The sequence below is a fragment of the Peromyscus californicus genome, unplaced genomic scaffold, assembly GCF_007827085.1.
Source record: "Peromyscus californicus insignis strain IS unplaced genomic scaffold, ASM782708v3 Scaffold_19__1_contigs__length_69161282, whole genome shotgun sequence".
In the NCBI taxonomy this organism is placed as follows: domain Eukaryota; kingdom Metazoa; phylum Chordata; class Mammalia; order Rodentia; family Cricetidae; genus Peromyscus; species Peromyscus californicus.
Window position 1 is genome coordinate 21,418,946 of NW_026294491.1, and position 144,179 is coordinate 21,563,124.

Genomic DNA, 144,179 nt, shown 5'->3' on the forward strand with positions numbered 1-144,179 from the left:
ATTCAGAGCCCAACCTAGTCTGGCGTTTCCAGTCTGTACAATAATGGAACTCTAGGCTTCTGCTAGAACAATACCTAACCGACAGCACAGGTCCTTCCTATACCACATCAAAACTTTGACCCGGCCAGATCTACCCCCCACTCCAGGCTTTGACCAGGAAACACATCCTGTATACCAGCCTAGTCCCTTCTGTCCACATGACTGAATTCCACCCATGTCATATCCAACCTCTAGACCCAACTCACCCACATATCCAATTTTCCCTCTATCTGCTCTGTCCATATCAGACTTAAAATTCACAAAAAAATGCCCACAGCCCAAATCTTTTGAAAAAAGTATGAACAATATGAAACATCAAGTTCATATCTTCTGTTCAAAACCTTCCAGTCCTGAACAGATCCTTGCCAATGAACTTCAGGACACAGATGTTAAGATAACAAATCATAAACATTTTAAAAAGTAAAGACGCAAAGAAACAGCTTAGTGAAATAGCTGTAGGAGAATAAATGCCTGAGCGATGCCCAAGAAAGCACAAACATACAGGTGACAAAAATGATGAAGATAATGCAGGGTGTGAGAATAGAATTCAATGAGGAGATAGAAACATTGAAGAGAACTGAAGCCAAAATAAAGATGGAATTGAAAACCCCAAAAGATCACCTAGAAAACTCAAGGAAAGCCTATGAGTAGAATGAAGAAAGGAGAAGAAAAAATATCAGAACTCAAAAGTAGAGAACGTAGACCAAATAAGCAAGGAATATGAAAACTTTAAAAGGAAAACAGGAAAAGAGCATACAGAAAATATGGGACTACATTAAAAATATCTTTGAATTATGGACATAGATGAAGGAGTGGAATCCCAAGTCACTGAGATAACATAGAATATGTATTCACCAAGATCCCAGAAGCAAACTTCCCCACACTAAGAAAAGACACACTTATGCATATATAAGAAGCATGCAGTGTTGTTTGAATCTTAGATGGTCTTTTAATAAAAGACCCAGAGCCAGACATCAGGGTGAAAGCTGAAAGATCAGAGAAGCAGAACAGTCAGCCACTAGTTCCTACCTCTGTGAAACCCTCAGCCTAAAGAGAGTGAGTTTCTGTTTCCTCATGCCTTATATACCTTTCTCTGCTTAGACATCACTTCCTGCGATTAAAGGCATGTGTGCTTCCCAGTATTAGGATTAAAGGTGTGTGCCACCACTGCCTGACCTCTATGTCTAATCTAGTGACTGGCTCTTTCCTCTGATCCTCAGACAAGTTTATTAGAGTACAGAATATATCACCACAACACAGAACACAAAATAGACAAGACCAGAAAATAAAATCCCTATGGCCTACCATAGTTAAAACATTAAGTATACACAACAAAGGAAAAGCTAAAAGAAAAAACACAAGTTACTGATAAAGCAAAAATCTATCATAATAACAGCCGATTTCTCAATGGAAACTTTGAAATCCAGAAGCACCCAGACAAGGCATTCCGAGTCATAAAAGAGAATGAAACAAAGCCTAGAATTATATACCCAGCAAAATCATCTACTATAGTTGAAAAAGAAAGAAAAACTTTCCATGATATAAACAGCCTAAAGAATTATATCCAGTAATCCCTAAGGAAAAATAGAGGAAGGAATATTATGAGCTGAGGACACGGATGAGCATAGATAGCCACGGGACTTCGGAAAGAATTATGCAGCTATAATTATTAAAACACAAAGCATCACTTAAAAAAAACCCTCAGTAATCAACAAATGTTGACCACAACAAACACCTTTCAACAATAACTTTAAATATCAATGCCCTCAATTCTTGAGTCAAAAACACTGACTCACTAAATGGAGGAAGAAACAAAATCCATCTCTCTGTTCTCTGCAAGAAATACATCTTGGTTTTAAAGATAAGCAACACATTAGAAAAAAAGGATTGACTAAAGGATTTCAATCAAATGGGACCAGGAAGCAAGCAGGTGTTGCTATCTTAGTATCTGACAAAACAGACTTCAACTAAAACTAAGAGGAGATAAAGATGGACTTTTCATCCTAATCAAGGGAAGAGTTAACCAGGAAGATATTACTATCCTAAACATATATTCATCAAGTTGGGGTGCCCAATTTTGTAAAAAAAAAAAGTACTGTTGGGTTTAAATCCAGTAATTAATAATTAAATTATTAGAAGATTTTAATTAATAAATTTTAAAATTACAAATTATAAATTAAAAATTTATAATTACTTAATTATAGTAAAATTAAATAAATTAAATTTACTGTTATTTAATTAAAATAAAATTAATTAGATAATTAAATAATTAAATAAACCCAATAAGATTGATATCAGTCTATGGATAGTAGGTTATTTCAATACCCCACTTTCTCCAATGCAGGTAATCTGGACAAAAAACAAACAAAAGGAAAATCAGAACTAATTGACACCATACATCAACTGCACTTAGCAAATATCTTTGGAATAGACTATTAACACAGGAAAGAATACATATCTCCTCAACAACAATGAAAGTCCTCTAAAATAGATTACATTTTATGACACAAAACAAACCTGTACAAAAGCAAAATGATTTAAATAATCCCTTGTATCCAATCAGACTACAATGCAATAAAATGTAAAATAGAAAGCAAACAAATCTCTAGCAAATACACAAACTCATGGAAATTAAACTAATGGAATTAAATGAAGAATGGGTCAGAGAAGAAACAAAGAAAGAAATTAACAAATTTCCTGGAAGTGAATGAAAATGCAAAAACAATACAACAAAACCTCTGGGACATAATGAAAACAGTTCCATGAAGGAAATTAATAGCACTAAGTGCTCACATTTATAAAAAAGGAAATCACAAAGAGCTCAAATCAGTGACTTAATGATGCAACTCAAAATTTGGAAAAACAAGAGTGAAAGTAAGGATATTTCAAAAAGTCTTAAGTAATCCTAACATTAACTAATTACCTAAAAATCTATAATGCAAGTATAAATGCACATACATAGTTTTCAGCAAAGCTTTCTCATATGGGCTAACAATTCTCTCTCAAAGAACCGAAGACTGTTTATCAAAAACCCAAGCAAAAGGCTTATGAATCCCTCTTTTGAATTGTTCAGGGTTGTTCAAGGGCTGCCCAAAACATACAGGTTACATTTCTATAGGACTAAGTTGCTTCCCTATAGGAAGAATGTAAATTTCTATGCTGATGACACTGTGCACTTCAGGCATAGGGCCCGGAGGCCCCTCAGCTAGAACTGGCTTGATTACCTGCTCCCGGAGGACTAGCTTTCATGGCATCAGCAGGTGCTCTGCAAGTTTCCAAAGGCATGATAACAAACAGTCCCACCCAGTTATGAAGCACATCACTGATTAGTAGGGCAGATAACTCAATGTGTGCCATAGTGTCACACACACCTTGGTGCTAACCAGCAGCTCTATAATTGAACTTAAGATCCACTTTAAAAAAGGAACTTATGCCTGGTAGGGAAAACCTAGTCAACTCCCTGGGGCTAGTGAAGCCATGGGTCTTGGAAGAGAATTCAGTCATCAATTTACCAAACCAGCATAATCCCAAACTATACTCTAAATGGGTGTCCTTGTACCCACAGTTAAGTGTAGTTCCTTCAAGGAAACTTCTCTTTTCAGCAGATGGGGACCACTACAGAAAACCCCAATTAACCAAAATACAGAGTTGTGGAGCCTAGTCCCAATGGATACATCTACAAAATAACCCCTAATTACCTTGCATTCAGAGGACTTTGCAGGTGCAAGAGTATCAGAGTATTGGGGAATCTGTTGTGAGATTGTATCTCCTAGTAATGTCAGAAGCTACACCCATACAGTTTCACCAACATGACTGTTCAAACATGAATGGAACAATGACAACAATGAACAGGGTAAGTGGTGTGGTAGTGCACGCCTTTAATCCCAGCCCTGGGAGGAAGAGTCGGGTGAATCTCTGTGAATTTTCAGGCCAGCCTGATCTACATAGCAAGTTCCAAGACAGCCACAGCTGCATTATAGAGAGTCCTTATCTCAGAAAAAAAAAAATAACACAGAAAACAAGTAACCAAACAATAACAAAAAACAGTAGATATGCTAAAGTGAACAGGTGAACAACCATAAGGCCTCAACTGTTGTAGAATATTATTTTTAGGTGTGTTACTTTTGTTTATGCTGCATTTGTTTAACTCTGCGAAGCTGTGATATTTTGCCTATCTAAAACACCTGATGAGCTAATAAAGAGTTGAATGGCCAATAGAAAAGCAGGAGAAAGGATAGGTGGGGCTGGCAGGAATGGGGGGTGGGCTGGGGAAAGGCAGGGGGGGCAGGAGGGGGGAGGACAGGGGAACTCGTGGCTGATACATAAAATTAAATTAAATTATAAAATTAAAAAATCTATATTATTAAAATACCTTAAATACCAAAAAAAAAAGAATATATAGAAGGAGAAATCTCAGAGAAAATGGTAGAAGTAGCCAGAGAATAAGGACTCTAGGGGCCAGCCACCCAACTACACAGCAAGCCATGGAGTAAGAGTAAGATTTACAGAAGTAAGAGAACGGGAAAAGCCCAGAGGCAAAAAGTAGATTGGATAATATAAGTTAAGGAAAGCTAGCAAGAAACAATCCAAGCTAAGGCTGGGTATTTATAAGTAAGAATTAACCTCCCTGTGTGATTTATTTGAGAGCAGAGTGGTGAGCCCCGCAAAAGAGCGAAATAGAGCCGGGCGGTGGTGGCGCACGCCTTTAATCCCAGCACTCGGGAGGCAGAGCCAGGCGGATCTCTGTGAGTTCGAGGCCAGCCTGGACTACCAAGTGAGTTCCAGGAAAGGCGCAAAGCTACACAGAGAAACCCTGTCTCGAAAAACCAAAAAAAAAAAAAAAAAAAAAAAAAAAAAGAGCGAAATAAACAACCCTCAACAAAGAAGTACAGACAACTAAAGAATGCTGAAAGTAGCCCTCTGAATGTGGGTGACAGTTTGTGGGGCCCCTGGCAGTGGGACCAGGATTTATCTCTAGTGCATGAACTGGCTTTCTGGAACCCATTGACTGTGGAGTGATACCTTGCTCAACCTTGATGCAGTAGGGAGGGGCTTGGTCATGCCTCAACTTGATGTATCAGCCTATGTAGACTCCCCATGGGAGGCCATACCCTCTCTGAGGAGTGGATGGGGGAGGTGGAAAAGAAGCAGGAGAAGGGGAGGGAGAGGGAACTGTGGTTGGTATGTAAAATGAAAAAAAAAAAACTTATAAAGAAAAAAAATGCTGAAAGTGGAACAAATGTGCTTCCCCAGGAAGAGCACACCAATTGTTTATACAATATCAAGTGGTCAACACTGAAAACATATATACAAATAATACCGTATTGGCCTAGCGGGATATATATATATATATACATATATATATATATGTGTGTGTGTGTGTGTGTGTGTGTGTGTGTGTGTGTGTGTGTGTGTGTATGTATGCACATACACACTCAATTAATAAATAAAGGGTTCGTGAATTTGAAAGAGAGTGAGGAAGCTTGTTTGTATGGGAGGGTTTGGAGGGAAGAAAGGAAATGGAGAAGTGATAATATAATCTCAAAAATAAAAGAAAAATATACAAATAATAAAAATAAAAATACAACAAATCTTTGTACAAAAGAGGCTGGGTTCAAACCTTTATTTTTTTGTGTGTCTTATACATTTACAATTTTGCTTATCAACTTCTATAAAGTCAAATCAAATGCTGAAACAATTGCTGTATGAGCTAGTCGTTTTTTGTTGCTATAATGAAATACTTCACAGCAATAGCTTAGAAACATGGGAGATTGTTTAGGGTTCATGTTTTCCATGGTTGCTTGAATCTACATGCTCACATATAACATTGTGGTGGTGTGAGCCAGGGTTGAAAAAGGGAAGCAGTGTAGCTGGAGTTTTCCTGCCTTGCCCACAGTCAGGAAAAATCTTTTTTTTTTTTTTTTTTTTTTTTTTTGTTTTTTTGAGACAGGGTTTCTCTGTGTAGCTTTGCGCCTCTCCTGGAACTCACTTGGTAGCCCAGGCTGGCCTCGAACTCACAGAGATCCGCCTGGCTCTGCCTCCCGAGTGCTGGGATTAAAGGCGTGCGCCACCACCGCCCGGCCACAGTCAGGAAAAATCTTTGTCACCCACCAGTACCCCAGCCGCTCAGACCCAACCAAGTAAACACAGAGACTTATATTGCATACAAACTGTATGGCCATGGCAGGCTTCTTGCTAACTATTCTTATAGCTTAAATTAATCCATTTCCATAAATCTATACCTTGCCACATGGCTCGTGGCTTACTGGCATCTTCACATGCTGCTTGTCATGGAGGCAGCTGGCAGTGTCTCCTTCCGCCTTCCTGTTCTTTCTTTTCTCCTCTCTGTTAGTCCCGCCTATAATTCCTGCCTAGCCACTGGCCAATCAGTGTTTTATTTATTGACCAATCAGAGTAATTTGACATACAGATCATCCCACAGCAAAGCAGAGTGGGAGGAAAGGTATCAGGTATTAGCTTTCAAGGCATATCTCCTGTAACTTGCTTTCTCCAGCGAGGCTTCTTTCTCAAGATTTCTACTACCTTCCAAACAGTACAGCCAGGTAGATACAAAGCATTCAATATATGAACCAGAAGAAGATCACATATATGAAACTGTAATATAATGCTCTAATAATTATGTATACTGAATATGTACTTTGTAGTGGGTAGCCATTCCAGCTTTGACCTGGAAGTTCCAACCCCCATTGAGGCTTCGTTAATGGTCATGCCTACAAGGCGGGGCTGAGGGAGGATGCTGAAGACCCGAGATCCAGATGCATGGGCTCTCTTGGTTCCTGGACTCTGGACGCTGGAGGTAGACTGAGCAGAGTTCTCCAGAGAACACCGCTGACTGAGTCACACCTTTCCCAGACCCTGTAGCCTATCCCTTCACTTGTAAGTTACCCCATAAAATAAATCTCCCTTTTAACTATCTGGAGTGGCCTCAATAGTTTCATCAACAGTACATGGTTTTGTTTCCTCTTTGATAACACTAGGGACTGTACCCTGGGTCTCAGGATTTAATGTGGGCATTCTACCACTGAGTTACAATGCCAGCATCAGAGAAATAGATGCTAAAAGCTGCATTGATTTCTGTCTCCCAAAATATATTTCCTATAGTATTGTCCAAGGAGCAAAATAAAATACACAGAACACATGCATCCAAAACCACACATACCTATACAAAAATAAACAGCAACAAGATTTAATAATAATATGAAGGTTTTATGCATGAGAGACAGACAACTGTGCACAGATGCAAGTCCTGGGTGAGATGGCCTTAGGGATATGTTAGGTTAAAGTCACATGCTCACATGCATATGAAAAGTAAACCAGTATTACAGATGTCATGAAACCTATATTCATTACTACTTTCAGGAACTCCATCTGTTTTCCATATGGCACACTACTACTTCGGATTCCCACTACTGGCTTACAGGATTCTCCTTTCCCTCCTTGCCAACCCTTTTTATCTTCCGTATTTGGATCGCAGTCACTCTAACCAGGAGAGGTGAAGTCTCAAGGTGGGCTGAATTCACCTTCCCTGATGACTACTGATGTCAAGCATGTCTTCCTGGACCTGCTGCCTGTTTGTACACTTGTCTCTGCAAACTGTGGTCTTCTCTTTTTAAAGAAGAAAAAAAAATCATGCAAAAGTCTGATTAAAATATGATAGGATATTATCTTTTATAGTTTTTGTTTGAAAGTCAAAAGTGTTGTACAGAGTAAAAGGTAATGAGGTAAATGACATTTCGTGTAAGTAGACAGGAAATTACATTTCTTTGATATCTTTATTTATTCTCTGCTGTATTGATGTTTGCCTAGAAACTTTGTAATTGAGATATAAGACATACAGTCATTATCAGATGCATATCTCATTTTAGTGTCCAATTGAATTGTCCTGTTACAATATCTCATTTTAATATTACATTATAATATGATTAACCAAGGGAAGAAATTCTACTATCCTAACCTTCAATCACAGACTTTCTGCAAATCTCTAAATGTGTGGACTGTGACTTTATCAGTGATCTCATGGACCCACTCTACCTAACACAAACTTTATGGGAGACAGGAAGACAGCAGGGTCCTTGAGTTTGGGTTTTCTCTTCTCCCAGGTTAGTCACACATTTCTGTAGAAAGGGAGTTTTACTAACAAAACTGTCTGTATATATTTCAGAATTGTGACTGATATGTTGACACAAAAAATGTTTGGGTACCAGGAAAAGAACCAAAAATATTTAAAGAGAGTAATCTGAATACCTCAAACGTATATACGTGAGATGTCTCCCGCCCAGCTCCTTTGTTATATATTCACATTTTGTTGAACAACTTTTTGGTAACTTAAAATGACATCATCCTTCTCTAATCTATTTTTTATTTAAATAAGCATATCATTATTTGCATATAATGATACATAGTAATCTAAATAAAAATAAGCTTTCAGTTATAATCAACTCCAAGGTTACTGGAATAAAACTCTTTTTGTAGTTTGTGTTGTATGGAAATTTTGAGGAGCAATAACCAAACGTTATCCTTATAGCAATCTAAAACTACAATAAGGGGAAATGATTTATTCAAGTTATGTATACTATGAATATTATAAAACCTTATACTAACAATTATAATTTTACCAAGTTTCTATATTAACAACTGTATAATTGCAATTAATGCAGAGAGATACATTAATAAGATCCATATTTTAAAATGTTATATTTTAGATAAAATTTTATCTGGTGTCAGAAATTGAACCCAAGACCGAATGCATATTAAGCATTTATGCTTCTACTGAGTAATACAATTCCTCACATTTCTTTTTCTGTCTCTATATTTCTATTTCCAGATCAGAAAATTATACTACATAGTAATAGTAACAAATTGCATATTTTCACTGTGTAGGAAACAAATGAGAAAATAATATCACTCACATTTCTATAAAACAGATTTATAAAATATGATCTTAAGGGTTATAATCCTATGAAGTATCAGCTTGTAATATTTTAGAGCCACTTAAATACTAACAAATGAAAAAATTCAAACCATAATTACTTACAAGGTAAAGGATATAACATTTGTGCTATTGTTTCTTCTTGTGATGACCCTGCCTGCAACAATCAACTACTATAATTGCACTATCTACAAATAGAACATGATATGGAGAGTTAATTTGCAATTTATATTAAAATGATTTATAGTTATAAAACACATTCGAAGTAATGCAGTTCTATAAAGTTTATGTATGGTCATCATACAATCTCTTAATAGAAAAAGAAAAACTCAAAGTTATTTTGGCAAGAAAGAGAAGATCTATTGCTCTGGTTCTGAAGTAGATTTGGTAGAATGTGGATCACCTCAGGCAACTGTCATTAGTGTGTCGATGCTTCTCATGGAGAGAAGATGGGCCAGCCTAGGAAAATGCCTATCAGGGTCATGATGTAGGAGTTTCTTTTATGTGTTTTCACAGTAGTATGAGTAGTAGTGACTCTTCCCAAGAATTACTCTAAGGGGTGTTCCAGTACCATCAAATACATTATAGAAAGGCAAGCCATGTCTGGGGTACCTGCTCAGTTGGGTGCTCTGAGACAAGTTCTTTCTTGCTGCTAGAGCTTTGGAGCTGGCTATGAGAGGGATGTCTCTCATTGTCTTAAGCTACACACAGGACTGTGATATCTTTTGTTCCTCCTTTTCATAAAATAGCCATTGAAAGCCTAAGCAAAAACTACACTCAAAAGATGGATTTTAATTAGCAGAATTCTTTTGTGAACTTACTGACATTTGTTAATACTTTGTGGAGGAGTTATGTGTCTTTATGCATACTAAACAAAAGGTTGATAACTATTCTTGGTAGTCCCTCATTTTGGACATCTGTGAGAGTTCTCATAACCTTCACATGTCAAGTAAAGCCAACTACAGTATTTACAAGAACTGTCCAAGTTTGGAGAGAATGCTTACTGTGTGACTCACATGGAGGTTACCAACCAACCTCCCATCATAAGCCTGTTCAGATTATCTGATTTCTAAGATATCTATAAATCTATTGAACAGAGAAAACTTGATATCCCAAACTTAAACAGAGTTTTAAAATGTCAGTAGCAGCTGATCACTTTAGAAATTCTCTTAATTTTATCATGTAATGAGGGGTTAAAAATTAAAATATGTTTCATTTCATTCAAAGATATAAAAAAGATCTGAAACATACTTTCCAAAACAATGAAATAATGTACATTTGTACATTAAGACAAACAATATAGTCATCTCTGGAGCATGTAGCAAAACTTCTCCATCTTCATTAAATGGATAGATTAAATGTACTTTCATTTTCTGTCATCATTTTTTAGTGGTATGCTTGAAAAAAAAGTATAGTAAAATATCTACCCTTATAATTTAGTTTCTAGCTTAATTTTTGCTTCAATTATGTAAATCTGCTTTCACAAATTTCTCAGTATGTAGCATACTGTGTTATTTCTCACTTAAATAATTGATGTTTTAATTACCACAAACTATATTTCCAAGGAGAATTTTTATTGGACTTTATATATCTTGTTTATAAAATGCCTATGTATCTAATAAGTAAAATTATATAAACAAAAATAGAAAAAAATAGATTTTCATTAACTCCATGCCCAAGGGGATATTTATTTCCTGGACTACTGTGAATTTTATTTCTAAAAAGTTTGAAAATTGAAAAAGTTAAAAATAGATATCATTCAAATATTGATGATATTTTTGTAGAGGATAGGGATGTGTACATTTTAAATTATTACTGGAAATAGATAAATTTGGGGAAAAATTGGAGGGTTCTGTCTGAACATGTTGGCTCATACTTATAGTCTCAGCACTCAGAAAACAAAGCCAAAAAGATCAGGAGCTGGAGACCAGCCTGGGCTATAGATTTTCAAAAAATTGATAGAATGAATTTTCCTACATATTTTCTTAGCTCCATGCTAATAATTTTCAAGAAATATGTTGATGGTAGACACAAAACACAAATGAGGCTTTGCATAGGAATGAAAGAATGAACATACAAAGGTGTAGCCTGGGAGGTTCCATTCTTAGGCACCCATAGTCAAAGAATCTCCATGAAGTTACCTGGCCTGTTAGTGCCCAGGAATGTAATATAAATTTTTAAAGGTCTTATTAATAAAATCAAAACTGGAGCCAGGTATTGGGGTGAACGCTGAAAGATCAGAGAAAAAGAAACAGTCACAGCTTCCTCACATCGCCAATTCCTCAGCTGATCTCGTTTTCTCAAATGGGAAGCCTCTGTGTTCTCATCCAAATGGATCTCAGCTGAACTTCTGCTAAAAGCTAAAAGCTTAAAAAGACTCTAGTTTCTGTTCCTCATGCCTTATATACCTTTCTGCTTCCTGCCATCACTTCCTGGTATTAAAGGCGTGTGTCACCATGTCTGGCTGTTTCCAGTATGGCTTTGAACTCACAGAGATCCAGATGGATCTCTGCCTTTGAAATGCTAGCATTAAAGGTGTGTGTGTGTGCCACCATTTTCTGGCCTCTATATCTAGTGGCTGTTCTCTTCTCTGGCCCCAGATAAGTTTATTAGGGTGCACAATATTTTGGGGAACACAATATCACCACACAGGAAGAATGTGTCTTCTATCCAAACGAGTTCATGATCACTGAGCCTTAGGTTGCTGACACTAGATGGCAATTACAAATTAACTTTTCATAGTCTGTAACACGGGGATCACATATTTTCCCCCCAATGGGCTCTTCAAGCCAGAGAACAAACTTCATCTGGGAACTATTTGATGGTTCTGAGACTAGAACATACATTTCATGTCATGAGTGACCACTCCCATATTAAGACTTTGGTCAAATACCTTGTACTATAAATTTGCTTGTCAAGACTTTATTCTGTTTGTGAATAACTGAATGCATAAAACAATATTTTATCAAAATTTGTATCTTAACTTTAAAATGCTATAAACAATAGAAATATTTACTTTAGCAGATTTTAACTAAAATAAAAAGTATTTATACATGTGTTTTCATTCTGAGCAGAAATTTAAAACATTTCATCTACCCTACTGTATACATTTTCACAAGATATAATGCAAAATTACATTCATTTATACATCTCATAAAGATTGACCTAGGTAGTTAACATCAATAAACTTACATTTTTGTTTCTTTTGTGTTTTCTTTTGCTTTATCTTTGAAATGGGGTTTTCTTATGTAGCCCATGTTGACTTGGAACTCATAATCCTCCTGCTTCATTCTCCTAAATCTTAGATTACTAGTGTATAGCACCCTGACTTATAAATCTTATCATTTCTTGATAATATTTAATGAATATTCTATGTTGAGAAAAACAACACATTGTTGTAAACTGTGTTTGCCCTGGAGCAACAGAACTCATTCCCATCCCACTGTAACAATGGATTTACAAAGCATTCCTCCTCCTTGCTTCCTTACTATTATTCTCTTGTAACTACCACTCCATACGTCTATGACATCAACACTTCTAATTTTCACATATGAGCAGATCATCTGGTGCTTGGAAGACTATAAGTCACAGTTAAAGGAAGTGCAAATCAATGTAACTATTATGGAAAATAATATGGAAATTCCTTTAAAAACCCTTAAAGTAGAAGTACTTTATGACTGAGCATCATTACTATTGAGAATATTCCTAAAAGAATGATTAGTGTATCAAGAAGATACACCTGTATTCCCACATTAATGTAATTCTTTTTACAATAGCCAGGATACTAATTCAAACAAACTGTTTATCAGTGGTGAGTGGATAGAGAAAATAAGATATGTATATGTGCCATACATGCACACATGTATGTAGTAAACACTATTCAACTATTACAAATATTAAATACTAACATTTGTTACAGAATGGATGGACCTTCCGGACAGAATGTATTATGAAATAAATCAGGTGGCAAAGTATCTTAGAGTTTCTTAAAATTATTCTCTGATGTACTCTACCTTCCAAGTCTGGTTAACAATACACTCTCCTGTTTTATAGTTCCCATTTCTTTGGCTAAATTTCTTGCCAGTTTCTTAATCATAATCATATTTTTCATAGTTTCTTGAACATGTATGGAATGCCTGCTTTGAAGCCCTTGCCTGTTCATTTCATTGTATGAGTCAACATGCACTGACTTACTTTTATTTCATTTTTATTAGTATTAGTCCAATTTTCCTCCTTTTTGTGTACATCATAAAAAATAAAAGCAACATATATTAAGTCTTGATTCAGTAAGGACTCAGGAACTTGGTGTTTTGTTAATAATAAAACAATCTAAAAAAAACAACCTCTTCCACATTTAGTGCTTTGCCATACTCTATCACATTAAAAACATGATAAAAGCATACAGAGATGGCACAGCAGGTAAAACTTTTTGATACTCTTACAGAGGACCCAGGTTTGGTTTCCATCACCCATGTAGTGGCTCACAATATAACTGTAGTTTCACAGAATCTTATGTCCTCTTCTGGCCTCCCCAGGCACTGCACATATGTGGTGCACATACATGAGGGCAAGTAATCATTCAAAAACTAAAACATACATGAATCCAATTTTTAAAAATGACTAAAATGAGTGCTAGAGAGATGGTTCAGTGGTTAAGAGCATTAGCTGCTCTTTCAGAGCTCCTGAGTTTAATTCCCAGCCACCACATGTTGGCTCACAACCATCTATAACTGTAGTTTCAGGGGGCCAGATGGCCTCTTCTTGTGTGAAGATAGAGAGTTGTACATGCATACAAAACATCCATAATACACAATGTAACTTGAATTTCCAAAGGAATAAAAAACTCAGAGCCAGATATTGGGGTAAATGCTGAAAGACAGAGAAACAGAACAAGCCACAGCCACCTCCCCTCACCCCACCAACTCCTCAGCCTGAAAGAGCTCCAACTGAAAGACTTACAGTCAAAAGGGTTTCCTCAATCAAAAGGGCTTCAGCTAAAAGAGCCTAGTTCCCATCTCCTCATGTCTTATATACCTTTCTCTGCCCAGCCATTTCATTTCCTGTCTTAATCTTCCTAGTGCTGGGATCAAAGGCATGTGACTCCCAAGTACTGGGATTAAAGGTGTGTGCTACCACTGCCTGGCTTTGTTTGTCTCCTAGACTGAGTCAATCTCATGTAGTCCAGGGTGGCTTTGAACTCACAGAGATCCAGACAGATCTCTGCCTCCTGAGTGCAGGGTTAAAGGTGTGTGCCACCACTGCCTGGCCTCTATGTTTAATCTAGTGACTGGTTCTGTTCTCTGATATTCAGGCAAATGTTATTAGGGTACACAATATATCACCACAATACAAAATAAATAAATCTTTAAAAAAGTGATTTAAAGCATCTCAGTTAATATTCAGATATCAAAGCAGTGAATTCCTCTAGTAATCTGAATATTTATTCTGAGTAAATTTGAAGTTAAGTGTAAGTCATGCCTCTGTATACTGTAAACATATATATGTATATTTATAAATATATATTTACATATTTGCAACATGTATGTATTTCTGAAACATAAACATTTTGCTTCCTTGGGAAATGGAGTTGAAAGAGCTCTACAATCTCGCTTATATCAAAAGATACAAATACATTTTTTATAAATGCATGTTTGCCTCTGAGGGGAACAGAAGCTGGAAGACATGGTTAATTCAATCCTGTGTCATTAGATGACTTTACGCTATGGTATGCAGTTTCCTTACTTTGGCTGATGAGTCAGTCATCTTTAACATTAATAAAGAATATCTCAAGAAGCATTCCTCAGGGTATTGCTTAAGGGGAGAGAAGTTCAATTAGATTTAATGGTACATTAACTAATAGATCTAAATTTTGCCTAACTAAAGAAAATTTAAAACAAGGATACAAGTGCATATTTATTGAACTTGATATTGTTTATTTTTAATATAAAAGGGTAGCAAAATAATACTCTGGGTAAATATTTTGAAATAAATGATATGAAACTAGAATGCTGTCTTTAAAATGAAGCAGAAATTATGAAGCTAAAGAAAACAATCATAAATTTACCTCAGATAGTTGAAATGTAAGACATAGTAATTAAATTTTAATCAAAGCTAAAACATGTACAGGTTGGAATAAACTTCATTCTATATGATTACAAGCAGCCACAGATAGAATAAGTGTGTGGGTGTATGTGTGTGTGTGTGTTTGTGGGTGTGGGTGTACATGTGTGCATGTGTGGGTGCATGATTGTGTGTTTGTATGTGTGTATTTGTATATACTCATGTGTGTGTTTGTGTGTGCTTGCGCTGATTTATATAGACTCATATATCTTACTATCATCCATTAAACACTACAGTAAAGTAACTGTTTATATCATTTTTGCATTATGTTAGATATTAAAGTAATGAGTTGATTTAACAAATATGGGATGCCTAGTGGCCTCTGTGAATGTATCCTATGTAAATGCCACAGCTCCATCGATGAGATTTAAGCATCTTTATGTTCTGGTACCGTTGAGAATGTTCTGGAACCAGTCTCCCAAAAAGTGCCTACCTAGGGGCTACAGTACACAGATTTTAGAGCTAAGTTTTAAGGAATTCTGAGTAATGGCAAGACAATTTACATTTAATTTAATTCTTCCTGAGCTGTCTGTACAGTCTTTCATGTGTTATGCCTGTGTCATGAGTCCACCAGATACCACCAGGAATCTGAGTTCATATGCAAAAGGAAAGAGCCTTTATTGCAAGCTCAAACTTGGGCTTCCAGTCCATTCTGACACAGAAGTTGGATCAGGGAGAGCATCGATCTCAGTTATGGCAGGGTTTTTTAAAGAGTAAAGGATGAGGGGTAGGAGAATTCCAGATTCAGACGGGAGTTGAGCTTCTGATTGGGCAGGGGTGAGGCAACAGAAGTCTTGTCAAACAGGGATTGGTACTGGTGCGTTTAGCACTTGTTTGTCTCAATTCTGATCGGTCCAGCCACAGTTTGTGGCTTTTCCTGGTTATTGCAATGGTGAGGCCTAGTCCCAGGATTGTTAGTCTGCAGCTTGTCACGGCTCCACTAATGTTAACTTATGCCTCTTCACATGCAGAAAATGCTGTTGGAAAAAAGCATCTGGCACCAGGGAGATCTTGTAAGGTGGGAACTGGAAGCATGTGTATATTTATTTCTGTGACATTGCCTCCTCATCTGTCTGCTGCAGCGCTGTCAGGGCTGTAATAATGAATTGTCCCTACAGCACTGCCTGTTTCTGGGTCAACTGAGCACAAAGAAGAATCACCTTAAAGACCCGAAGTACCAGAATGCTGCTCTCCAAATAAAGTAGGACTGGGTGGAACATTCCAGAAAGAAAATAATCCCCTTGTGTGGATTCAAAGAGCTTTGGCATTAAGTTCTCTCTTACACAATTTTAACATGTACTGTTTCAGAGACACCACCTTGACAAACGCATGGCTGCTAGAACTCACCCATGGTGCCAGGTTGAGTCTTCAGTAGAAGTTTGCTGTATGGACACATGCAGAAGTACATTTTACGAAAGCAGACTTGTAACTGGCAAGAAACAGATCATTTCCAATAAAAACACAGCATAAGCAGTCACATTATATTTTAATAAATATAACCACTGAATTTGAAAGAGAGCAAGGAGGGGTACACGGGAGATTTTGGAGGGAGAAAAGGGAAGGGAGAAATTTTGTAATTATATTATATTGGAAACAGGCACAAAACACCTTGTCCTAAGTACTGCCATTTAACTTCAGACTCCATTTTACCTGTATGGTGAAATAAAGTGCAGGTTCCCAAGTCCTAGGGGAGCTGGGAACCTTCCAATAGCTGATCCACCTCATCCTTAAACCATAGAAATAGTCGTTATGCATCTTTAGCTCTCTAGAAACATCATGGCTGTACCTAACAACAGAAAGAACAAATGAATCTGATTTATTGGGCTGAAATACTTGCATTGTATATTGGTTGACAATGATGGAACACATAAAGAAAGCCCCTAGTCTTTGATTTCTGATTGCTGAAAAATCTAACTATAACTTGGCAACACATGTTTTGATTTTTTATGTTTAAATACTTGCTTCAACTGACATTCAGGGTCACACTTCAGCTCCTAAGTGTGTTCTGTGACCCTGGCCAATCAGCCCCCACACACGTTCTTTTGTGCTGCCCTGTATTAAATCTGGCTTTGCGGCAAACTTGTGTCTGCTTGGGTTGACTTGGAGTGTTGGATCACAACATTTATAATCTCAAAAAGTAAACACGGAAAATTGAAGGAAAATTACCTGGAAAAAAGTCTTAGATTTCAAGAGGTAATTTTATTTTTAAAAGAATACATTATAGGTTTGTAGTTACTAAGTGAGCAAGAATGAATGGGTGAATGAATTCATGCAGTTCACCACTCTGATTTATAGAACACTTAGATCTTGATATTTTTAGTGTGTGGTTCACTAATTAACTGCTATGTCCCACAATCTGTTCATAAATATTACTTTAATAAGCTGTGTAACATTTCACTCAGATGTTTGCCTCAATTATTATGTAAACCTTATATCATTTTCCTAATTTCACAATGCAATCTTATGCACCCACGAGTGAGGAAACACATGTATGGCTAAGGCACAATTACAGAAGGGTAGAAAGAGGCAAGTTTAAAACATGCCGGTTGGTAGAGGAAAGTAGTAAAATATATTTTCCAATATCTTGCGAATAAAAATAAGTCATGGACATTAAGTCCAAATGTACCAGCCATCACTTACCACCTGAGGTCCAGGCCATAAGCATGATGTTAACTATGTTCATTGCCAATCTGAATTTAACTAAACTCTGAAGTGAACAACATAGATATTCAGGGGAAAAAACACATTAAAAATAGATGAGAAAACTGCCTTGCTTGACATGATTTTTAACCTGTCTTAACTGGTTTTAGACAGTAGAGATGAAATTTTAAAAAATAAACCACCAGGTAAGAGAGAAAAAAGAAACTTAGATTCTATCCATTCTGTTACTGATAAAGTAGTCTACTTTCCATGAGAGACAGTAGGTGATTTTTTATTTGTTTTATTGTTGGTGTGTTCATTTTGTTTTGTTCTTTTTAGACAAGGATGGCCTTGAACTCACAGAGCCCCAGCTGGCTGCATCTTCCAAGTACTGGAATTACAGAGAGTGTGTGATGTCCAAGGTAGGTGAGAAAAATAAATCCTGATAACCATTAAAAACAAACTTGATTGTCAAAAAATAATTTACCAAATACATTTGAAAATTTATTTGCTCTTATATTCAAATAATTTATCATGTACCTACTAGTCCCAACAGGAACTCCTTGGAAAGACATACATAGGATGAAATATTTTAAGGTCACTAGCTAAATTCTAAGAAATACAATTTTATAATAAATTATTATCAGGTTGTGATTGGTTGTTTTTTAATGTAACCTCTCATTGTAAATATTATAGATGACACTAATTTCTTATCTTTATAGCAATAGGAAGTAACTTTTAGGTCTATAACACTCACAACTTCTTAGAAGAAAGGTCCTCTTAGTCCACTCAGTATTAAATTTTCAAGTCCAAGTAAATTTACCATAAATGTACTTTAAACATTAATGAATAGCTGCACAATTTCCTATATAGTACTAATTAATAAGTATAATTAATAAGTCTTTGATATTTCCAAATATTGAAACTCCCTGATAATAAAAGTGGCTTTTTATCTAATGTGGAATAAAGAGTCTTCTCCCTTTTTTTTGCAAGACTGTCTTGCTAGAGCTTCGAAAGAACCCCAGAGATAGATGAGTTTCAAAATCTGACACTAAGGACATTTGTACCAGCATCATGCATAAACTCAGAAATACAACCTCTGGAGCCCTACCCGAGATCTTCCTGAGAGAGAAGCCAACCAATTCAGACTCAGGCTAAGGTCTGAGAACAATCAGTATAGCATCATCTGTGACGTGCTGTCAAACTTGTTCATCAGTTTTCTCTACTAGAAGGAACTGGGAGCTACCCAGAAAGCAGAGAGCATCTCTATTCCTCCAAGGCTTACCGTTTTCCTGGCAGAGGAAGAAAAGCCAGTACCAAGATGAGCCAGTTCATCATAGATTCAGGGAAAAGATGGTTTCATATCATAAAGGGGCTTCATAGTCAGCATATCAAAAAGAAGTCTAAACAAAATTATCTATCAAGCTAGCCAAAAGAGGTGTGAAGAAGTCTAAGTCTGATGTGGTGGTATTTGTTTAGCATTTAAGACACTGAGGAGGCGAAGGCAGGAGGAGTGTTTCGAGTTGAAGTACCACACCGGGTTCAGAGTGGGACCTTGTCTCGAAAAACCAAAGTAGACAAACTAACAATTGACAAAATTCTCCAGCTTCATATTTCTCCTTTATTAACATGCCAGTTTTATATTTCCCCTTTCTCTCCAAACAAGCAAACTGTCATAATTTTAGTTACTTTCATACTTCTTACTATATTTTTTCTTGCTTAAAGAGATTAACTCTTTAAAGAATTATTCATGAATAATAATTCATTCCAAAATATTTCATTCAATTTCATGAGTATACACAATTAATATATCTAACCTATTCCCTCCATTACCTTCTCTTATCATATCTTCTTCCATGGGACCCCTTCCCAACAAATCTTCCTCCTACTTTCAAGTCAGGGAGTGATCTTATATCCTTCCATCAAGTGTGATGGATCCAGACAAACTAGCAGGAAAGAAACAATCAAATGAGGTGGAAAAGACAGACATCATAGCAACTCTCCAAAGGTCACCATATTCTTGATGACAGAATAGAACTGTTGAAAAATTGCCGTGAAAAGCCACAGTTATCAGAAAGACCTACTATGCACTCAGAGTTTGGTGAGCATTTAATGCAAGATCCGGGTTAATCTTCTCACAGATCCTGTGGGATGCCATAACTATCATTTTCAGGTTACACAGCAGAGAACCGCAATTTTAGAGAGAGGAGGTGAACGGTCTCCTTGAAGATGGCTTGTAGTCATGGCGGTGAAGGAAGGACTAGAGGGACGAAACTGGGGCCTGTGATCAGAAAAGTGCTTACCACATCTTGTAGAGGAGACTAAATCATTCTAAAACATGAAGAGGGGGAATTAAAAGTTGTCGCAAAGCTGTCTAGAAGGGTATTTATCTCACAGTAAGTGAGACACAGAGACACCTTCATACCCATTGTGGTGCATCAAAGACTCATGTATACATTGAAAGGCAAGAGTGAAATGAAGAACTAGCCATCTGGCTCCTATTTTATCGTCTTCAATATCATCAGTTTAAAATATCGTGATTTAGAAGATTATATACAACTTAAAAAAATCACTGAAGAAATGATCTTGCACTCACACTGTGCAAATATCTCTATGAAAGACAGTACCATAGTCTTTATTCTTTGTCTAATCAAAATTAAAGCATGTAGAATAAAGAAAAAAGAGAACATGTAATGGAATTGAAGGTAGGCAGACAATGGCTGCTTTCTCAGTTTTCTTCTCTTTTCCAAGGTGAATTTGTGTGGACTCTGGGCTTACTTGTGCCATGTAACTGCTTCCTAATGAGAGAGGATAATGGTGTGATCTTCTCAAGCAAGTTACGTGTCTACGAAGGAAGCACACCACAGATTATATAGGAAGGATTCACTGGATGAAGAAATGGATTTCAAACGATCTCTGAAATAAAAAAAGCAGTCTGCAGATGAACCTCCCAGTGAAAGAGAACTGCTGGAGGACCTCCCCAAGTGCTGTACGTGGAACCCCAAATCACAGGAGTCTGACGAGTCTGTGGAGTTTGTAGAGAAGGAGATACAAGGGGCTGTGACACAGCAGACAGGATTCCTAAGGCTTTTTTGATAAAATTCCCAGTAGAAATCAGCACAAGTGATTAATGCTCAAAACTCTGCAGTATATTGCAGAGAGAAAGATTTCTGTCCTGTCTACTCTCATTGTCTTCAAGGACCAAAAGTCAGAATTTTGATGACTGGCTGAAGATGGTTTGCAGAGGAAGTCTCAGGATTGGCAGTCTTCCCTTCTCCTCTCTGGACTCCTCCTGGAAGCATCACCTTCTTGCTGATTGAGGGAAAGTACTACTGGGAGATCATGCTTGCCTGGACTCATAGGCTTGAACCTGCCCAGAGGCTTCTTCTTCCATCTTCGGCAAGCCGCTTAAGGTCTTTTATATTTTAAAATTAATCGGAGTTGGAGACTTCATTAAAGATATTTAATGCAGGCCTACCTAAAGATGAGGATTAGGAGAAAAAGTGGTCAAAAGAAGGAACACACTCAAGTGTGGGTATGGGCTCCTCAAGGAAGAGTTGCTTTAAATTATCTCGTGTGTGTGTGTGTGTGTGTGTGTGTGTGTGTGTGTGTGTGTGTGTTTTGCAGGAGTCCACTCTTCCTACCACTGTGCTGTATGGGGATTTAACTCCAGTCCCAGGATGTGCTTCAAGTGCCTTTACTCCTGAGCCTTTTTGTTAGTCCTTTAACCTCTTCTGGTCTTTTTTTTCCAGCTAAAGAAAGAGGACAAGAATTCTTTCTTAGAGTATTGAGGAAGAGGAACACAGTCAGGCCTTTAAGAACTTGGCAAGGAAAACAGCAGAATTTCTGTACAAGAGAGCGTTGTTTATCTTCTCTTTCAAAAGAATAGAAAACCTTTCGCTGTGGTAGCATCATAAAACAAAAGATGTTCATAGACACAACTCTTCCAAAGTATAAACATGCTAAAGAGTCTGGCTTAGAGCAGGCACACACAGACAGACATACGCATGTATGCACTCACACACTCACACTCTCATACACATGCACACATGTAATTAAATCTAGATTACATATACACATTCATAATCACATATATATGCATCTATATACATACACACATATATCATGTAATTTATATATAATTAGTGAATATGTTCTAATTTAGCATTCAGGGAAAGTTTTCTTTGAGAGAACATTGTTCATCCAATCGTGTACTCATCCTGTGTTCTAATTCAGAACATTTTTAAAAAGATAACTGAACTAAGCTAATCGGGACTCCATTCCTCAACTATTTTAAATCTCTCTCTGTGTTAGTGCAATGATAAATAAAATACACAGGCCTTAAGAAATGGCTTAGCAGTTAAGAGGTTAAATTTCTCTTCCAGAGAATCAGGATTTGGTTCCTGGTACATATCCAGTTCATAACCACCTGTAGCTCCAGTTCCACTGTCATTGATATTCTGGTCTCCAGAGGCTTCCCTTGTCCACCCTTGATGTGAGAGTTTGTGCTGATCTTACTGTATCTTGTGCTGTGTTTGGTTGATGTCCCTGGAAGACTGTTCTTTTCTGGGGAGAGATAGGAGAGTAGAATTGGGGGAGGGGGTGGGGGAACTGGGAGGTGTAGAAGGAGAGGAAGCTGTAGTGAGGATATAGTGTATGAGAGAAGAATAAATTGAAAAATAATCCAAAGAATCAAATGTATTAATTAAAATCTAAAGATTCAATGAAATAAGAATATTCTGGCTGGGGTCAATAATTGAGACACTCTTAGGAACAAAGAATTATCTAGTCAATAACATACATTTGGGCCAAAAGCAGAACAGAGAAGACACGAATAGCTTCCTGGTATATGGTTTGTTTATAGCAACATATTGGTTTCTCTTATTCTACAATGAAACTTTATTTCTCAATTACTGAAATGAAATATCTGAAGCAGGACATGTTTTTAAGGCCTGTTTAGCTCACAATTTTTAAGAGACAAGGATGACACAAATTGACTGTGTTCTGATCAGGGCTGCATGAAGACCATCACTAAAGTGACTACATTTCAATCACCCTAGCTCAATCAGGAATCAAAGAGAGAGGGTTCAAGGAACCAGATTTGTACCTTTTAAAACAACCTGTTGTTTCCTAAAGGCTGCCCACTATGCTACCTCTTAACAGTTCCATGACATCTCCCAAGAGCACCATTCTGAGGAGTGAGGCTTTAATCGCTTGGTTCCTTATGGGACACCCAAACCACATCACATATTTTCATGGCTCTAAGACAGTTCAAATTCTGTGCATTGGGGAGCTATGGAAAGAGCAAGGGTTGGAAGAAAAGGGTTTTATGAATACTGACTGGTCCTTCACACCCACAACATATTTCTCATGGATTCCAGTCTGCTTTGGAGTGACTACCACAATTTCTGTTGAATACTTAGAAGAAAGGTGGTTCACTCAAGGGAAGGCAGTCTTCTGACAGAATCCACTGTCTAGATCTACATTCTTATTTGATCTGCCAAGAGCTTGCTTCCTGTTAGGCGTCAAGACTGGGAGCCTTCTCTCAATAGTCAGGATAAGAAGCTGAAAGAAATTCTTGGATCCCAATGTTTGCTGTAGTGATTATCCAATGTCCTCTTTACGAAAGATAATCATGGCATAGGTCTTCTCCAAATGCCTGGTGTTTTTGGTTGTTTTCTTTTACAAAACTCTTAAAGCTTTGGGAAAATCTCTTTATCTCTTTTCTCAATGATTCCTTTCTTAATATATGCATATAATATTATAATAAAATTATCCTGACTTTGAACAGAACTTAAAACGTTTGTTGACAATTTGGATTTATCATGATTTGCTTAATTATAAATTTTGCCTGTATTTTTGTGTTCTCTTTTAACTTCTGATGACAAAGACTAGCTTTTAACATATTGTTGACACTAAAATTTGTCTCTGTTATTTAATAAATATGCTTTATACATTGATTAAAAGCTGTTACAGCCTTACTTTCATTAATACGACATTTACATTGCCAGATGAATGTAGATATATATAAGAGGTTTTGATATCAAAAGAGAAAATAACATCTTCCTACATTTCCTCTTAATCCTTTCTAATTTTATTTTGATACTTGATAATTCATACAAAATTTATGCTAATATGAGTTGGTTATTATATTTTTGTTTAAATTATTGTTGTTGAATTTTCATGGAGTGTAGCTTTTCTTTACTAGATAATACTTTTTCAATTGACAAATTTCTCCAGTTTCATATTTCCCCTTTATTAATACTCCAGTTTTATGTTTCCTCTTTCTTTCCAAATCAACAAACTGTCATAATTTTATTTCCTTGTATATTTCTTATTATATGTTTCTTGCTTAAAGAAATTAACTCTTTAAAGGATTATTCACAAACAATGTGTTCCAAAATATTTCATACACATATGCAATTAATATATCTATCCTATTCCCTCCATTACCTTCTCTTACCATGGGTCCATGGTACCCCTTCCCATCAAATTTTCCTCCCACTTTCAAGTCAGGGAGTGATCTTGTATTCTTAAATCAAGTGTGATGGATCCAGTTCACAGGAACAATATCTTGATTTTCTGTCCATCATTTCCTCTATAGGGCCTAGAAATATCTAGAACATTTTAAGTACCCTAAATATTTGTTAAATACATGCATGAGTTTTGAAAATCACAAGACAGTGAGTCACTTTTTCAAAGCCAGAAGTGACTATGTTTAAGTATTCACAGACACGTAAATACAGCTGTGCGCATATGTATTTCTAGTTGCATCTATGCTCACTATTTACAAACTTGCTATATTGAAGTCTGCTAGAGTCATTGATAAAATCAAATTAACATATCTGATCTCTTCTTTCAGTTTCCTTGTTAATGGTTTCTTTTCTATTTAATAGGGACTTAAAAATCAGTCAAGTATTTGGTTTTTTCACTGTGAATGTCTATAATAACATTCGTTTTATTTAGCATTTTTTCTATAACTGACTTTTGAATGATTTAATTGTTTTTATTTATCTACTTATTTTTTTTGTTTGTTTGTTTTGTTTTCTCCATAATGGATATGGATGATAATCTTGAATAGCACTAAGAGCATTGCCTTCCAGTGTAGGCATGGTTGAATAAAAGAGTAAATAGATCATGCCTTAACTATTATACCCTTCACATCTATTTATTAAAAATAAGCTTGGCATTAGATAGCATTTGCTTTCTTTGTTAAGGTATTTTTATTCATTTTACCAATCACAGATGCCCCTCTTCCCTCCTGCCCCTCCACCCTTCCCCCATTCCCTCCTAGAAGAAGGTAAGTCTTCCCATGGGGAGTCAGTAGAGCCTGGTACATTCAGTAGAAGCAGGTCAAAGACCCCCCTCCCCCAGCCTCAAGGCTGTGTGAGGTATCCCACCATAAGTAGTGGGCTCCAAAAATTTGTTTGTTTTAATAAATGTTGAAAATTCTTCTGAGGTGTTTTCATTAAGAAATAGCTTAGTGAGAAGGGCTGTATGACTTTTTATTTCCGTTACCATGGTAACAAGCTGGTAAAAATGTGTGTGTTCCTCTCTATGTGTCCAGTAACTGTCAACGAGCTCACCTACATGTCTGTCTCAGTCACATATACTTGTCATCTCATTAGATGAGAACAAACCTTTCATGGCTATTTAAGAGAATGCAGAAGGAAGAATTAACATTTTCAACTGTATGCAATTTTCATTCTTTAAAAAATGTATTTAATGTGTGTGTGTGTGTGTGTGTGTGTGTGTGTGTGTGTGTGTGTGTGTGGTATATGTTCATGTATTATATGCATGCCAGTGCCTATGGAGGATCCTCTGGAGTTGGGGTTATAGGAGGTTCTAAACATCCTGACTTGTGTTATGGAACTGAACTTAAATCTTTCACGATAAGAGCAAGCTCTCCAAACTACTGAGCTATTTTTCCAGATCCATGATTTTCATTTTGAAAAAAAAAATTCTTTTCCTGACTGAGTTTAAGAAAATTTGATACACTCAGTTTATCATCATGTTATATATTATCTGAGATGTTTTTGATTGAATGGATTGGATTTTTAGTATCTATTTCTTTTGATTGTTTTGTGTGTGTGCGTGTGTGTGTGTGTGTGTGTGTGTGTGTGTGTGCGCGCGCGCGCGTGTGTGTGTGTGTGTGTGTGTGTGTGTGTATGTGTGCTTGTGTCTATATGGATGCACATACCACAGCACACATGTGGACAACTGCAGTGATATTGTGTTCCCCAAAATATTGTGCACCCTAATAAACTTATCCGGGGTCAGAGAACAGAACAGCCACTAGATATAGAGGCCAGAAAATGGTGACATACGCCTTTAATCCTAGCATTCCAGAGGCAGAGATCTGTCTGTATTTCTGTGAGTTCAAAGCCACACTGGAAACAGCCAGGCATGGTAATAAGAGCCTTTAATCCCAGGAAGTGATAGCAGGAAGCAGAAAGGTATTTAAGGCATGAGGACAAGGAACTAGAGCCTGGTTAAGCTTTCAGGCTTTCAAGAAGCAGTTCAGCTGAGATCCAGAGGCTTCCAGTCTAAGGAAACAGGATCAGCTGAAGACTGGCAAGATGAGGTGGCTGTGGCTTGTTCTGCTTCTCTGATCTTCCAGCATTCACCCCAATCCCTTGCTCCAGGTTTATTTTCATTAATAAGAACATTGAAGATTCATGCTACAGACAACCTCAAATGTCAGTCTGCTTTCCTTCTTGTTGACCACTGCATATGACAGGTGAACTTGTCTGTGGACTTTTGGACAATCTCTTATCAACATGTCCCATCTAAGACTAGCACTGCTGGCATCACAGACTCTCTCTACAGTGCCCACCCTTGTGTGGCTTCTGCAGATTCAAACACAGGCCCTTACACTTGTGCAACAAATGTTTTATACACCGAGTCATTGCTCTGCATGACATTTTAAAAATTTTAGTTCAGCCCAGTTAGTATTTTTTTTCCTTGAGTATTCATGTTTAAACTAAGCCACTTTTCAGGAAGTGAAGTATCCCTTCAATTATAAAAAACATCTTTATTCACAAAGAAAGGACAAGTAATGAATAAGAATATGTAGATAAGTTGCGCATATAAAACTTGAAGCTAGACACCTCGCTATACGTGACAGAAGAACTTTATTCTTTGTTATATCCTTCCCATTTTATAGCAGAGCTATGTCTAAAGATGTTCCCTTTCATATTATTTTTAGAAGAACAAAAGAACCCGACAATTTTATTTAGAGAAGTGATTTCCAGTTAAAAGCAAAAGTTAAGTTCATTGTCTTGTGCAATGAGGAGTCTCATATAATCTGGTGGGGTTATTGTTTGCCTCCAGCAATTTAATTAAAAGCTCAAACAAATAGAGCCCTTGGGGGGTTTCCACCAGCAGCTAACTTATTACTAAATGCTGTGTGTGGTAGAACAGCACAGAAAGCAGAGTGTCTGCTGTAAGTAGCCTAATTTACAAAGGGCGTTAATACAGTTGCAGTTCCTAAGACTTGTTCCTTCCTGCAGCACAGGAGGAAAGAGTTTTTGGCTTTTAACCTAATTAACTCTTTGCTTGGGATGGTTTTATTATAGATACTTCTACAAGATCCAACCAACTATGAATCCCTAGATTTTCTCTGGGACTCTTCTCTCTCTCACTCTATATACACTTTACTATGTCTATCAATGTATGTGTATATGCATCACTAAATATATCAATAATTCTATCATTATTACTCATCATCTATCTGATTCTCTATCATATCTATGTATATTTATAATTTGTCTCTCCATCACTTATATTTCTCCCATTTATCTATATATTATCCATCCATAATCTATCAAATGTCTAAGACCCCTCTCTATTATCTATAATCTGTCTTCTATCATCTCTCTACCTACCTACCTATCATGTATCTATATATCTCTCTATTCATTTATCTATCTTCTATTGTAGATCACTTATCATTTTTATCATCTGTCTGTCATCAATCTTTCTCTCTGTCATCTATCACTTTCTATTTGCCTTATATTTGTCCTATTATATTTTATAGACATGTCAACAATTATTCTATACATAGGCCTTATATAACTTCTAGTTATTAAAATGCCTTAATCATTGTATAATTAATATAATTTCAAAATATATGTTAAATATTACTAATAGCCATTCATGTCAACACAAAAATTCTTCTCTCATATTTGTGACAAGATCATTTCCTTTATAATTCCTAATGAAGTATTTATTTAGTGACTTTGAAGTTCAGGACTAAAAGGGCCTGCTATCCCCAGCCATTGATTTATACTCCAGGTTCTACTGTAAATTTAAATACAACTAGAGACAGAAAACCTAACAATGGAGTTGCTACAGTTCAAATACCTCACAGGTTTACTAATCCTCAGAATGGCTAATATGAAGAAGTAAGCACACGTGGGTTCACAGAGGCCAAATTAGAGTGTTTCATCACTCAGAATTCACTACTGGAGCTCACACGTTGGATATACCCATTTGCAGATATTGTTATGTGGGTACTGTCATCCAAACCCTAAGCCTCATGATGTATAGTAAGTGATCTACTGCTCAATTGTCTTTACAGACCTGAACAACCCTTCTGCATGGATATTAGCAGTCTGAGCAATGGTTTTGATAACTCCTTACATTATGTTAGAGAACAACATGAAATGGCAGGTGTAGCACACTCAATTCGGCACACGTCATGCTACTTAGCAATGACAATTACAATAAGTACCAATGATGCTGGAGGTGCTTTATTACTTTCTGTAGTCTCTTACTTAGACATTTAATCTTTACTGTGAACTTGATAGTGTTCATAATCACCATGGAAATAAACCTCTTGTATCCCTGTAAGAGTTTCTAAATTAGGTTAATTAAGGTGGAAAAACCCATCTTCATTGTAGACAGCACAATTCTATGTGCTTGGATCCTGGGCTAAAGGACAAGAAGAAAGTCCCAGATAAGTATATACTAAAGTCAATGCTATAATGTCCTAATGAAATCTGTAGCATGTATATCACATTGTTGAATTACCTGATTTTGTCACACATTAGTGAAATTTGATTCTTTTTATTACCTTTATTACGCTTACTTTACCACAAGAGTAATTTCTTCTTAGTTCTGAAGATTGAGCCCAAGGCCCATACATGATAGGTGAATACTCTGACATTGAACTATGTCTCCAGTTTATGAGATTCTCAATCTAGTTTTGAAGTTTCATTTTAGTAACACCTTCTTGTGTCTCTGTGGCATTACAGTAAATATCAAGTGTCTCTTGAATTCCTATCTTGTAAAATAAGGTCAGGGCCTCTTAGGTTTAAAAGCATGTTTAGAATTGGGAGATGGTTTCTACTTCTGAGAGTCTGAGTAGATGGAAACTCAGGAATGTTATAACGCTAGTTGATCATGAGTTGGGAGAGGAAGTGCGATATTCTGCCAAGTTCAAGCTACCTTACATTAGTTACTTGCTTCTAAATTTAACCCATATTGTTAGCCTCCTCCTAACACAGAACAGCTTGAGAAAAGATGCAATCTAAATTCTCCATGGAAAAATATTTAGTCTTTAACATGCAAAACATGTTAGCTGTTGGTAGAAAAGAGATGAAGAAAAGGACAATGTGTCTTCAAGATGGGAATAAACATAGACAGGCTTGGATGAACTTTGATCTGCAGCAGAAGCTTCCTACAGCTATTGACATCACAGAGACAGAGAGGAAATGAGACTCCTGTGGAGGCACACAGCAAACTTAAGCAGATTCATTGAGCTAATTCACTTGCTGTGCATTAATTTTCAGATAATGGGGCATAACTAAAATAGGTACAGGCTGGGAGCTGCAAACCAGACTTCAAGTTTAGAAGGAATCAATGAGACACAAAGAAGAACAGGTAATGCTCACTGCCAGAGGTTTACAAAACAAAAATTTCAGGCAGATATTAAAGTCAATTGTGTAGCAATGCCATCCTCATCAACTGTGTTTTATGATGGTAATATTACACAAGCAATTTAGAGATAGATACTGACTACAAGTGTTTATGCTATTTTGATGGAGAGTCTTAAATTTTTTTCTAATGAAAGTTGTATGGGTCATCTGTTCCCTTTTTCAAGGATTATGAGAACAATTCAATATTTGGTATACACCTAGCACCAGATATGAGGAGATGACCAAACCATGCTTTCCCCTCAGGGGCTGTGTGCTACTAGACCAGATCACTCAGGGCTAGGTCATAGGTAGGATGTGGAGAGTGCTGTAGTAAAATATGCATAGATACTAAAAATATAGAAGAGATGAGCTCACGTTCAGGTTGAGAATAAGGTTTCTAAGACATACTTCCTTTTGTAATGAACACTAGTTTCAGTATTTCCCAAGACAGTTGAGGCACTTAAAAAAGGAAGAAACTGAGAAACTGATTTTTTTTTGAGGAGGGTAGAGAGAAATGATTAGTGAATGCAATGTGGTAATGTAGGTTGGGTAAAGGAACAGTTGAAGCACACTCAGAGAGAGATCAATGAAATTGAAGCTGAGGGAATAGTCAATACCAACAATGGTTTATCAGTTTTAACAAAACTGAGCTTGTAGGAGACTGATGTAATCTGCAAATGATGCAGAAACAGAAGGAAAGCCTACATGGACACTCTACAACTGGTGTTTATTTCTGTAAATATACAGCTACCCTAATTAAAAACATAATGCCTTAGGTAAAATACTAATTCAATAGTTGCGATGTTTAATATGTCAGATTCAGTGTTTCATTTAGAATCAATCCAGGAGATGAAGAGAGTATCTTGCAATTTATCCACAATGTGCTGCTGAGACTTTGTAGTTGAGTGAAAGGGAGCCTATGATATTAAGTGACAGGGATTATTAATGCTCACAACGGAACCTTTAAAATACAACTCACTGAAGTGAAATATGCCTTTGACATGTATTCTTTTTCCATTCCTTTTCCTATAATTAGCTGCAATTATCAGTGTCATTGAAATAAGGGGAAGACAGTCTGCAAATTTCACTTAAATACAATAGAGGAACTCTTCAGATATCCTTTACATACTGTCAATCTAGCAAAATTAAAACAAGAGACTATATTACTCTAACCCTATATTTGATGCTACTTCATACTAGAAAAAAATGCAAACAGTGGTGTATGTGTGTGTGTGTGTGTGTGTGTGTGTGTGTGTGTGTGTGAAACATTTCTTGTCACTGTGATAAAATACTTGATAAAATATTTAAAGAAAGAATTGTTTATTGTTATCTTATGGAGTCAGAGGATTTGATCCCTCATGGTAAGAAGTGTATGGGAAAGCAGAGAATTATATATGGTGGCCAGCGACAATGGCAGGGAGATAGATAGGAGCTACAAAAAATATAGGTCCCAGTGACATCCAGTGACTTCCAACCTTGTCTGTCTTGATGTTTTCACCTCTCAACAATGTTAGCATAATATAATATTCCCTAAACGTATTAATTTATTCATTAGGTTAAAGCCCTCAACATCTATTTATCACTACCACTAATACAACATATAATGTGAGAGCTACACATTTATTTGCTCTTAGGTCCCATTTAAGTCAACTGAGTTGACACACTAGGCTTTGACAACAGAGTATTGAAGATAGTAAAAACTTGAATGCTTAGATATTTCATGCCATTTTACATACTTACATACCTATTGTATATGTTGTACACAGACATACACAATTTTAAATGCATATAATCACAGAAGTAGGACATTCTCTCCCAGCTTTGCTTGTTGCAAATCCTCCCAGCCATTTAACACCAGGCAAGCAATTTTCAAGTGTCAGTATCCATAAAATGTATTTTTTACAACTGATACCTCAATATCCTGCCCTTTCCTGGTTTTTGTTTTCAGGAGTTATAGCTTAGAACTCAGCATCACACTCTTTTCCCCTGAGCCCTACAACTTGGAAGCAGTGTACTCGATACAAAGATTCTAAGACAGGAGTAACAGAAGTTAAATTAACTATAAATGCCAAGCCAAGAGGTTTTAAAAAAAAACCAAACAAACAAACAAAAACGTGGTTGTTTCCTATTTACAGTCATGAAACACAAGTAAAGAATAATAGTGACTTCATTTCTCTGTTTTACTGATCTATTGAGATCACTTTATGTCCATTCTGTGAATTGTCTTCCATTTAATCAAGAAATACATTGGTGTTTGGGTAGAACTTTTTTTTGGTTTTTCGAGACAGAGTTTCTCTATGTAGTTTTGGTGCCTGTCCTGGATCTCACTCTGTAGACCAGGCTGGCCTTGAACTCACAGAGATCTGCATGGCTCTGCCTCCCAAAGGCTGGGATTAAAGGCATGTGCCACCACTGCCTGGCATTGGGTAGAACTTTTAGTCAGTGATTTTGAGTTTAGAATCTAGACAGCAGCTCTTCAGTTTACTTATGGTATAACTTGCTTTCACAATTTTTTTTTCTTTTTCTTTTTTTTTTTTTTTTTTTTTTGGTTTTTTGAGACAGGGTTTCTCTGTGCAGCTTTGTGCCTTTCCTGGATCTCGCTCTGTAGACCAGGCTGGCCTTGAACTCACAAAGATCCACCTGCCTCTGCCTCCGAGTGTTGGGATTAAAGGTGTGGGCCACCACTGCCTGGCCACAATTTTTTTTTGACATTCAACTCAGTTTACTTATTTGGGGGGAAGGAGAAATTTATCAAATATTTTGCTCTTCATCTTTATTTAAAGAGAATTATACAATAGAGATGTATAATATACATTATAGTTGTAAACTTTGAATAAATGAAACCCTTTCTTTATGTAGGCTTTCTGGCATGATAGCAAGACTCAGTTAACTATGTACACAGCACAGGCCCTTAGCAGATATTATGTGTTACAGCCAGTAATCAATGACCTACTCTGTTTCTGGCATGATGCCATGCTTGACAATGAAAGGCAAAAAGCAAACATTGATCTTTACTGAGCTTGCTAGTTAACTGGGGTGCAGGGGAACAAGGCAAAAAAAAGTAAATATATGGAGGTAAAATTTTAGTAAATATAGGTGCTTTGAATAAGTAAACATAAATTGAGAGTCTCTCTCTCTCTCTCTCTCTCTCTCTCTCTCTCTCTCTCTCTCTCTCCCCCTCTCTCTCCCTCTCCCTCTCCCTCTCCCTCTCCCTCTCCCTCTCCCTCTCCCTCTCCCTCTCCCTCTGCCTCTCCCTCTCTCTTGCCCCAGTCAAACATCCAACATTTTATTCCCCCATGCAAATTCTCAGCTGGTTCTGGATGAGAAAGTCAAAGATGTGATTTTTCTATTCCAATCATGAAATAATTTATTTGAATTTTTCTGCCATCTGTTGACCCTAAAAGTATTGCAAGCACTAAAGTCATTGTTCAGCAGCTCTTAAATATTTCAGGTTGTAACAATATGAGCTACAAGGCTTGGAATCTCTTACTCTTGTTCTGTTCCTCTCTTCATGGCTTACTTCTGAAGTTGATTGGAAGCTGACCACTAGGACTAGAATACTTTCTTCCCAAATATTAAAAGTGGAAGATTGTGTCAAAACCATAGGTGTGGAGCCAGAAATGAAAGGGGTTTCCTGGAGGGAAAGTTAAGAAGTAGCAAGACCACCCACAGAAACCAGGGCTACCTGTCATTCCTCAGAAGTTTCCTGATCTCTAAACCACCTTATCTCCCTTTAGTCTGAGATTTGCTTGTTATGCCTAAGGTAGCTCTCATTTAGAAGCTTGTTTACCATTATTTCTACTGGGTACATTTTCCTTTCCTTCAGGCCTTCTCACAAATTCCTTATGTTCTTTGAATTCTAATAGCACTTGTATTTCTGTTTCTGTGTTCCTTAAGGCCTTCAACCTTGAGAAATCATTGCTTCTGCGAGAGATATAAACTCTGTATAAGATAAGTGATCATATTTACACATCTTCAAGGCATTCGGCACATTGCCTTGTGTAATATTATATATTAGAAAGGTTTTTGAAAGTGTCTTGACATAATAAATGCCTACATAAAATTATTGACTTTATAGCAAAAGACCAAGTTCCTACAGCTGCAATCAGGGTGTTGTCTGCCTTGAGAGTCCTTAGACATCCTCTAATGTGCAAGATTGTGACTCTGAGCTGCTTTGCATAACCTTTGCCATCTCAAATATGACTCTTGGAATGTCAAAAGAAAATTTCAATCATTCAAATATTTTAAACATTTTTTTAAATTTTCAAATACTCAAATCAGTTGGAGTAGAATAAAATAATAATAGAATAAACATTACACAGGAACACAGGATTCCTTTACTTCCAGAAGTCTAACTTCAGAAAAGAGCCTACTGCTCAGCTTGTCTTACCAGGCATCCCAAACACACAGTGAGTACCAGCCTGAACCCTGGTCTTCCAAAAACTTAAACTATATAGGGATTCATCACTGCCTCCCAGAACTGTCTGCTTTTTTACCTTTTATTTTTCAGTGTCCATCTCCTTCATACCTTTATATTTCTCCAACTTGACAATGACATGTATGGGGAATGCATTAATGTCTTTGACTGAATTGATGGTGGGTTTTCACTCTGGGTATTAGAACTTGAGAATGTACTTGGCAGCAGAGAGATCCACAGAGACTAACAATCAATAAGGCTCATTTATTTCCTACGGTCCCTCTTTAAAAATGCTGACAAAAGTCTTTCAATGCCATTTCAGTTTCCATGGCCAACACCCAAGGCATCACTCCTGAGCACACTGAAAAAAATAGCCATCATTTTTCCTTCTGCCCCTGCTATCTAGTGAGATGTATTATCATAGATACAGCTGGAAGAGTATTTGGGTTATTGACTCTGGATTAGTAATTCAGATTTTCCTAGTTGAAAAAAACTTGGCAAAGAATTCAAACTCTACAATTATTCCTTCTGAAATTGATATGAGGTTGCTAACAGAAACATTTATGTAAATGACACAAATTAGCAGCTGACCTTGAAGAGGTACAACTTTGCCCAAATACAAGCAAGTCCCCGCTTGGCACTTCCCTCCTGAAAATGGTCCAGAACAGGTGTTCATTCTCATTTTGCAGGTTCATTATGGATCTGTGAAAGTTTAGAAGTTTAGTGAGTCTCTCAAGCGATTCCAAATTCTGCCATTTTCATCTACATAGTGGGTTTATATTCCATTGCTTCCAAGGAACATATGCTGTTCAATGCTAATAGGGTCCATCACGTCATCAGTATTATGTAAACATTTTTCTCTGTGAAACATTTTCCTATGAACGTGACATATCCTCAGCTCTCTTCCTCATTTTCAAAATTCATTTAAATAACAAATTGTGGATTTCTTTAAATTACTTTAACTCTTCGGCCCATGAGATTTTATCAGTTGGTATATATTTCTTGTGAAACAGTCTGGAGAGAATTTATTTCTAAACACAGAGACAAACATGTCACTACCTATCTGAAACACTTTTTCAGAGATCAGAAAGCAAGATAGAACTGGTACTGAAATCTTTAACAAAAGCGTCGTGTACAGTCACAAAAGCATAAATGTGTTGTCCTGTTTTGACACAAACAGTAGGAGGTACTACTGTTACATGAATACAATGATAAGAATGGTTGTAGCTAGATAGCCTGCCATCCAAGATGGTCCATGTGTAATAAAGTTACTTCCTGGATCTTTGGAACATGAGGAATTAGCAATTTTACTAGAGTTAGTGAGGGAAACATTTGATCTTATCCTGAACATACCCGTATGGAAACAGAATATAACATACTAATGGCTTTGTATTCAACAGAAATAAGAGCAGGTAGAAATTATGAAAAAGCCAAGCATGTCAGTATATATACCAAGAGTACAATACATATAATTAAAAGCATTAATGAGATCATCACTGGAATGAAGACATAAGTAAAATTAACACAGTTACTTTAATATGTGTTAAAATATTTGGTTATTTGAAATTTTCTTATATGTTTATTGTGAGTTCAATTTAAAATTTTACATTAAATCCAGTTTTAAAAGTGATACAAAACATTAAAATATATATATTGATGAGTCATGTGATATTTTAATACAGATATACACTGTGACAAGTTTTACTTGTAGGTGTTTTTGTTTGTTGTTTTTGGAGTCAGGGTTTCACTATGTAGTCTTGTCTGGCTGGGCTCACTATGAACATTAGATAGGTTTCAATTTCATGGGCATCCAACTTCCTTTCTCTCCCAAGTGCTAGAATTAAAAACATAATACCCACGTTCCTGGATATTTTAATTTTTAAAATTATATGTATATGTCTGTATGCATAAGCTTTTGTCAAAGTGTGAGCAGAGCAGAGGTCAAAATCAAACATCAGTTCACATGAAGCAGACTATAAGCAGTTGTGAGCCACCTGATATGGGCATTGGAACTCAGGTTCCCTGCATGAGCAACAAGGACTCTTAACCACAAAGCCTGCCCTCCAGTACTGAACACTGCAGAAATCTTAAAAACAAGAAGCCAGGTTAAATATTGAGTGTGTTATTTTCAAATATTTATCAATTTCCTCTAAGAACTTTCAAATTAATTTCTTCTATCTTCTGAAATGCAGGATTTACATTATTATTAATTGTATTCATGCTAATGTCCAGTATAACAACATCTTTTCTTGTTTCTTCCTGTATCTTAGGATCTCACTAATGTCCATTTCCTTTCCTTTTTCTTCTCAGCTTCTTATAAACACCATTGTACTAGCAGTTACTATGAGATCAGATTTATTTGTTTTTGGCATTCACATGTGAATGATACCACACAATAGTTATTTTTTCTGTGTCTGGATTATTTTACTTAACATAAAGATCTTCAGTTCTATCTATGATTGTCACAGGACACAAGATTTCTCTATTTTTGTATAACATAAAGTGTACTATTTCCATTTACCAGTTAATGGACAAGTAGATTTTTTTTCATTTGCTATCTTGAATAATGCCCTCACAAACACTGAGACTCAGATGTCTCCTCAGCATTTGACTTTGTCTTGGTTTTTTTTTTTTAGATTTTATATTTATTTTTAAATATGTGTACAAGTCTGTGTCTGTGTTTCCATATATGACCATGAGTGCAGTTGATCTTGGATGCTAGTGTTCTTGGATGAAGCTGGAATTAAAGTCTGTTGTTAGTTGCCTATCATGGGTCCTCAGAAACAGAACCCAAGTCTTCTGCATAAGCAATGCACACTCTTAACTGTTGAGCCATTTCTGCGGCCCCTTGATTTGGATTTGATAAGATGTAGCCCCTTGACTTTGTTTTAATATATACCAAGTAGTGAGATTGCTGGATTGAGTTTTTAACTTTCTGAAGAATCTTCACACTATTTTCTACAAGGAGTGTGTTTAAGATTTTACTTTTCTCCATTTCCTTAGTAGCTTTTCAGTCTTTACTAATAGCAGCATTTCTTACTGGGATAAGGTCCAGTATTTCTAAGTCAAATAAGAATTTGTCATTTAATTATAGTTACCTGAGAAATGGTCATAAGAATATCAGAGAAAAAGAATGGGAAGTAGTTAAAATTCATTAAATATTTATGTATTCCTTGAGACATTTTTATGTAACTTGTCTTGCTTAAAAATGACAAGTAACTAAGAGGTTACGATGTTGTCCTTTTGCAGACAAAACTACCGAAATGCAAAGTTACTTTTATTGTTGTGTGTGTACATGGGCACCCTTGTGTATAGATATCAGAGGACACCGTGTTAAGAGTCAGTTATCTCTTTCCTTCATATAGATCTTGGTGTTGTGTGATAAGACTTTTTCTGAGGAGACCAAACACTCACATCAACTCACCTAAGATAGGGAGCCTATGACAGAGAAAAGCATAGATACTACCAAAGTCCAAATTGGTGAAGTATGGTTACTTACAGGAGCAGAAATGACTTAAAGACAGTTGCATCATGAAAACAGAGAACATGGAACACACTGCAATGCCTTCAGGCAGCTTAGCAGGTTGGATAGTGTTCCTTCCAAGTGACATCTTCCAGGTCCAAAATTCTTTCAGGCAGCTTGCCTGGTTTCTGCTTTTTCTGTGCAGCTTGTCTGGTCTCAGAGTCTTCTTTGCAGCTTGGCTTTTCTGAGAGTGACTCTCAGAAGTCTTTATATTGTTTACTCTTGGGAGGATGTGGCCTAGTGGCTCTCATCAACTTCAGGTACTTTCCTAAGCTACATTGAGTGATTGCCTTCTTTATAAAAGATGCTCCCTGCCAGAGGGAATGTTTCAATCTCAGAGGAAACTTCTACCCAGCAGTTGGGGATTCAAACTCAGATGATCAAATCTGCCAATCAAGCCTATTTACCCAATGCGGTACCCAATCAGCTTCCTTTAAAAATGTGCCAATTTTGAAGAACAGAACTGGGTGTACATTGGCACTAGGTGACTAGCAGAGCCAGGCTGGAGACCCTTGTCTGTCTTGTGCTATTTTCTATTCTTCTAGAAAAAGTTTAGTGACATATAGTTCTGTGGCCATATATGAGTTTGCTTTTAGGAAAGATTTGAATTGGAATAAAGAGTAATCTGAAATCATTTCAGTTGGGGTAGCTGTGAAGCAGGGGTGTTGGGTTTTTAATGATTATTATCTGCAGTGGGAGGAAGTGCTGCTATGTTACAGGAGATTTTGTCTAGAAAGAGCTGCTCATAGCATAGAAATCAAGAAGAGTGTTGTAAAGAGTCTGCAGAGACATGAGTCTTTTTTATCAGACACATGTGACTCTCAGATAAGAGCACTCAAGGAAAATGATAAAGTGTGATGACCAGAGAAAGCTTAGTGCCTGAGGAGCAGCAAGGTAACAAACAAACAAACAAAATACATGTCTTATGTCTTCTCACAAGGAAAATTTGGAAAGAATCCATTCTGTAAATTTCTGTATACTTGTTTTAATTGCAGATTGCAAATTTAAAAATCCCCAGAATTCTGAGACTCTAAGAAACCAAAAATGTCTTGAAAACTTGCCAACATGAAATCTGAAGTTGTTTAAAATATTTCAGAATCTCAAAGCTATTTCAGTAAGAAGGCTATAATATTGCATTAGTCAGACAGAGAAGCTGAAGTAAAACAGTAGATGCTGTAGATTAGATGATAGACAGATAGACAGACAGATTGATAGACAAAGGAATTGTTTATTTGATATAATATTCAAATGTTATATACATAAGAGAAGTATATTAGATAGATAAATAGATAGATAGATAGATAGGTTAGATACTCAAAGGAATTGTTTATTTGATAGATTCAGATGACATATACATAGAAGTATATGAGAGATTAATAAATATAATAATATTGAGGGTAGATTTGTGGATATGTAGGTATTTATGTACATAGATAATAGATAGATGGATAAGTAGATATATAGTTATCAGTAGATATATAGTGCAGAACTTTTACTCTGAGAATTCATATACATGGTTATGAAAATTGTGTAGTCTATAAACACACTGTTTGAATGCAAGGTATTCATGAAATCCCACAGGAGAGACAAAGGTCTGGAATAATTCCAGAACCTGAAACCCTGGTCCCTTGATCCCCAAATATCCAAGGGAAGAGTATAATGGCAATCCACACTCAAAGAGAGACAGAGCTGTACTTTCTGTGAAGATTTTATGTTCTATAGAAGTCTGAATAAGTTCTACCCACATGGATGCAGATGCACCTTCTCTATTTCTATCTATTAACAAGTCAGTATCTACCAGCAAACTTCAGTGGATAAAGCAGAAATAATGTCTCATCAGATATCTGGGAGTTCCCTAATGCAGTCAGGTGGAAAGATAAACTTAATTATCACTGAGATTAATAAAGAAAGTAAAATGATAAGCTGTGGCTATTGAAAGGCTGATTATAAAGCCAGTCAGGCTTTCTGAAGGAGGCTTTCAGTTGTCCTGAGTCAGGACAGGGCAGATACTCAACAGAACCAATGTTACAAACTCATCATCCATCTGATAGGCAGGTGGCATCTAACCTAATGAAAGACTGTTTTCCATCCAACTGCCTATCTAATGGATGGATAGGAAAAGACTCCATTAGAACATATCTTTTAACACTAGGGCACTTATGAAATCTCTTTCATAAGAAGTTTGGAAATCTCTAGTAGTCAATAGTCCCAGTTCCTATCATTCAACATTTCCCTACCTAGCTGCACCTATGCACATGCACACACACGCACACACACACACACACACACACACACACACACACACACACATGCACACAATATATATGTATATGAGAAGCATGTGCATGTGTGTAGCCAGAAGTTTTCTCCAGTCCTGTGGAATCTCTCTCACTCATGTCCTGCAGCCGCTTGGTCCCAAATAAACACACACAGGCTTATATTATTTTTAAACTATGGCCATGGCAGCCTTCTTGCTAGCTATTTCTTATATCTTAAATTAACCCATTTCTATAATTCTAATAATTCTATACTTTGCTATGTGGTTTATGGCTTACTGGCATTTTTACATCTTGCTTCTTTTGTTGGCATCTGGCAGCATCTCCTTGCCTCTCCTTTATCTTCCTGTCTATCTGTTTGGATTTCCCACCTGCCTCTAAGCTGCCTTGCCATAGGCCAAACGGCTTTATTTATCAACCAATCAGAGCAACACATATTCACAGCATACAGAAAGACATCCACAGCGCATATGTATGAGGCAAATTATCTATAAATGTAAAGACTAGCGAGAAGTTTTTAATGTCCAAGAGCAAGCATTTATTCAGTGAATGGTGTAGAATAACTTCCATGAGATTATATAATCTAAAAATCATGCTGACTAAAACAGTTAGTAATAATGCATTTTTATATTATACTGAGAAAACATGAACTTTATATAGATTCTGAGTCTGGTTAATTTTTGTCTGTGTTCTTAATTTACAACGTTTTAATAATAAAGTTTGTAAAATGTTATAAGTAATATTATATATTATAAGTAGTATATATACATTATATTTAGTATATATGCATAGATATGTATGTATATAGATAAATTGAGTATGTAGGGAGAGGTGAAGAGAGAAGAGAAGGAGAAGGAGATAGAGAGAAAAGTGATCCGCATAAAGTATATATAAGGCTATGGAAGTATATAATTTTATTTCTACATATATCTGTAATCTCTCTGTGTCATGTGTCGTGTGTCGTGTGTGTGTGTGTGTGTGTGTGTGTGTGTGTGTGTATTTGGTCTCTTTGAGAACAAAACTCTAATTCATGGATTAATTTTGGGGATTAGAAGCAATCACTATCACTAAATGTATTGAAGGAAAGGTAAGGATACAGTAAGATACAAACACAAAAGCTGAAACCACAATGTGACCCGATTGGCAGTCTCAGTCGAGCTCGTGAGGACGTTTGTATCTAAAATGGCCCATCAGAGATGTCTCACAATGAGCCAAAATATTGGGCCTTTTATCTCACTCTGAGGCAGTCATTGGATATCGGTCCTCCCAAAAGACCTGCCTTACAGAGTGCAAATAAATTGATGCTGAGACAATCTCTGGAGTGGCAGAAAGCTGCAGACTGAGCTGCCAGCACTTCATACAGCAGCTGACTCAATAACTCTTCCTTTGAAGGGAACCTAGCAGGCACAATTCAATAACAAAAGTCAGAGACAAATGAATAATAAAAGTAGGAATAAATATTTGCAAAGAATATGACTCACGAAGGACTAATTTCCTTAGTATATAAGAATTTTGTATAGCTCAGGAGAAAATAATAAATCAAATAACCTAATAGAAAAGGCACACAGGACACAAACAAACTGAATACACAGACACAGACACACACACACACACACACACACACACACACACACACACACAAAACCACATGGCAACAGTCAAATAATTGTTAAAAGAAGAAGAAATTATGTCTCCTATAATTAAAAAGCAATTGAAATGACAATTTAAATATTTAACAATTATGAAGACATGCTGCATTAGCCATGATGTGGGGAATATCGGGGAGATGTATTGGGACATATTGTTTAAATTTATGAAGAATAATTTAGTATGGCATACTCATCATTTTGTAAAGTTTATCTTCTTCATCTACAAAAATCTCCCACTCAAAATATATCCGGGACCAAAGAGAAGGCTGGGAGGTAAAGGTGCTGACTTCGCATCAAGTCTGATGACCTAAGTTCGATCCCTAGAAACACACATGATGAAATGAGAGAACTAAGTTTGGAAAATTGTTCTCTGACCTCCATAGGTATTCCTTCTGCAACTAAATAAATAAATACACTAATTTTTTAAAATATTTTGACACACACACACACAGACTACATTCACTTTTTCAAATTTTGCACTGAAATAAGTAAGAATCATAGTAAATTAAATTAAATTAAAAATAAATTACAGCAAAAGTCTGTAACTTTTAAAAGCCGTTAGGTAAGTTATTTTAGAGCTGTCTGGTAGAGGCAGACAATCATTTCAGATGTTGTTGCAAGACAGAGTAAATTGTAAAGAGTGGTTTTTTTTTTTTTTAATGATTAAAAAATAGTAGAGAGCACTGACTATTATTCCACAATGTTTGCTGGGAAGTTTTATCTCTTTATAAAAGTACACAATCACACACACACACACACACACACACACACACACACACACACACATCCACATACACACACATCCTACGTTTATTCAGAGATTTCTACAGGAAGGACAAATACCTACAGGTCTCACGTGGCTGTTAGCATGAGAACTAAGAAACTCAAGGTCAGGGTCTGAAATCCTGCCTTTCAGCATATGATGGTCAATTACTTTTCCCAGGAAAGCTTTTCCCTTTAAATTCACTTAGGTTTTCCAATATTCAACAAACAGGAACAAGTGGTTAATGAAAGAGACACATTCCAATCCCACCAAGTTTTCCTTATATGGAGAGACAATTGCCATCTGCTTGCTGTATATCCTTCTATGTGTATCAATAGAGAATGATAGCTACTTAAAATTACGTGAACATGAACAAATACATTGATGAAAATAAATGAATATGTTTATCATTTAAAAATACAATCCGGGATACAGTTTGAAAGCTGGGGTGAGGAAGACTGTGTTTTGCTCAATTTTTATGGTCCTTTAAGGTTTTCCTCGGTGTATTTGCTCTCTATTGGATTAGGTGCTTATGATTTTTCTTAGTGAATTGTGATAGAAAATTATAAGATAAGCTGCCCAAACAAATACAAACTTTCCACAAAATCCTCAAATATTAAAAGAACTAACGCGCCGGGCGGTGGTGGCGCACGCCTTTAATCCCAGCACTCGGGAGGCAGAGGCAGGCGGATCTTTGTGAGTTCGAGGCCAGCCTGGTCTACAGAGCGAGATCCAGGAAAGGCGCAAAGCTACACAGAGAAACCCTGTCTCAAAAAACCAAAAAAAAAAAAAAAAAAAAAAAAAGAACTAACGCATAGGTATGTGGGTATGCCCTATTTTGTAAAGTGTATATGCATGCAGTTGGATATAAAAATGAATAATATTCATTCTTAAGTTTTCTTTTATGCCCATCATCTTCCATGAATATTCTACATTGTATTATTTCATTATGCTCTTATAAAGAAATCAATTCTTGTTTTTTATTTAAATAAAATGGTATATTTCATAGTAGAAAAATCAAATATATGATGTTTGCACAACCTGTTGACCTATAACAAGATATTGATCATGCTAAATTTCTGAAAGAAGGTAGCTTAGTCACATAATGACAGCATCCTAGAAAAAGAGCCCCAAGGTCACGAGACATTTGTGTTATCACCTTTTATTTTATTTCATTTTTATTGAGCAATTTTGGTTAAATAGTAGTAATCACACACACACACACACACACACACACACCACACATACACACACACAGAAGCACATGCTCACATAAAAAAAGCACACATATACACATACAGGCATAGGTACAGGCTCACATCCTGAAGCTCACACTAACACATACACACAGAGACAAAGGCTTACATACAGAAACTCACACTCTGAGTCACATACACACAAACACACACACAAACACATGCACACACAATCACAGTATGAACATTTTTTAATAAAGCAGGTACTGTAGGAACTATAAAATAATAAACCTTGTAACATTTGCACACACGCCACCAGAAGCAGTTCAGAACATTCTGAACTCATGTTCAATATGATTGCATCTCAGAGAATGAGCTATGCATACAGAGGAGTTCAGGGACTTGGTTTGCATAACATGGGATGTGCTGATCCTCTGCCATGTGAAGCTTTTGGGCATGTATTCTAGACATTAAATTATGGTAACTGAGATGGGAAAATGTCTGTAGCCTTTCCGATGTGTTTGGGTTAGTTGCACATGAACATCTGCTTTCTCTTTATAACCGGAGACTGGAGAATACCATCAATCTACAGCATTAAAAACTTCTGCTCAAAGAACAGCAGACAGCTCTCGGTTGGAACACCACACCACAGAGTCTGTTCAGGGAGCTGCTTCTAATCACTCACACTGACAAACAGCCAGCAATGTACTTACTGCAGAGGATAGGGTGTTCAACCATGTATTTATTTCTTTCCTTTCCTGTGTCTGCCCCATCCTTGAGTAAAGGAGAGAATTCACACTTTTGTCATTTAAAATTCACAACTGGACAGGCACTATAATTATAATATATTGATATGAACAAACGGTCCTCTAACCTAGTCATCCTGCCTTCTAAAGCAAACCATGACCTTTGGATCCTGTCACTATACATATTGTTTACCATATCAGCAGCTCTTTCCATTCATATACATCGATATGTATGTAATAAACTATTTTGCTATTGTGAACACTATTCTAAAATGTTTAAAATAGCATTTTCTTAATTCTTTGAGGATTTACTAAGAAAGTGTATCGATTGCACTCAGCACCTCTCTTGTGACTCCTTCCACATCCACCTTCTCCATCCTTATTCCCTACCCATCCAACTCTGAGTGTCCCTTTCCTATGGATTCCATCTTTCATTGCCCTACTCTTTTGGAGAATGGTGCGTGTCTTACAGTGTTGTACACCAACCAGGGTGTCACATTATTGAAGACAACTGACTCCCCCTCTCCCAGCTGTGATCAAATGCCAGGACTTCCTTGGCTAGTGGTAGAATTTCAGGGCCACCTTCCCCCTTTTCCATGCTAGGATTTCGCTGGCTTGAGTTTGTGAATGCCGCTGTGATTTTTGTATGTGTATCTAGTTTTGTACAAAGATTTCAGAGAATAGGGGGAAAAAGGTGCTGGAGGTTCTCTATATTGGGAAATCACAATAGCTTGTTGATGGCATCAAAGGGAAGGAAAAAAATCAAGAGCAAGTTTTGTCAAAACTCATATCATCCCTTTCCCCACATTCCACATTGGCACTAATGCCTCCCTATTTGGCTCTTACCCCGGGGGCTACTAGTCTATTGTCATTGCTACTCTGGGAACATTTTGTACTGTGTCTCTTTTTGAATTAGATTCTGTGGTCTTACACATTTCAAAGAGTATCCAAAGAGTTATTCTTCTTGTTTAACTGTTGACCTGATTTACAGATGCTCTCATTGAAAAAAAACCACTTTCTGTCCTTTCCAAGATTGGAGATGAAATGGCACAGTAGTCATACACAGTTTCAATTTTGACTAAGCTTTCCTAAATCATTTTTCCTTGAGAATCATTTCTCAGTGAGTATCTCGTGATTATAGCAAATGGGTTATTTCCGTCTTCCACAACGATGTCCTAATACAAGCAGCGTTTGTGAACATTTAAATGAGTCAAGTCTTCTACTACCTTTGTTATTAAACAAAGATAACTGACTGACACCAGGAAGTTTCTGTTTCTACTTACCATATTGAGTGTTAACCATTTCCAAGAACTTTCTTCTGTTTCAGTTCTGATTAAGCAATATAGTAAATTTAAGTTCTTTTTTTTAAAAAAAAAAAAAACTTCCCAATGAGTGTGTATAGTATATGTCTGTCTATATATTTCTTGGTGTATGTGTGTGTGTGTGTGTGTGTGTGTGTGTGTGTGTGTGTGTGTGTGTGTGTGTATGTGTGTGTGTGTGTGTGTGTCTATGTATGGGCACACATGGAAATCTGGAAATTCATGTGACATGTCTTCTATTGCTCATCACCTTGTGTTTTGAGACATGTTCTCTCACTGAAATCAGAGATCACCTTCTGCCCTGCCCTGAATGGCCACTGGTTTCCAGGATCTTCTGTGTTGCTTCTCCATTGCTATGGTTATAAACACATTCCACTATGATTTCCTTTAGCTGGGTGGCCATCTCCCCAAATTCAGGTTGACTTCTTGAAAATTCCTGTAGTACTAAGTATACAGCTAATTTAAGTTGGTACTATGATATACTTACTAACTTTACCTAACATTGAGTTCCTACAACTAGTACCCAGGGACTAGTTAGAAATTGTTATAGTCAGGGTCACAACTTAGTGTTGCACTTGGAAGAGTATGATTCTTAACTTCCAATGATCAGATTCCAGAGGATATTATAATTAGGAATTTTTACTCTACCAGTTTATCCATTACTTTCTTTTGATAGATTACCTCTACACACACATTACTAATGAATCTAGCTGCTATTGTTTTGAAAATACCCTAACTCACACATCCACAGTGGCAATAGAAGATTTATCTGTACAGGGACAACATCTTAGAGGCATAGACATAATTTAAGTGCCATTTTGTTAACAAACTATTCCCTGGATTTATAAAAAAAAACTAAAATGTAATCTCTCAGGATCTAATTCTAAAACTGGCGAGATTGAAGGCAAAAAGCAGGACAGCATAAATGAGGGTGATGTTCTGACAAGACACTAACAGTTTTGAAACAACAAAGGTAAAATGTATATAAAAGAAGTGTTGATGATATATGGACTCAGGAAAGTCGATTAAACTGTCTAATAACTAAATACTATCATTGTTGCTTTCGTGACAGTTCACAATCATTTCTCTAAACAATTGCTCCTCTTTCTATGTGATTGACAAGCATTTTCTCTTACTTAGAGTAATGCAAACACACTTTTTAACTCCTCCTAATTGGATAGCTGAGGGAAGATTTTTTAACAGTAATTTCGCTTTTGTTTTGCATTTTCTTAAAGTTACAGCAATATTGGGATTACAGTCATATTTGATCCTCTCTTATCTCACAGAGGCATGGGAAGATCCCCAGTGGTTTTCTTGTTAATGACAATTTTGCAGATATGATATGACCTAGAATTTTAAAGTTTCTCTCTTGTCTTTGATTTACTGTTTCTTCAAATGCAGCAACATGATTATCAGGTTTTATGTATTATTAATAGGATAAAATAGGAAATTCTTCAGCCTTATAATACATACATTATTCATTCTGTGTCATGTCATTTTCTGTTAAGTAAAAGATTTGACCTTAATTTTTAAACAGCTAACTTGTTTCCCTAACAAGTAGTGCAAATATATATCAAAGTTCACTCTCATTCCTGAAGCTTATCTTTAAAAGTTGCTAAATATTTTATTTTCAAAAAGTTCTAAAGAGTTTTTCAAACCCTGAATACTTAATTATCACATCTTTTATTAGAAGAGTAAACATAGTTTATACCAAAGAAGCAACATGATAAGTCTAAGAATTCTTCATATATATTGCTGACACTAAATTTGCATGACATATTTAAACATTTGTGTAGATAAATCATACAAAATAGCTTTATAATTTCAAACTGTATTAACTTAGTGTTATTTAGAATTCAATGTAATCCATTGATTTTTCTCTTTCACTTCAGCCATTCAATTTGACACAGTGTAGAGTTATCTCAGAGAGTCTCAATTGCAGGATAGCTTTGATCATATTGGCCAGTGGCCATGTCTGTGAAGCAGTTTTTGATTATTAATTGGTGTAGGAGGGTCCACCCCACTATAAGTTTTGTCCCTCCCAACCCCAGCAGGTGGGTCTGTCTATATAAGAAATATTCCTGAGCAGGAACCAGAGGAAGCAAGGTAGAAAGGATCATTCTTCCATGTTCTCTGCTTCAGGTCCTGTCTCCAGATTCCAACCCTGAATTCCTGTCCTCACCTCTCTCAATGATTAATTGTGAGTCCAAAGTGTAGCATGAAGTAATACCTTTTCATCCTCAAAGTTTCTTTTAGTCATGGTGCTTATCACAGCAAACTGAATGTAAATGAGAACAGCAGTATAATAATAATAACAGTGCATTTACTGTTTTGGATATCACTCTTCCTGTGTAGCATTAAGTACTTCAGAGACACCTTATTGGTGAAAAACATCAACCTCTGAGAAACCACCATACTGATTTCCAACATGGCTGTACAAATTTGTACTCTCACCAGCAATGGAGGAGTGTTCCACTTGCTCCATATCCTCACCAGCATGAGCTGTCACTTGTGTTTTGGGTCTTAGCCATTATGATGGGTGTAAAATTGAATCCTGGAGTTGTTTTGATTTGTATTTCTCTGATGGTTAAGGATGGTGAACATCTCTTTAAGTGCTTCTTGGGCATTTGAGATTCCATTGTTGATAATTCTGTTTAGATCTATACCCCATTTTAATTTAATTATTTAGTTTGTTAATGTATAGTTTCTTGAGTTCTTTCCACCCCAAGTGCCATCTATACCACTCCTGGGAATTTACCCAAAGGACACTCAACCATACCACAAGGACACCTGTTCAACTGTGTTTATAGCAGCTTTACTCTTAATAGCCAGAAACTGGAAAAAAAAATTAGATGTCCCTCAACCAAAGAATGGATAAAGAAAATGTGGTATATTTACACAATGGAGTAAAAAACAATGACATCAGGAAATTTGCTGGCAAATAAATAGAACTAAAAAGGTCATCTTGAGTGAGGTAACCCAGACTCAGAAAGACAGACATAGTATGTACTCACTTATAAGTGAATATTATCCATAAAGTAAAGAAAAACCATGCTACAATCCATAGCCCCAGAGAGGCTAAGTAACAAGAAAGGCTCAAGGAGGGGTGGTACATGAATCTCACTGTGAAGAGGAAATGGAATAGATATCTTGGGTTGACAGGGGAGGGGTCTTGGTGGGGGTAGGGATAGGAACAGGAGGGATCAGATCACCTAATGGAGGAAGATATAGTCCAGTGAACCTTCCAAGGATAGAGGATGGAAAGAATCCTCAAAAACAGTAAATTTACTGCACGGCCCAGGTAAGTAGATGTGACCGGAGTTTTGAACAACTGTAAGAAGCAAAGATAGTTTATGCTTCTGTGTTCTACAGTTCCTCAAATTCAAATCTATTCATCTCAGATGATCAATATAAGGTCATGAGGCTGATATCACAGCATGGGGATGGTATACCACATGAATGAAACTCTGTCTGTTGAACGTATGAACTAGGAGAAAAATAGTGAAGGGAAAAGGGAGAAAGGAGCCTCATTTAAAAAGCTTCCCTCTAGAATTACAGATCTAAGTCATTTTACCACCATCTACTATTTACTCACCTCATGCTATACATTGTTTCCATATAGAAAAGTAGTTCCTAACCAGGCGGTGGTAGCCCACGCTTTTAATCCCAGCACTCGGGAGGCAGAGGCAGGCAGATCACTGTGAGTTCGAGGCCAGCCTGGGCTACCAAGTGAGTTCCAGGAAAGGCTCTAAGCTACACAGAGAAACCCTGTTTTGAAAAACCAAAAAAAGAAAAAAGAAAAAAGAAAAAAAGAAAAAGAAAAGTAGTTCCTAGTGAAGCTGGTAGAGGGTAATACTAAATCACAAGTTTCTAGCCTTGATTCTTGCCTCTAGTGTTTACTTTTTTGTGAACTTATTCAAGTGTCTCTCTTTTGCTCTGTTTAAAATTCTGCTAGAAGAAAATGCATACAATACTGTCTCATAGAATTGTGATAGGTATGCCAAGGTGTTCAGCACCAGTGTTAAAATTAGACAGTAAATAGTAACTCTTTGACAACTCAAAGGAGTCACACTGATAATTTAAAATAATAATGATAATAAAAGTAATGGTGATAGTGATGATAAGATGGTGATGATGAGATAAAGTTGGGAATGGCAGCACACACCTATAATACCAACACTGGGAAAGGAGAGGCTGAAGGAACAAAATTGTGAGGTCATTTTCCACTACATGAAAAATTCAAGACCAACATACAGTACATGAGACTTTGTCTTTGAAGTAGTAATAACAAATAATAATAATAATAATAATAATAATAATAATAATAATAATAATAATAAATACTCTAGTCCTGTCTGCAAGGAGCAGACAGAGTCCCTGGACTTGGTCTGCCATCTCTCTGTTTCTGGCAAGAGCATCCAAGTAACATTTGCTTCTGCCTACTCATCATGACCAATCTTTTCTTTAGCAGAGCCAGTGAGGGCCCTGTGATCAACTGTGCAGAACTGATCAGTGAAAATGTGCTTTGAAGAACAAAAGCGGGCTGACAAAGCATGGTTTGAGATTTCAGAACATAAAGCAAAGTTAGCCTCATATCACTTCTGCCTGACAGATTGAAACATCAGGGTAAATAGTACTTACTCAGGGGTAAACTATGGAGCTACAGAACTAGACCTCCTGACCATGCCCTGAACCATAAGCTTCCAAAACCATGCTGCAGTTAAAGCTGGCTCACAGGAGGCACTCTTCCAGTAGCTGTGTGTGATAAATAAATACATAAATAAATTAATAAATAAGAAGTTCTTTAAGGAAAATATACTGAGCAGCCTTTTATTAACACCCTTGGCTTGCTTTTAATAAGGAAAAAAAAATCTCTCACTTTAACACCGTTGATGAAGCACTCACGTCAGATTCCATCACAATCTGGCAAAATCTTCCAAGTCTTCCCTTGGCCCTCCCTCTGGTTCTGACATGTTCCTCCCCTACCCTCCTGAAGCTGAACCACACAATTGATGTTTCGTAGTTTGGATTCTCCTCAGTTCCTCACTGGCTTCTCGGTCTCCTCTTTTTAAAAATTATTTTTATATAAATTTATTTAATATTTATATTAAATTATATATATATTAAATTTATATATATATTTATTTAAAATAAATCTTTATTTTAAATTATTTTTATATAAAACAACTTCTGATGGATTTTCTTTTGATACTGTATTTTCTCTAACGACCATATAATTAGTTGAGCTGAAGAGTAAAGATGAACAAGGAAGCAACAGGAAAGATAGGAGGAGGAAGGTGAGGTCAGAGAACAAGGTTTATATTGACTAGAAATTTAGATCGGGAGTGAGGTGGGTGAGATAAACTAGAGAGAAAAGAACACGTGTATCAGCAGAAGAGAGGAAGGGTGTAAACAAGGACAGACACAGCATCAATAGCAGCCAGCATCAACAGGAGCTATGCCATTTAAGATACTTGTACAAAGGTTCTCAAACCAAACTTTGTTTCTTCAGTGCAGATGCAGGACTTTTGTTCTGCCTGGGACTGACTCTTTCCAAAGTCCTTACCCAACGATTAAATGGTATAGGGATTCAATGTTTACTACTTTTGCCTTCAAAGGTGAAATTTAAAATTCCCTTTAAATGTAAAGCACAATGGCTTATACTCGTGCATGCATGCTGACTTTTGACTGGTCTCTATCCCACTTCTCCACCCCACCTCTCTGGCGGAAGTGCTGGCTGTGCCTTCTGTTCCCGGTGCCCCAGCTTCCATTTCCTATCCTATGTCTTCTCTACCCTCCTCCACCCTTTAATCCTCCTTTCTCTGCTTCGTTTGTATAAATAATCACCAGCCGATAAACAGTTTTCATTTCCCAGTGCCTGCACGGCATTCTTGTCAGGACGATGTCTGGATAGATGGAGAGCAAATGCTCCGGCATGTTTGGCTTTGGATGGGGACTCGAGTGTTTGCGAGTGGCAAGGTTTGTTTCCACAGCTGTACTGACTGGCATTCAGCATTTGCAGCTGAAACTGATACCATGCTACTTCCTAGCCTGATGTCTGAAGTCGGCTCAGTGGGTCAGAGCTCCGAACTGCTCACTGACTAACTAGCGCCCACCTGCAGCCCGGCTCATAGACTGAACCACACTTTTCCTTTGGACTCATCGCATCACCTAATGAGGCATGGAAAAAGTATTGCCTAATTCATGGTCTTTTTGCTGTCAGTTCTTTACAAGATAATGGAGTAATTGTGATTAAAAAAAAAAAAAAGATGTTTCTAGACTCGGACTATCAGTCTGTGGAGGGAAAGCTGTTTCTGAGTTATACAACAAAGTCAGCATGTTCATAAGCCTTAAAGGGGACAGAATTTGAGGAATTTAACTGCAGAGGTTAACTAGCTTGCTTGGTTTCCTGATTGTTTTGCATCTGCTTATCTTTATGGAACAGGCTTAATCTCACTGGTCTTTCTTTTTCCTTCTTGGCATAATAGGTATAGTAGTAAATCCTTTCCGATGAGCTTACAGTGAGGATTAAGCACACTGGGATATACACAGGACTTAAGCTATACCTGCCGTCTCCCATACAATCACAATGAGCACCACAATCACCCTACTAGAACTGGCATTGTCATCATTACTTTGCGTATATTTTTTGTGTCACCTATCAGTTTTAAGACAAAGACCTCAGCGCCGCCTCCTGATCTTGACTCTCCATATATATATAAAGAGAAATCACTTATGTCCAATAGAGATCTCTTTATAAGCTCCAAATACTGTTATTATTCAAGGACAGTTAGGTAGCTGTTTTAAAGTTCTTCACTTCAAAGCAAACTGCCTTGCACTTATTTGGCTGGAGAATTAATACCCAAGCAGTGTTTGAAGAGAGAAGCTTTGGGATAGAAGTTATAGCCATTGGCTTCTTCTTCTTTCTTCTTTGTCAAGCAATTTCTGGAATTTGCATGAGTCAACTTCTAGAACATTTTTGAACTAACTGTATCATGACTGCCTTACCTGATAAATAATTGAGATAGGTTCAAATGAGGTAAAATATGATTAATTATGTTTTATACATTTTAAGTTTTTATATAGACTGTCAGTATTCACCTAATCTTTCTGTAGACTTCATTAAGGGATTTATTCATACACTCTTTAAGGTCCTTGAACATATTCATAACTGATATTTTAAAGTCCTTGTCTTGTGCTGCACCTATATTGTATTTCTCAGAATCTATGCTAATAGGGTTGCTGGCTTCTGGTGGAAGCATATTGTCTTGGCTGTTCATGTTTGTGGGTTTTTGTTTGTGCTGGCATCTAGGCATCTGAAGTTGTGATGTCTGAGTTGTTTCTTGGTGCTGATATCTGAGATTGTCTTTTGGGGCTGGGTGTTGCATTATTTGGTTGCTAGCTTACGAGGCAAGTGTGGTGAGTATGTGGTCCCCGGTGGCATCTACAGGTGGGCAGATGGCAGAAAGGAATGGAGGTGAGCTAGGAAGAGAGGCTGAGATGGGCTTTGGGAAAGAGCTGAGGAGAATCAAGTCCCAAAGTACTTGTGTAGCATGAATCTTAAAAGTTCTTATTAATAAAATCAAACCTGAGGTCAGTTATTTGGGTGAATGCTGGAAGATCAGAGAAGCAGAACAAGCCACAGCCACCTCGCCTCACCAGTTCCTCAGCTGATTCTGTTTCCTTAGAATGGAAGCCTTTCAGTCTTCATCCAGAATGAATCTCAGCTGAACTGTTGCTCAAAAGTCTAAAAGCTTAACCAGCCAAAAGCTTCTAGTTTCTGGTCTTCACGCCTTATATACCTTTCTGCCTTCTACCATCACTCCCTGGGATTAAAGGCATGAGTCACCATGCTTGGCTATATCCTTGAACACATGGATTTCTGCCTCTGGAATGCTAGGATTAAAAGCGTGTGCTACCACTGCCTATCCTCTATGTTTAATATTGTGGCTATTCTGTTCTCTGAGCCCAGATAAGTTTATTCGTATGCACAATATTTCGGGGAGCACAATACTACCACATACTTGCTTTAATAAACCTGTTGTTTCATTCTTTTCCTTCTAGACACCATTACAATCGTCCAGTATTGAATACTTACTTTTAATGAGAGCTGGCGAAGCAAAAAATGAAACAAAAGAAAGATGCTGTCAAAGACAACGGGCCCAGGGTCCTGAAAGCAGAGACTTGAAGGACATAGTCACGCTTTTATTAAACAAAGGGGGTGGGGAATCTATCTTTAAAATTTTCAGAAAGCATTATTGAGCCTAAAAATGGACCCCACACTACCCTCGAGCCATAGTCCCAAATCTAGAATAGACAATGATATTTATTTATGTTTTCAGAGCTTGCTGTGTCTTAAAATGAAAAGCCAGTTGGTTCTGGTCTGTTCCTGGAAATTAGAATGTAATTACTATTTGTTACTCGTTTACCAAAATACTTTGAGAATGCCTGCTATCGTAGCTATGCTTGCAAGACAAATCTTGTTTCTTTCTCTTTTGAGGTGTGTGATTTCATAGAGGGACAGAGAGATTTTACCCTTACAGGATATGTATGAACACTAATTCATATAATAAATACAAATAATACCACAGAGCACATAGTACAAACATGCTAAGGTTGAGATTGTTATATTATTAAGATTCAAGTACTAAATATGTATATTATCCCTCTGCAGGACCAACTTGAGGCTAGAGATTTGAGCCAACATGTATTGAAAGCTTTAGCCTAGAAAGGATTTCCTCAACTATGGGATGTCCAGATTGGGAGTAATTTCAAGAAAGCACAGACTGTTCTATTTTTATGCCAATGCAAAGTAGACAGTCAGTAATCAGCTTATGTACAATGAGAAGATAATGTCTGAAGCTGAAAGGAATAGACAGGGGAGAAAACAAGCATACATGAATCTAGGAAAGCAATAACTAAAGTTTTATTGCTCTAAATTTGAATATTGTCTGTAGTTTTATACCATCCCAGCCCTATATGTATGGATTTGCGATGAAAAGAAACCTTAGTTCCATAAAGAAGAGCCCACAAAGATCAACAATTCATATGGAACATTGAAACATCTTAATGGAAGTACATACAAAGTACTACGAAAACAAAATGAAGCAGTTAAAATTATAAATTACAGACAAAATACCTATTGTCAAACCATTAGGCGCAAAGAGCTTACTCTTTTTTTTTTTTCTTTTCCACCCCCATTCCCATCTCCTCCAGGGCAAGGACTCCCCTGGGGATTCAACTGCAAACAGCCAGCTCATGCACTAAGGACAGGTCCCTGTCCCATTGCCTGGGGGCCTCACAAACAGACCAAGCTAATCAACCCTCCACTTATCCAGAGGGCCTGATCCAGTTGGGGGCTCCTCAGCTATTGGTTCATAGTTCATGTGTTTCTACTAATTTGGCTATTTGTCCCTGTGCTTTTTCCTCTTTTTCACCTATTGGACTCCCGGAGCTCCACCTGGGGCCTGGCCGTGGATCTCTGCATCTGCTTCTGTCAGTCATTGGATGAGCGTTCTACCAGGACAGTTAGGGTGTTTGGCCATCCGATCACCAGAGTAGGTCAGTTCGGGCTTTCTGGCTCACCCATGATTGCAAAGAGAAGGCTGTAGTGATGGTTCAGTGGGTAAGGGCATTTGTTGCTCTTATAGAGGGCTGAAGTTTAATTGTCAATACCCATAATGCAGCTTACAGTCTTCTGTAATTCCAGTTCCAGGGGGATCTGCTTCCCTCTTATGGCTTTCACAGAGAGGAGGCATATCTATATATATATATATATATATAGAGAGAGAGAGAGAGAGAGGAAAAAGCACAGGGACAAATAGCCAAATTAGTAGAAACACATGAACTATGAACCAATAGCTGAGGCATATATATATATATATATATATATATATATATATATATATGTGTGTGTGTGTGTGTGTGTGTGTGTGTGTGTGTGTATGCAACACTCACACAAAATAAAAACAAACAAATCTTTTTAAAATATCCTTAACAGACTTATTTTTTGGAGAACAGTCCAGAACAGAAATCTCTGGGCATCTTTGTACCTGAGCACTCAGGGCTAGGCATGCTAAGGTGGCGACTGGGCTAGGAAAATGGTATGTGCTATGCCTGAATGCTTGACTCTTAGCTCCCCTGGGAGGCTGCTGTGCCCTAGATGGTACCACACCTGGTGTAAACAAGGGCTGTTTTTGGTGAGAGAGATCATGTTAGCTCCTCAACACCGATGAGGTTACTATTTGTAGTAATACGTAAATATGTAAAGTGTAAAATGTTTTACGTTTCTGTTGTAAAAACATGGACCTTAATATTGTACAGAAGGTCCAGGGGAGAATTTAATTTCCTTTGGCAGCAGGGAGTTCCCCATGGGAAGTTGTTACAGCCATAGAAGTTCTGAAGCCTACCTACTCCACATTATATTTTCCTTTTCTATCCAGGCTTAATCATTCAATGTGAAAACCCATGAGCCTCTGTGCCTGTTCTATGCAATTTCCCTCACCACTGACCTCAAAAGTCATCTGTTTTCTGTGCCTCAGACCTTGGGACATGTACATGGTTGTGTCAAAAGCTTTAGATAGGATAATTTGAATTTCTATGTATATTGAACCTGGCTGTACCTGGGGAGAGGGAACAATAAGGGAAAGACACAAAGATGAAATAAATCATGTGTTGAGGAGCTAACCTGACCTCCGTCACCAAAAACAGCCCTTGTTTACACCAGGTGTGGTACCATCTAGGGCACAGCACTCTCCTAGGGGAGCTAAGAGTCAAGCATTCAGGCATAGCACATACCATTTTCCTAGCCCAGTTGCCACCTTAGCATGCATAGACCTGCATGCTCAGGTCTGAAGACAACCAGAGGTTTCTGTTCTGGACTGTACTCCAGGAACAATGTTCTCAGGAACTGATCCTATGATTGTCCCATTCCCTTGGATATTTCTCAATTCTGATTCTTACCTATATTACAGGATGGATAAAAATCTATTACAGAGATTGGACCCTGATAAAGGGCTAGAACAAGCTCTCTTTCCCCTCAACTCAACCCTTGTTTCTCCACTTTTAGCAGTTGAGAAGGCAGTTCTTTGAGACAGCGTATCTTTAATGGGCCTTTTTTGTGCTTCAAGGAGTGTTCTATTTAAGAGGAAACAGCGTCCCAAGAAACACCAGGAGCTACTGAATTAGTAATTCAGCAATGTCCCTTCACCCACTGGCTTTGTTGAACAGGACTTTGCAGAAAATTATTACAAATACCATCTCATTGGTGTTCAAAGGAAGTCAGTGACCAAAGGCAAGTTTCACAGAAGTGCTAATATAAAAGCATGCATTATTGGAGGGAACTTTACAAATTAAGCGATCACAATCTTACAAAAAAGAAGCTATTCCAGAGGAGAAAAGATGAAAAATTTAATTTTAAGATAATCCTCTATTGTCTGTGGCTGAGTCTCTTCCTGCTGTTTCTCTGAGTATCAGCTATAATGAAAGGAAAGGATGAATTTAAATACATAATTCTCTTCTGCCAGAATAATTTTTTACTCATTAAAAGTCCCTGCTAATAAGTGCCCCAGTTTCATTTCTGTTGCTAAGATAAAATACCCTAGCTAAAAGCAACTTAGCAGGAAAAGTGTTTATTTTAACTCACAATTCCAGGTTACAGCCATTATTGTATGGAAGACAAGGTGGCAGGAAATGTAAGTAGGTAATCATATCATATCTATGGTCAAGAGGAGCAGAAAGAAATGAATGCATGATAGTCTACTCACTTGATTGCTCATTCAAACAGCTGAAGACCCCAGTCTAGGCAATGGTGGCAGCTACAAAGGGTTGGGTCTTCCCACATCAATTCAAGGTAATGTCCCTTGGTCATGCCCACAGCCCAACTTAATCTAGACAATCCTCCAGTCAGTCAGTCAGTCAGTACTCTCCTCCAGGTGATTCTTGGTTGTGGCAAGTTAACAGCTAAATCTAACAATCAACATAAGTAAATGCCCAAATTTCCCATTCTTCTTTAGGCTTTGTTTCTCCAATTGCCCATTAGCTCTCACTTCCCCAGTGTCACAGGCTGAAAAAGAGTGAGAGGGAGGTATTGAGTTTATTTGGATGATATAGACATAACAAGTTTCATCATTGAACACTAGGTTATTTGAAAAGAAGTTATATGCAGAAAGTATAGCTTCTGGGAATATGACACAAATTCAATCTGAGAGCAAAAAGCAAGAAAGGAAGCATGTTAAGAGAGAAATCGAAGGAGAAGATTAGATGGGAGAGGAAGGCTTGAGAATAGGAAAAGAGGCAGCGTGGGGTCTTATGGGCTAGTGGCTAACCTTGTTGCTGTTGTTGGTTGGTTTGTTTTGCTTTTGGTTTTTTGTTTCTGAGTAATAAAATTTACTGACTCTTAGTCACCTTCACAGAAACTGAGGAAACACATGATATCATGTTCATATTCCATAACTGGCAAACATTAGTAAAATGAAGAGCTTTCAGTTTGCCTGGTAAAAATAGTTGCTACTCAGAACAAGTGTAGGCATTCACAGCCCTGTGCAAATAAAGTCCACTACCACCATCGAAAGATGCACAAGGAGCAAAGGACTTAAATATTTATATGATGTTTCCCACTTAAAAATTTGTAGATATGAAACGGGAGGGACGAATTAGCAGTTGAGAGCACTTGCTGTTGATTACTACCTGTACATTATTCGTTTGGTCCCAAATGCCAGAAAATAATATTTGGTTATTGTGCGAGCAAGCTTGGGTGCTCTCCCTTGTTTCCTCTTGAATATAAGCCATCCCGGGAGAAAGACAACTCTTCTACGAACTTGCTTTATAATGACAGCTTCAGACTTCCATGGCCTCGGCCACTGCATAGTTGGCATGAGGTTTTCAATGTGTTGAAACAGGTCCATTTGCTCAGTTTCTTGTGCCACATTCTGCAGTCTTAAGCAGTCTTCAAACCATACACTGACTTCCATGTGTCAGTCATTCACTCCAGTTCTGTAATGAAATCATGCAGGGATGAGATGTGAGGCAGCAGCTCTTCGAAGAGCCTTAAATGGCAGTGTGATAACACTGTTTCAAAGTATTTCAAACACTGCATTGTTTGAATTTCAGTTAACATATCACAACAGTTTTTGAAAAAAACTATTTGGTTTAATATTTTAAACCCACAAATTCCTAAACACCCAGAGAGTTGATAACTTGAAGTTATCAAGAAATGGTTGTCAGGTCTTGAAAAGACAGTAAGTTGGATTTCTGGCTGGCTGTCGGATGTGTCATGAGCATGGAAGTCATTGCTCTAGCCTATTGTAGAGCAAGAAAACAAATAGCCTGAAAGAAACAGATTGTCCTAAGTCCAACAGAGAATTGATGTCACAGGGAAACTGCCACCCTAAAAAATGAGAGACGAGCAATTGCTGAGAGTGAAAGCTTTGAAAGGCCTCCGGAGCATGGCCTGCCACTGAGGACAGTGACTATTGGAACACAAACTCTGATTGATGAATTGCTGGAGGCTTAATGTGCATATGCTTAGATTAAATAGCCCTGCCCCTCTCCAGGCTTTTCCAACCTTCCTTCCAGGAGTAGATTCTCAGCATTGAGAGGAAAAGCCCAGGTGTTTCCTCTATAGGAGAAAGGAAAGCAGCCATTTTGAAATGCACTTGAAAGGACTAAGTTCCCCTCAACAAAAACAATCCTTATGCTAAAAGTCCAAAGCAAAACTTAGCTGACGTGAGTCTTCCATCATTTTATTCTGTTTCTTAGGAGGAAAGACTAATAAAAAAAATGGAAGGGCTTCTTAACAAATAATGCTGGAATAATTGAATTTCTCATGCAAAAAATGTAGAATGAACAAGAAGAAAAGGAGGTAGGGAAGTGGAGGGTGGATCATGCCAAGAAGTTGGAAGCATGGTGAATATGATCCAAAAACACTGGATAAAATCCTCAAAATAATAGGGAATATTCATTACCATATGCCACATTTGCGTCCGTGTCTACAGAGGTCAAAAGATCCTCCTGGAGCTCAAGGTAGAGGTGTTTATGAGCCATCTGACATGGATCCTCTGGAAGATCAATGTGTGCTCTTAGGTGCTGAACATTGTCCATCTGCCTCTTTTCATTTTGTATTCGTGGATGTGTATATGTACACATGTACAAGCTCGTATTTGTGTGTGCTCAGAATTAGGAAACCTGAACTTTTGGGTGTCCTGTTAACCAATGAGTTTCTTCACACAGTCTCAAGCTTGTGTTTCTGTGTGTGCTGAGTCAGGAAGCATCCTCTTTATGCTTTCCTTGCATGTGTGCATATCATCATGGAAGCCCATGACTCTTGTGAGTGTTTGTGTGCTGGGTGAGATTATGAGCAGGGACACTGGAAGTGCAAAGCAGAATCTACACTCATATGCAAATGTGAGATGAATAAATTATTGTAATTTGACTAAGTACTTCCAGGAAGGTAAATGTATACTTTTGATTTGCTTCAATATCAAACAGTAACAACAAAACATAAAAATAAATAGAAATAAATATGATACAGGTGCTAGATGGCTAAACTTTTCTTGAAGACATTTTGATAGAAGGAACTATCATATATTAAATATAAACTCTCATGCTTTTATTCTGGGGTAAGTATACATTGCATTTTAATGTGTGTGTGTGTGTGTGTGTGTGTGTGTGTATAACATGAAAATTAGTTTTAATTAGCCTATGTCATCTATAGTATAAAATCCAAAGCCACATGTGTGCTGATGCCCAGAAAGGCACAAAATAAAGTCTGGTATCACTTGCATTTTCCAAGGAAATAGTTGAAAAACTGTGAGCATGAACTGAAAATGTGCAACTCTGTGATAGTTTCGCACATGTTTAAACACGTTATGGGTCTGCTAACTATAAACCAAAGGCATGTATGTTAAGAGTCCTTATTACCATTCACTTATACTTTATGTATATGGTGGAATCTTTCAGACATGGGGTCTAGTGGGATAGACTTTGGTTATTAAGGAGGTGCCCCAGTGTGGACAGAGATCCTCTTTTTGCTTTCTGGCTATGTTGAAGAGAGCAGTGTCCTGTGTCTCTTGCATTGACCATGGGACACTGCTTCCCTACAGATACTAAAGAACAGGGCAATTGAGCATGAGCTGAAAACTAAAACTCTCTGAGCCCTTTCTCTTATAAAGTTAATTCATCTCTAGTATTTGTTACAGCAACATAAAACTGACAAGCAAAATGTATTTTTGTGTGTGTGTGTGTGTGTGTGTGTGTGTGTGTATGGTTAACTGAAGAATATTTTCAGAAAAACAAAATAAAGAATTATGTTCTTATTAGTAAAACATATATTTAAAATGGCAGTAAAGAAATTTTGTGGAATATTTGCAGAAAGAAGCAGGCACTGAAAATAATGACTTGGAACATGCTGAAGTTTACTAGTTTCATGAAGAGATAAATATGTATAGGTAATGTCATGAATATAATTGAAAAGTATTCTATGCAGCGCGTACAGTGAGAGGGAACAAATTTAATATGTAAACACTGAGACAGTTTGGACAAGATTGCCTGTTGAATCCTACAGAAGAAAAGGGAGGCTGACATCTTCCCCTTAATGTTTTCCTAAATAACAATGAAACAATAATGCAGACTTCATTCCTAACTCATGCTGTATTAAGCCTGGAGGAGTAGTGTACTATCAGTTTTCGTAACATATAAGAAATCAGATTTCTTTTGAATTTCAATCTTTTTTCTCTCTTTGTATCTTAACTTCCATTGTGTTTGTTCTTTGACATATTCATGCATGTGTAATATACATTCTGATATTTTAACTGTTCCACTGTAATCTCCCTCTCACTTCTATCAATGTCCTCTCCTCCTGACAGCTCCCCTTCCCACATTAAAACAAACAAACAAGCCGGGCGGTGGTGGCGCACGCCTTTAATCCCAGCACTCGGGAGGCAGAGCCAGGCAGATCTTTGTGAGTTCAAGGCCAGCCTGGGCTACCAAGTGAGTTCCAGGAAAAGGCGCAAAGCTACACAGAGAAACCCTGTCTCGAAAAACAAAAAAAAACAAAAACAAAAACAAAACAAAACAAAAAAAACAAACAAACAAAAGAACCCACAGGACCTGGCAGCAGTGGCACACACCTTTAATCCCAGCACTCGGGAGGCAGAGCCAGGTGAATCTCTGTGAATTCAACACCAACCTGGTCTACAGAGCAAGATCCAGGACAGGCGCAGAAACTACATGAAGAAACCCTGTCTCAAAACAAAATAAATAAAAATAAAAATAAAAAATAAAAAATAAAAAAACCCCAAAAAACCAAAACAAAAACCCACCTGATCACCTGTCCTCTACGTTTTGAGAGGTTGTAGTGTTCTGTAACATAACTGGAGCAACAATCCAAACAAGAGCCCATGCGTTTGAGAGAGATCATCGGGCATTGTATGCAGGCCAGACTAGTGGGGAGAAAGACGAGGGGGGCAATGATGTAATAACGTTGTAATTTCAAAAATAAAGTTTTTATAAAAACCCACTACCACAAAAAGAAAGGATATTTTGATTCTTATGCATAAAGCAGTGATTTTTCTTTGCAGATTTTCTTGCTTTGTTATTCTAAGTTAGTTCTAATCTTTGCTAATTAAAACGTGCATGGTTGCAGATAAGTTGAGTTCTCTATGATAAGCCTCATGCTAACTGGTGAAGAAGGAAGCAGAAGGCTATGGGAGACTTTGAGAGATAGTCTGTCTCCAATCCCACTGCAAAACCCAATTAAACTTGTTTCTGTGCCTTTATTTCTTCTGGGTGTTTGCATTTATTTATGCTGCTTCACCTCCGACAGTCCCAGGTCCCTTTGGTCCACCATTTTCTGGAATGCTCATTTGGCCTTGACCCTTACAAATCTTTGCAATTGGAAGAACTCAAAGGGTCTTTCATAATTAATTACTCAGCTGCACATATGGGGAGATAAAGATTTTCAATTTCTCTCAACACAACAGAGGCCCTGATAAATTACTTCGAACGGAATAAATGTATTAATAACCAAATTCTCTTTGAACATCCATTTCTGCCCAAGTGGCATGCTTTAACTCAGGAACTATGTTAAAATATAAAATATAAATGTATTACTGCAAAAATACTTCAGCCTCAGGTAGTTTATATGTAACCATTTCAAGAGACAATAACTAGTTACTCATGTATCTTCTTTGTTTTAGTATATGTGCATATGAGTTCTCATATGTTCTAAACAGAACATTGACAAAACAGTAATTATGCTAGAAAATATTTGGCTCTGGTCAAATGTTGATGTTAAAGAGAACCATGTAGAAATCATAGAAGGTACAGTTTGGAAAGACATTTGGAGGACATGTAATTCAACTGCCTGGTCCAAACATTAATGCCTTCTCAATAACATAGGAATAGTGGCTGTGGGGTTTCTGACTGAATACCACCAGAGAAAGAAAATTTTTATAAGAAAAATATAACCATGACTGAATTTTATTTCTTCCATGACTCAATTAATGCTTTTGTAAGCCAAACAAGCTTTAAGATTATTATATTTAAAAAAAATAAAAAATAATTTAAAAAATCAAGTCTTGGATTACAAACTGGACTTACAAAATCTTGAAAAAAAATACAGTCACCAAGGCAAGATCAGAGCAATGATACTATTTAGTATGCCAATGTGGATGATGAAATCTCACAAGGACCCAGACCTAGCAATTAATGGCCAATGAAAGATGAAGTATAAATCTTGCCCAGGGATATGGCCCCTGAAAGATTATCCAAAACTGAATGGACTCAGTAGATTCTAAATAGTTTCTAAGTAGGGTCTAAACCATATACACATATGGATGTGTGAATGTGTACATATGTATCAATAATAATTAAAGAAGAGGTTATTAATTTGAGAGAGTGGGGTAGAGAAGGAGCTAGAGGGTAGGGGGTTAAATGATGTAAGTATAGTATTCATGCATAAAATTAACAAAGGGTTAAAATTGTAATCAGGCTATATTACATGAGAAAAAATCTCTTACCAATAAAAGGAAAAATTAATTTTATAATATGTAATGACAAGCTGTAGTTTCACATATGGATATAGAAGAGTTCCACCCTCAGTGAATAGTAGAGTTGTTAAATAAATTATGGTATAGCTATTAAATGCAATATTACCTTAAAAATAAAAGAGAAAATTAGCCCCCATTAAATACAACAGATGGGTTTCAAAACTGTTACCAGTAAAAGAAACTACTGTCTAATAAACCTAGAAGTAATTTTAAAAAGGGATATTTATATTACTCTCTACAAAATTCTTGATATGAGGGATCCTATCTATATGACTAGTAGTTACATGGGGAGCTGAATTTGGATTCCTAGAATCCATGTAACAAACCTGGGTGCAGTGGCACATACCTGTAGCCCCAGTATTGGGAATAAATACAGGAGGATCCTTGGTAAACACTGGCCAGCCAGAGTAGCCAAAATGTTGAACTTTAGAATCAATGAGAAATACTATCCCAATAAATAAGGTGAAGAAATAATTATGAAAAGATGTACTAATGTCAGTCTCTGACATCCAGATGCCCTTCCATAGGTTAGTGTTCCTTCACAGATGGATAGACAAACAGACAGACAGACAGATGGATGCATACGCAGAGAGAGAGAGAGAAAGAGAGAGAGAGAGAGAGAGAGAGAGAGAGAGAGAGAGAGAGAGAGAGAGACAGACAGACAGAGACAGACAGAGAGAGAGAGAGTTTTCTAACAGTCTCTGATATGTTAAAAAAAATCTATTACGAACTAGAAAGTGAATATAGAAGACATTTCAAATTTCATTTAATTTTTTTTTTTTTTTTTTTTTTTTTTTTTGGATTTTTCGAGACAGGGTTTCTCTGTGTAGCTTTGCGCCTTTCCTGGAACTCACTTGGTAGTCCAGGCTGGCCTCGAACTCATAGAGATCCTCCTGGCTCTGCCTCCCGAGTGCTGGGATTAAAGGCGTGCGCCACCACCGCCCGGCCTTCATTTAATTTTTAATGAATTAAATTCTATGGTTAAGTGGCCATGTGTACTACCGGCTACTATCAGACAGCATCCTTCTCTATCTTATTTGGGATGGTTTCTACTGATATCAACCGTCATGAATCTTAAATTCTAGTTGTTTTCAAATTGAGATGTTTTTAAAAGCAAAGAAATGGCAGGGTTTTGTTGCAATAAACTACAAAAGCAAAACTCTAAATACATAATGACTTTGTTTTTAGGTTATGCTAAGGAGAATAAAGCTTTATTTATCTATCTATTCTTGGATTTCAAATAAAGCCCAACAGATTAAAAGATTAAAGAAGTGCCTGGAGACTCAACTCAGTCTCTGTCTGTCCCAGCTTAACCTAAATGTTTAATTTATAAGCTGCTTCCAATACCACACTGTCTATTTCGACCACTGAATGGCATTTGTGATTAATTGCATTGCCATAATTAAACAGCAGATGACTTAGGGTGGTCACCTACGCCACATAAGTTCCATGAACATCTCAATTCACTCCATTTTCTCTACACCCCCTCAGAGAATCTCAATATACCTGGTTTCAAGATTTGTAAGGTTTTGCGACTTTACCTTACTCACAAGCTAGCAATGGAAGCTGCATAGTGCCATTGATGCTGCCAGAAGATCTAGTGCTCACATCTCACAGGCAAGAGCTTTACTACTCAGAACAAAGCAGAACAAAGCTTCTTGTTCACGTGAGCTCTTTGCTTCCCTGATCCTCTGGTGATGCTATTTATGAGCCAGCAGACACTGAACACAGGCTGAGTTTGAATCTCAGATGTGTGTAGGTACCTTTTCAGGAACTCAGTCCTTTGTGATGCTTGAAAAAAGCCTACTGAAAAGATTGATTGTGTGGAAACAATCACACTTCTCTCCCAAAGCTCTTTGTTAGATGCTGTGGGATGTTCTGTATGGCAAATGTGTTGCTGATTAGTCAATAAATAAAACACTGATTGGCCATTGGCTAGGCAGGAAATATAGGCGGGACAAGGAGGAGAATAAAGCTGGGAAGTGGAAGGCTGAGTCAGAGAGACACTGCCAGCCGCCACCATGACAAACAGCATGTGAAGATGCCGGTAAGCCACGAGCCATGTGGCAAGGTATAGATTAATAGAAATGGATTAATTTAAGCTGTAAGAACAGTTAGCAAGAAGCCTGCCACGGCCATACAGTTTGTAAGCAATATAAGTCTCTGTGTTTACTTGATTGGGTCTGAGCGGCTGTGGGACTGGCAGGTGAGAGAGATTTGTCCTGACTGTGGGCCAGGCAGGAAAACTTTAACTACAGTTAGACGACATTTTTTTGAGAAAAATAATTGCTCTAGAACATTTCTACTTGTGACCTTGAAATAAAAGGTCATCATTAGAAACTCTTTAATAAGATTGTTCCTTGGCTAAGTTCTTGGGACATGAATAGTCAGTGTTCCATATACTAATATAGCCTTCTCTCACACTTGAGAGTTAACTCAGTCTGCCTGGCACACTGCTTCCCTTCTGGTATTACGAAATTTTGATATGGTCTAAGCCAAGGGCCACCTGACCAGTCCCAATAAAACTTTTGGGCAATCAATATCTGTTGAGCCTGTCTGGCAGTAGCCAGAGTCATACCTAGTACTGCATACTAAATCTCTGGTTTAGATAAGTGGGTCATGTGTGACCCCATGGGGAGCAGCTTGCTGGAGGTTTGAGTGTGTTTTCCTCAGGACTTTGCCCCAAGTGCTTCAGTGTTTGCTTTCATGGTTTTCTGTTCCCTCGCTCTAGTAGAGTCCATCTACCAATGCATCTCTCTTTGTATTACTGGGATCCCTTCTGCCTTCCTGTTTTGCACAGGATGGCCTTTGCCATCCAAATAAAGTGAGAAATGCAGAGAACTAAGAAATGCACAAATTTTTCTATTTCGATTGCTTGAACTAGTTTTTCATGATGATCTTGGTATCAATGCTTACCTTGACATCCTGGAATCTTACTTTTGTGGCATAAAGAAGACAAATAGGTATTTTATTGACTGTTCTACTAATTCATTACCAAGGAGCCACAGGACTGGTAAAATTTCACCAAAACATGATTCGGCAGAAGTTTAATATACACAGCTTTCCTGATGCTTTCCAGCTCTTCTGGGGGTCTTGAGAGAAACCTCCACTGTGCCATTACCACCAGCTCATGCATTGGCACTTCTGAAGTCCATAAGTATTGAGACCCTACATTTGGTTGTGATTAAAGTACATTTTCCTCATAGAGGAAAATGCAACTCTACCACCCAAGGAGTTAGCTGCATCTTTGACAAACTAGAATAAACACATTCATATAGTCAAGGAACATCCATTTTAACCAGAGATTTGGACTCAGAAAACGTGGACTGCATAGCATTTATGAGTTAGACGTTGTTGTAGGTGATAGGGACACCTCATATTTTCAAAAGTTAAAAAAAATGTTGTACATTCAGAAAACAACTTAGTTTGGTAAAATGACATTTGACAGGACATTAGGTGAGATGTGTTCTTGATCCTAACAGTGAGAGTAATATTTGTAAAGATAGTTTTGATCCTCCAAGTTTCACCAGGTACTTTTATAAAACTAAGGAATTGGGATAAATTTTCTTAAGTACTTGCTTGACATGTATTCCACACCCATGTTTCTTAGTTAAGTTCTTGAGCTGTGATGAACACCATGACCACAAAGCAACTTGGGAAGGAAAGTGTTTATTTTACCTTAAAACTCATCACTGAGTGAAGTCAGGGCAGAAACTCTAGGCAGGAACCTGAAATCAGGAGCTAAAAACAGAGGCCATGGAGGAGTGCTGCTTACTGGCTTGTTCTCCATGGCTTGCTTAGCTTATTTTCTCAAACCATCCAAAATCACCTTCTCAGGTGTAGCACTGCCTACAGTAAGGTTGGCATTCCAACATCAATCAATCATCAAGAACTAGGAGACAGAGGGGTCAAGGACATCGAAGAAACAAAACACATAGAATCAATTAACCAGCACTCATGGGGGCTCACAGAGACAGAAGCAACAATTGGGAGGCCTGTATGGGTCTGACCTACATCCTCTACATGTATTATGGTTGTAGCTTAGTGTTCCTGTGGAACTCCTAACACTGGGAGCAGAAGCTATCTCTGACTCTTTTGCCTGCTTCTGGGACCCTTTTCCTGATACTGTGTTGCCTCAGCCAGCCCTGATACTAGAGTATGTGCCTAGTCTTATTGTAACATGTTATGCCATGTTTGGTTGAGGTCCCTGGAAAGCCTGTTCTTTTCTGAAGGGAAATGGAGGAGGAGTGGATCTGGTGAGTGGGAAGGTGGAGCAGAGGGACTGAGACGAGAGGAGGGAGCAGAAGCTGCAATCCAGATGTAATATGTGAGAGAAGAATAAATAAATAATTTTAAAAAAGAAAATACCACATAGATTTGCCTCCAGGCCAATCATATGAAGGTACTTTCTCAATTAAGATTCCTTCTCCCCATATATATTAAGGTTTGTATCAAAGGGACAAGAACTAGCAAGCATATCGTGGTCTTTCTTCACGTATCACCTCATCTAATAATCATTATACAAAGAATACTTAACAGATACTAACTCTTCAGAGTTTGTTATATGTCGGGTTCTTGTGAGAATTCAACATTAGTAATAGCAACAATAGCAACCAATAAACATTGTATAATATTTCACTGATTTCTCATTTTAAGTTTATAATTTATTTACTTAATATTGAGTTCCTGAGTTACATGAAACATAATCAAATATAGGCTAAACATATCTGACACAAAAATCATATCTTTTCTCCCTAGTATTTTCTATTAAATTGCATAGAAGTAATCCTATAAGATGGAATTTTGCCTTGCTTCCTGCCTCAGGCCAAACACAGTGTGACTCTCAGGTACATTCTCAGTAGAACACTACAGGGAACACTGTTTCTTCTGGCTGCAGGCCGTGGTAGACTTCTGAAACTTATTTTATAATAACTCATACTCATTTACTTTTTCCATTAATTCGTGCACTTTGACTTTGTTCTTATGATTTTTAGTTCACTAGGTGAGATGCACAGGAAGAGCAGTTTCTATATTTTATGAAGTCTCTGTGGGTTCCAAATGAATTCCAAGGCAACAACTCGGACTCACTGGCTGCCTTGATTGGAACTCCATGGAAAGTTAGAGACTGCAGAGTTGAAAGATGGAAATTTGTTTTGTCTCAGTTTGGGAAAATAGAAGTTGACAAGAAAGGGCCCATCCATTATTATTTCTTATTACATCCTTATCCTAGGCTTGGGTTAATTCTCTCTGTCTTTCATTATCTTACTTAGTACATGTGTGTCCGAGATTCTTCTTATAAACACAGGATGCTTATTATATTAAGTCCCACCACAAGTACTTCATTTTATCTGTTTTTAAAAATCTCTTTTTATTAAAAATAGATTTTTCATACAATATATTATAATTATTGTTTCCTTTCCCCAACTCCTCCCAGATCATCCCCATTTTCCCACCCACCCATATCAACCTTTCTCTCTCTCATTAGAAAACAAATAGACATCTAAAAAATTAACAAGACAAAATAAAATCAAACCATAATAGGAAAAAATAAACATACAAGCAAATAGGGGAAAAAAGAGCCAAAGAAAAAGCACAAGAAACATATATACAGACTTCTGAAACACACATGCTCACAGAAAACCCATAAAAACAAAATCAGAAACTATAATATATGAGCTTTAGTTCTATAAGAAAAAAATGCAAACCAAGACAAAGCACCATGAGATGAAAACCCTCCAAAAATAGCATTGAATTTGGTTTTGTGTTGATCATCTATTGCTTGCCATGAGGCCAGTTCTTAAATGTGGCTTGTATACCCAGTGAGACTCTGCCAGGCAAACTAATTTTTCATGTATGAGCAGTTTTCAACTGGAGATAGATTCTGGTTTAGGGATGGAGGCCTGTATCTACCTCCCCATGTCAGTGCTACCACCCATGCTAGACCTGTGCAGGTCCTGTGCATGCTGCCAGTTTTAGTCAGTTCATATGTGTGTCATTCCTGTTGTGTCCAGAAGACCTTGTTTCCTGGGTGTCTTCCATCCCCCTTGGCCCTTGCAGTCTTTCTGTCTGTCTTTCTCAGAGTCCTGAGTCCTGAGGGGAGAGATGTGGTGGAGACATACGTTGAGGAATTGGATGTTCCAAGATTGTTCACTGCAGATTATCCAATTGTGGTCTTGTATTTGTTCCCATCTACTGCAAGAGGAAGCTTCTCCAATATGACTGATCAAGATACTGATCAATAAGTACAGCAGAATGTCATTAGGAGTCATTTCATTGCTACATTCCTTTAGCAGAACAGTCTGTACTTGGTTTCCCCTAGGTCTTGTGGAATATTGTTTTAAGTAGGTAAAGATGTGTCACATTTGTTTATGCTGTGAAATATTACTTTAACTGTGTAAAGATAGGTTACACTTGTTTATGCTGCTTTTGTTTCATGATGTAAGCATGTGGGTTTAATTACGTAAAGATGTGTTGTATTTGTTTCACCTTGTCTACCTAAGGTACCTGATTGGTCTAATAAAGAATTGAATGGCCAATAGTTAGGCAGAGAAAGGATAGGCAGGGCTGGTGGGATGAGAGAATAAATAGGAAGAGAAATCTAGACTAGAGAAAGAAGAACAAGGAAGAAGAAGAGAGGAGAGAATGAAAGAGAATGAGGTGGACACACAGGGGGCAAGAAGCCAGGCAGCCACCAGCCAGCTAGATATGAGAAGCAGTGAAAGTAAGATACATGAAAAAAATAAGATAAAAACAACCTCGAGGTAATAGTTAAATTTAAAAAATAAGCGGGTTAATTTAAGATAAAAGAGCTAGCCAGAAACGACCCTAAGCTAGGTTGAGCATTCATAACTAATAAGTCTCTGTGTCATGATTTGGGAGCTGGTTGGTGCTCCCTCCCAAAAAAAAAAAAAAAAAAAAAAAAAAAAAGCCTGGTACACCTAGGTCCATGGCTTATCTAATCTCAGGTTCTTGGCTATGTGAGCAGTGTCAGACATGGGTTCCATCTCATGGAGTGGGCCTTGATTCAATTAGATAGTGGTTGGTTATCCCATAGTAACCACCAGTTAGCGTGGTAACTGAGCCAGTATTGTACAAATGTATCATGCAGACAAATCACCATTGTAATTTGCTGGGTTTGTAGCTGGGCTGGTCTTTACCTTTCTCCCATAGAGCTTTCAGAGTGCGTTCGAGTACCATAAACACTAGTCTGTAGTTGTGAAGGCTATAGGTAGGCATAAGCTCAACTTCTGCATGTTCCATGAGTTAGGTAGATGCTATCTTCAGCAATAGGGATTTACCCATCAGTTTGTAGAGAGCAACCAATAGCCTTGGCAATAGCCTGGGTTGACTGGAGATTTCCAAGGAACCCTTTGGGTTGGCAATTAAGTTAGCTGTAACATGTTCCCAGTACTGAAGGTGTCATTTGGTCTAGTTGGGACTTTCCCTCCCTGGTTATTTGGTGATTCCAACTTAGATTTCTTTTATATAAGTATATATATTAAGAAGCTTCTACTGCATTAGGTTTCTATACAAACCCTTAAATGACTGTTTTCTTTTTATTACTTGGCTCTCCCCATATTCCCTTACCCCATTTTATCCTCACATTGAAGGATTTTTATCCTGGTCCATATTTATCCAAGTATAGCAGTCACGTCATAAATTCTAGTTATTAGGATGTCAACAGATGGGAGAGATAGATAGATAGATAGATAGATAGATAGATAGATAGATAGATAGATAGTTTGTGTGATTGTAGATATATATGTATCTCTTTGTATGCAGGTGTGCACACATGTGCTCATGCCGATGGAGACAATATGCTGATGTTGAGTGTCTTCTACATTCACTCTCCACTTTATTATTTGAAAGAGAGTCTCATCCTGAAGAAGGAGCTCAGGAATTCAACGAGGTTGGCTCACTTGTGAGCTCCAGGGATCTGCTTACCTCTGCCCATCCACCAACTGTTGGGCTTACAGATAAAATTTTCACACATGGAATTTTGCACATGGGTGCTGTGACTGAGAACTTAGACCCTCGTGCTTGTACAGCAACCACTTTCCCCAATGATTCATCTCTTCAGTCCTTCAGCCTAAGAATTTTGGATGCATAGAATTCATCCTACAACAGTGGTTTAAAACTCAAGCTCAGTAACCAGTCTTCTATTACATAAATCCCAGGCTTGTCACCAAAGAGACACGGACTTTGCAAGCTCATTACTTTCAGTGCCTTTTTTTCTCATCAATAAGATTAAAGCTCAGACAGTATTAATTTTTTCCCCTAAAATAAAAGCCTTAGGATGGTTACTGTTCACTGATAGTCAATGCCTGTTACTCATTATTGTATTTTAATTTCTGTAGTGTGGAGCCCTCTTTTAGCACCGTGTGCTTCTCTTTTGTTCTGTGATATCCATCTTCGATGGATAGCCTCTTTAAACTCTTTACTCATGTATTTCCATCCTGATCAATGATTCCAGCTTCCTATTGGCATTGAGATTTATGAGTATTAACTTAATACTGGAGAAACTGTAGCCACAGTCAAATGCTGTTTAATTCAGTGGGCTTTCCCGTTGCAACATTAATGTTGCCATCAGCTGGTGATTGATGAGTAGCCCTCAACTGTACCTATTCCCATACTGAAGTCATTGTCAACTTATTTCATGAGGATCAGCATCACTATCTGCTTTGTATCTCTCATGGCAAGCCCTTCTTTTTTTTTTGTTTTGTTTTGTTTTGTTTTGTTTTTCAAGATAGGGTTTCTCTGTGTAGCTTTGCGCCTTTCCTGGCACTCACTTGGTAGCCCAGGCTGACCTCGAACTCACAGAGATCCACCTGGCTCTGCCTCCCAAGTGCTGGGATTAAAGGCATGCGCCACCACCGCCCGGTGCAAGCCCTTCTTGAAGAGAGAGGTAGAGCACATCCTCAGATATAGACCTAGAACATAAAGGTATCTTCTGAAGTCTGGTAGGGCAAAATTTCTAGAAAAGTGTGTCACCAAGAGATCAAAAGACACTCTCTCTTTTTCTCACCTATCCTTTGAGAGCAGAAAGGAGGCTGAGGTGGGCAGCGATCTGTCCGGCAGGGTAATGCTCTCCTCCTACAGCTGTCTCCTCCCACCCTCTTCTGACTTCTACAGGCACATGCACACCATGCACACGCAACACAAGGAACTAATAAATCTTTTCGGAAAGGCTTATGTTTTGATAAAGATGAAAATTTAGCTAATAAAAGAAAGGAAAAAAGATACTCTCCTCGCTCTTGGGTAATGTTTGGGTAATGTGTCAATGAAACCTGAAAATAGGTAATTTTTAGTATCCTAGTTTTCCCTCAATTAGTACTTGTCCATATGATGAAATGTAAGGTCCATGAGAAGATTTTGCAAATAAATAGAAATAAGGTTACTTACAGAGAATTTGTTCAGCATGCAAGGTTGTTAGGAAGTCACATGGAGATATGGGACATTTGGGGTAATAAAAATGAATTAGAGAATACAAAACGACTCCATCAGAGTCATAGAATATGTCTAAGCAAAACAAAGGAACCCCAAACTTAAAGTCAAACTGTAGGTCCTCCATTAAACACACAACTTGGGCCACTGATAACACCAACATGTAGCTACTTCTTCCACACATCTAACAGGCAGCTGTGCAGAGCTGGATGCCCTTTGAGCCAAGTCAGTTCCTCCAAGATTTACCTAGAGCAATAGTTCTCAACCTTTGGATCACAACCCTTTCACAGGGTTCACCTAAAACTGTCCTCCATGTCAGATATTACATTAAGAATAATACCAAAGCAAAATTACAGTTACAAAGTAGCAAAGAAAAAAATTTATGGTCAGGGCTCACTACAACATGAAGAACTGTATTAAAGGGTCTCAACATTAGGAAGGTTGAGAACCACTGGCTTAGATCACATGACTAGATGGCTAAGACTGCTTCTCATCTGGATATCAGCTACTGGTCCCAAGCCTTAGCTTGACTTTTGTTTATTTTGTTTTTATAAGTACTAAACTCTTAATGTGTACATTTTATTAAAACTTTAAATACATGGATACATACTTTAAAGGGAAATACATTGTCCCAATTTTTTAAATAGCTAAGAAGACATGTTATAAAACAAGTATTTGGTAATAGAGATAAATTTGTGGTCACAAGTATTAAATGGAGAAACTGTTTTTGAGTAACTATGATGCATATAATTTACATATTTTCTGACCTGTATTTGCAAATGTTAATTTTCCTATGTTGGTTGAGGATAAATTAGGATCAAAGTGTTGGTATAACATGCCACTGTGATGAATCAAAGAAACAGGTGTGGTCTAGTAGGAGATCTTTATTTACAACCAGTAATTAAGACAAGATGCATCTCAACCAAAGGCTACATTGAAGTGATGCCTCGTGTTATTTTGGGTTTTGATTTTGGTCAGAATGACCCTTAGAAAATCATACTGTTCACTGAAGGCTACAGTTAATTATTCTATGTTCTACCAAGGATTCTGAAATATTTTGAAATCTTATTTCTAGACATAAGTTATCTTATAATTAAATATCCTTATACAATATTATAATTTAAAATCAAGTACATGTTTATTTTCCTTTACCTTAAAAAACTTGATGCCATGTATTTGGTACTGAATTATATGCAGACAGCCATTTAGATGTCAGAAAATGGAAAGATCTCCTATGCTCATGGATAGGCAGGACTAACATAGTAAAAATGGCAATTTTACCAAAAGCAATCTACAGATTCAATGCAATCCTCATCAAAATACCAACACAATTCTTCACAGACCTGGAAAGAATAACACTCAACTTCATATGGAAAAACACAAAACCCAGGATAGCCAAAAGAATCCTGTACAATAAAACAACCTCTGGAGGCATCACGATCCCTGACTTCAAGCTCTACTATAGAGCTACAGTAATAAAAAAAAAGCTTGTTACTGGCATAAAAAATGACATGTAGACCAATGGAATCAAATTGAAGACCCTGACATTAATCCGCACACCTATGAACATATAATTTTTGACAAATAAGTCATTTAAAATACACACAGTAACTTGGAGTTAAGCATCTGATCATTTAGAACATTAAATACCCATATACATATATATCATTATACTCTCTACTGAATATTTTTCTTATATTTTTAAAAAATAGTGCAGTGTAATGGGACAGCTATTTTGAATTTGTGTCTTTGCTCTCTGATCATTCATGTCTTTAAACACACTGTGTTTGTTTTGTGTCCCTAATAATGTAGAATACTGCATGCCATATTGGAATTTCAGAGCCACATCTCTGAGAAAGATCTATCATTCTTCCTCTTAGCCTAAGAAGAGCTTTTAGATAGCTGTTAATTGCTTAACACAAATTTTGATGAATTTTTCTTCATGCCTTAGTAAATCCTTCTCCTTGGTTACTTTGAAGATCATGTCTATTATGTTAGGATATTTGCATAAGAATATTTTTAAATTAAGAATTGGAAGAGAGACTGGTACTACAAACAGATTGATAATTGTGATTTGAAAAGTTGTCATTGTTTTAATAAATAGCACAGTGTTTATTATTAAGATAGCATTTTTAATTACATTGGCAATACTAGAACAGTCCCAATAGCAATTACGTGATACTGTGTGTCTTTCCCCATTTTATTAGTAAAATAATTGTATAAAATCAAAAGGCTCTTGTGCTATCTAAATAGTTCCACACTGTAAAATTTCATTATTCAATTGTTTTAAAATCTATATTAAATATTCAAATCTCTCCCAATGCTCTACTGTGTAATCTTTAAAGTATTTTCAGTTTAAAATATTAATAAGTACATACTAATAATTATTAAATAAAAGAGTTAAAATTATATTTTAAGTAGAGTTGAGGCATAGGCAAGTCACAAACCATATGGAATTTAAATCTTGAGATGAGCATTTTAATTTAAACAAAAAAATATTAAGCCTATTCTGAACATGTGATTATCTAATTGCTAAATGATTTACTTCAAGAAACAGTCACCTTATGGTCCTCCTTCATCTCTTTGGTTTTATACCCTTTGTTCCCTTTTCTTCATACTATGATCTAATTAAGAAAACTAAGTTTACCATTGTATTACCAAGTCTGTGAAGTATTTAATGATACTTTTACTCAATATCTACTACATTCAGACATGCTAAAGATGCAAAAGTAAATAAAAATGAATTTATTCTAAAGAAAATTATATTGATCACTTGTAGCTACTGATTATATATAAAGTTGCAAACCTCTGTATCACGAACTTTAGGCCAATAGCAGAGGTTCATGCACCCAGTTATGGTGATGCAGAAATGGAGGAATTAAGTAGACTTTAAACAAAAAAATCATTGATTCAAGTAGCACTGAATAAAAGTAATATCTAAGTGTAGTGCATGTGTGTGTGTACACACATGTTTGTATATCAGAGGACAACTTTGTGGAGTTTGTTCTCTTGTTCCAGCCCTTTTGTGTATTCTGGGTATCAAACCCAAGTTGCCAGGCTTACAGGACAATTTCCTCTTCCTATTAAGCCACTTCACTGTTACAAGGAGCTTTGAGATTTAGCGAAAGTATGCAGAAAAGTGAAAGAAAATTGACATATAAGAAGGAATTGGAGGTGGGTTGTTGTGGGTAAGGCTGGGAAGCAGGAGGAGGGAAGAGAGAGAGGCGGATCTGTGATTGGTATGTAAAATAAAAAAAGTCTTATCCATCACACACACACACAGAGAGAGAGAGAGAGAGAGAGAGAGAGAGAGAGAGAGAGAGAGAGAGAGAGAGAGAGAGAGAGAGAGAGAGACTGTAATGTGCAAGATGTCTTGCTGAATGCTTCCATGCCTAGTTTCCTGACAACAGGTTACTAGTCTAAATTGTACCATTGTAAGATTGGAAGGGACATGCTACAAAAATATATAGTCCATATTTTATAAGAATTAGACCTTTTTGTAAAGACTACTTTTGTTTTTAATTACGTGTGTGTGTGTGTGTGTGTGTGTGTGTGTGTGTGTGTGTGTGTGTGTGTGTGTGAGTACAGGTACCTTTTGAGGACAAAAGAGGTTTTCAGCTTCCCTGGAGTTGAAATTACAGACATTTGTGATCTGCCTGACATGAGTTCAAGGAATGAACCACGGGTTCTCTGGAAGAGTCAGAAGAACATATACCCCTGAGCTCCTATGTGGATCAGTATTGATGCTGTAATGTAGAAGAAGCATCCATATAGGGAAGTCTATCAGAGGTCATCACAATTCAAAAAGTCAAGGTGAGAGGTGATTGAATAAGCATCTATTAGAAAGGTAAAAATGAAGGTTTAAAGAAACAGTGTTTGGAGAGGCTGCATAAAACCAAATTTTAAATGACAAGTGGAATGGGTAATTTGCAATGATTGGCAAATGTGGAGTCTGTGGAGTCCAGAGACCTGAAGGATGTCAAGTTGACAAACAGAATTTCTGTCTGACCACAGGTATCAAACCTTAAAGTTTTTCGCTCTTCCATTCAAACATGATACAACTTGTTAAGCACACCGAATCATATGCAACCTTGAGATCATTTCTGTGACAAGTGGTCATCACTTCATGTTTTTAGAATACTGATTGACTATATGAGCTAAGAAACATATCTCAGAAAATTAGAAGTCTCTGTGATCAAATTTGCACATGATTAATTTTTCTTCTCTAAAATGTTGTTAGATACATAAACATAAGAATAATATTATCTGTGCATCAATTTTATTGTTAGTTACTTTATATTATAATTATCTTTAGTTTATACACGTTGATCATTTCTGGTCTACAGTGAACTTAACTTCTGAGTTTTATGAAGCTTGAACTAACAGTGTTAACATATTTGAGGTTCATTTCTAAAGAGAAAATCACTTTAAAAATGAGGCTACCTTTGACTTTGCTCACTATTGGCATATAGGAGATAAAATACATAAATGCTTAGCATACTTCAGATGTAGAACATAGAAATTATACTAAAATTACTAATTTTGCTGAAGCTAGTTTGGATTCCTTGACATGAAAAACATTCCTCAGGAGTTACTAAATGCCTCTAGTACACTTAGCACAAAGTAACAGTGTATCTCACTTTTGAATTATTGACAAATTCTGCTTTATATTTTAATTACATTTGACAAAAGTGTTATTTATGTCAAATATTTAATGTGCAAATCTTCACTTAATTTGTAAATTTTTATACACATATATATGTATGCCTATACTTTTGTGTTTGTATGCAAATAACCAAGAAAGAAAGAGGTTTATAATAATTCAGGAACCTGTGAGCCTTGGCAGTATTTGTAGTTTTAATGATAATATTTGAAACTTAAACTGAGTACATGTTTACAAATGAAAGAATGCATGAAAGATCAACAGATGAATCCATGTTTCTGGTAGAAGTCCATTGCTCTTATCACAGCTATCGTACTTTTGAGTAATATTAGTTTCTGATAATTCATAAGGTATTTGATCCTTTGTTTTCAGACTCAAACACTTAGTCTGTTATAGAATACATGCACAGAAGTGATGAAAATAAATCAACTTTAGATGTGAAAATGCTGAAAGACAGCTCTTTTAATAGAAAAGATGAACCATTGTGGTGTTCATAGACAGTGTGAGGCTCCCTCAGTATAGGGCGAGAAAATACCAGAAAAATTATTGACCAATTGGGAATTGAAAGTAGAGAAATTTGCATGCATGGTAAAGTCATATATTTTAGAAATGATCTCATAGGGCTGTATAAACTAAACACTCAAAATAAAAGAAAGGAGTCTACTTGGAGGATGGATATACTTATAAGTAATGTGCTGCCAGATGTTCTTGTAATGAAACATGTACAACTGTAGGTTAGGCATGTTCCTTGGGTATTCATCAGAGTGACAGATTAAGAGAGTATACAGATATTTTAGAAGAATGTCAAATGACTTCACCTTAAAATATACATATGCAATAAAATGTATCAATCCATTTTTTAAATTCATCAATAGAGAACTACTTATCTGCCCTCTGAATGAGTTTAATACCTTTCACAAGTGAAAAAATATGCAACTATATATTTGAGATACTCCCCCATGTACACATAGGTTCATCAGATGTTTCGAAGTATAGAAGATGATTATCAGTATGATTGATTCAAATCAAAGTATTAAAAGGTAATTTTAACACTCAAAAATCTTATAGACTTTGTTACAACAGACGGTCATTCAAGTGGAAGTTGAAAAGCCAGGGCTGGAAAGATGGCTTAAGAGCTCCTAGTGTTCTTTTTAGAGGACTGGGGTTTGGGTTCCAGGTTACAAGTCTCATGGTGCAAACTGCCTGAATCTTTAGTTCCAAGGACTTCTATACTCCTTTGCAGCCTCTGGGAGAAAATATAGGCATGTGCACATACATTCATACACACACAGACACACACAGACACACACACACACACACACACACACACACACACCACATCAATAATAGCAATGATAATAATAAACAATAGTAATGAACATTTTAAAATTGAAAAGAGAACCTTTCAATAGCAATAATAAATTTTCCTGTTAATATATATTTCTCAAGTCCTGAGCCCACCCAAGAACCAAGTATGCATGCTGTCAAATATATAAACAGTAGGCTTACAAAGTGATGTAGTGGTTAAAGACCCTTGGCAACCAGGACTGGAGACATGAGTTTGATCCCTAGAACTTACATGAAGATAGAAAAGGAGTATCAACACCACAAAGTTTCCTGTCCTACATACACACACACACACACACACACACACACACACACACACACACACACACAAAAATGCACACATCAGAAATCTATAAAGATCTTGGAATCCAGGATTGGATAATCATCTACATAACAATGAAATGTGAGAAGACTAAAACAGGAATCCAAATGTTGACAATATTAAAATAACAGGAACTAGCCTTTATGTATATTTCTTGCTGTTTTATTCTTATATATCTAAATAAGTATTAGCTAAATCTGAAATAGAAATATGATGGTGAATGTTTGACAGATCTCTGCACATTAAACTCAGTTCCAGAGCTTAAAACTGACTTTATTTCATAGCTGAGTGTCCAGTAATACTACCTGACAGAATAAAAAACAAAAACAAATAAACAAACAAAATTGACAAGTCAGCAACTCCTAAGCTGTTGACCATACATTTATTTTTTCAGCACTTCACATAAAAATCAATTTAAAAAAACCTTATTCCAGAAATATTTCTTTAACATATTGAAAACACTTTTAATTTGTAACTTGAAATCCTATTTTCGTGACCTTAACATGTTTTCTTAAGTAGCATTATAGTGACTAGTGATTTTCTTTTTTGCTACCATTAAATTGCTGTTTAATTTGAGAATCTTTCACCGTATGTTCTTGAACTCTTAAGCAACAATTCATTTCTGATCCAGGGAGCTATGCAGATCTTGTAAATAAGGGAAATAAAGACAGTTATAAAATGAGTTTGGGTATTTTGGGGTGGCACAGGTGAAGGATACACAAACTGAGAAAACAAGATTACCAACAACTGAAGATCTCTTGCAGAAGAAAAATAATACAGAATAAACTATTTGTCTTAATGTACCTTTTTTAAAAAAGTTTCTAGTCTCAGTCTTTTAAGGGCATCCCATTGGTGACTAGTATTGTAAAGCTATTGAAGCCATTTTTTAAAAGCCCATTTCTAATGTACCTATTGTATGCTTAAGCTTGCCATAGCCCTCATCTTTTGATAAACCAAGCAACATTTCCTGATAGGCGGAAAACAAATCAAATCTATGGAGAAGATGTTGCATAAAGTGTGCATTGGGCATCTGTTTATGATAACACCAACTTATAAAGATTAAGTATGTTTGTGTTTTATCACAGTTTTAAAGATTTCAGATGATGGACAGTTGCTATCATAGCTCTGAGTATATGTTTGTGCCTCCTGGCAGGAGAAGGCAGGAGAGAAAAACTGTCTTTATTGTGTCCAGTATACAGTAGAGAGGAAGAGAAAAAAAACCGGGGGTCCCATTATTCCCTTCTGGACCATGCTGCTATGACCCAAACACCCTCCCAAACTCCCCACCATGCTCATCATCTTCCCAAATCCCCAAGAAGGAGACAAAGGCTCTAACACATGAGCACTAAGATCCTAACTGGAGGAGTGGGGTCAAAACAGAATAAGCAAAAATGGTTAAACATGGTTCTTAATCACATGGCTATTCCAAAAGATAATGTTGCCATCCCATTAGTTAATAACTGACACTTATCAACGTTGATCAAACTCATAAGCTCCAGATAAATGGAAAGCAGATGCTGTTCTTGAGAAAAAAAAATCTCGATGAATATTTGGCAGTATTTTATTCATTCCAATATAAACAGAATAACCAAATTATTCATTGCCCAAATTTGAATAATTTTGAGAGAAGGCTGCTCTCACCATGAATGATGTTGGGCAATTATAAACCCTGATTCAAGGCCAAGTTGTTAGGTAGCAGTTTCCCTTCTTTTTCCCAGTGTCTGGCTAAGAGGTAAAACATCTTCTATGACTTTCTGAGAGAGCTTGCCCATATAGACTCCTTGTTGAGGAACTCCATGTGCAAGTAGAGTAACTTAACTCAACCTGGAAGATTTGGAAAACAGAAAATGCTGTGATGTTACTTTCTTCTTAAATTTATTTCTTCCTTGATTTTAATGGGACCAAGAATGCTTTTCTTTGTTGTAGTCCTATAGATTGGGGGCAATGTCTGTTTTCAAGAACTAAGAGAGTAAAGAAGACCCCTCAAAATTCTGTGCAGACATTTAGGAGTGTTTGAGCTTTGCAAAGGAATCCCAGAAAAGTCTCTAGTTCTGTGAAATTCAAGCAGTATTTTCTGCACTGATTTAGCTGAAGAAGGGAGGGATTTTTCTCCTCCCTGGGTGCAGTGTCTAAATTACAAATGATTCAGAATAGGATACCAATATGGAGAAATCTCTTTAATTGCTTCAAGGAATTTTGTGGTCAAAACCGAGATTTATTTGTCTCCAATGAAAAATTTGATGATACTTATATTACTTAAAAATGATAAAAAAAATTTGAAACATATTATCTAACAATGAATTGTACTGCAGTGATTAACCACATCATAATAAGGAAACAAATATTGAAACAACTTTTTATTGAATATAAATAAAAGAAACAAATAATCAAACTAATGCATTGTTAAGAATGGAAGTGGAAGTTCCCAAGGAAGATATTCATATTATGATGCACATGGTTACAATCAAATGAAAAGTTATTGAATGTTTTTACTCAACAGAGGAATACAAAGAATGCTGACAAATTTGGTTTTGTTTGTTTTACTTTTAAAATGTGGCTTCCAATTTTCTCCTATTTTATGTTTGTTTTGTTATTTCCCTGGGTAGAGTTTTGTTCCTTTTATTTGTGTTCAGTTTTGTATTCTGCTGTTTCCCAGTTATCTGCACCAATGTATTAATCATTCCCTAATAATCTTTCTGTTACAGGTTAGGGTAGAGGAGAATCTTTTAAATTTGTGCATTTTAACTCCCTCTGAGAATATAGAAACATGAAAATATTTTAATGGAACTTTTGTTTGGCAGCTTTTATAGTAGGTAGATGAGTTTGTCTCTTGAATTCCTAGTGCCCTTTGTGTGTTTTAGTTCTAAATCTTTTTCTCCTTTCCTAATCAGTTAGCAAGTTTCCACTAATCCATCTGTTCCATCCATTTTTTCTTTTACAGAAGTCATAAAATGTCACCCCTATTTCATGTAATATTAGGTTTTTTCTATGTTATCTATTATCTGATCTTTTCAGAGAGTGATTTCTTTACATTTAAATGCAGTGTAGATTGTTTTATTTTTCCGGTAATTTTAAATTAAACAAACCAAGAATTTGTCGTTTGCCCCATGTGTCTACATTGCCTGAATTTTTCTCATTCTCTCTTCACTTAAAGTAGAACATTGGCAACCACATGCCCATGCCATAACTTGTCTTATTTTATTCTATTATTTAATTTTATTCTCACTTTAGACATTTGACTTTGGGAATCTTATATCTTGAAATTATGCTCAGCTCTATATAGTTTCCACTCCTTGTTGTTCGATATTTTTTAGAGAAATTGGGTAGAGGAGAAAATCTTTACAAAATTATTGATGGCAAAATCTGCAATACAGGCTCATGTTTGAATGTCTAAAAAAAACTTATGGAGGTAAAAGGTATATTCAATTTAAGAAAATTAGTTGAAAAGTGGATGAAATGGGAGCTGTGGATAAAAGAGGCAGAAATGTTTCTAGGACTGCTATACAACAGTGGTTCTCAATCTGTGGGTCATGACCCCTTCTGGCATAGCAAGAACACTCTCGCCAAAGACAATCTACATATAAGATATTTAGATTATGATTCATAGCAGCAGCAAAATTGCAGTTATGAGGTAGCAAAGGAAAATACTTTTATGTTTGGAGGTCACAACAACATGAGGAACTGTATTAAAGGGTCACAGTATTAAAAAGTTTGAGAACCACTGCTATACAATTTCATTTCTAGATCACTTTCCAACATAGTATGTAAATGGCAAAACTTTTAACATGTGACTTATTTATGTTTAAGGATATTTAAGAGAGGAGGTGAAGTTTTCAAGTCCAGTATCTCTATGAAAAGGCAACCATGAATAGCAAGTCTGTTAGAATGCCCTCAAATGGGTTGAATTTCCTTACAGTTAAGCACTATGGTAATAAATTAACTACAAAATGAAAGTTGTTAGCATTGGAAGAGTTGGGACATTAGCTAAATTCTGGAAACAGCAGTGGCTGCAGAGAAATGCCGTTTTCCCTTTACCTGATGGGAGATTTATTGTATCCTTTAAGGTGTCTGTTCAAATATTCGTATAGTGAAAATTCAATCCCATCCAAGACTATAGCTTCTGATAAATTTGAAAAGTAAATGCTAGGGAAGGAAGAAAGTGAAAGAATGGAAATGAGACACACTCAGAGAAATAGAGAATGATGGATCACTTGATTACTTAACTCTGGAAATGGTTCACTTGCTGATCACATGGAAACCTGAGTTATGCACAGTCTGGTGATAAGTTTGGAAGCATGTAAGATTTCTCCATCACACACCAGCACCAAGAATTGAATCATCTGAATCAGTTCATAATCTCTGAGACTGTAACTGTGATAGGTGTGTGAAGAAGATATAAAGATAAATAACAAGTCCTCACTGCCCAACGTCCTTTAGAAAGAATATTAAGTTGAGTAGTTAATGGTCCTGCTTTCAAAGATGTTGTACACAGGCTGGTATTTAAAGCAATACTGGAAAGTCCCGTGATGGAGATAAATACCACAAAAATAGATAGGAAGTGATATCAGTGGGCTTACCTTTACAGAAGAAATGGACACACCATAATAAGTACATTTTTTTTAACCAAGTGAAAAGGTGGGGAAAGAACCTCACCACACATTTTCCTTAAGAATGCATCCCAATGGCTATGAGGCATATTAAAAGACGCTCGTTATTAATCATCAGTGAAATTAAAGCCACAATGAGATGTTATCTTATATACTTCCAATGGCTATGGTTGATAAGTTTGGGGTAGGAAGGGAAAAGAAGGAAACCCTTGTTCATTGTCAGCAGTGTAAATGAGTACATGTTACTTACAATTTTTAGCTTCTGGGAGAGGGAAAGATGGTTTTCTCTAAGAGTGTAACCCTGGGAAACTGACCCCTCTCCAGTGGAAGACCACACATCAAAGAATAGTTGGGCAGAAAAAAAACAGTTGGTCTTCAAGACAAACAGTATGTAGAAGCCTCAAAACACAAAACACAATTGTCTTAGCACTTAACTAGTCCACTGCTTGGGCTTATAGATAGGAGGAATGATATCAATGAGCTGGAAAGATATCTGTATTGAGCACAGGCTCATTGGAACATCATTCCTATCAGCTTGGGTATGGCAACAATCTCAGTGTCATAGAGGAATGACTCCCAGTGGAATATCCCTTAGCCACCAGACAGAAAGAATCCTTGACATTTTCAATATGATAAATGCTGAAGATATTAAGATGTGAGAAATAAGGAGAGATATGACAAATTCTACATAATGTTACTTATTTATGTAATCAAGAATAACCACATGTATAATAACGGAGAATACAATGTGGCTATCAAAGGCTAGAAAAGATGAAAAGTGGGGATACATTGCTTACATAGTACAAACTTCCAAGTATAATCATTGGTAGTCTTAAGGTACAGCTTGATGACCATTAATTGTCACTAGTAATTTATTATATACTAGATTTTTATTAGTGCTTTAAGAGTTTCATAAAATGCATTTTGAGCATAGGCATCTCCCCAACTCCTCACCAAGTTATCCACCCTTCCCTACCATTTTAATTTTGTGTCATTTTTTAAATCCTTCAATGCCAAATTTCTGCTGTCCAAACTTCCTTAGCTTGATCATGGCAATCATTTCATGAAGCATCACATTGTGTACTTTAAATGCATTTTAATTTACCAATCAGAGATCTGCTTTACTGGTTTAAAAAGCTGGGGGGGGGGCAGATGCAATCATTCCTGCTCTGATTTCATCACTGTTCACTATTTAGAATCATAGCACTGTCAGTGGCAGTGATGTCTATGGCGGCTCCCAGGTTCATATTTATCGAGTTCACACATTGTTATATTGCAGGAAACATTTTTGTATGTGTGTGAAAGACAAAATAATGGGTAAATATTTGTTAGGTTTCTTTTCTGCTCTATTCTCGGGGATAGACTATTACCCTGTTGCCCTGTATAAATTGAAACTCACTGCACTGCCCACATGAGCTTGGAACTCATGACGACAGTCCTGCTTCCTTGGGCCCCTGAGTGCTAGGATTACAGGTATATCCCACCTGCCTATGTGAGGATTTTTCCACAGGCAGGATACATACCATTAGAAAATTCACAAAAAGAAAATAAAATGTATTAAATAATAGTTAATAACTTTAAACTCAATAAAGTTGAAGTTTGTTAATAGGTTGGAAAGATATTTTGAGATATGACTGTGCAGACTGGTTGATTAGGCTCAGGATTTAGTTAATAATTCCAGTCATACAAACAGCACTGTTGCCATGCATGGTGGTACACATCTTTAATCCCAGCACTTGGGAAGCGGAGGCAGGCAGATGCATGTGAATTTGAGGCCAGCCTTGTCCACCAAGAGAGTTCCAGGACAGCTAGGACTGTTACACAGAGAAACCCTGTCTCAAAAAAAACAAAAACAAAACAAAATGACATTGTCTTGTCAGAATTTTACCACCAAATTCTCCCTTGTATGTATTCATTCATAAAATGTTTCAGTGATTGTACATTGAGAATGCCATAAGCCAGGTGCTTACGAGGTAACATGCATGATCAGAAAGATGGATGCAATCCAGATGGTCTTGCAAGTGACTTTTGGGTTGGATTGGCTAAACCAAAAGTGGTCAATAAGCAAGTTAGAAAATTGCTTAGAGCAGAAGAGAACCAAAACATGAGAAAAAATAAAGAGGGGTTGATGGGAAGGTTCAACTCTATTCTTGATGCTGGTGCTTTCTGTGGCTCCAACTAGCCACTCTGCTGCAGCTGTGGTGAACAGGTTCTTTTGTTTTGTTCTAATTTTCCAGTGGGACCTAAATGTCTACTTCAAATCTCAAAATTCTAGAGAAAGAAAATTCCCAAGAGTTGTAAGTCTTTATTACAATGTGGCTATAATATAGATGTGATAAGGTAGATTGAACCCAGCACTCAGAACACTGAGGCAGGCGGATTGGCAGTTCACACCTACCTGGACTACATAGATATCCAGTCCAACCCTAGTGCTATAGTGAGAGTGTCTCAAAAATCAAATCAACCAACTAAATGCATGAATATGCTTTGTTATACTAACTGCTATGGATTCAAATAAACCAGTATAAATTGCTTTGCAAAATATTCTTCAGAGCAAGATTCTAGGGAAGGGAGGGACAAAGCTTATATGTGGTGGTTTTTATAGGCATGGATGAGTAGAGGCCTGAGATGAAAGATGTGAGTCAAGATGTCAAGGAAGCATATAGAGAAAGATGGTGTCCTCAGTGCTCTTCAGTGGGAATTATGACTCTGAAGGAGAACATGGAAGAAATAAAGGACAACAAGGCAGTTGCCTGAAACAGTGGTGTCCAGAATGCTTTCCTTGTTGGTCATTTCATTGAAGGCACTCTTGGGCCAGGCAGGGACACACCTGTAAGATACTGCAACTTTAGTTCTATCCTTGTGGATTCAGTGCATTCATGAAAATCTCTCAACAGAAACATTTGTGATTAAGGCTTTAAACACCAGAGACAATGAGGAAATCAAGTTAGCATGACTTTTAATAAACTCTTGGTTTTTAACTTTAAAAAAAGTAATGGGAAAGCAAGATGGCTCAGCAGATAGAGGTACTTACTGCCAAGCCTGATGACCTGAGTTTGAGCCTTAGGACTCAGGTCTCAATGTGGTAGAAGAAAAGAACTGATTCCAGTAAGTTGTCTTCTGACTTTCACATGCATGCATGCATACCAGAGTATGAGTCTGTATGGGCATGCATACACACACACACACACACACACACACACACACACACACACACACACACACACACACACACACGGTTTTAAAAAAACTGAATAATCTCTTAAGAGAATTCTGACAAAATTTTAGGTTTTATATTTTAATAACAATATATTCAATGTCATCATTTTGCTCAATTTTCATTCTCAGCATAAAGTTTTCAGCACCTCTTGTATAATTCCAACAAAATGCCTAAAATTCATTTTTTTACAAAATATTATATATTTTAAAGACATTTTTATATACTGTTCTGTGGGTGGGCCTGTTTGAAGCCTGAGTAATTTTATGATTGTGAAAAGTTTATTTCAAGGGCATCAATCCAGGTGGGTATGATGTGGTGGCTCCAGTAAGATGTGGAAGTGTAGTCAACTGTTTCTTTCTAGTTTCCTGGTTTAGTTTTCATATCTAGTCCAAGTTCTAGGTGAAATGTCTGAACATCCCTCACTGCTTCCATGCTCAACTACTACCATTTTCCTTCTTAAACTACACATCTCCCCTCTCACTTTTGTGTTAATGTGTGTGTATATTCAGCCAGGGTTGCACATGTGTCTATGGGTTCACAAGCACACGTGTACCCTGGTGTGTTGGTGGTTGAAGAATAATCTACAGTGTTATTCTTTAGAAACTTCCCACTCATTTGCAACACAGAATCTGCGTGGCCTGGAACCTCACCGAGTCAGTGGAGAGTAGCTGATACAGGAGTTTCCAGATACTTGCCTGTCTCTGACCCACCTTCCCCACATGGACCCACCATTGCAAGGATTCTAAGTCACACTGCTGATTTGGTTTTGTTTTTACAATAGATTCTGGGTATTGAACTCTGGTCCTCATGCTCATGAAGTAAGGGCTCTACTCACTGAGTCGTGTCAGAAGCCCTCTCTTTCCTCCTTTATGTTTTCCTTTTTTTAAAAAAATACTTACACCCTCCCAGTTTTCCTCACTAAAAGTGGCTCAGTTTCCACTAGTGAAAGTTTCATGACATATGAACCCATGAGCTGCAGTAATCAGAGTGGTACAGGGAAAGAAGAGAGGAGTGCACAATGCTGATAATGAGTACTGATTGTGGATGTATAAAAGCTTGCCTGCCTATTAAACATCTGCCACCTGGTATCTAAGCTTACACGAACATCTGCGGTCTTCTTCTCCACAAAATCACAAAACAGAACCATTTTACCTATCTGTGAAGTTACTGGGAAATAAAATAATGGATATGAGATACTTAGCATCATGCCCAGCGTGCAGCAAAGCTTTAAAGAGAAGAGAAAAGTACAGCACAGCTGAAGTTATAGCGAACTATACCTGTGTATGTATTATTTCACCAAAGGGTGAGACAAACCCTGTAAATTCCAGCTGATCATCTTGACAATGCTTCCACCATGTGAAAAATGGTTCAATCCCTCCAAGTGCGACTTTTACCACCCCCAACCCCATGTTGCTGCCCATTTGCTGAGTGCCTGAAAATGGATGCAAACAGTCACCCAACAAACATAAGCATTCCATTGTTATTTGTATGTATTGTGTAAGATTTATGTGACTTCTGATATAAACTTTTCCCTCTAATGCTAATGAAGAAAACTGAGGAGAAAAATATTTACATTGAATTTCTAATACTGAAGAAAGCCTTTGTGGTAACACCAGTTTAACATTACTGTCACCATGCAAGGTGCAGCTTTGAGAGATACATAACAGTAAATAATATGTTAGCATGGTTATTTTTCTTTTGAATCATCCTTTTAAAATGCTATTTTTAATTTTTTAAAAAAATTCCATATATATGTATGTATGTATATATAATATATGTTTATCACATCCCAACCCCAATGATTGTTTCTTTATTCTTTCCTCTGTCTCCAGACTTTTTTGATGCAAACTCTCCTCCTGTTTTTATGTCTTGGGTTTGTTTGTGGCTCACTGCATTTCATTAATGTTGTCTGCATGAGGATGGGCAGAGTTTACTTATTTGAGCAAGGACAACTTACCAGTTGCTTCAACACTGAGGAATATGGTTCCCCCTCTCCCAGCAGCCTCCCTATTGATTTTGACACTGGCTGTTCTAGTTCACATCCCAGTTTTTATAAAAGCTCCATTTTGTCCACAGGCTGGACAACATTTATTTATGTTTTCTCAGTAAGTTCTATTTTACTGGAATGAGAAGGGCTCTTGCTGCAGCTTTAATATGCATTTCTCTGATGGATGCTGGAGTAGAATGTGTTTTTTAATCAGCCATTTGGGTGGTGTGTTTTGAGAACCAGGTCTTCATTTCATTGGCCCATGAATTGTGCATTGGTTGTGTTGCTTGGTTTCCTATTGTATGATGTGTTGAGGCTCTGTTTATATTCTACATGTAAAGAATAGAAAATGATATTAACTTTATTTTTATAGCAACAATAATGATTAGACAGCCAGAATTCACAGCATTTACTAACCTTTCCTACTGACTGGGGAACTACATTTGTATGAACAGTTTGCATGTGGGTGGCCAAGACAGTATTCTGCGTTTGTAAGACTTCTTAATATAACAACTAATACAAAGACTGCCCAGTCATAGACATATGTGCCTGTGAAGTGGCATCAATGATGATCACATCCCTTTCAAATCAAAGTTCACCATGCCACATCTGGTACATTGGCAAAGCAGATAACTGGACACTCATTAATACATTGCCATCGAACATTCCAGCATTCCAAGATATTTTGTTTACTCCATGTATGATAAAAATAATAAAGTCATGAATACACACACACACACACACACACACACACACACACACACACACACACACACACACTGCTATTTCATATAACTGCATTATGTAGGAAGAAATATCTAACATTGTCTATACTTAATAATAGCCAAAGTAGACTATGTTGCATTCCTAGGTTTATTTTCTCACATTTCAATCTTCTGTCCCAATTCTGTCTCAAATCCCAAGAACTGCTTTGCTTATGGCACTAAGGGTTTCAGCACCTGAGCCATGGTTTGGGGAGGTAGACCTCTAGATGCTTACTCGATCTCTCTCTCTCTCTCTCTTTCTCTCTCTCTCTCTCTCTCTCTCTCTCTCTCTCTCTCTCTCTCTCTCTCTCTCTCTCTTACCCAGACGATGGTAGCTACTTCTCAAAGGCTGATATATGGAGTCATACAATGAGGCACATCCACATTTTCTCACCATTAATGAATTGTATGGAAGGCAATTGACCTCTGAATAAGCATATCTAGTCTTAATCATAGACAGTAATAATGCATGTTTATATCTTTGGTATCGATACAAATAATTTCTTCTGTCCATGAGTGTAGAAAACTAAAGGAAACTTTTAATACGGTTGTGCACCTCAAACTGTAGTGGGTGGTAGGACTTTTAATGGGAAAATATCAAAATTAAAATGTGTCACATTCTGTAAAAAAGTTCAGTCAGATTTTGTCTCACTGGTATTCACAAATTTAGTTTCTATGTTTATACTTTCTCCTGGGAAATTGACTTTCAATGAGTTATGAAATTTGAAAATATAACAATAAGAGATAATGCAGCATTTGTAAGTACATCTCGAGAAAATACATGTTCTTTCTTTTACCTCTGCTGTGTGGCCTGTGATTATTGTATCACTGGGTACTAATCAGATGCATTTGTTCAGCACTGTCAGCTGGGGTGAGCATATGTCAACCAGCAGAGAGATGTAATCGTACTCCATCCAGGTAGTGGGAAGTTAATGCATAGCTATTATTCATAAACCATATAGACAAAGACAGAAGCTCTTAGAAGGATAGAAAGTCACAAAGTTCACTTCTAAATTATACATTTAAGACCAAAGACTGTCCTTTGCATTTGGAATTATTGAAAATTATTTACATCACCTCAGAGTCAGATAAAAATATACCAGCAGCCTCCAGGAACACTGACCAAAGATTAGGAAAGTGGAGACAGTATCTTGCAAGATGCCATTTTAATGGGTTTAGGTGTCTAAGAGATATTTTCCCTCAAGACAATGCCGTGGGGATCTGTGCCCAGAGAATGTTTATGATGAAAGGATTTTTTAAGGTTTTCTTCACATAATTCCTAAAGTCTACATATCTGACTGTATGCTTTGGCTTTTCCTGATGCATGAAATAAGACTGACTTACATGTGAGCTTTTAGTTACATAGTATTCACATAGCGAATTAGAAATATCTTTAAGGTGTGGCTGGGGAAATGACTATGTGAGCAAAGCATTTGAAGTGCAAGTATGTGAACCTGAGTTGAGAACCTGTGTAACTGTGATACGGATGTGTGTGTATGTGTGTGTATAGTGTGTGTGTATGTGTGCAAGACCCTGTGTTATATTATGACAACAAATAATCTATTTTTTTGTTTATAAATAGCAATGTTTATAGAACACTTATGTTGTCCATCATATTCTATAGATTGGCCACAAATCTGATCCTTTGAAATAAAGCTTCTAGCATGGATTGGAAGCTGATCATGTAGCTCAGGTAAAGTCCAAAGCAAATGATGAAAACAGAAAATATGAGCCACCAATGCTTCTACTTGAAGAGTGTGTGTGTGCTGCATGTACTCAGGAACTATTGGCCAAAGCAAGTCATGCAGGCAGGCACAAGGTAAAGGAGAGGAAGAAGGCTTCTGTTCAAGGGTCACGACAAGTGACATGGCCATGGACATGATTCTCTCAAATGAAGGAGCAAAGATCTGAACAGTGTTGTCTAATGCTGGGCACATTTGGGGAAATTAATATTTTAAAAGTTTCTATTTGTGTATGTATATGCCATGTGTGTAGATACCCTCAGGGGCCATACGGAAACATCCAAGCCTCTATAAGTGGAGTTACAGGTAGTCATGAGTTATCTATCTGTATGCTGGAAACAGAACTCATGTCCTACCTCCGAGCCATCTCTCCCACCAGAAAAATAAACATTCTTAAAGATATAGAGCTTAGCTGATTTTCCATATGGTCTTTAATATGTATTTTTATTCATTTAAAGTGATCTACGTTTAACATCTAATTCAGCCAATTTGATGAAAAATGTATAGTTTTATAATTAGAATATTCATATTATAGTATTTATGACAAATATTTGTATAATGAAAAATTGAAGAAATGTACTTGCCCCAAGTCTGAAGGTACTTTGAATTTTGTGCAGGCTAATTAATATTTTTAAAGTTATTTTTAGGCCGAGTGGTGGTGCGAACGCCTTTAATCCCAGCACTTGGGAGGCAGAGGCAGACGGATCTTTGTGAGTTCGAGGCCAGTCTGGTCTACAGAGTGAGAACCAGGAAAGGCACAAAGCTAAACAGAGAAACCCTGTCTCGAAAAACCAAAAAAAAAAAAATTATTTTATTTTTATTCCTGTTTATGTATCTGTGTGTGTGTGTGTGTGTGTGTGTGTGTGTGTGTGTGTGTGTGTGTTTGCGCGCGCGCGTGCATCCTTCTGAGATAGATTTACAGACAATTGTGTACCACCAGATATGGGTGTTGAGAAGTGAACTTGGGTCCTCAGCAAGTCAGAAAGCATTCCTAACCACTGGATCATCTCTCCAGCCCCCAAAGTGGTGTTATATAAGGAATTCAAGGAATGAGAAGACACTGATTTATCATGTGTCTCCTTTAGAAGTGAAGGGGAGAGTGTGAGTGACAGGAACTACGTCTTACTAATGACTGCTATGAATAAAAAGATAATACTTCATTTTGTGGAAATTATTTTAGAATAATCAGATTGTTAGTGTACTCAGTTTCTCTGCTCTGTTTTCCCCTGGGACAGGCTCACAGCTTGCACTTGGAGTTGTAAGTATAATCTTTAAAACGTAAATCTCTGAGTTCAGCATGGCAAAGTAGATGAATGGATTCCATTACTGTCGTTGGAGGCCATGGTGTTAAATTCTCTTTTCATTTGCCTCAAAAGTGAAGCCCTAAGCAAGTTTTGCAAATGGCAAGAGTAATAACAGTTCAGCCATGAACCCAGGACTCCTAGTGTTAATGTTCTAATTCATTATAGCAACTTTCTCCAACTGAAGTCGTTTTCTAAATGGTTTCTAGGCCAAGCTGCTTAACATTAAAAAGAAAATCTAGATTTTGGTTGCTTTTTTTTTACTTTCTCTTTTTATTATTCTCTATGTCATAAAATTACAAAATGATTTTCTATATAATTTTTCAATGTTTATGAGAATCTTCCTGTTTTATTATTTATATTTGATGATGGAAATGTAAGATCCCCACATCTGAGGAAATTCACAGCTGGGTATTTTGTAACCTAAAGAAAATAGGTTTAAATTCAATAGCTCTAAAACAATGATCCATGAACATTGACTTAAAAATAGGTTTTATTCACTTGCATATTATCAGTAGTGTGTACATTCATGATGTCATGAAAAAGTTGAAAGAGTAAACAAAAGGTGCTTGTGAGGTGGTTAAGTTGGTAACGGTACTTGGCACATGGCCTGGGATCTGAATTAGATCCCAGGACACAAGTGATAAACATCGAAAACTGACCCCCACAAGTTGTCCTCCAAATTCCACATATACTCTCTGGCATGTGAACATGAACATATTTAGCAATAAACGAGTATAATAATTTTGTAAGGTGTATAAGAAAAGAAAGAAAAATGAAAGCCACTGTTTAACCCAGCTAAGCTGTGAGAGATGGACAGGAAGTCTACACTCCTTCACTCTCTCCTCCTCCTCGGGATCTTGCCATCCTACAAATGAAGAACCCGGGTCTTTAATAGATGCCAATTCAAGAGAAAAACAGAGCCAGACACATAATTCACAGTAGGCTACACTACTTCTACTTGTCCGTATTCTCATCTTATTCCAATTAAATACCTATTTTCTTGTTGGATTTTCATTTCTAATTCCCTTTCTTATAATTTTCTTTTTAATTTATTTTTATTCTTAAGAATTTCATACATAAATACTGCATTTTCTACACTCAGAATGACAGTCAGTTACAACTGTTGGCCAAAAGGGTTCAAGGAAAGCAACAGAAACTCAGATTTTTATCTCAAATGTTCTGATTTTGATATGTCTTTCAAAGTCAATTGAATATTTGGTAACAAATCTCTCTGGTTAATTACATTTTCCATTCCATTTTACTTAAGTCTTATTACATATTGGTAAAAATGTGTGTGTGTGTGTGTGTGTGTGTGTGTGTGTGTGTGTGTGTAAATATGCTGTGTGGGTGCAGCAGAAACCAGGGTTTCAGATCCTCTAAAGGCAGAGACACATGTGTGCCGCTTGATTAGGACCCTGGGAGCTGGACTCCAGTCCTGTGAAAGTGCTGTGTTCTTACTGCTGACCCATTTCTCCAGCTCCTCTCATAATATATTAACAAGTCCAGCAGAAGAAGCAATTGGAAATCAGGACATCAAAGAAAGCTGCCCAAAAGTTCAATATATGAAAGTAGGCGAACAGTGCTTCTTGTCTAAATTCTGAAGACACTTATCCCACTTTGCTTTTTAAGCCATTAACGACCAGTAACAAATTCAGATTTTCTTGACTTCGAGAAATCTGACCAGGTTTTTCTTGTTGCTATTTCTCTTTGCTACAGGTGTTTCTCCTTCATGCTCAATAGCTATTTCAATTAAACTGTCAGGATACATTTAACACTTCCCAAGACCTGGCATGTAGAAACCAAGCATAGACAGCCTTTTATGAGATGTTTGGAGAGCTTGCAATGAACATACAAATGCTTTCTTTCCATACATGATTTTGATCTGCAAATGAACAGCACTAGGAAAATCTTTGGTGCTCCTAGGAAAATCAAAGATTTGGTTAATTTTATGTAGATTCGAAGCTGAGTTTCAATAGGTGCTGAAATTAAAAGACAGGAAATTTTGCTTCGCAAGCTCTTCGAGGAATGAGTTATTAGTGGCCTCTTTGAAATGGCCCCCAGTCATCACTTCCAGAGGCATTTAATGGTTGTACTAGATTTAAATCATAGCTTGCATGAACAGGGATACTTGCTAGCTATATTAAGACCTAAGTCAGCACTGTCCACAGCTGAGCAAGATCAGTTTATTTGGTGGCTGCCACCCAACTGGAAAAGGGTTGCAGCTCTCACTGTGGTGGTGATAAGCCATTTCTCTTTTGACCTGATAGAGAAGCTCCTTTGAACACCTTCCACTGTTTTGCTCTGGTTTCTAGTTTTAAATTAATCCCTGAGGATTGTAACTCATATTACAAATTAAAACCTTATTGTAATAATTTTAAATGATTATATGATTTTTCAATTGAAAGCAATTGGTAGATAATACAGCTTGTGAACTGAAGTTCTTTCAAATAGTCCCGGTTGCATTTAAAGTATAGATGCGTGATTGATGGATTCGAATTTTGTGCTTGGAGAGGGTAGGACTAAAGCAGATTAAAATCAAAATTGTCTTGGATATTTTTATTATCATTAATAGCTGTATTTATATGACCTAACATCATTTTGACTATCAGATAAACTTAGCACTGACTTCCAACCATAAAAACCCTAGGGATACTATCAGATAACATGCCAGCTATGGCTCCACTTTGACCACCTGATGTCCATTGTATTTGATAAATGCATTGATTACAGTTTTTCTCTGCTTCAAACATTCATAGGAAGCCCTCCATAATGAAACATGCCATTGAAGGTGAAAGGTTCTGTATCTGGGATTCAGGCTCAAAAGAGACACTGATATGGACTGTCCTTTTTATACAAGACTTTATTAGAAGAGAGACTAACACCATAGACAGACAGACAGAAAGCAGCATGTAGGGGCTCAGAGGAAAGATCAAGCCTAAATAGCAGAGTGGGTGTTACTTCTTCTAGATTTCAGAGGAAAGAGGCAAGAATGAGGTTGAAAATTTCTTTTTTTAAACATACGGTTGGCTGTTATTAGGAACCACCAGTGAATGCTCAATTAAGAAATGTCAAGTAATCAATTAACATGTCCCATGGTGGCCATTACTGAAGGTCCCCAGGGCAGTGAAATCTGGTACCTAGAGAAACAGGTTTCTTTACTTCTAGGATAAAAATTACTGGAGTGTATGAACTGTCATTGTTCATCCATAAGGGAGGAGTTTTACAAGGTGATATGTGATGGAAAATAAGGAATTGTGACCCTTTGCTATGGTCAGTCATATTTAGCTCAGAATATGCTACCTCTTCTTCCTTTGGGAATGAGAAACAACTCTTCTCATTCTCATAGTGTGTGGCATTGATAAGCTCAAACTCTAAAGTTAATAACAACTGTATTTTTTTAGAGTGACTTCTACAGTCAGCATAATGTCATAGTAACAAAGCTACCAAGAAAGCCAGGGATTCAGAGTACAAGATGGTTGCACTCTCTATCCTATGCCTCTAAGGACTAGCATTTACTATTCTGTCACAGCAGTACAAAAAGCAATCAATAGAAGAGGTAGAAATTCAGATCTAAAAAAAAATGCATTCTATTGTTATTTATTTTAAGATTTTCTTTAAGAAATATCCATGTTACTAAAAATTATTTGAAACAAACAGTTTTCTAAAACAAACAAAACATACTTTAAAATAATCACAATAATCCTTCAGAGGCAGTGTTTCCTCCAAAAAGATCCATATTTTTTTCTTTTCCTTTTTTTTATTTAAGAAAATTTGTTATTCATTTTACAGACTAATCACAGATCCCCCTCTCTTCCCTCCTCCCACTCTCCCCGCCAATCTTTCCTCCAATGGAACAGCCCCCATTCCCTCCTCCAAATGGTTAAGGGCTTCCATGGGAGTCAGTAAAACCTGGTACATTCAGTTGAGGCAAGCCCAGGCCCATCCCCCCTGCATGAAGTTGTTCCACCATAGGTAACGGGCTCCAAAAAGCCAGCTCATGCACCAGGGATAGATCCTGATCCCACTGCCAGGGGTCTCTCAAGCAGACCAAGATACACAACTGTCTCCCATATGCAGAGGGCCTAGTCCAGTCCCATACAGATTCCACAGCTGTTAGTCTAATGTTCGTGAGTTCCTACAAGCTTGGTTCAGTTGTCTCTATAGATTTCCCCATCATGTTCTTAAAGCCCTTTGCTCATGTAATCCTTCTTCCCTCTAGACTCCCTGAGGAGCTCCACCTGGTGCTTGGCTATGGATCTCTGCATCTGTTTCCATCAGTTATTGGATGAAGGCTCTATGATGACAGTTAGGGTATTCACCAATCTGACTACCAGAGTAGGCCAGTTCAGGCACCCTCTCCACTATTGCTAGTAGTCAAATTTGGGGTCGTCCTCATGAATTCCTGGGAATTTTGCTAGCACTAGGTTTCTCCCTAACATCGTAATGTCTCCCTCTATCAAGATATCTCTTTCATTGCTCTCCCACTCCACCCCTTCCCCAGCTCAACCATCCCGATTCCTCAGGTTGTCATCCCCTATCTTCTACTCTCTATTACCCCCCTTTTTCCTCAGTTTACTCATGGAGATTGCATCTATTTCTGTTTTTCAAGGTGATCGATGCATCCCTTTTAGGGTCTTCCTTGTTTCCTGGCTTCTCTGGAGCTGTGGTGCTGTGGGATGGTCTGTATGTCAAATGTGTTGCTGATTGATCAATGAATAAATCACTGATTGGCAGTGGCCAGGCAGGAAGTATAGGCGGGACTAACAGAGAGGACAAGTGAGAGAACAGGAAGCTGGGAGGGGAGACACTGCCAGCCGCCATCAGGACAAGGAAGATGTAAAGTACCGGTAAGCCACAAGCCACGTGGCAAGGTATAGATTAATAGAAATGGATTAATTTAAGCTGTAAGAACAGTTAACAAGAAGCCTGCCACGGCCATACAGTTTGAAACCAATATAAGTGTCTCTGTTTACTTAATCGGGTTTGAGCGGCTTGGGACTGGCGGGTGAGAGAGATTTGCCCTGACTGTGGGCCAGGCAGGAAAACTTCAGCTACACTGTGGGTTGTAGTCTGGTTATCCTTTGCTTTACAAAAGATCCATATTTTATTAACCAATCCTCTTCTGTTTTTTAACTACTTTTTTAAGTGTGATGTATGCACAAAGTTCATATAATATATGATACAATATAGAGTTAGTGGGTAAATAATCTAGTACAAGAAAATTATTCCATCAAGCATTGTTTAGGATGAAGATAGGTGCTGTTTTTTATTACCATTTTCTATATTTCTAAAATATATTTGTGAACATGACAGTGTTTTATTTGTCCTAAAGGGATCTATTACTTTTTGAAGTGCAGAGATATAACATAAATGTCTATTGTTGGGAAACAGATAAAATAAAGAAGGAGCAATGGGAGAGTTACAAAAGAGATAGATTTAATAAAGAATTTGGTTGAAAGGCAGCATGTTTCAAATATAAGAGTTAAGAATAATTTTAATGAGGAAGAGATCATGAATATCACTCTGTGGTACTTAGGCATTGTAGGAAAATATTTGAGAGTAAATGGTGTTAGATTTGAACTATCTTTCAATACATTATGACATCATTTCATATAGAAAAAACATTTTCTAAATATCATGGGATGGCATAGATAGCATCTACTAAATTAAGTCTATCACTTGCTGAGCTAAATGTATCTCCAGTACACAAAATACTTGGCATAAAATTTCAAGGAAAGTACAATGGGAAATCCACAGATCCTCCTTTTACATTGCCATTCCCAAAGCCTTCTTATCTAATATGAATGCTTATTAATGAACATCACTTATTTTCATACAAGATATATTACATTATCTTTCCTCTAAAATTGAAATTCTTGTCTCCATAAAATTAAAAACATTAGGAATTTCACACTTTTTTTATGAAATGACACATTTGGTTTTAAATGTGGCATTTTTCTCAATTAAATGAACTAAAACATTCTTTATCACTTGTTTCAATTATATGAGACGTTTTTTTCAAAATGACATTTATGAGCAGTACTTTCTAAATCTATAAAATTTGTTGAAACTAAAACTCACTTTAACTTTGGGAAGAGATAATTTAGTATTTATTTCAACTGCTTAAATTTATTGTAATAATAACAGAAATATAAGTGTACAATAAGATTATTCTGTCCTCTTAAATTAATATTAGTTATGAAACAAAAGGAAATTATCTTATGCAATATAACAATTTAAAATTCATGACCCAAATGAAAAGTAAATAAATATGCACTATTTTTTAGAGTAATGGAATACTAAACAAGAAATTATTGATGAACACACACACACACACACACACACACACACACACACACATGAACATCTCTACTGTCATATCATTAAAGGAATGTGTAGCTCTACTATAAAGGAGAGATATGGACTAAATTGTACTGTGATTTTTCCTGGGGAGAAGTAAAAAAAAAATGCCTATTTATTCTAGATAGAATTCTGATAACAGGCCAAAGAAAGGATTTTCCCCAAGTCAAGGTTGACAAATCAGTGAGTTTATTGGGCTTACACAGAGTACATGAAGTAGGGGTTATTTATAGGAACATCATTGACTAAAAGGCTTTGTACTCAAAAAGCTACATCCTTGTAGGTCTCAGAACAATTTGCCCTCAGTCCCACCAAGTCCCTTCTTCCCCAAGTGATATTTACTGCTTATAAAGCATGTAGAGGAAGGACTTCTGTGGATGTTATAAATTTCATGAGCTTCCTGAGTCTTGTACATTGTGTGAGTTTCCTTACACTTATAAAGAATTTTGTTATCTTCTCTAAACTTATCATTGCCTCTTTCCCCAGGGAATGAGTATTTCAATTTTGAGGAGCCAACTAGTCAAAAACTTCCACCTTCATGAACAGCAAAATGGAAATAAAGTGAACCCTTATTACTATAATTGTCAAGTCACTGGGGTATAGATATTTACATCTGAGATGATGCCTTAAAATGGCAACTTCAATTTACAAAGTCCCTAAGTGGATTGTCCTCAAAGTGCCTTTTTACCTTTTGCTGATATCCTAGAGCCATGGTTCTCAAACTTCCTAATGCTAAAACTAATACAGTCCTTCGTCCTTCATGTTATGGTAACCCCCAGCTATAAAATTATTTTGTTACTGCTTCATAACTATAATTTTTCTATCATTATGAATCATAATGTAAATAACTATGTTTTCTGATGGTCTTAGGCGATTCCCCTGAAAGGGTCATTTGATCCCCACATTGAGGACGACTACCCTAGAGATTGGGATTTGCCAAGGAAACATGTAGGAGTCTATTAATAAAGCTCAATCACAAGAATAATGAGTTTGGACTAGGTACATACAAATGGAGCTAAAACTCTAAAATTACACTATTTCAATGTGAAAGTGGAGACAAAAACAATAGACCAATTTCAGCTCTGATAAGGGTAAAAAAAATCTTCAACCTTTTTAATCCATAAACTTTTATTTTAGATAATGAATTAAAACTTGCCTGTCTTCATGATCTAAAAGCATATGGTGATTTTAAATCTACCCAAGTTGACAGTGAATGGCCACCATTTCAGAGGTCCAAACATTGAATTGTTGGTCTACTTCTGGGAAACCCAATGGGAAACAGAGGACTGATTTCCAGGGAGAAAAGGACAATGATAGTTCACTACAAGAACTCCTCCAGAGAAAGACCCTTCCCTTACTTCCATTCACAACCTACCCTCTCCCTCATTGCCTCCCTATGCCTTACCTAGGCCTATGGATATGAAGAAGGAGGGGGGAGCCTGAGAGGTGATATGAACCACCCACCCCCGACCCGAGCCCAGCCTTATTTACTCATCTTCAAAAACTAGAGCTAGTAAACAGCTATTACTGCAAACTGCTATATCACGAGGTGGGAGATAAGGTGGCAGCCTCAGCTGTCCAAAGGAGAGGATTTAGCTGACTTGGGTTAACATGTCCCTGAGTTCTAGCTCTGTGATGATGGACAACTCTTACCAAGAATATCACCACGGTTCCTCACTCTCCTTCTCTCTCTTCCTAACTCTTCTGCTTGGGTACAGAGGTTATGGTAGATCATGGTTTTACGGCAGGGTTTGAAGGACATTTAGAAATGACAGGGCACTTCCTTACTACACTGAGTCCCACAGAAGGCTGGTTTATCCCTTGCAGTATGTGCTACTGGGTACTCCAAGAATTCAGGACATATTATGAAACTATTTTGGTCTGAGCTACCTTAAATCTTAAAATTTCATTTCATGGGGTCGCACATGTGAAATCAAATGAAATAGGGGTTGTTGGTTCAAATGACATTTGAAGGGATGTTGACCATTCCAAAGATTAGTTTTACTTCCTTCACTGAGAGAAAACCTTTCCCTGGATTACCCTGCAAAGATTATATTTTTCTTTTTTGAGATAGTTTCACACATACCCAAGGCTGACTTCCAACTCACTGTGTAACCAAGGATAAACTTCAACTCTTGATCCTTCTGCTTTCATCTCCCAAGTGCTGGGAGAAATGGTGTAGGCCACTATCCCTGGCTCAAAGGGTCCTTATTAGACAAATTAACCCAGATATGATGGGTTTATAGCTGTAACTTAGAAACTGAAAGATCCAACATAAAAAGATATATACATGGAGATGGGTGGGGATTTCCACATTTTTGTAGACTAATAGAGAGCCTTCCTGCCACATTTGCAGCATAGATAATGAAGTAGAGTTGAGCCACTGTTCAATGACTCACCATGTTGTTTAATATAAAGGGAGCTTAATCCCTTTCTTTACAGAGGGTCTGAGCAATTATTGCTCCTGTGCAAAGGAATGACAAAGCTTTTTCCTTCCACTTTTTAGCTACAGAAAGAGTATCATATAAGCACTGTTCATTCCCCAAAGAGGCTGCCATGGAAACAATGCATGAGAAAAGAGGAAAGCCAGCCTCACTGTGCTTTAAATAAAGAGGGGACATTTCCACGGGATTGTCAGTTGTACCTGGAGCAACCAAGTAGTGACAGGAAATTATACGACACAGTAAAACTAAGGAAGACGTCGTGAGAATTCTGTTTCACTAATTACATTTTCTCAAGGCCCATAATTAAAAGGCAGCTTGAGGGCAGCCACCAAGAGAGCAGATTTGCTCTCAACCCAAGGTGCTTATACATTGGCCGTTCCTGCCAACTGCTTTTGCTCCTTTAGGTCAAAGGGAAGAATTCATGTCATTTTAGGATTGAATAAATACTCCCTCCTCCTGCTTATATGAAGGGATTCATGATTGTAAGCTGTAAGATTACATACAAATGGGGAAATTGGCTTTGGGGAAGTTGAGCTGGCTGTGAAAAGTCACAGCACCACTAGATTACAGGACTGTGCTTGGCCTTAGACTAAAACCACTCCAGTTTTGCCTGCAAGGTGCCCCAGATTTCTCCCCTTTTCTCACAAAGCAATATCAACAGGCCTCGGTGCTGCCTGCACTGTGTGAATGGCCAGTTTCCACAGCAAGCTCAAAACCTTATTTGAAGTTCTGGCAACTGATCTGATCTTGACACTCTGTAAATAATATTCACCTCTGCCTTCAACCACAAGTTCCCTTCATATTCCCGACAACAGGATGTAAAATAAAACATGCTTCGGAAAGCTGATGTACAAAGACTCATCATGTCCTCTGCAAAAACAAGAATGTCACTATGCTGCCTCTCTTGGTGGAACATTTTAATGCAACTTAAAAATAATAAAACCCATGGGAACCACGTGCATTACTTGTGTAACACTTCTGAATTGTCTCTCACAAATCAGCAATTTTAGGAAATGCTTATAAGGGGCATTTAAAACTTTCTGTTGAAATTTACAGGCATTGTCTGTTAGCATAATTCAAACTCATGACCAACCCTGGAAATCAGAGCTTGGGGCATTATGGGCATGGGTTCAGAGATGGGAGACTGTGCTTACCCTTAAGGCTCTCTTTCTTATTATTTCACCTGAAAGTTCTTGGCCTAGCAGATTACCTCAGTTGTGGCTGAGCTAGAAGTCCAATATTTCCTTGTGCTGACCAGTTCTGAGCAGTTCTTATTGATTGCTCAGAGCTCCCTTTGACCACCTCTCTCAGGGCCTCATGTGGAGAACATACAGCCTGCCTTGCGGCAAATGATTTCTGAGTAGCTCCAGGGATCCACACTTTTCATTTTCATGGGACCCAAACTGCCAGATTTCTCCTCTCCTCTCAGACTGCAGCCTTGTCTTCAGTTCTGACCCATGATACCCCACTGTTTAAACTCAATAAGATACCGATATTTGGTTAGTTGAGACTCAGGACTTCTTGAGGCCTGAGACCTAAGCTTACCAATTTGTAATGTCTAAAAGCAGCTCTTGTGTTTGTTTTATCCATTTGACACTTGTTGATAACCCAATTTTAGCAGGAATTAGATTTTTTTAATAGTGGAGAAAGAAATAATTTCATTGGGAAAATTTTCTCCTCACATTATTGGACAATTGATAGTTACCTACCATGTTAAATTCTACCATATATGTTAAGTCAAAGAAAAGGAGATTATCTAGCCTGTAGCCCTCGGACTTTGTCTACTTGAAGTCTAGTGTGTATGACTTAGCACAAATAATGTCTACAATTATAGACTAACTCCTCATGACTCAGTGTACCTCATCCCACTGACCAGGACTCAAAGAAGATACTAAGATGGCCATTTTTTTCTGTCTAGGTGTGGACCTCACACAGATGGCAGACAAGTGAAGACCAACCAACTCCCTTTAAGTGTTGTGAAAGAAGCTCTAGTCTCTGAGAATTCACCTGGCGTCTCTGTCTCTCTTTCTTTGGGGTGCATTTTTTAAAGTAACGTTTTTCTAATACATCGTGTCTCTATTTTTTGATCTGGTCAATACTGTCATCTTCACACTTTTGGCTTATCAGTCTCTGTGGTAAGCATCTCTGTCTCTGTCTCTGTCTGTCTCTTTCTCTGTCTGTCTCTGTCTCTGTCTGTCTGTCTGTCCCTCTGTCTCTCTCTCTCTCTGAAAGTTCATATATAGTAGGGTTTGTGTTAGGTCTCAAAGAAAGCCAGGACAACAAGTGGCCAACTGAGGTGTCTAGTTAACATACAAGAGCAGAGCTGGTTGCAGGGCTCTCTAATCACCAATACCTGTTAGAGTTCTGGCTCCTCTCAGACATTCAAATATCCCTGTTCTAAAGACATTCAATAAACTCCTGGTAAAATATTAATTGAGTATATTTTAAAGATTCTCAAGATTTTAAGTGCAAATCAAATGCTAAAGTTGTTCAGTCCTAAACCCCAGGACAACTGGCATGTTTCTATTTAACATATCAAAGCAGACGCTGTTGCCAAGGTTTCCCAGCATCCCTCAATATCTACCTGTTATAGGGTATGACTAGCATACTCTGCCCACTACCCTGTACTCTCCAGTCCAGGGACTGGGCTGACCTTCCCCTGAAGCTCTTCCATATAATTCAGCCATGTTGGCTAGGCTGATCCTTTTTACTTTTTGAACCCTTTACGATCTGGCCCTCTTGGTCTCCTGGTCTCTTGGTTCTTACCTCTCACCTCCCCGCTCTACTCACATGGCCTGGCTCAGGGTCATGTATACTCTGGACTCTCCCAGATGTTTCTGTCTCTGCCCCCTTCTAGGTTCTCCCTCATATCTACAATAAACCTTTTCCTCCACCATACCTTGGAGCAGTCATACCCTCCTTTTTTATTTCTTTTTATCATTCAGAAGTATCTTACTTATTCTTCTTGTTATGACAGAATACCCTGACAGAAGCAACTGCAGAATGGAAGGGCATATTTGGGTTCATAGTTTGAGGGTACAGTTCATGGTGGCAGTGGAGCCATGATTGCTGGAGATTGAGGCAGCTGCTCTCATTGCATCTGCAGGTAAGAAGTAAACACTGGTGAACGCTTCCTTTCAGCTTGCTTTTTCTTTTTAATTCATCAAAACCCAAGCCCCAGACATGGTGACACCCACATTCTCAGGTGGGTCTTTCCACCTTGGTTAACCTAATTCAACATAATTTCTCAAGGCATACCAAGAGGCTAATCTAATATAAATAAACCCTCACAGGTATCACCGCAGGCCAGTGTCCAGAGGTGATTATAACTGTGTCAGGATGACAATTCACACTAGCCACCAGGATGTGGGAAAACATAGTCATAATCTTGAGAAAAAAAAATAATTTTCTGAATTCAAGTAAAGTAAGATATTTAGACTGCAAAATAAGAAAAAAAATAACAGTGTTGGAAAGCTGTTTAAAAATCTCTAAAAGCAGCAAATAAAAAAAACAAAGATGAAACAACAAAGGATCTATTAGAGGCTGTTTGGCAGACTTCTACACAGCTATAGTATTTTTGGGTGTCACTAAGGTGATTTCTTCTAATGATGTGTGTTTGTTGTCAATGTCTAAATGCAAAGCCCAGTGTTGACCTGTGGTTACTGTAACATAAAATGTGCATTACTTGTGAAAACTCAAGTCTTATAAAAGATTGGTTTAGAACTGGAATAATATCTGTGCAGAGGTATACACACACATACACACACACACACACACACACACACACATATGTATATATATAATATATATTACCCTATACATACACACACATATATATGTGTATATATATATATTATATATATTACCCTATACATTTAAGATTATTAAATTTATGTGAAACAATACAGGCTATGTAGTCACATTTAAAAAGGAATTTATGAATCATAAAAGCTTTATTTTTTAAATCCAAGATTAAATATATTTGAGTTATAATTTCTTGTTTAATTGCATTTTTAATACTCTTATTAGAAACTTTTCAGACAGAGGAGAGGATCATTGGCTTTAGAATGAGAATATACAGGTTTGAAACTTTATCCTTTTCTGACTTCTGTAACATGATATTTTATAACCTCAAACTAATTTTAATAATTTTGTTCCTTTGTCGTTAATGTGAATGGAATAAGATTGAAGTTTCAGAAGATCTGATATATCTCTTCCTTATCCTTCCATAATTCATAAGTAATACATACTAGCCCATTGTGTGAATGCAATATAAACAGTTAATTATTAATATTATATACATTAAATCTCCATATGTGCTAGAGTGAAGTTTTACATTCATGAATATAGTAGAGGAAAATGTGAGTTAATGTTTTTGCCTTGGATATTTACATGATACATTTAACTACATTAAGTTTATGCATTCTCCTGAGTCAAGTCTCAATTTCCCTTTGAAATACTTCTTAAATCATAATCATAAATCTTGTTCTGCTAAAGTCTGGCATCTGGTTCCCAAGAGGAGATCTTCAAAATATCTTCTCGTGACTTAATCAGTGTGTGCTAGGCTCTTAGTGCCAGTCATTTCCAGCAAACATAGATTAGCAATGTCAAGATAGGAGATGCTCAAGTAAGGGTTTCACACACTCAACACTTTACACTTGGGGTGGATACACTCTACATAAATGACATTAGTAGAAATACATAAAACTTGACTGCATTCTAAAACACAGCTAACATCAGAAATGAATGGAATATATAATCCACAGGCATGTGCATTTTCTTCAGAAGGAAAGTAGTAGAAAGAAAAAGTTGGCAAACTTGTTTCAGCTTTTCTCTGTGGATTTCATTTCATTATCCTATTTACAAGGATTCTTGTTTTAAGGTTTTTTTTTTTGTTTGTTTGTTTGTTTTTTTTTTTGTGTGTGTGTGTGTGTGTGTGTGTGTGTGTGTGTGTGCCCACATCAGCAAGACGAAGCCTGGATCTCCCAGGGCTTCTGAGCTGCCTGAGGTGCATGCTGGGAGCTGAACTCTGAACTCCTCTGGAAGGGCTCTTTTGTTTGTTTGTTTGTTTGTTTTCTTTTCTTTTTGTTTTTTCGATACAGGTTTCTCTGTGTAGCTTTGGCGCCTTTCCTGGAACTCACTCTGTAGCCCAGGCTGGCCTCGAACATCCCAGCACTCAGGAGGCAGAGGCAGGTGGTTCTCTTGAAGGGCTCTTAACTGCTGACAGAGTCATGTCTGTGGAATTCTAAGAGACTATAGGTAGAATTTTAAGTATTATTTCTACAATGTGCATGTATGTTTTCCTTCTGCATTCCCATCAAGTTCTCCCAACATGAAATGGTCTTTTAATCGCATGAGCCACAAGGAGGATCCTCATGCATACGGCAAATGGATCTTCACGTATGCCCTCCCTAATGGAAGGAGAGCCGTCATAACCTTCTTAGAGCACTCCACATCACATTTTGAAGCTTTTTATATATGTATTTTTATTTTCTTGAGACATTGTCACACTGTGTAGTGCTGGCTGGTCTGAAACTCACTATGTAGATGAAGGTGACCTCCAACTCATGGAGGTCCCCCTGACACTCTCTCCCAAGTACCAGAACTAAGTGTGTGCCTCCATGCTATGCAATTTAACCATGCTATTAAGGAGTCCATTGTCTCAAAGTGCCTGGAGATCCTTATATATTCTGACCTTTTAGTTCCCACACACATTTTCCCTTTGGCCCTAAGGAGAGTTTTGGCATAACGATTGCATTCTCTGTATTTATTTCATACTGCTGATTTGACTGTGTACGTAGATTTCAATGCTATTTTTTTAAAAGGAACTGTTTGTATAGATTAAGTGAATAAATATATTATAAAGTTATAGCATAAGAAAGTTGAGTTGCACAAAGAAGTGTGTGGCTGTTCCAAAGGCAAATGTGTTCACAGATTCTAGAATTACCTGGAAAGATATGATGTTAATTTAAAATTAACATCATAGGCAGTTTGGAAATTTTCAGAAATTATAAAATACAAAAAATAGTCATACATCTGTGAAATATTTAAATATCTCGTATATTTATTATTTTTTCAGTGTTTCTACTTTATATTATTACAATCACACTGCTTATTTATTTTGTTCATTTCTGCTTGTTTATAGGATTTCTGTTTGTTTTTTTTTTTTTTTCAGATGACCACAGTTCTGAAAAAACTGTATTCCCAATGCTGATTTTCAGCTCTATGAAATTCAGTACAGACTGCAATCTGGTCACAAAATAATGACATATGGGAATCCACTTCACTGAGCCATTGTTTTGTATCAGATAATATTGAAAACATTTTAGACAGTTCCCAGTCAGTAGTAAAATCAAGTTTTGACTTGTTTCTGCTGAACAGTTTTCTTATGGTCAGCCTCATACCCAGAATTTTTTTTTCAGTAAATTAACCCTGAGTTTGAACTGTTAACTGAGCAGAGGAAGACACAAGTACATGGGATTGTGGAAGAAAACAGAATGTAAGAAAACACGTGCTACCCACTCTATGCTCAAATATCACAATACTGTCCCATTGGATTCAACCACTACCAGAAAACCTAGTTTACCTCAGAACATAACTCCCATTGTGAAATAGTTTAAAGTTTTAACCAAATAAGCCTTTTCCCAAAGTTCTAGACTAAATCTCTAAATTAATTTCTAAAATACTTTGCTTAATGGTATACTATAGGCAGGAAATAAGTATAATATTAAACTTCTATATTTCCAAAAATTTTTCTGTGTTGATGTTGCAGTGGAGAACTTTTTATTTTATTAGAAAGAGACTCTTCTCCTCAGATTATAAAGTAGAGAAACAATGGAGGTTCTACCTTTTATTTTTATTTTTATTTTTTTTTTTTTTTTTGGTTTTTCGAGACAGGGTTTCTCTGTGCAGCTTTGCGCCTGTCCTGGGACTCACTTGGTAGCCCAGGCTGGCCTCGAACTCACAGAGATCCGCCTGGCTCTGCCTCCCGAGTGCTGGGATTAAAGGCGTGCGCCACCACCGCCCGGCGAGGTTCTACCTTTTAACCAACCTCTAAGACTCCATACATGTTTTTGGCTCTTCCTTAACTTTCAAGGAGATTGTGTCAATTATTCATTAATTAGAAAAGTACATTAATTTCCTCTGTGAAAAAATGAATAAGAAAATTAGTCCTCTAAAAATAAAAAGAAATTTTGAATTTTCTAAAATTCTGAATGAGTAAATTGCAATTCATTCCACATTTTCCAATTAGAAAGTTAAGATTAATTGATAGAAAAGCTAAAGCTTGGGATGCAGTACTTGCCTGGCATGCACAGGAATATCAGGTTTAATACTTAATCCCTAAAGCCGAGTAATGAAAAATGTTCGGATCAGTAATCAATGGTCAAAATACTGGGTGTCATTATGACATTTTCATGTAGGTACAAATGGCGTTTGATCATATTTATGCTCTTTACCTTCCACTACCCACACTCGCCATCCTGCTGGTCATCTTCCCAAACAGAATTTGGATACAAACAATCCTGCAGCGTTCAGCTTTCAGAGTCCGTTTTGTTTAATGTCTTGTTTAACATGATGGCCTTTTTTTATCCAGGCATCTGTTTAGGGACAGACACCAAGGTTGATTCCGTAATTTGGCCAGTTTTGAACGGCATCCTGGTAAGCGTGGATAGGCAGATGTCTCCACAGTGTGTTGACGTGAATTCATTCTGCTATGTAGCTAAGATGTGTGTTGTCTGGTTAGGATACTACTTCTATCTTTAGTTATTTGAGGACTTTCTTTTCTCATCTGTAAGTGTGTAAATGTTCGCCATTTTTCTTATTTTTGTTAGCATTAATAGATGTTTATCTTAGTAGTAGTCATTCTGAGTGGGACAAAAAAAATCAGTGAAGTTTTGATTTATAACTCCCTAATGGCCAAATATGTTAGATATTTTAAAGTATATTTACTGGCCTCATTAGTCTATTTATTGACTGGATTATTTGTTCTCTTAATATTTCATTGGCTTTTTTTTTTCATACACATAATCTCAGTGTTTCCTTCCTGTTCCACAGTCTCTGATAGGGATCAGAACCTCTTTTGCATCATGTAAGCTACCTCTTCATTCTTATAATGCTTTTCATGGCTGTGTGGAAATTTTTTTTTTGACTTCACAGGATCTTATTTTTCAATACTTGATATGATTCCCTGGGTAACTGGAGTTAATTTCAGAACCTCATTGTCAATACTTACGACTTAAAGTATTTATTTTTCTATGTGACTCATAATTTCAAAGTTTAGTGTCTCAAATAAGGTTTGGTTTAGTTTTGAATTGATTTTTATACCGGTTGAAAGATAGAGATTTGAGTCATTATTCTCAATGCTAACTTCAGTTTTCCCAGCACCATTTGCTAAAAAGTTAGCATTTCTCTCCTGTATATTTTTAGGACTTTTTTTTGTTCTCTATTCTTATTTGTATCTCTTGTACTTCTTTTTCTTTCCTTATTGCTCTTTCTACAAATGCAAGCATTATGTGAAGCAAGATTTAAAATGGAGGAAACCCTTGCATCATTTCTGACTGAGAACATTATTATTTTTTCTCATAAATTGTTTTCACTACACAATTTTTTACACCATCTTTTATGGTAAGGCATGATTCTTTTGTTCCTGTTTTTTCTTATAGGTGTTATCATAACTGGAAACTAAACATCATCAATGTTTCTTGGCTCTCTCAATATGGTAATTAAGTCAGTCTAATGATATATAATAATTTCTCTACTTGTTTCTCTACTTGTTCTCCATTTATGTATCAAATTATAAATATTTGATGAAAGAAGAGTAACATAATTTTTATTTTTTTAAACTTCTTTTTAAAATTATTTTTATTGAAAATATATTTTTCGTACAACACGTTCCGATTATGGTTACACCTTCCCCAATTCTCCCCAGTCTTCACCACCTCCATACATTACATCATTTTCTGGATGCCTGTATGTTTCTTAATGAGATAGTACAAGAAAGAATTTTTAAATAATATGGTTAAACTATATTCACAAAATTATTCCTATAGCTGGAAATATTCATAATAATATTAAGAAATTGATTTGTTATAATTTTAATACATTCATACAAATTAGAATAATAGTTTTTAATATAGGCTATCTTTTATAAATATTTGTCAGATCAATTTTTATTTAAACTATTCTAATACAAAGAAATTAACCAGATGTTGAAATAATTGAACAGATTTCTTTGCTTCCAAATAGGTTTATAATCTAGATAAGTTTTTAAACTCAGTTTATTTACATATAAATTAACTGGTACAATATCTGTAGTTAACTATAGATGTATTGGCATATAATTATGTATAAAATCATAATACATACATAATATACGTATAAAATTTGTAAAATATATACAGTATATAATTATGTATATTAATTATTAATGCATTATTATTAATCTGGGAAATACTAATGTGCATATTCTTAGAGCCTCTATGAGTTTTTAGACTGATTCACTTTACTTTTTTTTTTTTTTTTGAGATTGTAATATAATTATATCGCCGGGCAGTGTTGGCGCACGCCTTTAATCCCAGCACTCGGGAGGCAGAGCCAGGCGGATCTCTGTGAGTTCGAGGCCAGCCTGGGCTACCAAGTGAGTTCCAGGAGAGGCGCAAAGCTACACAGAGAAACCCTGTCTCGAAAAACCAAATGATATATATAATGATATCATTTCTCCATCCCTTTCTTCCCTCTAAAACTTCCCATGTACCTGTCCTTGCTCTCTTCAAAATTCATGCTCTGTTTTTATTAGTTGTTGTTACACACACATAATACACACATGCATACACACATATGTATATATTCCTAAATATATAAATATAACATACTCAATTGGTGTAGTCTCATTTGCATGTATTCTTGCAGGGCTGATCAGTAGGATGAAGAGTTAGTGTGCTCTACCCTGTATCTGTAATTTTTTGAGGGAGCTCTGATATCTAAAACTAATGCAGCACCTTCAGTGCTGGTGTCTCAAAGTCTGGGTAGTCAGCATTTAGAAAAATCCTAAATTAGACGATTCCTGAAAATCATTTAGTTCTAGCGATTGTGATTTAATACCCACAAGGAAACAAAGAACTAAGAATGACTTACACAGCACAATCACAGCATCGTTGCAGTGGCATTAATAAACTTTGAAAAGAATCGCTCCTCAGGATTTTCCTTATACCTGGCCATTAAAACCGTAATATCTTGAAACTTTCAGGACTTGTGATTGAATGCTATGCAAGAGCCTGATAATTCTCATTAGCATGGAATATCTTCTATCTCTAATAATATAGACTTATGTGGAATATGAATATCAGATTATTAAGTCATCGCATGAGACCTACAAATTCACTGCTCACATAGGTTTCTCAGCTAGGAAAGTTTCAAGTTTTCCTCCAAAGACTAATCATCATATTTTAACCACATGAAAATGATCCTGAAAATATTCCTCAGTGTTCCATAACATTTTCTCTGGGTTTTCCATGAGAACTACAATGAGCATTACGTTCCAACTGATAGCTGAATAATTGAAATATCTCACAGTGTGAATCTGATCATTGTGAAATATTTTGCACACTATTCCTTAGTGATTTCATTTTAGGTGCCTACTGCCTGATAAATGCCATAGCTCGTTCAAAGTCAGCACACTGAAGCCAGGCTAGATTCTCACTTTGATAACATTTTCAATAAAGTGTTAGTATATTTATTTATATGTGATGTCTCCGACTCTCTTCATTTTCACTTTACCACTTTCAAAATCCTGATTTTTTTCCCTCATTTTGCTACTTTCAACACACAGTTAAAAAAAATCACATTAAAACTTACCTGCATACATTTCAGACACATAGTGCTCTGATTTGGCTATCTCTTGAGTAAATGCCAAGCAGATCATATTTTTGAAACTTGTCTTCAGTGTGATGATACTGAGGGGTGGTGGAACCTTTAAAAGATGTGTCCAAGGGTTGCACTAATGACCACTGGTAGAACCACTCTGGGAAAACATTACGATAGTTCCCATGGAATATTTATGATTTCCCATAAGAGCAAGTTATTATGCAAAAGTAATACTTTGCCCTTTTCATACCCCATGACTTCCTGCCTTTTCGAGTGAGCTTTCCTCTCTGATGCCCAGTCACAATGTCATCTGCTCTGATGTGGTATGGACAGCAGATGATTCACCTGACCTTGTACAATGTTGTTTGTACTTTCAGCCTTCAAAGCTGAGATGTGCATATGCCCCTTTCTTCATAACATACCCAACCACAGATATTTTGCTATAGCAATGAAAAGTGGTCCACTATATTTAGGATCCTGAAGACTGGCTAAGGACACTTGGAAACGAGGGTACCTCTGATATCTCCCTAATCATAGCAAAATTCTTAACTAATAAGATGCCAATATGATCTACTCTACTCATATGAATAATGAAATTTTGTGCTTTTGACACATCTTATAGTAAAAACATACTACTTAGAATGATCAATTCTAGAATCAGATTGCTTCCATTCATTTCTTTGTTCTAACATTCGATTTCTTTTTAGATTTGAGTATGTTAATTCATTATCTTTTGTTTCCTCTTCAATATGATCTTTATGTTCATACTAGCATGTATTTCACAGCAACTTTGGATATTAAATTAATTGACTTACATCATTGCTCCAGCTATAAGTTTGAATAAATTATTGCTAATATAAAATTTTCAAAGTTAAATGAACATGTAGTTTGTTCTACAAATTTCAATACTTCATTGTGTGATTTGAGCTCCATGCTTTTTTCATAAACTGAATACTAGGATGACTAGCCTTTGATGAGCAGGTTACAATTAAACTGTTAATTATAAAGGTTTCAGGAGATATTTGTGCTGTCTGAAGAGTTCCATTACAAGCTCTATTCTGACTTTCAATATCAGCTGCAATCGCTCTCAAAAAAGTTGAAGTCAGCTTTTATTTTAAAAGTGCCTTAAACATTTCAGTGAGATAATTTAATGTATTGGTTTAATGGAACTCTCATGATACAGTAGAATAAATGGGCTGTTAAGAATATTGAAAGAATTAGGGAGCGGGGAATTTAAAGCACTATGTTCAACTTTTCTCAGACATTATAAATGTAACCATTAACACAGTTCCCTGCTAAAATACAGCATACTTGAAAGATTTTTTTTTCTTCCTTTATGATTTAGGAATGGTGGCTACAATATGTTCAATGAGTGAGTCTTGGTTTTATATGTACAAGAGCACTTCCAACGCATAACTGGGATGATTTTCCTACAGAGCTAAATTACCTATTTAGTATGAAATTCAAGTAAATTGTCATACAGAACTATCTAGAAATATCAGTAATACTGGGGTGGATTTTCAAAGTCTCTCCAGTATATAATTAATGAAGATAAGTTAATGTTTTAGAAGACTAAAGCACATTAGACAGTTCACCTCGTAATGATAACCTCAATTTATTAAGTATATACTGCACAGACGACTGCATATATAACATCTTTTATTTGATTTCATTTAGTTTCTGAATAATAGTTGCTGCAGTTGAGGCCAGCACCACTCCCTATAAATTTTTTTCTGCTTCAAAAATAAGCAGAAAGAGAGGTTCATGGAATTCACTTCCACTTAGGATTCTGACATGGAGTCTGGAATGAGAAATCCTGGCACATACAAAGCATGAAAGAGAAAGACCTTATATTCCAGGTACTCTGAACAGATGTGGAACTGAGCTCAGTGCTTGGGTGAGCTACATGAGCAAACTTGTGTCATTGCAACAGCTGAGAGCATCAGAGGATCCTCTCAACGATCCATTTCCAATCCTCCCCATTGACACATAACAACTGGACATATTTATGTGGCTAATTTCGCTTATTATCATCAGCTTAAAATTGTTGTTATAATAGCTTGTTATACCTCATTAACTTGTTTCATTCGAACACTGAGTAGTATTCTGGTCTCTGGATGTTATCTCATTTATTCCATTCACCTTCTGTGCTGGCTAGTATTGACTTCAACATGACACAAGGCAAGGTTGTATGGAGAGAAGAATCTTAATTCATCCATAAATTGGCCTGCAGGCAAGTGTGTTGCGATTTTCTAGATTGATGATTAATTTGGAAGAGACCAGCCCACTGTGAGTGTTGCTGCTCATGAGCAGATTGTCTCCTGAGATGTGTAAGAAAGTAGGCTGAGCGAGCCATAGGGGAGTATCTTGTCAGCAGCACTTCTCCATTGCTTCCGCTCCAGTTCCTGCTTGAGGTTGCTGCCTTGAATTCCTGCCCTGACCCCCTTCATCTTGGGCTATAATGTGAAAGGATAAGCTAAATAAACTCCCTCGCTACATTGCCTTTTGTCATGGTGTTTTATCACAACAGTACAAACCCTAAGAAACCTGCTGAAGAATATCTTGGCTGCCTCAAAATTTTGCAGCTATGAATAAAGCAACTGTGAACATTTTTGTGTAGGTTTTCGCATTAGTGTAATTTTTCAAGTCCTGTGTTTTGATGCCTGTGAGCGTAGTTGGTTCCTGTATCATGGAAAGTGTGTGGATCATTTTGTAAGAATCTGTCCAACTCTATTCCAAGATGCCTCTGCAGTATTATATTCCTATGGGTCATGTTCCAGATTCTCTCCAGTCTTCTGTGTCATAGGGTCTCAGACTTGAGGTTGTTGTTTATTTGCATTTCCCCCTTGACCACAGAGATGGGGTATCTTTCTTTATGCATATTTGACCACCTAGATATTTTGTTTTGTCATATATCTGTTAATGTCCTTTATCCATCTTTTAATTGGGTTGTTTAGGGTTTTACTATGCATTATATATTTGGCTAACAGTCCACTATCAGAAATCTGTTCTAATCAGTCCTCCTAATGCTTAGGTTATACATTAGGATAATAGTCCATTATCAGAAGTATCTTTTGCTTTTGCCCCTTCCAATTTATAGGCTGTATTGTCTTAATACATTTTTTCTCAGAAATTCTAATGGAGCCATATTTTTATTTATTCCACGAATATTTCTTTGCTTTTGTATCTAAAAGATCATTTGCATAGTCAAAAAGGTTACATTTTAAGTTATATTTTACAAGTATGCCTCTGTGACATTTTGAACTAATTTTTGTAAGCTATATAAAATCTCTGTTCAATTTATTCCTTCCTTTCATCCTTTCTTCCTTCCTCTCCTTTTTCCCTTTCCTTCCATTTTCCCTTTCTTTTCTTTCCTTCCCTCCCTTTACTTCCATTCTCATTTCCTCCCTTTATTTTTCTCTGGTCACACAGATGTCCAGTTGAAATGTTTTAGAAATTTTTCACTTCATGTACAATGTTGAAACATTTTAGGAACTCACTTTTCTACATTACACAAAAGATCATATCAATTTATGTATGAGTTGCTTCTATATGGACTAAAAACAACTTGGTCATTTTGTGTGTTTATTTTCTATGGAAAAGTCTCCTTATATTATTTAATTATTACTTCATATTGGTTCTACAATGAAACAATGTAGTCATGTGTGTGATTCATAGCATCTTTTCTCTCTTTTCTATTTTACTATGAGACTTTCATTATTTTTGTTCAATTAACTATATTAGTCTTCTTTTAAAATCTAATTTTTACTTTGATAATATTTGATACATTTATTTTCCAATTTAACAAATTCTGTTCACAATTGTTCTTTCTATATCTTCCTTTGCAGTTTCTATTCAAAACTATTTTTCTTTTTATTACTATAGCTCTGTAGTACAATTTAAAATTGAGGATGGTGAGACCTCCAGTAGTCCTTTTATTATTCAAGATATTTTTTTGATATCCAGTGTGTGTTTGTGTGTGTATGTGTATATGTTTGTGTATATTTCCATATGAAGCTGAAAATTGCCCTTTCCTATTCTCTGAAGAATTGTGTTTGAATTTTGATGGCGTTTGCATTTAACCTGCAGATCACCTTTTGTAGGATGGCCATTTTCTCTACATTACTACTATCTCTGAGCCTGGGAGAACCTTCTATGTTTTGATACCTTCTTCAATTTCTTTCTTCACTGTCTTAAAGTCTTTTTATACAAATCTTTCACTTGCTTGTCTGCACTTACCTCAAGAGATTTCACTGCTGTTTGAGGCTGTTGTTAAAAGTATGGTTTCCCTACTTTCTTTCTCAGTCCATTTGTCATTTGAAAGGTTACTGATTTGTGTGTCTTGATTTTTGTATTCTTCTACTTTGGTGAAGTGTTTATTAGGTGTATACGTTTCCTGATAGAGATTTTAGGGTACTTTGTATGTAAAATCTTATCATCTACAAATAAAAATACTTTGACTTCTTCCTTCTTATTTGGATCCCCTTGATCTCCTTTAGTTGTCTTTTTGCTCTAGCTAAAACTCCAAGTATTATATCGAATTGGTATGGAGAGAGTGGACAACCTTATCTTGTTCGAGAATTTAGTGAAAATGCTTGGATTTCTTTCTGTTTAGGCTGACGTTGGCTAGGGGCTTGCTATAAGTAGTCTTTATTATGTTATGTATCATGAAGGGATTTAGATTCTGCCAAATACCTTTTCTGAATCCAGTACAATGACCTTATGTTTTTTTCTTTCCTTTCAATCTCTTCATGTGGTGGATTACATTTATTTATTTATCCCTGCATCCCTGAGATAAAGCCTACTTGATCACGTGAGATAAACTTTTTGATGTGTTCTTGAGTTCAGTTTGCAAGAACATATTATTTTCTGGACTATATTATTTCTTAGCTTATATAATAGCATTTGTTTTCCTAAGATGTTTTATGGAGCTAATGAACTGTTTATCTATATATCCACAATAATGGCTAGATTAATAAAATTATATGGACATTCTTTTTAAATCAAAGGGAAAATTTCTTTTAGAACCACCAGAATTCACACTCTAAAGGATCCCACTCAGTAAACGTTCTCTTAATGTAAAAAACAAATATGTATAATTTTCTCTAGAAAAAGTAACTTAAAAATAAGAAACTTACAGAGATTTCTTCCAGTACTTTTTAGACTTCATAGGACAGAGTTATCTTTAGCTGCTCCCACACCTTACATACTATATGCCTAGTTGGTTTCCAACCCAGGCTCTATCGACATTTTCTAAGATATGAGTTAGTAGGAGGAATATGAGATTCTATGACTTGGCATTTAGCAATCACGACTATGTTTGCTTCAATGATTTTTAAGTAACGTAAGTGTTTATAAATCAGAATATATAGCAGACATGAATCTTAAGCTTTTTGTTTTTGTTGCTGTTGTTGGACATTTTTTTTTTTAGGAAACCTGTAGAAGTCTCCTTATAGAATTTAAGAATTTGGGGGAAATGGTTAGAGAATTACATCCTGGAAACTGAAAATAGCCAAGCAGTTTGAATTAATTTTGTCATTGATGTATTGGACCTATTCATTTAAACAAGTAGGTAATATGAAATAAAAAAATAATAACTGGGAGATTTATTTTAAAACCATTATAGCAAATGAGTCATATTGTTGGATAATAAAAAGAAAATAAAATCTGAAAGTAACAAAATCACTAGAAAAATCGAAGAAAGGTTGGTGAGATGGCTCAGCAGGTAAAGGCACCTGGTAACAATCTTCATGTCCTGAGTTAGATTTTTCTGAACCAACATGATGGAAGAAAATAATTGATTTCAATTTGCTATTTTCTTTTTTTTAGGTTTTTCGAGACAGGATTTCTCTGTGCAGCTTTGTGCCTTTCCTGGATCTCGCTCTCTAGACCAGGCTGGCCTCGAACTCACAAAGATCCGCCTGCCTCTGCCTCCCAAGTGCTGGGATTAAAGGCGTGCGCCACCACCGCCTGGCTCAATTTGCTATTTTCTAACCTCCACATGTACTTTATCACACAGGCATCCATCCCTGTACACACGTATGCACACAAAATGAATAAATAAAATATAAAAAAACTCAGGTATAAGTAGTGGTATATTTTCTTCAGTATCAGTCACATTAATGTGACCTAAACATAGTCATATGTAGATATCTATAAATTCAATCATGTCTAAAACTGTCATACTATGTGATTTATTAACTTTCTCATTAAAGTATTTTAAACTGTTAGAACATTTTCCTGGCTTTGTCTATACTAATGTTTTATTAAAATGTTATATTTATTTGAGATATGTATATGCACTTATAACTTTGCTGGCATTTCCATATATTTCTTTGGACTTCATCACTCCCTTTCTTCTTCAACTTATAAAAAATTTCATCTATTTTCTAAAGTTTTAAGTGTCTGAATTTACGTTGCAGAGATGAGTCCTATTATAATTCTTAAGGACAATGTTTCAATCAGTTTAGCGTCCAGAAAGATTGTATTAAATTTTATTCCCAGCAGCAATATTTAAAAGTCATAGCTCCATTTATATGTCATAGAATAAAATTTGATTATTATTTTACCTTATTGCCAACAAGCTTCATTTTATTTATTTGTATATGAAATGCATATTTTCTCCTTCATCGGTGTCTGTCGGACATTAGGAACACAAGGAGTAAGAAAGTTGGTAAGCTTCTAAAACTTTTGGTCAACAGAGAAATGTAGACAGGAATGAGACAATCCCAAAAATAATTGTAAAATTACACCCAAGGTAGTGTACAATGACAGTGTGGGTGGAAGAAGAAACTATAATAATGACAATAAACTGACATGGAAAAAGCTCATTGAACCTAGAACTAAAGAAGTTTGACCCGCCATTAGAAAAAACCAATGAAGCCTCTTTTGGGAAGACAGGGTGTGCAAAGGCTCATGGGAGGGGAACACACTGCTGTTTAGTAAAATAAGCTAGACAGGTAGGTTAACATACAAAATAAAAATCAAGTATAATTGCTCTTGGGTGAGAACGAGAAACTACTAACAATTTTGAAATTGAAAATAGCTATATTTGTTATAACACTTTGTTCTTTCAATAATTTTGACAATTTCGTACATATATAACGCATTCTGACTATTCTCCATCCCCCTGCTCTCTATTAACTCCCTCCAGTCTTTATCATCTTTAACCCCCCTATAAACTTTGTTCCTAGATTCATGACTTAGTTTGTTTTGTGACTGACCAGAGCCATGTGTCTGATCATTTGATTGTAACTAGCTATTGAAACCTGGTGGCGTCACCAGTGGACACGTTAATGAAGAAAGTTATATACCTCCTTTTTTTGAACCTGTGAGTAGCTAATTAATAGTCCAGCAGTGAGGGGAAAGAGTACCATCTAAGCTCTCCTCCATCCGCAGCACACATCCAGCATCTATAGCTGCTCTAACTTCATGTTCCTAACAGATGGCAGAAGGTGAATATTCACAGTTTTCTCTCTGTCTTCAGGTTCTTATATTCTCTCTGTCATTTTTTACATTATTTCTACCTTCTTTACCCTCTATAGTGTTCCTTTAACCTTAGGAGTCATGATGTAAATAACTCGCTTAATGTTGGCACTCATCTGTCACCAATTTTCAGCATAACTTTTTTCATTATATTTTTTAAATGCATTCTATTTTGTCTGTATGTGTGTGCCTGAGTATATGTCTGTGTACTGTGTGTATGCAGTGCTCACAGAGGGCAGAAGAGGTACCAGATCTCCTGGAATTGGAGTTGCAGGTGGTTATGAGCTACCAAATGGATTCTGGGAACCAAACCCATGTCTTTTATGAGAGCAGCCAGTGCTCTTAACTACTAAGCTATCTCTCCAGGCCAACCGTACTCATTTTTTTTTTTTACTTTAATCAACATTAACAAAGCTATTTTTATTCTTTATAGCTTTTCAAACTTTACATGGTTTAATATATTCATTTTAAGCAGAAAATAATTAATGCTAAATAAATCAGTTAATAAAATAGCATAATAAGTTTACCACAGGCTTACATCTCACTTCAAAGGCATTCTTTATTTTATTTCAGAATCCAGTTATTTTCCAAATTGATTACAAATTATCAAATAGAGAAGGTTTTGCTCCTTGATACTTCTAGCTGTGCAACCTTCAAATGGTAGAAGAAAAAAGAAATTTCCACAGTATTGTATTCTTCCTTTTCAAATCTATAATCTTGTAAATGACTTCTTGACATCACATATAAGAGAAATAGTTAAAAAGACATCCTTTTTCTTTAAACTTAGTCCTGTTGAGTGAGATTCTGCAGATAATTGTTGGCCAAGAATGCCTTCTGTTAAGCTGTGACATGATTATCATCACCAGCAGAAGGACAAAGACAGCTGTCCTTTGAACTTGTCTGTGAGATGATTCAAACTGGAAAAGACACAGTTGCTGAAAAAAAACATGTAATTCAAGGGAACTGACCCAATATGTAACAGAGTCTTTTATACACTCCAAAGTAGATGATTTTATGCTGTTATTAGCATTTTTTAAATGAGTAATGGAATTTTAATAAGAAAACCTTCTCTCCTAATATTTTGTGAATCTATCTGAATTCACAGTGATATATTTTAGAAATATTTAGAGAAATAATTATGCAGATAGACAGTGAAGGAAAGGGTGGGGCTAAGAGCAGGAGGACATTGAGAGTCTACAATTGCTCTGACTCCATTTTCCTACCAATAATTCCAGATTATATTACAGAACCATAGCAGATTTGTGTGTGAACATTTCTGTGGTTTACATTCTCTTCTCCTTCCTTTTTTGCTTCAACACCTCTTCTGTGACTCACACTATTCTCGAGGAGCCAGTTTCACTTACAGCTAAAAGGAAAAGACATGTTACACTAACAAAGTTAATCAGTATATTGCATCTGTCCCAGGCCACAGGAGTGAATAGAACACATTAGAAAAATCAGAATGAATATCTACATTTTGTTGGAAATTGTAGAGGAAAAGTCATGTTCCCTTTGATGGGTATTGGAATTTATAGATGTGTATCTAAGAAAGTATCCATGCATTTCCACTACTCATATCTAAAGCACTCAAAACAAACAAAAAGGAAAAACACTTTGTAAAAAGAGCAGAGTCAAATGATTTTAGAAAATCGCTTCTACTGACACAGTGGCCTCTTAAGAATGTTTATTATATTTTATATTAGCTTGGTTTTTACAAGAAAATGCATCTTGTACTCCAGGCTGGCCTCCAACTTACTGTACAGAAGAGAGTAGTCTAAAACTCTTGATCTCTTTCTAATACCCAAGTACTGGTATTACAGGCTTGTACTACTACTACATCTGGCTATCTTTTATATTTTTCAGCCAGAATTCATTTTCTGTCCATTATAATTATGAAAATAAAATCAATTCTGATGGAGAAATGCTGAATGCTACCTCTAGTTTTAATATTTTTGGTTTTATGCTATTTAAAAATTAAATATATATGTATCATATACAAAATGAAGTATTATTCAACTGAGAAGTAAAATACAGTCATGAAATTTGCAAAAACAAGTGGTTAGACTGAGAAAATAAAATATTAAAGATGATGACCTAAATTAATAAGCTGAATATTCTCCCTCGCATGTGGATTCAAACTTATAATGTATATTTATATGTAAACAGCTATAAGTGTGGGAGCAATTTAATTTTTATAAAGGAGGCAAAGTGTAGCATTAAGAAATTAGAAAGGGGGCTGGAGAGATGGCTCAGAGGTTAAGAGCACTGACTGCTCTTCCAGAGGTCCTGAGTTCAATTCCCAGCAACCACATGGTGGCTCACAACCACTTGTGATGAGATCTGGTGCCCTCTTCTGGCCTGCAGTCATACATGCTGTATACATAATAAATAAATAAATCTTTAAAAAAAAAAAAAAAAGAAATTAGAAAGGACAGAAGGCAGGCAGTAGGACACGTGAACAGTGACAGAGGATATAAATTTAATTGCTTTTCTAGTTTCAAAATACCATAGTTATTTTTCTTTTATGTGATGGGTAAATGAATAAACGTGAAGATGATAGTGAAATGTAGAATCCTAAGAAACTTTCATTGTTTATTTAAACTATTTATTAATTTATATTTTAACTGTAAATTTACTAAATTAACTGTATAGAGTTCAGGATGAGCAAGTGTTTGAATGACAACCTTAATCTAGCTGTGTGATATTTTTTATCATTTGTGCGTTAATTACAATAAAGTGATAACAATCAAATGAAATAGAATTTAAAATAATTTGTACCATAAGATCTCATTAGACTGCCCTGTTCTGAATTAACCTGAAATTGTGTCAGCTCTACTAAGAAATAAGTGACATGAAGCACCTATGTGAATACAAACCTGAAATCCTAGCATTTGGGAGATGCAGGCAGTAGGAACATAATTTCAATGTTGTCTTCACTCACTCATCAGGTTAAAGCCTGCCTGGGCTACATGAAATCCTGACTCAAACACACACACACACACACACACACACACACACACACACACACACACACACACACAAAGCAACAGAAATGTGATCTGATAGGTCAATGAGTATTGATTATAAAGGGTCTGTTTCCAATACATCCGGCATCTTCAGATTGTCAGGGAAATGGGATACTTGCTGTCACATGGTATTCAATGTCTTCACACTGCGTTTTTTAAGAGCACAGATAGCTACTGTCCACAGATGATCCTCTACCAGTAATAAGGACTAACATATCCAGATTTAAAAAAAAGGAACACTTGGGGTCATTAATTGATGGTATGGTCCTTCTTAGTGGAAAAGCCATATAAGAGTCACTGTAAGCCAATGAGTTACATTCTGACCACAGTCAGGATTGAAATTCAGTTAAACCTTTCGGAAAACACCCTCAGAAGTGTGTTTCTATGGTGATCTAAATCTAGTACAGCTGGCAATGAACATTAACCATCAGAGCCCATATCATAAGTATGTTCTTTTGCACCATCCTATTACCTCACTTCCCTTTCTCCAGAGGGCTATCACTCAACCAATCATGAATAATCTTTGCTTCCTGGCAATCACCACCCTTTTAAGAGTCATTCTGTGACTTGAAGCAATGATAGTTACTCTATTGCTCAAAGACCAGAGCCTACACCTGCGTTTCACATTTTCCCTTTGGAAGCCTGAGGTTCACATACTGTTCCCACAGCCATGCTTTCCCAGATGATCTAAATGCCTTTGCTTCTTAAAAATGAGACTTTTAATTGACATTTGTTTTACATTGTGAGTTTGGAAGGCAGCAACATGGACGAAGAGTGAATTTTATATAATGTATTTTTCAGTATTTCAAATGTCAGTTTGTTGTCTTCAAAGATTTCTATGTCTATAATATGAAAATGCTTGTAGATGCAGCAATAAACCACGGTTTGTGTTTGTGCAATTTTCTTTTAAAACCTAAGTGCAGATCTACCATCTGACATTATTCTATCTAGTAAAAACTACTCTCTTCTCCTCTTCCTCCTTCTCCTTCTTCTTCTACTTCTCCTCCTCCTCTTCCTCCTCCTTTAGTTTAACCCAGGGCAAAGACACTTTTAGGAAATAAGTTGGAGAGCAATATAAGAATAGCCAGCTAGTAGAATTTTTAAAAGATGAAGTGAATCATATGAGGAAATAGACAGGAAATAAGTCAGCATTGGAATGGAATATACTTGAAAAAGTTGAAACTATTGGAGGGAGACAGGAATAGGTGACCCACTGCCCTGTCCCAGTCTGATATCCCATTACACCTTAACATAATAGAGTGAAGAATGGTGAAGAGGAAAGCGGAAAGTATTGCTCCTTTCATTTTTAAGTTAAATGCAATCTCAACATTTCCATCTTTTATGTTCCTGACAAATAGGAGATATAGTGACATTTAAGTTTGACCTAAAATTCCTTAAGTCTTTTTTTATGTTTCTCTTATTGTGCTAAACTTAAAAACTTGTATCAATTCCAAGAGGAAAGTAGAATACTTTGGAAACTTAATTTAAGATGTGATCTTTCAAAGTAGTTAGTTAGCATCTTGAAGGCTTTAATAGAGCTATTTACTAAAGCTAATGAAAGGAAACTTGAGACCAAAATTCACATTTCATCAGACTTCCTTGAGATGATATTTTTGGTTCTGACTATGTAGCACTTTATTATCTGCAAAATATGTTAAACGCTGTGTGTTCATATTCCTTTCTGCATTGCAGGTAGAGGTTTAAACTATACTCATTTGAAAAAAATTATTTTTCTGTTTCAATTTTAGAAGAGATATAGATCAAATTACTTTCTAAAAACATAATAAAATCAGAATATATTTTAAAAATTGAATTATGCTTTACTTTTAAGTTACTTCCTAGGATTAAAAAATGAAAGCAAAATTCATGTAACTTTTAATTTGGGCAAAGAGTTCCTTTTCAGTATAAAGTTTCTGAGTAATATTCACTACCCTTAAAAACATATAGAGTATCTAAGAAAATTATTCCCTCAGAATATATCACAATAAAGAACTTTTTAAAAATCCCAAACCAAAAGCATTATATTACTCAATGCTTCAGTATTCTGTAATAGGAATAGCATTAAATAACTTATACCACTTTATAGTTTAAAACTTGTCTACTAAGTTACTAGAATAGAGGTGTTGGGGTGTGTTACTTTTGTTTATGCCACATTTGTTTAACTCTGTGAAGCTGTGTTGCTATGCCTGTCTAAAAGGCCTAATGGTCTAATAAAGAGCTGAATGGCCAATAGTAAGGCAGGAGAAAGGATACGTGGGGCTTGCAGCAGAGAGGATATATAGAAGGAGAAATCTGGGAGAAAAAGAGATCAAGGAGACAGAGAAGGAGGAGGACCCCAGGGGTCAGTCACCCAACTGCACAGCAAGTCACAGAGTAAGAGTAAGATTTACAGAAGTAAGAGAATGGGAAAAGCCCAGAGACAAAATGTAGATGGGATAATTTAAGTAAAGAAAAGCTGGCTAGAAACTAAGCCAAGCTAAGGCTGGGCATTCATAAGTAATAATAAACCTCTGTATGTGATTTACTTGGGAACTGGATGGTGGGCCCTCCAAAAAGACTGAAAATCCCCAACAACATAGAGGGATTATGTTTTGTCAATTTGTTTTGACTATTCTTCTCGACATTAGAAATTTAAAACAACTAAAAAATGGCAAGAAATTTAAAGCCAGGTTTCTTCATTCAGCCACCCATTAACTTCTTCAACATGGTATTTGCGGAGTACTCAAAATGTGACAAGGAATAGACTAAGTGGTGTTAGGAACGAAGTCTGAACTCTCCTGATGAAGCACAACAGTATGTGGCGGAACAGTCCTTGTGGTGCTAGGAAAAAAAAAATATATCTGAGGGTCCCCAAGGAAAGTCTCACAACTGGTTGACACCTCTGTCACCGTAAGTAAAGGATATCTCAAAAATCTGAGAGAAAAATGTCCTGCTTTTCCCTACACAGACCTCTCTTGGAGAAGACCAGGAGAAACGCCAAGGCTGTTTCAACAATTTTTGACGAATTCTGAAGGAATTTTGAAGGGACAGACAAGGAAAAGCCGAAGTTTGAAGATGTGGCAACAAGTGACACAGATTGTTACGACAGGGAGAAGGAAGATTGCCTTCCTCCTAAAGGGGGTGAGGAAGCTAAGGAAAACCTGACTGCTCCTAACAGACCGCCATCTACCTTCCAGCTTTGCTCTGTATCTGGTCCAAAGATAAGAAGATGGAACACAGGTCTATCCATGCAGGGTATTAAAAATTGGGTCAAATATGTCTGAACGGCCCACCAACGATAAACCATCATCTAAAGAAATGATAATAATAATAACAAATACAATTAGAAACCTAAGGAAAAAGTCAAGATATGAGAAAAAATATTGCGCACTGTAACTGGGATGTAAAAGGGAAGAATGGCCACAAGCTCAAAGGAAATGAGCCAGATTACAAAGAGAAGGAGGAAGAAAATGGACAGTGAAAAAGGAGAGTAAATGACTCCTGCGATGACGTCTTTGTACTGTGTATGGGCTCTGATAGTTGCACGGCGGCCTTGTGACTCTCAATGTTGTACGTATCACTATTAGCTTTAGAATAAACAGATTTGTGTGTAAGAAATATTTTAGACAAATTTGTGGTTTTTTTTTTTAAATATAGCATCTAAGATGGGCATGGTGGTGCCTGCTGAGTGCTGGGCCTAAAGGCAGAGGCAGACAGATCTCTGAGTTTGAATTTGAGAGAAGCCTGGTTCACAGAACAAGTTCCAGGATAGACAGGACTCTGCAGAGAAATTCTGCCTCAAAAAAAAAAAAAAAATGCAGCTTCTATAATTTCTAACTGGATATTAAATATTTATCCTCTATCCAAATTTAACTATATTGACTAATCCTTGTCGTATATGTTTCTTTTTGCAGCAGATGAAATCTATTATAGAAATGTACAATGGGTCATAACACAGAGAATAACAGACCAGGGGGTGCCCGACCTTGATGGGCACAACCATAAAGCAAGTTCAATGCAACTCCTACGTCTTAATGGTCAGGGATCCTCATGAAGGAGGGGTAGAAAGATGGTAAGATACAGAGAACTAGAAAGTCTGTTTCAATTTGGTATCTTCTATACATGACAGGGAAGCTGCCCCTATGAAATATGAACAACTTGGTAACCTCATGAGGACTAACATATTAACAAGCCAACATGCATGAGTGAAATCTTAACAAGGCCCCATCCCTAGATTCAATAAATGGACACACACACACACACACACACACACACACACACACACACACACACTTATTTGTGTAACAAAAATAATTAAAGAAGTCATGAATTTGAGAGAGAATGAGAAGACATGGAGTGGGAGAGAGATGAAAATGGTGTAAACACTGTACTCATGTGTAGATCTTTTATTGAAAAAATTAAAAAGAATGCAGTTTTTTGCTTTTGAGGGGCAATTATATAGCTTTTTAAAATCCCAGTGTTTAATGTTCTTAAATATGTAATGATTTCTCTAACACTGACTTCTGTATGCAAATATGGAAAACTCATAATTTATGTCAGTAGTAAATTTGGAAGGCACATTTATGATTTAAAAGCAATTACAGTAAAATATTTATATACAAATAAAATGATTATAAGTAACTATATTATATCAGTATCAAGCAATATAAATTGTCATCTTTGTGACATTGTTCAAAATCTTGTGAAAAGAATAATAGAAAAAAATAACAGTCATTTCATTAATACTGACAAATTTATGCAAGGAACTGTATGTGTATAAATTTTGTATTACTTTAATTATTTTTGTTACACAAATAAGTGTGTGTGTGTGTGTGTGTGTGTGTGTGTGTGTGTCCACAGAATGTCAGTATTATCAGTCTCATTTATAAACATATCTAAACATATCTGAGGCATAGGGCTGCTGATCAGAATTCAAGTTTCTAAGATCTATGTATTGACTCATTTGAATACAGAGACATGAATGAGAAACCACAAGGCAAATAAATCTATGCCACCATCCATATGTATGGGCTTAAAGATCAGTGTATAAATAGGGGTTCAGAGCTAACACTACCTATTGAAATATGTATGATGCATTATAGAGTTCACAACTGAATCCAGTATCTAACAATAAACAGTATAGATATGTATGCACTTTTTCTTATAATCATCATTAGCAATGTCATCGTCATTCATTATGCTAGTCTTCTTAATGAAAATTAAGTAATTGACTATATATGTGTATATATATATATATATATATATATATATATATATATATGTATGTATTTATTCATTCAAGAGGTACTGTTAGTTTTCTGTACCTGAAAATATTATTAATTCTTTTACATCATGATTGAATCATATGTTCATTTGGTATAACAAAGTCTGGAAGTAATCTTACAATTCTAGTCCATTGAGTCAGTTGCTGACTTTAAAAAAAAAATTCAGAGTATTTTCTATAAGAGAGGCTTATTATTCCACACCAGAAAAGCCTACACTCCCCACAGGAAAAGTGGGTAAAACGAAATTGTCTGCTACTGTAAAATTTCTGACATCACTTCTCTTTGTTTATTTCAAGGAGGATGAAGATATTTAATAGAAGTCTTAATGCAATTCTGAATCCTTTAATATACAAATACAATTTTGAGCAGATTGATTTTAAAGTATTTGTATTTCAGCGTTCATCAGTTGATTCATTCTTGACATAATTTTAGTCAAGACTACAAAAGCCCTTCTAGGTTCTTTACTATGTCACATTTGTGTGGAGTCACTAACAATGCAAGTTTTTCCATTCTACCCTAACCATTCCTATGGCAACTGAACATTTCATTCACACTGATGAAGTCCAAAGCCAAGAAAAATCCCTAGTAATTGCTTTCGTATTCAACTTGATTTCTGACTCAATGGTCTAGTGATATTCTTATTGAAAGGTCAGCAACTTCTCTCCCATTCATTTCATTTGCTACAAAGAAAACACAGATTTATATTACCTAGTAAGGACATGGCTCATAATCACAAGTGAAAGGTGTTAATATCTATTTTTATTTAACATGACTTGCAGTGTTTCTTCATTTCATCTTTTATCAGAACTTCAGTTGGCATTTTAATAAAAGTACACTATACAACCCTTGCATGATAACCAAGACATTAATTAGCTGGCAGGAATGCCCATTGTTAATAAGTCATTGAAGTCATGAAAAAGGGGGGAGGAAAGCCTTAAAAACAGGTTCTTCAATGTTAATTTTACACTTTGAAAAGTAGTTGTAAATTATCTTTTCATAGACGCAGCAGAGCAAGAAGTCATTGAAGACATGCTTTAATTAGCAAACCACTCTAATTTGAATGAGGAATGAAAAGGGCTTTATTTCTGTGCCTGTTACTAAGGCTTGAGTGAAAACTGTCTCTCACAGGTTCATATGTTGAACTCGACATACCCCATTGCTGTCACTGTTTGGCAAGGTATGGAACCTTTAAGGGGCAAAGCCTTACTAGAGGAAGGAGGGCATTGGGGGCAGCTTTGAAGTTTCATAACTTGAGTCTGCTTCCTGTTCTCCCTTGACTTTTTGACTACTGATGTAATGTGACCAGCAGACATTCAGCTCCTACCTTCCTACTCTCCTCCATTGTCACGTCTTCCTCACCCTAACGGACTGTATTTCCTGCAACTGCAAGATGGAACAAACTCTACCTTAAGCTGCTTGTCACATTGAGAAATAAGTAATTAATATATCCACTTATTTCTTTCGGTGAGACTTTCATTTCTTCGTTTTCCTTATTTAATCTGTCACCTGTGGCTGATAGCACCAGTCCATCAGTATTTAATGAATAGGACTTATGTTTCCTTGACCATTCATTGGCTATATGATTAGTAAGTACCTGTGAATTTACTTTTCTTCATTGAATATTTGCTTTCTTACATATAATGGGATAATTAAATGCACTGTAGTAACTGTGTAATGAGGTTAAGTGAGGAATAAGTGATAGACAAAAACAAAACAAAACAAAACAAAAACAAAAACAAAACAAAAAAAAAACCTGTCTTTGGGTTGGTTTGTTTAGTCAGGTCTAAAAAGACAGAAGTTACAGCATTGCTGAATGGGACCTATTTTAAATTCTTTCCCTTATGTTTATAATGAAACAAACATAGCTTTTTCTGAATGTTTCCTCATCCTGTCCATACATGCAACATTGATCACTTTTTATACCCAACTCAAATATTTCAAGTTCCTCTAATGAAATTGTCTGATAATTCTTATAAATTTGTAGTGTTAATATTGTATGTTTTTCATATTAAAAAACTTCCTTATTTATTAGAATGTTTTATTATGTACCTATAACCCTTCTGCATTATAATAAAAAATACTTCCCTTCCTTTAAAACACAAGTCTCGGTCAGAATATAATTTTAAAAAACGGAACTACTCCTGAGATTCACAGATTTTTTTACATAATATATATAAAAACATACATATGGGTTCTCAAGAAGTTCATAGCCAAAGTTGCATCATACCATCTCTGTCTATTATAGATGCCCATGAGACCAGCCTTAATACAGATATAGAATCTGTCTCTAGAAACTTCCAACTGGTGTATACCTGATTTTAGTATATGAAAAAAAACCCTCAATTTTTGTCCTTTATTCCAAACATTACAGAAAAATTATATATTGTATCAACACTTAGATATTATGAACCGTGTCTTTGAGAAGAAAAGTAAAACTGATATTTAGCCTGAAATTTTATAAGATAAGGTGATGTTTTATAATATAAATTCATGGAAAATGGAGAAAATACCGTGAAAAATTAAAATGTAAACTATATGCCAAAAATTTGCTTGTATTGTGGGTACAACGAAAGCAGAATCTACCATAGTTGTCGACCAGAAAAGACAAAGTGTTTGGGGACATTCTTGTGTGCAAGAGGGAAGGGTGAGGACAGTGAGCTATGATATTATTTTCAATTCCTAATTTCTGTACATTGACTCAAATTAGTCAAGGCCACATTTCATTCAGGACTTTTTTTTTTTTTTTTTTGGTTTTTTCGAGACAGGGTTTCTCTGTGTAGCTTTGCGCCTTTCCTGGAACTCACTCTGTAGCCCAGGCTGGCCTCGAACTCACAGAGATCCGCCTGGCTCTGCCTCCCGAGTGCTGGGATTAAAGGCGTGCGCCACCACCGCCCGGCCTCATTCAGGACTTTTTAAGTAATAAAGAAAGAAATGTCAGCTAACAGTGCAGACCATAGAACTGCCAACTCCTGGCTTTCATAGCCAAGTCTACTGCTGGTGGTATAAGAAAATAATGAGCCCAAGACCATTTATTATCCCCCTTTTCTTTGTTCACTGTCACATGTATCCCGCACACAGTGAATGCTTGACGTCTTGGGGTAGCTTTACTAGTCAGACTAAATCTGACAGTTCTACTGCACACTAGGGAACGTCATTTAGATCACTGAGTTTACAAGGAGTATTCAAAGAAAGACACTGGAGTGTGGAGAAGCAGAGTGATAAAGACAGGGAGGGGCCCAAGGAGAGATGGAAAAAAGTGTACCGTGTCATGTGTATTCATGTGGAAAATTAATTCTTCCTCCATCCAAGAAATTAGGAAGACTTGGGAAGTCTGAGCTTGGCTTAGTGGTTAGGCTTCTTGAGTATGAATTCAGAAGCTTCAGTTTTGTTCTTCGCTTTCTGTCTTTTGACCTTTTGAAAAGGTAACTCTTGATCTCATTTTCTCTGGCTCTTAAGTAGAATCGTCGTTGTCTATGAAGCAATTTTAAGATGCTCAGATAAGCAATGTCCCACATGTATAAATGCAAGTCTCTTCTGGTTTGCTAAACCACCTGTGTTCCTTCATTTGGAAGGTGTCATATACCTTTTACTATCCCTCATCATATAGAGAACTATAAACTATGATAGGTATAAAATACTTTTCCAACTTACACATAAAAGAAACAATATAAATTTATAAGTCAGAAATCAGAATTTTAAATATCAAAGGAAGCCAATTATTTCTCCAAAATCTTAGTGAAGAAAATCTTATCTCCAAAATCTTAGTGGAAATAAATTCTAATGAAAATTTGAGAAAAGCTATAGCAATGGTACTGTATTTAATTTGGGTTAAGAATAATAAAGAACACTATATATGTATATATGCATGTGTATATATGTCATGAATATATATGTGTATACACATGTATATTCAAATTTTCTGTCAAAAAGCCTGTGGCATATACAATATTGTATACGTCAAGAATCCAGAATACAAAAGAATTTACCAATCAATACCTGACAGCTTCAATAATTCAGTATGGATTTAATGGATTTAAAAATTTGGATTTACCACTTAGCTAGCTATAGTGTAACCACTGATAAGGAAGAATATGGAAGACTCTCCCTTTACACACAATTTCTTTAAAAAGAAATGAGATGCATATTTTACCTTTCAATACATGAAATAACCTGTATTGAATTCCTACAGTGTGTTTATGGCAATGCCCCACTAACTATGAGCACACTCATTTGAATGGCTACAGTGTTCAATAGAATTAGTTTTACATTGCTTGGATGAAAAGAAAGTCTTCTTTTGTTCTCATTCTCTTCATTCTAACCAGGAGGCACTGGCACCCCTAGCATTACTGGATATGAAAGAACAAAACGGAATAGTCAGCTATTTACTTTAAAATCACTAATTGATCACTACTGTTGCTTGCATGGCTAAGTCGACTTGCTTTATCTCACTCTATTTTATTTATTTTATTTTAAAAATTTTATTGGGGGGTTAAAAATTCTTTTATTTCAAACAGTTGATTGCCACCCAGCATACTTTGCTCTTCTTGCTGTCCAAGAGAACACCACAGCCTGAAATTTTCTATTAGATATAAGGCATTTTAAAATATTCATTCACCAGGTACAGGCCTTGATCCAGTAGTTCTTGATTTCTGCTGTTATACAAACAGTGACAACTAAAAAATGCGGACAACAGTGAAAAATTCTTCAAAGGCTATGAACATATTGTGAATTTAAAATGTGGAATTGTATTCTATATGCAATTCAAGTAAAACTACAGTGGGGATGCTCTGAAATTTCAACAATAACCTAAATTTTTTATTGCTGACATGTTAGTGGACAGGTCAAAACACAATGGACCTAAAAATCTGACAGACCAATATCAATTCAAAAACATAGACCTAGACCCACAATTTTCAGGTTGAAACTAGTTCATTTCTCTCTGGTAAGCATTGAAGTTTGGCCTCAGAGACTGCCAAAATTTGATCATGATTTTTAAAAGCCACTTATACAAGTGAACTTGACTCTATAAATTCTTGTAAACATGGTCCTTATATAAGGCTATACATTTCCTTCAGAAATGCTTGTTGATTTTCTTTTTAAAATATCCATATCAAAATGGGTACCTCAGATTGTTTACGATCATAAGTTTCTCTAACACTTGTCAGTTAAAGAAATGAGGCTATGAATTTGAAAGAGAGCGAGGTAAAAGGTACCTAGAAGGGTTTGGAGACAAGAAAGGGAAGGAAGGGAGAATGATGTAATTATATTAAAAATACAAAAATTACTTAAAAGATTTACATATATATGGATATATATATATATATATGGTTATATATATGGATATATATGGATATTGTATGATGTTGTGGAATATTGGACTATAGCCTTAACTAGGCAAAGATGTGTTTCATTTTTTGTGCTGCATTTGATTAATTATGTAAAGATGTGTTGCATTTGTTTTACCTTGCCTGCCTAAGACATCTGATTGGGCTAATAAAATGCTAAACGGCCAATAGCTAAGCAGGAGAGGGATAGGTGAGGCTGGAGGGCAGAGAGGATAAGTAGCAGGAGAAATGTAGGCTCAAGAGAGAAGAACAGCAGGAGAAGAAGGAGGAAACAATGAGAGAGAAAGAGAGGGAGACATCTGGGGGCAGCCAGCCAGGCAGCTGACAGACAAACAGACACAGGAAAAGCAGGAAAAGTAAGCCATACTGAGAGAAACGGTAAAAAGTAAGAGGCAAAACATAGATGAACAAAAACAAGTTAAGTTGTACGAGCCAGCAAGAAAAAAGCTAAGCTAAACTGAGCATTCAAAACTCATAATAAGTCTTCATGTCATGATTTGGGAGCTGGTTGGTGACCCAAAAGAAAAAGCCTGGTGCAGTGTGATCTTGGATTACATGACTATATCAGATAATTTCCAAATCAGGGTAAGCTTAGCTATCCACTAAAAAGCTATTTTAACACCATTAGACTATTCAAACCCTTTTCTCTGTGAACCATACAGTTCGAATTCATTCTCTAGGGTCATCCTGCTCCACAGTAGCCTTGAAGTGATACTGCTGTTCTAGAACTTGCTAGATTCTTCCCATTCTGTACTACATTTGCTGGTAACTGCCAGTGACCATTAGCTTCTACGAGAGTGATGGTTTTACATTCCACATGAGTGAAATCATGCACTATTACTCCTTGAGACTTGTGTACTTCCCTTAACAGCATGATTTCCACTTCCATCCATGCTATCACAAAGTGACAGGTTTTTTTGTTTGTTTGTTTCATGGTATTCCATTGTGTATATATGTGTCATTTAATTTTGTCAGTACAACAATTTGTTAGTGTCTAAAAACATTCAAATGATACCATGGACTATGATGGGTTTTATTCTCACAGATAGTGGAGGGAATACCTTGGGTTCTTAATATTTCTTGCCTATAGTGACTAGAACCACGTGAACACTGGAGTGGGGATGTCTCTGTAACACTCTCATTTCATAGCCTTTGGATATTTAAGCAATACTGAGGTCGTTCTACCATATTTTAATTCTGTTTTTAACCTTTGAGGGATCTGAATACTGTGTTCCACAATGGCTGCACTAATTGACATGTCCACTAAATAATGCACAGAGACTTCTTTTATTCATCATCCTCACCAGCACTTTCTTAGTTCTTTTGACAATGTCCTTTCATACTGGGGCGAAGCAATATCACTTTTGGTGTCTGTGTGCATTTCCCTGATGAGAAGTGAACTTGAACGTGTTCTTACCTACCTCTTAGCCATTTGCATGTATTCTTTTGAGAGACATCTTAATAAGTTTATTGCCCATTTTAAAAACCAAAGTTGTTTTTTTTTTTTTTCTACAGAGTTTTAAGTTACTGATACATCCTAGAGAATGACTTCAGGTCAGATTGTTTGCACAAAATTGTTTTTAAAAGACGATAAATACTGTATAAATTAGCTACATTCTGCATTAGGACAAAGCATGTTGTTGGGCTTTCGATTTGGAAATCATACAGAAGTAAAGGGGATAAAAGATTCTTCTTCCAACAATGTACGTATGGCTATTTCGTTGAGATCATACTTAGCTTACTAAAAATGCTCTATGATTGATAAAAAATTAAACTATACACATATTTGGCTGCCAATTGCTATAGTTTGTGCTTACAGTAGCACTTAGGTAGTTTGGACATGTTTGAAAGACTAAACATAACGATTTTTAAGCAACTTAAATAGCAATTTGAAATAGGCATTGGTCTTCCTGGGGTAATATGCCACATGGTAGATGGGTAGTTAGTCTTTCACTTCAATTATGGATTGTATTCCATAAAACAGACTCCAGTGGAAATGGAAGACTTTGTTTCTGAAAAATAATTCATGCATAATACCACACTACAGCCTGCTAGGATTATACTCTATAGTATAAAAGTAGAAATCAAATAGGAAGCAAATCCTGTCTCCTTTTCTTTGATCATTTTACTTTTAGAGAGACACAGTGTCATGTAATAAATAGGCTATAAATAGACTGTCATAATAGGGTTGGAGTAATAGATGTGGGAGTGTCATTTAAATGAATTGGAAAAGCCATTTAGAAGACAGCCTGGAAGATGGGTTTTATTTTACAAAGAAAGAACAGAGCAAAACCTATGTTGCGGGACAAAATAAAATAGCTGAGGGATTTACAATCTCTAAAGAGGTTGCCATAGTCGAAGCAAATATTTATTTCTGCCTTCTGAACAAGGACATGTCAGAGTTTTTCTCTGCTACATCTGGGCGAAATGACACACTTTTCACTTCTATTAGACATTACAACTTCATGCCAGTGGGGCAAATAGATGTGCCACTTGGGGTGGGGGTGGTTCTGCTGTCAATGTGAATACCGCAAAAATACTAATAAAAATGCTCAAGCCCAACTCCTATTATTCCTTGCTATTTCTACCATTACAATTTAGTGAAAGTTGGGTGTTTAAGTGGAGTATTGCTAGCCCCTCCAAGGTAATGCACTAATATTTCATTCTGTTTTTGAAATAGAATGTAGAGTCGTGTTCTATGATCAAATCTTCACTACAAAGGAATAAACAACCAATTATTGCAGTGAGCAAGGGTCTTACTTTGGAAGTGGTTGATGGATAGTGCTGTTGATGAACCTTAAAGTCTTTTATGAGATAGTTGTATATTAATTTGCAAGAATATTCATTCAATCCAGTAAGAATACTTTCCTTTTCCCTACTGCAAATTCAGTGTGAGGCTGCACATAGAAGGATGTTAGTGACATGCTGATTTTAAAGTGCTACAGAAATACAAAATCATTTCCTGAATATGTATTTATCTGAACGTGACCATTTTAATTTTATATTTCATTGTATTTTCAGTTATTTATACTTGTATGAATTACTTTGCCAATAGTTGTTTTTTCTTATATAAAAGAAAATTTAAAGGTACTGTGGTTTAAATTTTTTAGTACTTATGCAACATGTGACTGCTGCAATTTCATTCCATTGGGAATTTTGACACTATCTTCATATATAAAAAAATCTTTTGCTAATAACCAAGACCATTTTTGTGTGTAAAGTGGTTAAATACCAGAAAATATGTTTTAAAACTAAAAATATGTCTAAAATTTCTGTTTACACATAGCTTACTCCTAGAACCAAGCAACGTGAGTAATGTCATGCAATCTCTTAAAGTGTGCTTGTCAGAGAACTAAATACTTCAGTACCTGAAATCCATTAGCACCATGGGTGAAAAACACCCTGCTGTGCCAAGCTTATACTGCAGCCTTCTGAAAACTGAGGAAAATCCATCTCTGTACTTCTGATGTTTCAGGTAAACGTGACATTGGCCACATGGGTGTCATTCCTTGAAACTCTGTGGTAAAACAACGAGCAATTCTTACTTTCCTCATTGGTGGTTCTGACTTTGGAACCACCTGTCCTGAAGCACAGGACATGAACTACCCCATTCATTTGGCTGGATCTCAATTCATGTTTCCATTTATCTGTGAGAGAATGCATTCAGGCAGAAAACCAATTTGTATCCTGCAGGGTCTTGTCTTTGGGACCTGTAGACTCATATACAAGGGGAAAGTGTTTAAAAAAAAAACACAATATAAAGAAAAATTAAGCTGGGTGTTATTGGTTATACCTATAATCTCTGTACTCCCAGAGGTGGAGCGGGATATTGAGTTTAAGGCAAAGAGGCGGGAGCAGGGAGAGGGAAGGACAGAAGGAAGGGAATAGATAAAAGATATGCTGTGTTTTCCCTACTGGCTACACTGCAATTCATACCCATGTAAGATTAAATTCACAAGGAAATCATTATTTAAACAGGTTTTTTTTCTACCTCTCATATTTGATTAACTAGGACTCTGCATTATTGTGCTAGTTTAGGTCAACCTTTGAACAGCAATAATGACTCTTTCTAACATATCAGTATTTTCTTATCTGTTATACTTATTCTCCTATAAAAATGAAAAATATATTATGCTTTATGAATGAGTTAATTATAATATTCAGGCCAAATACACTTTTTATAGAACTTCAATGTTTTCTCCACAAGTGAACCCATGTTGACTTCTAGTAACATGGCATAAAGATGATGGAGACATTCTTAGTTACAAGGACAGACGTCCTTCAAATCTTATTATGTTCCCTACATAAGTTGACAGTCAATTCTGCTTTTTAAATTAAACAATGAGCTAGTGATCTTAATTTATCTTGATCAAGAAAATAATTAGAGTTATTTGTGAAATAAAATTTATACTACCCACCTTAATAATACTTACACAAAATTCAATTAATCATTGATTGTATCTATTAGTGAGAGTAACTACTTATACCATTCATTTTCCATTGTTGAATATATTTACTTTGTGTATCTGAGGCCTTTTCTCCTCCTGAAGATGAATATTATATCATCAACTTAGGTTGATGAGTATTTCACATGATTCTGATTAATGTAGCAATATTTCATTTTATTTTTATGATTATTCTGAGGAGGTGCTCTCACATCTCATGTATACTATTTTTAATAGTGTTTTCAATCTACAATTTTCATTTGTAAGTATTATAATATTAAAAACATGGTATGGTTTCTTTTGGAATTATGATCTATTTCATGGGTCATGACTCACAATGATAGGATAGAGCTGAAAACATGGCAGTCAAATTTAATTTCCAAAGCTTAAATGAAAACCTGATCCCTCTGTGGAAACGATGGGCAAGTATAATGCATAAGAGGTGGATATGCATCTGACTGAATGAGTGTACTCTTCCATTTTTCTATGTTGTGCATATTATAACCAATTTTATAGATGAAAATCTGGAAAGAAACTGACAAATTTGGGCATTGTGAAGTTTAGTTTGTGATTTCTCATAGCCACGGATATTCTATAGATTGTTTGACAGATTTATATTGCTGTAATAAGTACTTAATATAATCAACTTACAAAGAGAAAATGATTGCTTCTGTCAATGGTTTCATTGTTTCAAGATACAGTTGGTTGGACCTATTGTTTCAGATATGTGGTGAGGCAGTGAATCATGAGAGATGAAAATTTTCTTTTCACAATGAACCACAAAGAGAAGATGTAGAGAGGGAAGAGGAGGACACTGGAATTGGACTAGAGTTGCATAGTGCTGTCCAACAACATATCCCCAACAGACTTCCTGATATTCTAGCTCCTAAAATCTTTCTGTCCCCTCTGATACAATGTTCCCTGATTCAGAGATGCATGAAATTTGATGTAGACGCATTCATTAGGGCTGGCTTCCCATGATCTGTTCATCTCTGCTTTGCATTTAGTTGTGATTTTCTGTGATGGTCTCCATTAGTTTTACAGAAAATCTTCTTTGATCAACTATAATGACTACACTTACCTGTTATTATAAGAGTAAAAATTAGAATGCAGTCGTTTTAGTAAGGAAAATTATATCAACTCAGTGAAAACACTTTGCCCAGAATTGGGACCATGTGGAAGTCCTACTTAATTCTCCCATCTCATATAAGCCAGTCTCTCTCTCTCTCCCTTGGTGTCTGATATTTTATGAATATTTGAGTGATTGAAAAGGAAGTTTGAGTGGGTAGAATCTTAAAATCAGCCATTTCTGTAATCATCACCATTGAGACTCAATCACCTCATCCTGTTGTCTATCCACTTATTCATTGGTATTAATTGTGAATTTGGTAACATCCATAATATCTTCAAGGAAGCATCTTGAGTGGTGCTTTCTCCCATAGTGTCATGTAACATAATGATAGAATTCCATCAAGGAAGTCCAGGGAAGTGGCAAGATTCCCCCAGTTCACTAAACATATATGGGTCAAGAATGGCGATACATTTATACACTTCTTCGTTGAACTGTCATACCAGCCTTGATTTAATTTTCTACCTACTGAAAACCCAGACAAAGTCAATCATTAAAGCAACAAGATTATATAGTTAACAGGGTTCTACGATGTGCTAAGACATGGCATTACACAAACATTGGCAATCTCATCATCAGAAGTACCAATGCTGTGGTTAAGACCACAGGACTCACCCTCATGGCCATTTGAAGTGCTTTCTACAATATTAATTGAAAATAAGTAGCAAATAAATTACTTTAATTTTACCTTCCCTAGAATTCCTTTTTTTAAAATTTTTTTTAGTTCATTTTACATGCCAACCACAGATCCTCCTCCACCCCCCGCAACTTCCCCCACCCACCCCTCATCCCATCTTCCAAAAGGATAAGTTCTCCCATGGGGGGACAGCTAAGCCTGGTATATTCAGCTGAGGCAGGACCAAGCCCCTCCCTGATGTATCAAGGGTGAGCAAGGTGTCTAACCATAGGTAATGGGATTCAGAAAGCCAGTTCATACACCAGGGATAGATCCTAATCATACTGCCAGGGACCCCTCAAACAGATCAAGCTACGCAACTCTCCCTTATACAGAGAACCTAGTCTAGTCCCATTCAGGTTCTACAGCTATTGGTCTAAAGTTTGTGAATTCCTATGAGCTTGGTTCAGTTGTCTCTGTAGATTTCAGCATTGTCCTCTTGACCCCCCCCCCCCTTGTTGTTATAATCCCTTTTCCCTCTCTTTGACTGGACTCCTGGAGCTTGGCCTGGTGCTTGGTTATGGATCTCTGCATCTGCTTCCATTAGTTACTGGATGAAGCCTCTATGATGACAGTTAGGGTATTCACCAATCTAATTACTAGGGTAGGCCAGTTCAGGCACCCTCTTCACTATTGCTAGTAGTCTAATCTGGGGTCATCTTTGTGGATTTCTGGGAATTTCCCTAGTTACTTGGCTGAAAAAAAAAATGGCATCATGAAATTTGTAGGCAAATGGATGGAACTAGAAAATAACCTGAGTGAGGTAACTCAGACACAGAAAGGCAAACATGGTATGTGTTCACTTCTAAGTGGATACTAGATGTAAAGCAAAGGATAAGAGACTACAACCCACAGCTCCAGAGAAGCTAGGAACAAGGAGGACCCTAAGAGGAACACATGGATCACCTTGGGAAGAGGAAACAGAGGAGATCACCATAAGTAAACTGGGGAAGGGGGAGGGGAACAGAGGGGAGGGGATGAGGAATGAGAACATGAGGGAATGGGATGGTTGAGCAAGGGGAGGGATGGAGTAGAAGAACAATGAAAGATATATCTTGATAGAGGGAGACATTATGGGGTAAAACAGAAACCTGGTGCTAGGGAAAATATCCAGATTTCTGAAAGTAGACTTGCCTCTCTGGTCTGTGACCCTGTTGTGTGGGTGACACTGCCACCTGAGACCTTGCAACTGGGTTTTGTCTCTGTGCTGTTGATATGCAGAATTCAATGGAAATACAGATCAGTGCCTAAGCAAATCTCTTTATCCCAAAATGGCTTGGAGCAAGAGACCTAAGAAGCTGGAGGTCAGTTCCCCAAGACAAAGTATAAGATGAATTGCTAAACAGTCTTATTAATAAAAAAACCTGGAGCCAGATATTGGGGTAAAAACTGAGAGATCAGGGAAGCAGAAAGATGCCAGCCACATTCTTACCACTAGAAATGCTCAACTACTTTCCTTTTTCTGCGCTGCTCTATCACTTCCTGTCTGTCTGTACAGCCCTCCAGACCTCTATGGTTGACTACTGTTGGAATTAAAGGCATGTGCCACCATGCCTGGCTCTGTTCCAAGTATGGCCTTGAACTCACAGAGATTCAGATGAATCTCTGCCTCCAGAATGCTAGGATTAAGGGCATATGCAATCACTGCCTGACCACTATGTTTACTATAGTATCTGGCTTTTTTCCTCTGATTCTCAGAGAAGCTTTATTTGGGTGCACAAATAAAATATCTATCACCACATTTCCCTTTTTGTCTAAAATTTAAAAAGTTATAACTAATACAAAAAAATCTATACACAATAAGTACAGTAACCATATACAGGCAATAAATATATAGTCTATTTGCATTTGACGGATTCAGAGAAAATATTCCATTATCTATCCTATTTTTATGAATCCAAAGAGTTGTGTCTAATTCAAATTCTATCTAATTTGCATTACCAACCCAAAACTATCTTTTGATGTCTTTCAAACTTATCCACTTTACACCTCTTAGTGAGTTTCTTTTCTGGATTTATTAATAAGAAAAACTATAACAATAACTATCTAATCTTCAACTCCCTCAGAGACCCAAGAAGGAAATAATATTATCTGAGTAAGGAGGAAGTACAAATTAGTGACTTCCAAAAAGTTTGAGAAATGACAGAAACAGCTGACTGCCTGGAGAGTCACCCGAGGTTTCTCTGCAACATTGGGGCATCATCTTCGGCCTACAGGCTTAGTATATTTGACAGACTCATTTGTGAAGCAGTCCTTTGTTTTGTGTCCTGCTTGTCCATTTGGGACAGCATACTGTCAGCAGTCGATGCAAGGGCACTTTCTTGCCCAGTGACTAACATTTGCCACAATGAAAGTAAGTTTCTTCAATGCCCATCATCTTCTCTAAAGTAAATTGGTGCTGCCAACAGCAGACATGCCTCATTGTCATAAAAAAAGAAAAAAAGCTGTTATTAAAACATCTTAAATGCCATATTCTACAGATCTCTGAAGTGTTTGAAGATGACTTGTCTACCTAAAATATATCTCTGCTTGACCTTGAAAACATACCTAGTATTACTGACTACAAGTTCGACTGTAATGACTAACTTACATTTCCTTATATCCTAATTAGTTGATAATAATAACTTTCAAGGATTAGCAAATCACATTACATTGTTAAATGAACTGTATAGGTACAATACCTTGAACAAAATAGAAGTATATATACAGTATTTTCTAACAAAATCAATCTCAAATTTGTATCAATATGTATAATTTATATGCAATATACAAAAATCCAATCCAATGTAAAATATTAAAAACTAGTAGTTGCATTCAAAAGTAGATTCAATAATCTACCTATTTAATCTTATCGTATCCATATTCTCTCTTTTTTCTTTTCAGAATAGATTCAATAATCTGCCCTTTATTCTATCGTTTCCATATCTTGTTTTTTTTTTCAGAGTACATTCAATAATCTACCTCTTATCTATATCCCCTTTTTTTTCTTACAAGAACCCTAAATCTAATCTCCTTTGTTTAGCCTTTTTCCTGATCATTAACAATTGTAACCAACTATCCTAAACAATGATAATTACCCAAAACACATTGAAAGACCAAAAACTACCCACCCCACCTTTTAGGAAAGTGAGCATCGTGTTCATAAAATTACTTCCTTCTGTCTGGGGGTAAAGTCATCTCTAGTGGATCCTGAAAAGAAAAAGTTTGGGTTAATTGTCAAGTCCTGAGAAAGGTAGCTGTATCATTTGTTGTCCAGTCTCTGTTAATGAGAAAAATTCAGGAATTGTCTCAATTCCTTGTGAGGCTGGATCACTGGATCACAGCTCAAACTTGTCTTGAGCAGTTTGTAATCCAAAACTGATCTTTTGGGTGGTGTTTGTCAGATTAGTGGTATTATTATCGTCCATGTAGAATTACTGTGGGGACCCATCATCTTTTTCAAATTTGCTGTTGACCATGGTCATTATTCCCTGCAAAAAAAAACTGATAGAGACTCAAACATTAAAACATGTACAGGCAACTAGATGAAACCTTTTTTTCTAGAATAAGTTAGCATTCTATATGACCATTAATATCATGACAAAAGTTTTAAAATATATATATATATATATTAATCTTATAAATTTTTATGTAATATTCATACCTTAAGAAAAGTTTTAAAAAGTCAAAATAGAACCAAAGAATTATGAGACTAGTGGAAATAGAATAGTCCCTTAATTTTGTTTTTTTTTTCTGTCCCCTATCTTGTGGCTTTTCTGACATGATACAGACATTTTACATTTTCTTTTAACAAGCATGCTTGGGTTTAGAGAAGGAGAGAGTCACACTCCAAATCCAAAGCCAGCTTTAATTTTTAATTGAACTGGGACTACAAAAAGACAATTTGTGTTAAGTGTCTGTAGATAACAAGAGAAACAAACATTTAGGAAGATTTATGAAATTTTATAGACGATATACCAATAGACCAATTTACTCTTTTTCTTGGGACATTTTTTTCTGAATTATTTGTCCTTTTTCTCCAGATGTCTCATTTGTCAAGTGTTCTTCAGATTCCTTAACCTTCATTCTCCTGAAAGACAAAAACAAAAACTCTTCCCCAAGCCTAACTTTGTGGAGGTTTCCCTTTGACAAGTTAT